The 144,179-nt window shown below is 44.7% G+C and overlaps 1 long non-coding RNA gene across 1 annotated transcript; it reads left to right on the forward strand.

The window, feature by feature from the left end:
- Nucleotides 1–20,158: 20,158 nt before the first annotated feature.
- Nucleotides 20,159–76,357, forward strand: LOC138258767 (uncharacterized). The gene is made up of 3 exons (XR_011198555.1): nucleotides 20,159–20,203; nucleotides 22,439–22,503; nucleotides 76,290–76,357. It is a non-coding gene; the product is annotated as an uncharacterized lncRNA (long non-coding RNA).
- The last annotated feature ends 67,822 nt before the right edge of the window (nucleotides 76,358–144,179 follow it).

Genomic DNA, 144,179 nt, shown 5'->3' on the forward strand with positions numbered 1-144,179 from the left:
TTTGCCATGACCCATCCGCCCCCCAGGGTGCAGTGGGTGGTGGGGCGGTGATAGTCGGTGCGTTAATACCGGCCAATAGCTTAGAAACTTCCATTAGCGCCAGCCTGGATGGCTCTTGATCTTGCACCAGGGAATCGTGGCCGCCCACAGGCGGTGGACCTGACGACGCAGGAGAAACTACCCCTTGATGAGGTGTGGGAGATGGCCCGGGCTGAACTGTAGTGCTAAGGCCGCCAAGGAATTACAAATATCTGCTAGGACTCCCTCTATACCCACGCCTGAGGGGGCCGTGGAGCCCGAGTTAAGAACTTGTGGCATGGGGGGTGGCCCAGTGGGCGGGGCCGCGGCAACAGGCATGCTCAACTGTTCTGAGAGGCTAGTTGCTGCAGGAGGTGACAGAGCGATGGTGGCCGGGACCGCTGCGGGGGGCGTTAGAATGATGGTGGCCGGCACCTGCGCTTTAGCATTCCTTCTACGTTTAACTGGGGGAAAAACCGCATTGGGGGGCACATGGGACCGCTTAGGGCGGGAACCCTTCTTGCCCCCATCTTTTTTAGGAGCCTCTATGGCCACACTGGAATCCTCACTCCCCAATTTTTCCAAAACTAATCTCAGCAGCTGGGACAACTCGGGGTCGCGCTCCCTCCCTTTTTGGGTGCAGACCTTCTTAGGAGGCATGGTGACCTGCCCTTATGGCTAGCACCAATTGTGAAGGACTGCCTAAATAATAGTATAACCTCCCCCTTTTTATTTTTGAAGGGGTACGACTGAAAAGAAATCAGATGCAAAACAGTGTCAATAAATATAAATATGGCTCGAATAACACAGTGCACTGTCGATCCTTAAAGTCCGCGCGCCATGAAGTCTGCAGCAATGAATGAAATAACTTTAAACTAAGACAACACTGCCAGACAAGCAACTCCGCGCGCACCGAGAATAAAGCTTTAAGGCGCGAAATTCCAATTAAAACAAGACTTCCCCGTATTTCTTATGCCGCGTGGCAACTAAAATTCTGCACCTTGTAACGCGGTGCGATCAGCGAAAAATCCCTACTCTGCCTATTTCTGCAGCAAAGCAACCCGAACGCTTACAAACCCCTTGTCACATGTAAACATGCTTTAAATGGTGGTCCAATGGTTTGAACCCCTGTCCAAGGGTAGCTTCCTGCACCAGAGGCACTAGACTTTGCCACTGAGCTATAGGCTCTTCACTGAGCTACAGGCTCCTGATTATTTAAAAAGAAAAGAGCCCCGCCAGTTGCCGTGAAGGCTGCAAATTCTTTTTTTTTTTTTTTTATTAATTCTGCCCTCGCCCCCTCCACCGGGTAACGTCGCCCCAAAGTACTACAGACCAACCCACCACACCATGCGTTGTCCCGTGCGTGTACTTTTTTTTTTTTAAATTGCGCTTTGAAAACACGTGGTGCAAACGGCACAATCCTTACTTTAGGCACACCGGCTAAACAAATTCTATAGAGGATCGCGTCCTCGGAACACTAAACAAGGCAACCACACGGTTATGCGAGCAAACAAAACATATTTCTAAAAGCAGCCCCTCTGCTGCCGCGCCACTATACACAGGCTAAACAAATTCTCTAGAGGATCGCGTCCTCGGAACACTAAAACAAGGCAGCACAAACGGTTATGCGAGCAAGCAAAAGGTATTTTAAAAAGCAGCCCCCCCTGCTGCCGCGCCACTATTTACAAGGCAGCACAGGCTAAACAAATTATCTAGAGGATCGCGTAATCGGAACACTAAAACAAGGCAGCACAAACGGTTATGCGAGCAAGCAAAAGGTATTTTAAAAAGCAGACCCCCCTGCTGCCGCGCCACTATTTACAAGGCAGCACACACAGTTATGCGAGCAAGCAAAACATATCTTAAAAAGCAGACCCCCCTGCTGCAGCGCCGCTATTTTTCTAAATTGCCCGGTTCCCAAACCCCCGATCCCAACTCACCTCGGCAACGGCAAACAGGTCCCGGCGGGAAACAAGGAACCGTCCTTCGCTGTACCGGCAACACCAAGGGAAGTCCTGGCGCACGGGAAATCCACCGGAGAGCAGGAATGTCTGGAAACAACAAACGCGGGCCGCACGACAGGTCCCGCCGCCGCACACAAGTAAAGGTTTAACCTTCTTTGGGGGGCCCTTAAATAGCCCCCCACCAGTGTGCGGCGGCTGGAACCGGCGGGTGGCCAACGTCGGCCCCACGACATGCCCCCCGGGGCATGACTTCCGCCCCAACGCCTCGCGAGGCGTCAGGGCGGAAATCCGGCTGACCCCTGCACCCCCGGCAGGGGGAGAGGGGAGTGCCCCAGGGCCTCGGAGGCCCGTCCCCTAACGGGCCGCGCCCCCCCACTACGGGGGGGGCGCTCCACCCATGTGTATCACCACAAAACCAAAATGAGCAAAATGCCCTCATTCAGGGCATAATTTATTTAGTGAATCTGACAATATAGGTATCTTCCCCTAAGATTTACTGTAAGCAAAATAATCAAGTGCATATACAGATATGTTGCAGTATTGGAGTAACACATATTGGATATTTGACAATAACATGTTTGTATTTGCTTATTGTAATTTTGAATGAATATTGGAAATTATTAAAAAGAGGAACGACAAGATAAAAATAATGCTTGCAAACATTTTTTGTATTTGCTTAGTGTAATTGTAAATGAATATGGAAAAAGATTAAAGGCAGGATACACTAGATAAATAATATTTTGTACAGTAAAGTGCTGACCTGTTTTTCCAGGTTTTCAATCGATTAAAGTTCTTATATAGTAAGAATACTTGTTACGGTCGAGCCTGCGGCAGCATGCACTAGCGCATGCGAATCGCTTGCGAGACGCTGTCGCTGGAAAAGGGCTCAGAGCCCCGCCCATGTCACGTCAGTGTCTTTCATTGGTTCGTGGCTTGCCTTATAAAATCTGCTTGCTTTTTTTAGAGGAAGGCATGCATACGTCATGCCTGTTCCGGTGGTTAGCCCTCCTCGAGCGCAGCGACCAAGTACTGAAAACATACAAGGCTCGCTGTTTTCGGTCCGGTTTGTGGACTTTTTCTCTTTTTTCGCAGCGCGATCTCGCTTGGTAGAAGTTGAGCGCTTTGCTTGATATCGACCCTGTCACATAGTTAATTGCAATTTTGCCGGTTACGTAGATAATTGCACTTTTGCCGGTTTGTGTGTCTGCTTTGCACTGATGGCGGCCATCAGCTCGCTTATGTGAAAATTTTACTTTTCAGTTTATATGACAAGAAAAACCCAGTTAGTTATGTGAAACTGTTCTATTTTCATTTTCAATTTATGTGGCAAGAAAAGACCTTAGGAGTTTTCAATGTTAATTGCTCGAGCTCAAACAAACGCGAGACCGTTTCCATTTCCCTTTTCATTTTTTAGCAGCGCGATCGCGCTCGTTTGTTTTCTCCATTTAATGAGGCAAGAAAAGTCCGGTTGGGAGTTTACAACTGCTAATAGCTCTAAATCGGAGAAATGCGAGACCCCTTGCATTGCCAATGCTTGTATTTTATTTGCCTCATTGCCCGTCATTTTGGGCGCCAGGTTCTGATGACATCTTGAGGGCTCCGTTACTCTTGTCTGCACTCCTAGTCCGCTGCAGGAACTGGTGGTTAAGAGTGGAGTAAAAGAGCACGAGTCCAACATCGGGACGATAAAAGCAGGTGCGCAGAAAGTTTTACACACACCGAGGCTTGCAGCAGAAGAATCCTGAAAATAAATTATACACGAACTTCAAAATCAAACGTAACTTGTCAAAACATGGCCTGATAAAGTGCCGCGCAACATATTATGTTTTGTGTCTTTCAAGTCTTGAAATAGTGGAAAAATGGCCCCGAAGGTACTTTCTCTATTTATGAAATGCTCGGCTTTCTAGGATCCTATATTCTTTTTTAAAACATATTTTCATCCACTTTTAGATGCTTAAATAAAGGTAGTAAAACGCCGGATAAGCGGTACATTGGGCGTATTTACATTCAAAGTTAGTCATGTCCAAACTTTCAGATGACAGTGGTTGTGATTCAGGGTGCTTGACCTTCAGGTGGTGCCCATTGGCACAGTCACCTCTCCCCACCATGGCAGTCTTATCCTGGAAGGCCTCCTGGAGAGGAGTCTCCCCTCCTATCCAGTCTGCAAAGGTTCCTATGCTCACCTTTGCAGGTCAGAGAAAGTAAGGGACAACTATAATGAAGGATTATAATAATTTAAACTGATTATGAAATAGAAACAAAGACAGGACTGTATGGAAGTTAAAGTATCCTTCAATTCAACCCACATTTGGTTCTTGCCTGACTTTAATGTTCTTACACTACAAGCGTTAACGATTAAAAACAGATTTATTGGCTTTGCCAGTGCTTGGTTATTTTTTACTAAGTGCAAGCATGTACAGAAACACCAGGAAAATTCCGACTACTAATCAAAAAGGATTTTATTATTTTATTCTTATTCTTTGTATCACTTTTTTTTTTACTTCATCCTGTTTCAGACATCTTGGGCGACATCAATTCCATAAACATAGGGCCCTATTCATAAGGAAAAGTTGTACATTTATACCTAAAGTCATAGTCCTATGTAATTTCAGAAACAATGCCTAATTCACAAGCAGAAATGGCAAATTTACAGCCTTAGATCTACTGCTACATGCATGTGTAAATGTCTTAGTTTTGGAAATTCACAGATATTTCCAGTAGTATGCTTGGAAAGCCATGATTAGCTGGGGATGTTGTATAACTATACAAAGGAGAAATTCCGCCTACTTTTCAAATGTGCAGTATTTTTCATTACTTTTCGCAACAGCCACAATATTTTTTCTTGTGAAGGGTCACGTTCCCACACCGCACAGAGGTTGGGACTTTTGATCCCTTTCCTACCATGGAAGGTGAATGATTCCAGCCTGCGGTTGCCAGTGTGGGAAAGGAGCAGAGAGGAGTTTGTGAAAGCCACATGAGTTTGTGTCCATTCACAACTTGCCAAGCAAAACCTTTCTAAAACATCCCACTCCCCTCCACCCCTTGTACAGGGTTTACTACTAGAAATTGTGGTCAGGCTTGGAATACAGTTACACGGCAGCGAAACCATTTATTCATAGCAGGTATCCTGTACTTAATTTCTACAATAATGAGTGCTGGAGCCCAAAGATGTCCACGGCTGACGCAGTTAAATGTCAGCGCGCCGAATAGCGAGGCTCTGTAGTTCTGAATCAACCGCAGGCTTCTTTAATAAAATGTCATGCACTCCTTGGCCCTTTAGCTCACTCTTGCAGGTCTCTCATTTCTCCACTGGTTACGTTTTTTCGATCTTTCTATTTTTCCGTCTTTCCCATTTGTGTGTTTTTCCATCTCTTGCTCTCGGGAACTGTCTGATAATGAAAAATTAGTGCCGGTCCCCAAAAATGAGTTCCCGTGGCCCCCATTGGCAACCACCAGCTCAAATAAAGTACTACAGGTATCTTTTTATGGATAACTGTCAAGCGTAAATTAGTAATTTTCATGGTAAGCGTAGGTAAGGCGTTATAAACTGCTTCGCGAATCAGGCCCATAGCATTTTGTCGACACCGTTTATAGACAGAGACGTTATTACAGTTTAAAAATCATTCCTTCCTGTCATATGTTGACATATTTGCAACTGCATCCACAGAAATTCACAGCTCAGCATCTTTTGTTGCAAAATATATTTACATTTCGTGTGGACTCAGGTCTTAAAAAAACATAGCCAAGGAGTGTTGAATGACGGCTCACAAAAACCTTAAGTGAAGGGTTCAGCAGTGGTTGGTGAAAAGCCCTGGCAGCTAAGCAGTTAAAAGTGCTTATTTGGAGATGATCCAGGCGGACGTGAAAGCCCCATTGTCTGATCCTGTGTGCACCTCCATCCACCCCGTCTGTGTACTAAACACACTTGGCGGGGTTCAAGGAAAAAAAGAGCACATGCTCAGAAAAAACACCAGGAAGGGAACAGACCGTGGTCTGTGTGCGCACGTGACGTTGCATTCGGCTTTATTTAGGGCGCACATTGTTTACCCAACCACCAAGATTGTCTGTGCCTGACACAGCCATGACAGGAGGGCAGAGAGAACAGGGTCCTTCATGTGCATTGCAATACAAGGGGAAGTGCTTCACATTTTATGACCGAGAGCAGGTGCCCCTGGCAGTGCACTTGACGAGCTTCCCTATTCTGTGAAGGTTCCCCTGTGCTCGACAGCACGCAACGCTGGGAGCCCCCACTTCCCTTTGGGTCCTCACTGGAGGTGGCCGTAGTGGGTGCCTACAAGTTACTGCGACCAAATTAGTCACACCGGGAAATGTGTAGGAATTTAATATGTACATTTGGCAGCTGAACAATACATAATTTTGGAATTTCTTAAATTGTATTTATTTACTTTTCATTCATGTGTCCTCTGTGGTGTAGCGATCTGTTTTTTCCACGATTGCCCAATACGTTAGCTCTCCCAGGATCTCCACTCGGGGAAATCCAGAGGTTCTTTGTCAGTGGCAGGTCATTTGTTGCATTCTATGCTGGCCCTGGAACGGTATATACTGTGGTGTAAAGGTAGTTTCTTATATTCGATGAGCAACAGGGAGCTGACTGTGCCCATCAACTCATTTCGCAATGGCTTCTTAATGTAAAAAAACACCAGCTCACATAAACTTGACGATGATAATTACTTTTTTAATTCAAAAAGAGTTGTTTGAAATAAAAGACTGTTTCTCTAGAAGTAACATGGTTGACTTAGAAAAACAGTATTGTTTCCTTGTATTATTATGTGCACCTCGATAGTATATAATAATTAACATGATTATGGTGTTTGTCAGTTCTCTGAACTGGAACATAAACAGATGAAACGCGGAATCTCAGTTAAACAACAGCAGTTGCACCGTACACACAAGTTACCATAACGGAGTAACCCAAAATTAGGTGGCCAAGTGAATTCAACATCAGAAGGCAGCATCCATTGGACTGAAACAGATTGTGTTGACACGCACTCCAAATGCACACCACGGGACAGGTTTAAAACCAATCACACACTCCCATGCCCAGGCACGGGAGAAGATATATGCACTCATGATGTATGTATGTATATGGTATTTCCATAGTGTGAATCTAGCCATAAGGCAGTACATGGCAAAGACAAGCATACAGTCATTGAGACGTAGGAGAGGAACCTGGGTTGTGAACAGTTAATGCATTGTCCATATAGAGGCTGAAGATAACAGGAGACAGAATGGAACCCTAGACTACTTCACAGGTAATAGCGATCTTTTGTGACTGCCAACAAACTATTTACTGCAAGATATACAGAGAGGAGAGGAGAGCGAGAGGAGGACTTGTAATCAGAAGAGCATCCTCAGACATCTGTAGAACACCAGAAGATGGAATGCCAGACAGGGATGGGATATCAGCAAACGAGAGGAAGGTGCTTACATTTTAAATGTACTTAAAGCTGAAGTTAACACCTCAGTGACCTAAATGACAACAAAGTCACATCATGACAGAATGACCAAAAACATGATTTATTCAACTACCAAACAGTAAGTAGGGACATGAATGTATCACATTCGCCCAACATGTCCTGTGTTATAGTGCATTGCAGAATTTCTACAGATTATCATTCTACCTCTTGCGACTAAGAGACTTAGGGGGTTATTCTAACTTTGGAGGAGTGGTAATCCGTCCCAAAAGTGACGGATATACCACCAGCCGTATTACGAGTTCCATAGGATATAATGGACTCGTAATACGGCTGGTGGTAAATCCGTCACTTTTGGGACGGATTAACACCTCCTCCAAAGTTAGAATAACCCCCTTAGTTTGCAGGTAAGAGAACTGAGGCATCATAAATATACTATTTATTACCCTAAGGCGAAAGGAGGTATTTGGGCATGAAGGACACTTGACTGGGCTAGAGAAGGAGATCCTTGGAGAGGAAAGAAGGAGCTAGAAAGGGATGGGTTATAGAGTTGAAGAGAAAAATAAAGCTACAGTGTGAGGAGAAACAAGACAGGGAAGGACAGGGAGGTGATGGGAGGAATGGAAGATGCAAGTGGAGCAGACCTATATAGGAAGGGGAGGTAGGCGAAGGCAGAGAAGGGTGAAGGTGAGGTAGGACAAGATGTGAGGGAGGGGCTCAAGTGGAAGAGCAGAAAGGGGGTGGGATGAGGCGATAGGAAATATGGGAATAATTTGTCAATGAAGCAATGTAGTAGGCGTGGGCATTGGTTCCTTTGTAAGTGTTTCTGTAGGAATAGTAACATTTCTAGAACACTGAGAGATAAAGGCAGATTCAGGTTCCTTGAGTCTGCTGTAGTTATATAGTCAACTAGAAGTAAGGCTGGTGCACAATGGAGAGGGTGCAGTCTCCAACTAATTTTTAAGGAGTAGGAATCTACAAGGAGCGGCAGAAACAGCTTCCAGAACCACAAGCGTTACTGTTTATTTGATCAATCCTGAAGTCTGTTAAGAATTTTAAAAAAGAGGGCTTCTCCAGTATTTAGCAGGACATGGACCTGTATTGTTGATAATCATGTAGATCCAGCAGTCAGTGATGTATTAGGAAGAAAGATCCACCAAATATTTAAAAGATTGTGTGTGACCTACATGAGGTGCAGCCTTTGAGAGCCACCAGTTAAATCCATCCATACAATGAACCAAGGGCTGTGGATGTGCAGTTCCTCAGGAAGCATACCTTACTCAAGCACACAATAGTCTAATGTCCATCACACACGAGTACCAATTCAGCCAAATTCTAGACTATTGATATTTTAATTTACTGCCAGTGTCCAAACCGCTAAGTGTACTGTTGTGTATGATGTCCGCTCTAGTGCACTGTGGTGGAACAAACAGGAATACATTACGTTAAACTACTGGCAATGATCCTATGGAGCCCACCCTGAGACAGTCATATCCTGTACAAATTCACAGTTTCCAGAAACCACATCATATCTGAATCTATGGATTCGACCTTGAAGCTGAGACTGCACACCATAGGAAGGTGCTGCTTCTAGCACCTACTGAAATATATGAATCAATAGTGTCCACCGAGAGGGGTGGAGGGTGGCATAAGAGTTCCAGTTTCAGAGTACCCAAATGTACCAGAGTCAATTAATGCTGTGGCAGCAATGTAGTTAGTTTTAGGTAGGTAAATTAAAGTGTCAGAAGGAGGGGTAAGGGAGGATATATATATAAGATGATTGTGAGAGAGACTAGCCCTTGGCCCATTTAGGCTCTGACAGGTGTAATCAGGGGAGTCCATTTAGGAAGTCTTCCTTCACTATCTACCCTTTATCTACAAGCAGAGCTGGGCATCCTGGGAGGAGGATTATATAGAAAAGTGGGTTGTTCAGGGAACCCCCTCATCTGACAGGTAGATCCTACCATGGTCCAAATCAATCACCAAAACTGAAAGATTCGAGGACTCGATCCTAAGCCAACCTACGTGTGTCAAAAGGCAATAAATGTGTCAAACATACCAAAAGTAGCCTGGAATAAAGAAACAAATATCTTCATGGACAACAAATAAAAGTGTCAGGCATAAAGAAGAACATTTGTTGCCTTGGTTCCTACCTAAGAAAGTATTCCAATCTTAATAAAATACACATACATTTCATACACCCTCAAATTGGAGTACTAATCGGGTGGATGATTGTGAAGTTGATTGGATGAAATTCAGTTTTCAAAATTATACTGAAATAACATTGAGAATAATGGTCCCCAAAAGTAGGCTTGTGGGAGAAAAACCTTTTCTAAGTGTATAAAATAAAATCTCCTGCAGGAGTTCGGTGAAAATGGTAAGCTAGGAAAACTTCAAACTCATGAAGTGCAGTTTGCAAATTCTCAAATTTTAAGGGCAACATTTGAAACTTAAGCCACTCTTGCTAATTATCTGAAGGAGCCACATATCTGCATAGTCACAAACAGTAACTTTAATGAGGATAATTCCACCTAAATTAAAGCAGTACAATAAACTGGAATAGTTGGTTCTTCAATCTGCAGGCATACTTACTTGAAGCAACCTGCAAATGCATTTTCCAGGTAAGTGTGTGATGTTATTTCATCTGTGTTTGCAAAACACAGGTATGCTCTAGGTTGGCCTCTTGTTACTAAAGGTAAATGTTAGATGTGAACTTGAGTGGGGAGGCTGCCGACTAAGCCAGCGGTTCTTAATCTTTTTATTTCTGTGGACTCTCACCGAATCACTGCTGGAAGCCAGGGACCACCACCTAAAAAATGTCTAAGATTTTAACCTCAAAACAATGCACATAAATACAGAAACAAATATATCAAACAAATGCATAAATTATGAAATATTTCATTTAATTCACAAAAATCGAATTTTATACTGTAATTGAAAGCTTGGAGCTTTTCAAAATGAACTTTAATTCTGAAACAGAAGTGACATGCTAAAATTCAGAATATCACTATGTCTTTATTAGCTTTTAGCGCATGCTTGCTTCCTGTCACTGAAAATATTGACTTCAAAAGAGACCACCAATTGTCCATACTAGATTATATTTCCTGTACACGCGCTGCAAACATGAATAAAGATAAATATGCGTTTTAAAATATTCAATTTTACATTTTGTTTCTTTGGTACACATAGAATTTTTAATCTCTTAATATTATTTTATTTTCAAAATGGTCACAGACTCCCTGAGTAGGCATCACAGACATCCATTGGTTTGTGGACCTCAACTTAAGATCCGCAGGTATAAGATATGAAAAGATTTACAGTCTGATTTATGATTAGCCTTACTACTTAGGTATTCTGATACCCCTATCCTATAAAATGACAAACTGTGACTAGAAGGATGTTACCACTGTGAATGAAACCTTCTTAAATAAGTAGTGTTGCTTCAAGGCTGGTAGCTTGATCTTGGAATAATGGTGCTAAATGCACGCTTTACCAAGTGTTTTTTCTGGATCAAGTCAATCTTAAGACTGTCTTATACAAGAAATGTGCATTTTCTGATCCATTCACTCCTCAGACTATCAAACCGCTTGCTCTTGCATTCAACATTCTTCTCTGCCGCACCTATTCTCTTAGGTTTAGCACAAACTCAACCAAAGCTGCAGTGATTCTGCCTCTTCTAAAGCAACCTACTGCTAGTCCATTGTCCCTCTTAAAACTAGTGTTATCTCAACTCCTCTTTGTTTAAAAATATTGGTACAATTGCTCTTCAATCTCCTAATACCTTTAACTTTTTTCCACTATTTTTCTTAACTCCCACCAATCTGGCTTCCATACCCTACGTTCCATGGGCACATCTCTTTCAGACATATTTAACTTTATGACCACTGTCCGTTGCAAACAACTTTCTTCCATAGTTATACTTTTATATATATCTGCCAATACATTACTACCGGAATCCCGAGGCACACCTCCATGGCGGTCCGAGCGTGGACTCGGAAATCCACATATATAAAACATCACCTCCCTGAATTAAAAGGAGATGCTCGGACAGCGTTTGTGATAGCATACGTTGTTTTAATAAATAGCAAAAGCCTCCTTACAACGCGTTTCAGCCGTAGCCTTGATCACTCATGGGACGGCTAGTTCGATTTGAATATTAAATATCCTTTCAACCACCAACATAAACAACGGACTAATTACAAATGTTTTTACAATAGCACAAAAAAGCAGTGGCCATCTTAGAATGTCAAATGCCTGCTTGTATTTACACATTCTTTTAAAGATATCTTTGACTATATAGACAATGTATAGTTGTTAAACTTAATATACATTAGTAAAAATTCTCTTCACAATCCTACACTCAGCTTCTTTTGTTTCTATAGTTATATTTGCTTTATATTAATTTGATTGTGCAGTAATATTCAAATGCATTTATATTGTCATAGTCACATCTTTAACTTATATTTGCATTCTATATTTACTCTCCAGTTATACCAAATCTCCAAGTAGGCCACATTCTACCCCAATTATACACCAACACATTGACATTTCTAACAAATCAAAACCAACTTACCCCTAAAAATATTTAAAAATAAGTCATAAACACCCAATGTGTATCTAAAAAACACAATAATCAATGGTCCTGAAAAAGGTATGTCCAACTATACTCATTTCCTTTTAGCCCAAATGTACATTCATCTCTTCATTCAAGTTTAAACCCAAAGGGGTCATAGTATTTAATTTAATGATTAGTTTCTATTCCAAAATCTGCAACTTTCTCTTTCTATTCCCACCCCGTATGTTTTGCTTAATCTGATCGATAACTGCAAAGCTAAGTAATCTTTCATCCCCATTTTGTGTTATATGGAAATGTCTAGCCACGGGATAGTTATGATCATAGTTGCGGATAGCTCTCATATGTTCTAAAACTCTCTTTTTAGCCTTATGTATTGTGCTTCCCACATGAAGCTTATTACAGGGACTCTTCAAACAGTATACACAAAAATCTGTGTTGCAATTGTAATAACATTTGATCAAATGCGTCCTATTTCCATTATCAATTGGCACCTCCGTGCAATTTTTGTTGTATTTACAAGCCTTACATCGAGTACAGCAATAAAAACCAACCGGATTCCCCAATGGTATCTTTGTACTCTCAATGTTTGTCACCACATTCTGACTCAAACTGTCTTAAGGATCTACTCTTCTGGAAAGTAACCAATGGCATGTTCATAAGCTGTGCATCTAAAACAGAGGCCGTCTGTAGAATATGCCAACTCTTTGTAAGAATGTGTTTTAATGCTAATGCTTGATTTGAGTATGTGGTGATGAATCTCAAACTTTCATCTAATTTCCGTTCAACCCCCCTTGCATATAAAAGTTCCTCTCTTTTGAGATTATCTACTTTATGTTTGGCTTGTGGAATTGAGTTGTTGCTATAGCCCCTTTCCTTGAATCTAGTACACATTGTCAAACATTCCTGTTGGTAATCCTTCCAAGTACTGCAAATACATCTAGCTCTTAATAGTTCTCCGTAAGGGACACTCTCTATCAATCTGGGTGGATGTGCACTCTGAGCATTAAGTAAATTATTCCCGGCTGTAGTTTTCCTATATGGCTTAGTGCTCAACATATCATCCTGAACAGTAATCTATCCAAAAATTTGATATGCTGGTTACTATGTTCTTCACTTAGATGGAGATTATACTCATTTTCATTCAAAGCCACCTCAAAATCGATGGCGGACCGCTCATCACCTTTCCAAATCAGAAAAATGTCATCAATATACCGACACCATATCACTACTTTCTCCTATTAGTATGCTACATTGGTGGATACCTGTTCCTCCCACCCCACCATAAACTGCAGCATTTGACACTGTCAACCATGCTATTTACTCTTCTTTCTACATTCACTATTAATTGCTGGTCTTACTCACCACTGGCTCTCTGCATGCATCTCTGATAACTCATTCACATCCATTCCCAGCTTTTTACCAATGGATATCTTACAGGGCTCTCTCCTTGGCCCTCTCCTTTTACGTTTATTATATTGCCTCCTAATTCGGTTTCTATTTTCATCTTTATGCCAATGATACTCACATATTTTTTCTCCTTTTCTTATTGTTACATCAAAACTTCCAGTCATGTATCACAAACACCCTTACTGTCACACACTAGATGGCCTCATGCTCACAAAATATTGAACACCTTGAATAAAGGGGTCCTGGACTTTCCCTCATCCACAACACCCACTTCATTACTAACTCCGTCCACTTTTCTCTGACCCTCTAAAAAATTACCTTCTTAAACTAAAACCTGGAGGTCCTTCTCCACCTAATCCATAAAAATGAAAGCCTTTATTACCAGCAAAGGTAGTGCTTGTAATATGATTTATAAAAAAAAAGCCATTTAACCCAGCTAAAACATTGATTAACTCATTAGTATTCTACAGACGTGAATTATTGCAATGATCTATTAGTGGGCCTCTTCCACATATCTCTTAGTCTATTAGAAAAGAAGACATGAACTCTATACACCAGCCTTACGACACCAGGCCTTCTTGCTCACTACCAAGAACCTGGCCTTACACAACTTCTCAACAATGTCCAACAAGGTATCAGTGAAAAAGAAAAAAAAACAGTATTTAGTTATACATTTTAAGAGGCTTCAGGCTTTTGGTGATTTTAATTTAATTTCCTATATTTTAAATGATAACATTTTGCAGTTATTAATGCTGCAGGTGTTTTGTTCTACATTCCTCCACCAGGTGTTTATCTTCCTTTGTTAAAGTATAGGGAAAATGTTAACAGTTTATTAAATATCAAATAATTATTAAAATGTTTATTTATTTAGGTATTTATATATATGTTTTAAATGTAGAACAAAACAAAAACATGCTACTTCAATAGTTTCAATAACTGAATTTTAAATATAATTATTTTGAATATAATTAATTAAAATTATTGTCTTGAAGTTTCGATCGCAAAAGCACCTCTCTTTAAAAAATATGTTTTGCTATGTATTATTGTTAAAAGTGATGTATCGAATTAGTTAAACATAATTTAATTACATTTTGATTAAAAAAAATTATGATTACGTTTTAAATTAAAAAAATAATTAAAATGTGTTAAAATAAAAAAAAACATTTATTTTTGCCTAATTTTTTGTTGACGTTAAATTCATTAAATATTAAATTATTTTTTATATTTTTAACCATTTTAAATTATTTAATTTAACTATATTTTTTGTGGGTATTTATCTAAATAAAGGCATTTGTTTTGTTCCCACCCCCTGGATTGACTAGTTCCAGCTAAGATGTGAACTGGCTGTGTTTTTTAGGGAAATAAGGATTAAGACCTTTTTGGCCAACTCTCCCACTTCTGACAATTAATTCAGGAACAGAGGCCTGAGTATAAAATCTACTTTTTTACCCCCCCACCACACACACAAAACCAGCAGCAATTCAAACCTTTGACTAAGTGGTCATTCAGGAGGTAGATGCCATCAGCATTAATAATCTTAATGTGTGCAACAACATGTCCACACAAGAGAAAAAAGCTCCTAAATATCTAGAGGAAAATCATGACATTGTCATAAAAACGCCCAACAATGGGGTGCAACAGTTGTCTTACTCTTTCACATGTATAACAGAGAACGCAGACTGCTGTTATCAGATGAAAGTTGCTACAGGATTCTGGAGAAAAATCCTACACCCTGACTCACAAATACTATAATGGCCATTAAGCACATTAAGCAGAGTTTTTGGGGCCAAAAGAACCGAGGGTGGCACAATTCGACATTTTGCCAAATCTTTATAAGAACGAATTCTTCCCACCAGGCAGGCGCATTGATTTAGGGATTCATTTTATTCTGGAACCACTCTCAAAATTCTGTGACTGGTTTCTGAGGTCATTGGTCAAAGATATGCCTTCCTTTTTAAATGGCACAAAAGACGTTCTTTGTCTCCTGAATAACATGAGGTGTGTTTCAAACACAGACCTCTTGATAACAATGGACACTGAAGCAGGAGCAAACTCTCCTGGTTAAAGAAAACCTTCCCAAAGACACTGACATAGACACTATTTCATCTACTCTGTTTGTAATAGACTGTGCAAGGATAACCCTGATTGAAATTTTGTTTGAGTATGATGACACCCTATACCATCAGGTGACGGGCACTTCAATGGGAAGCATGTTTGTGCCAAGTTTGGCATGTCTGTATGTCTACAAGTTTGAATCTGACCACATTTACAATGACACAAATCCATACTCAGCAAATAGCAGGCTATGGCATCAATACATTGATGACGTCCTGATTGTCTGGAGAGGTGTCATGGCATCTGCTACTGACTTGGATGTATCGATATGAGTGACCTTTATCTGAAATCCACCCACAACGTTCACAAGGACACCAGCACCTTTTTAGACCTCAATATTAGGATCAGAGACAATGGGGTGATCATGATGGTTAATGAAAAACGCACTGACATTAATAGTCTCCTTCTTAGGTCAGTTTTTGCACATCAGGCGTAATTGCTCTGATATTAGCACTTTTAATGTACAGATAGAAAGACTAGCAGATGGGTTTAAAGCACTCAGATATCCGGTCAGGATAATCTCATAATCCAAGAAACATGCTTATAATAACAATAAAGAGGTGCTTTTAGAGATGTTCCCTCAAAGAGCAGGGTGACAGACTGACTTTTGTCACCACATTTACACCTGTCTCCAACATGTTGAAAATATGTTTTCAAAACATTGGAACATATTGAAAAAAACAGAGAATGACTAGGCCCCTACACTTTTTTCTTTCAAACAAAGGGCAAGCTTGAGAGATAGGCTGGTACATACACACACCACATGCACCAACACTGTAATGAAAGCTTCTGGGACTTTGTGGGGGTTACCACGGGTGGTTGAACAATTTCCATGTGGTTAATGTTTGGTGTGTCCCTTTACTAAACATTACAAAGAGATTGATATAGGCATTGACTGCTCCTGGGTAATCAAGCACCATACAAACTGCAACACAGAAAATGTGGTTTACATGATAGAATGTCCTTGCAACCAAAGGTATGTTAGGAGAACAACCTGGAAAATCCGCTTGAGGATTAGTGAGCATCGAAGCACTATCCCGTGTAGAAAGTGTGCTACTCCTACGACCAAGCATTATCTTGATAAACATCACACAGACAGGGATCTCACCTGGGTAATACTGGAGACAGTTACCTCTGCCATTTCATCAACTTATCCTGTGTGCTTTTGGAAAAAGAAAAGCAGTGGGTGTACCACTTGAAAACCCATGAAGATGGACTAAATGGTGATATCCCCTGGTTACAAGTAAAGCACTGATTGTCCTGCATTCTGATTATTGATTTACCAGTGATACATTCCTTGATATAAAACTGGGATTGCATGTGTAAAGTATTGTATGGTTTTATAAAGAATGTTTTCTCTCTGTAAAGGATCATTTTGGTCACAATTGGATTCACTCGGTTGTGTGACACCATGCCATCAGCCATATTTGGCCTTCCACCCCTCCCCTTTTCACTGTACATATATAGAGCACCACCATCCAGGCAGTGGCACTCCAAAACAAAGGGGTGGCACTATCCGCCGTTACCGGATTTGTGCTGGCCACACTGAGGGCCTGATTTAGATCTTGGAAGAGGTGAATACTCTGTCACAAACGTGACTGATAACCCATCCGCCATATTACGATCCCTTTATAACCAATGGGGATCGTAATATGGCTGACAGGATTTCCGTCTTGTTTGTGATGGAGTATTCAATCCACCAGGATCTCAGGCTGGCCCTTAGTCTTGCTAACAGTGTACAAGTGCCATAGTACACACATGTTGCGCAGCAAGGGCTTTGAACATTTTTGGTGTTGGAAGTGTTTTGGCCAAGATTGAATTTGCTCTGGTATGAGGCACCATGCTGCTTGTCATATCTGCTCTTCATGTCCTTACCCCCTTTTTTTACTGTATATGTTTAGGGCGCTACCATCCAGGTAGTGGCACACCAGAATAAAGAAGGGACAAATTCTGCTATTTCCATTTGCCCCCCTCTGAGTTCTGAATCCCCTGTACACAAGAAATAGATAGAGCGTACCTGGAGGGCCTTATGAACTACACTCCCCAGCATGCTCTTTGCTATGTGACTGCCATCTCAGTATACACACATCACTTTCTCCAGAAATGCTCAAGCTGCCCCCTGGCGCAGCAGCGTCGGGAGAAGAATGGAGACCCAAATTAGGTATACACATGGCGGGAGACCTTTGACAAAGTAAGTCATTGCCTCGGAAAGAGCTCACCGGGTGGATATAACACAACGTCCTTGGTGGCCGATGCACTTACTATCGGATATCTATATTTTCTTTTTCCCCTATACAGTGTGTGACTACAAGACTTCCCTTTCCCTGCTACTCCATGGGGTGTAAGCATCCTGTAGTTAGGGTGAGAGTTAGATCTAGCAGCCTTGAGTGGGTACATATATCACCAAGTCACTTCTCACATGTTTTGAAGGATGGGCTTACACTTGAATGAAATTGATGCAGAATGTTGTGTGATTACATGAGTGGCACAGCTTGACCTCACAAGGCTGGCACAGGCTGGTTGGTCTTCGATTTCAACATATAATTCCCAGACGATGCACCTCAGGTCCCAGTCATAGTGTCTTGGATAGACATATCACTCATAACAGAGGAGTCTCTCACCATTAAAGGTAACATGACCACAAGCTGGAGAGCACCTAAAAAGGGAACATTTGTTTTTTTGGTGTATGGTCATTGAAAAGGAGAGCACAAAAGTGTATCCTGATTCAAAAAATCTATCTGCTTTCCCCAGCCCTTCAGGTACTAAGGGCGTTATGGTACATAGTTCTGTGTGGTGGATTGCCACAGGAAGTGTCTCTAAACCTTCATATTGATATCAAACATACAGCCAAATCCCCAAGGTGTTCTGATATTTTCGTTTAATAATTTGGCACAGCTGTGTATTGCCCTTCTCAAACATGTCTGAACCGAATGATTGGGAATCACTCATCCAACTGAAAAAGAACCAGATACAGACAGAACTGCATGGTGGTATGATGACAGAGTAACTGCGGACTAATGTGGCACTCTGCAGATTGATTGTGACTAATGAATCACGCATCTTCCTAGATGACATTATCTTCAGGATAGAATGGTCATACTTCACAGGAAGTGCACCAGGGATTGGTTGGTGCTAATCATTAATACGTCAAAAAGGATATTGGATGACATGCTCATCTAAATCCAGACATGTAAGGGTAATCTAAAAACGGGTAAGCAAGGTTCTGGTCTTAAGGGGGCCTTTTGAGGGCTGACATGTCCACATGTGTGGACATGAGTTGCATAGTAAAGCCTCATGTGTCCCATTTTTTATTTTCCCCCATTCCTTCACCACCATCTCAATAAAAGTACAGTTTTTCTGGTCAGGCAGGTGATAGGGATTTTTAGTTGGATCTCTCACTCCCAGGATCTTTCCTGAACAAACCCTCAGACTTTTGACAAGGACCTTCCCGCAATTAGAGTATGCTTTGGCGAGTGCAAGATGGCCAAAAACGCTATGCCCCTGTGGCCCTTGACCTGCCACCAGGACTTTTTTTTCTCTTTTTAATTTTTTTATTTATGTATTTTTTATATTTGTATTTATATTTTATTTGTATTATTTTATATATATATAGCCCCCCGCGGTCGGCGCGTTATTTCTAGCGCACCGCCGCTAATAATTCTTCCTCCTTTTGACTAGGGCCGGCGGGCAGGGCCCTACGTGCCGCCGGTCGACAAGAAATTACCAAACAATTTGCTAGTTGCCGTGGAGCCGCAGATGCGGCCCGGCAACGCGTACGTGTGCCCTGAGGGACGGCGCCTCGTTGGACGAGAGCGCTACCGCCCCCAGTCAAGTTAAACACCCATGCGGTCGAGCGGAGCGTGCTCGTCAAACTATCTACAAAATAACAAAGCCGCCGCCCGGCCCTGCCTCCACGAACACTTGCCTGTAATGAAAACACCCCGGGACCGGCCAAACTAACCGTGCAATGGGCTGCGCGGAAAGAGGCCGGTCCCTCCCCCCCACACCCCTTTTATCCCCACCCTCTAAGCCCACCCCCACTTACCTGGGGACCAATCCTGTCCGCGCGCCATCACTTCCTCCTCCCGAAAGAGCTTGCGGGGAGACTAGAGCGGTGCTCTTACTCCCCGCGGGCCCCTCCATTGCACATCTGAAGAAATATCTAGAACGCGGCCAAGGTGGTGACTTCGCAGGCAGAAAAACATTATAAACAGGGGCATAGCTTCAGAGGGGGGGTGTGGGCTGTTACGCCGCCCGAACAAATGTACCTTGTGATAAATAATTGGGTACAGGGGTTTTAGTCAGGTGTCTGTCGGATTCCACCAGGAATTTTACACACAGAAATAAAAACGCACACACACTCTCTCCCTCCCCTGTTTGGGAATACTTCAAACATGCTGGTTATTTCACAAAACAATGTGCTTTCTCTCACGTAGTGTCCCCACCGATCTGCATTCCTCTCCCTTTACGCTGCCCCGAAGGCCCTCTTGCGCGCCATGCTTGTTGTATAATGTATTTCAACATTACCTGACAACATGTGCCGGTGTGATTGGAAATCTGAAGCTCCCCCGCCCGCCCCTGGCAAACTTACTCACCGATCTACGCCCCTGATTGTGTACCACAATGCACTTGCAGTTGGTTGAAAATAGCGACGAGCAACTGCTAAAAATTGGCCGACGTACCTTTAGGTGAGAGTGCTGCCACGCCGCTTCTTCTTATGTAGGGCTGAAATTAGAAACCCGTGACGTATGATCTGTCGCATTGAGGCAGGGCAAGGCTGTCCTACCGCATGAGCTAATTAATAGATCACACTTAAGCAGGTAGTGCATGGGGGCACAGTTTCTCATTTCTAGAACACTGACGTTGGGTTCCTCCCATTCATCACAGGACAATTTACATCGCAAAGGAAAATATACAGAGGTGTAGGTTAAGTGTCTCTAGGGATGCTTCCCCACTGCATCAAGGCCGGCATTACAGTGCCCAGAGTCCGCCCTGTGGCCTATGATTAGTGTAAAACAGCCTCCTGGTCTAATCTACAGCGTTAAACACTTCATTTACTCAAATGTACACCCCGCCAGGCACGCATAACACATTGAAGTGCTATATATAGAATTGTGAAATTAACAAGACCCAGGAGATGTTGGCAGGGCTCTTTGGAAATGGACAAAAAGTCCCAAGTGACTGCTTTTCTATGAAAAGGTCACGGGCAAAAGATGTCTGGGAAATGTGGAGCACAATCTGTTTAAATGCAGCTAAAGCTGGTCGCGAGAGTAAACCTGTCCTCTCCTGTGCAGGTAGGATGTGTCGATTTATTGAATGTAAGAGACATGTTTAGGGCTTTTTAATTATAGAGTAAGTTTTTGGCAACCCGTGCAAGTATTACACAACTGCAATTACTTTTTGACATTTCTAGCACTAAAAGGCACTACAAATAGCAACTTTATAAGAACTTGGTTGCCAAATGTCATAACCCAGAACTGAGTGACAACATACGTCCGTCAGCTCATGGCTCCAGACACTATGAGAGTGCAGGGAGGAGTTCAGGGAGAGCTAGGTCAACCTTAGTTCTCGAAGGAACAGCGCAATGTTTACATTGAAAATAAGCATTGTCAAAGTCATAAAGTCCCTTCTCTGGAATACAAGTGTTATCCTTTTGACTTGGCCAATACTTGTTTGTATTTGACGCTCTGGCACTTTTTTATATTTGTATTTAACATTCTAGCCTTGCTATCTTGGGTTTCAAGACATACTGAGACATCATTCATTGTATTACCTCCTTCTAATGAACGCTTAGGGCCAGATTTACAAGGCCATAGCGCCTCTTTGCGTCACTCTAGCATTATGTTTTTTAATGCTAATGTGGCTCAAGGAGGCAATTTTCATTGCGCCATATTTACAAAGTGATGCCATGTGTGCATTGTGGCACTTTACGACCCCTTCCTCCACAGTATGCCTTTGTCAGGCATAATGTATGCAAGAGGGGGCATTCCAATGTTAGGAGGCCCGCAAAAAATGGTGCATTGAAATCTACAAGCTGTCACTGCGCGCGCCATTATTGCCGTCAGTTTTAACACTTGCTCAGAGCAGGCATTAAAATAACGCACACATTGAAATCAATGGTCCTCCTTCCACTTTGCTACACTAGAGTAACATTTTTGACACTAGTGTAGCAAAGCACCACAATAGAGTCAAAAATGTTGACGCTACTTTTCTAACGTTAGGTAGAACAAAGGTGACACAAGCAAAGTGGCTCATCAGTACTGATGCTCCACTTTCTTGTAAATCTGGCCCTTAGGGTCTAATTTAGAAGTTGGCGGCCTGTGTGGGTCAATGTGTGAAGAATTTCTATGAGAGACCACAAGCAGGACAAACGCATGACTATGACTGCAGTGACAAGTTGAGGACCCAAAGTTTACACCTGGCTGTTTCTACAGCCCGTATTCAATTTCATCTAGAGGACCTTTCTCTGTTGGCATACTGTTACAGAGACCACTTGCTCTATCTGTGACTGGAAAAATATTTTTTGCCTTGATAAAGTCCCAGGCCTGTGAGCCATGACGGGCCAACAATATGTGTTGGGTGACTAAACCTCACCAATACTTATTTGAATAAACCTATGTGTTTAAGATGAAAACTATTAATGTAATTGTACCATTAATTAACGGAGGATAATCTCAGGTTACACCAAAATCTGTGATTTTCTAAATTAATGGACTGTCCTAATTCTCTTGAATTAAAGTTACTATTATGGATGGTGGTGTATTGTTCACTTCTTAGGGTCAGATAGTACGTTTAAATATCAGGCCACATTGAATGGATGTAAGAATGAACAATATATGACCTTCAATTTAGTCATTTTTGTTGGAATATTTTAGAGCTTTGAACTTTGTATGGCACATTAATATTCTTGATCTTTTTGCTAGTAACTTCTATCGAGGAAAGAAAAGGGAAACAATGACAAATGCAATTTCAAGCATTCTGAAATAAGGTAAGTTGTTGGATTGCCAGAAAGTCACAAGAGAGATCAGATTGATTTATATTGCTTTCTGTCAATGTCCCTGCAACTTCAACCATTTTAAATTCACAAAGACTCCGAATCCTTGCAGAGGCCGTTAGCCCTTAACCGCAGATGACACTTGCATGTTGGGCCCATTCCTCGTGAGTTTGCGACGAGAAAATTATATAGAAATATTTCCATGGCAGAATGAAAACACAATTGTCTCAAGGCACCGATCATTGATGTCTATTGTTCCTAGTAGAATGTGATAAAACAATTTTAAAACAAATGTAAAGCATGCTAATTGAAGAGCATTGTCTGTCCTATGGTAACAAAAGTCTACAGGGCGGGGTTGTAATATGGCATTGAACCCCCAATCTAGAAGCTTTTAGTGGGACATGAATGGGATCTTTAGACTACAGATAAGCAGGAGCAGACTTGAAGGATCACTTAAAGGTATGGGATACCAGATGCAACATGTGTGTCTTGGACACAGAATCTCGCTCCCTCAGACAAGCATCTAACCTGCCACCTAATTTTGAGGATAAGTTTAGGGAACTTATCCAACAGTGAGGAGTGTGAGCACAGATGACCTTAAGGCACCTGAGCATTCACGACTGTCCAGCTTTCTTTGACAGAGAGATAAAAGACTACGTCGCTCCGGAGCTGAATCTTGCAAATAATGTTATCAGTGCTTGGATCCTGTGGATCATAGACATATTTGAGCCTATTGCCATCCTCCGATTTGTGACCTTACTGAGGACAGTGATTTGGCAGTCAATTAAATAAAGGTACATCATTTTCATGAAACCGCTTAAAACTGGAGCCTGGTTACCTTCATGCAAGTTTCAATGTGTCCAAGACATTTTAACAGGCAGCGCATCTTGTCTGAAGGTGAAGAGACCCGCAGAGAGATTTGGGTTTCATCAGCATATCGATGACTATGATGCTTAATTAAATAATTGGAAATAAAGAGGACACATAGTTGGTAAATATGATGCCTCATACTTAACCTACAGACAGGTAAGTGTGCCAACAAGGGATATTATTCACAAAAACATTATGCATTTCTTTCTGCTCTGTCTATAAATGTCTGTTGTCAAATACATAACAGAACAACCAAACAGGAACTCGCAAGATGTTTCGTAGAAAGGTGGGTGATGCGTGGACGTTTCGGTCTCAAATTGTGTTTCCATCTGTGAGACCATCCTCAGGACAAAGTTGTATAAGAAGAAAATCAAACAAGCCCCTACGTTTTACCAGACACCAGTAGCAGCTTTCACATTGGTTATCTTAGGGAAAGTCTGCAGTGTGGACAAAATGATGTATTTCAGAAGGGTGGCACTCTTATGCGCTGACCCGTAGATAAATTAATTGGGCGCATTCACAGGTACATATCTGCACTTCTTAGGCGTTATGTAGCAAGGAAGACAATTTCCACAGTGGGTACTTAGTATAATAAAAAATGTCCAGTTGAATGGACTATAACTGACAGAGGCATTGTTAATGTACTTCGAAACATTTGTCCCGTAACCCCCATCACTCATCTCACTGGTGACTTGTTTTACTACATTTATTGCCTCTTTGTGTGGCTTTTTCTTCCAAATACAGATGCTTTTGTCAAGAGACCGGTGGTAACAATTTGTTCTTCTACAATGATTTATAACAATATGCTTTGAATTAAATTCAGATGCCAATGATATTCATCACTAAATATTTGTATGAACTATTTAATATTTTTGTGAATAATATCCCTTGTTGGCACTCTTACCTGTCTGAATGTTAGTACCCAAGCCCACAAGTATATATTGTGTTGCCTATTTGTATGATTCATACTTGACATGGGCAAGTCATGTCAAGTATGGGGGAAACCCTTGCACGGCTTGCTACAGAATCGTTTATAGGTCACAAGATGTTGAAGCAACAGGAAGGTCCTTACTGTGTCAAATGCACCTACATCAGCAATCAGCAGCATTGATGCTCTCATGGGTAGTATTAACAATGCTGCCAAAGCAATCAGTCTCCCATGACCAGGTCTGATATCCAGCTGAAAAGGAATCATTTAGGAAGCAAAATCTATGTACTGCTGAAGCTGTTTACCCACAATCTATTTCATTAGTATTGATACAATTTCCAAAATCGTTATAGGCCTACAGTGCCCTCCCCTGTAGCTGGGGGACATTTAATGACTTTTCTGTTCTGCTTAGATGGCGGTCCTTGGCTAGAGTAGAAACGGCAGCTCCGATAGAGGAGCTGGCAGTGTGTTTGCTGTCAGGAAAACCAAGTGTACCCAAATTCTACATTGAGGCAAGGGTAGGAAGAACTGGGGGGATGGGATGGGAATTTCTTGAACCATTTGCAGGTGTCTCACCTACTCATAATGAGGTCTGGAGTCCACAAGCTATCAGGGGTGATGACATTTCATTGTTGTGTGCTAATTTGCACCTCAGTTCTATCTAGAATTATATTACATATTTGCAAATTATGTGCTATATTTCGCATTTTTTTTGTGGGGGGTAATGATGCAGACGTACTGGATAGTACTGGATAGCACTGGATAGAAAGTGTAATGTTACAGAGTTGGCTGTTAGACCTAAAAACTGTATATTGGTAACCACTTGGGGGGTTTGTAACATTGCAACACACCAACTGAATGCACAAAAGCCGACCAAGACTTATAAAATTAATTTGTGCTAAGCAGAGGCTTATTTTGACATACTCGCATGCTTCTGTTCCAACTCCTCCTTCCAACATTGGAATGCAGAGAAGGAAAGGTGGAGGAGTGCAAAGTGCAAGCTGTAATGTCGTTCTGCTTTTTACAGTGTGTACACCAAACACAAGTGACATTCCAATTCGCATAGCTCGACAAAATAACAATGATTATATTTATAAACACTGGCAAAACAGATCTGTTTCTGGGTCTTATTACAGCCCCTCCAGTAGATCAACTATACGTGATATCAAAAGCAATATTTTAATAAATATGTACTGTAACTTATGAGCGGTTGCATGCATGTAAAGCCTTCCTAACAGCTGTTGTACACATCTACCTAATATTTGTGCAACAGTCGTTCAACATATTTGCTAGCATTCTGCACCCTCTGTCCAAGTGGGAAGGGTACGCCTAGACGTGGGTCCCATGTTTGGTATGCCACAAGATTCAAGCTAGCCTGGATGATGAGAGGTGATACCCCGAAACGGGTCCCAGGATACTTGTTTCTGGTTCAGTAAGAACCTGGCCTGGTAGTTCGAGCTGGACTGTTCCCTTGGGGAACAGGGCCAAGTCTGATTTGCATAAGGCTGGGTCCAAACTGAAATGGCATGGTGAGCAAGACAACTGATGGATTAAATCCGTATCTGTGATGGGGGTGAATGTTTGATTTGTTCCGCATGCCGTCCATCATCAGTCCTTTTTAGGGTTGAGTGCGCAAAGCGCTCTGTCCCTGTTGTAATCTCTCTGTGGGCTTTTGACCACACCCATCAGTTTGGTTGGTTTGTGGGCTTGCCTCTTAAATTTTGCTTGCTTTAATTAGTGAAAGGCATGCTGCACACGTCATGCCTTTTCCGGTAATTAGCCCTCCTCGAGCGCACCGGCCAACTACTGAAAACATACGAGGCTCCATGTTTTCCGTATGGTTTCTGGATGACTTTTCCTCCTTAATTCATGTTCAGCACGATCTCGCTGGGCAGTAGTCGAGCGCTTTGCATGACATCGACCCTGTTACATGGATATTTGCACTTTTGCCGGTTACATGGATGATTGCACTTTTTGCCGCTATGTTTCACTGTGAGCGAACTTCTGTTTCCTTTTGTGTGTCTGCTTCGTGCTCATGGTGGCCATTGGCTCGCTTATGTGAAACTGTTTTACTTTTTATTTTCAGTTTATGTGGCAAGAAATGTCTGGTTAGGAGTTTACAACGCTAATAGCTTTAACTCGAGTAAAGGCAAGACCCACTGCATTGCAAATGCTTGTTGCATTTCTCACGTTAAGTGGGAAGGGTATGCCCAGACGTGGGTTCTGTGCCCGCAGGCTAGTCTGGCTGATGAGGGGTAATACCCGGAAACCAATTCTAGGATGCATGTTTCTACTCCAGTAAGGATCTGGCCTAGCATTTCAGGCTGAACTGTTCCCTTGGGGAGCAGGGTCAATACTGTTTTGCATATGGCTGGGACAAAACTGAAATGGCATGGTGAGGAAAAAAATGATGGATTAAACCCAGATCTGTGACTCAGGATGAATGTTTGATTTGTTCTGCATTACGTCTATTCTTTTTGCATTTCGACATACCAGAAGGCTGCTGTTCCAACTCCTCCTTTCAACAGTGGAAGGCAGACCAAGAGAGGTGAAGGAGTGCAAAGTGCAAGCTGTAATGTCATCCTGCTTTTTACAGTGTGTACACCGAACACAAGCAGCATTCCAATCCGCATAGCTCGACAAAATAACAATGACTATATTTATAAACACTGGCAAACAGATCGGTTTCTGGGTCTTATTACAGCCCCTCCAGTAGATCAACTATACATGATATCAAAAGCAATATTTTAATAAATGTGCTGTTACCTATGAGCCGTTGCATGCATGCAAAGCCTTCCTAACAGCTGTTTTACACATCCACTTAATATTTGTACAATAGACATTCAACATAGTTGCTAGCAGTCTGCACCCTCTGTGGGTTTGAAAGCATTCAGAATCACCAACAGTGGTTAGTTGTGAGTGTAATATTTTGCTAATGTATTTGCAGTAGTGCAACTCCTCACCCTAAATGGTAGCACCACATAGTAGAAACACATTTGTACTACATAATAAACACTGTATGCAACAGACCCATATGAAAAGATGCAGAAATATTACAAGACAGATTAGACTATGGCATACAAAAATGAATGACACAATACAGCTAAACATGGCCTCTATATGATAAAAAACAGAACACTCGCACTAATGCAGAAAATCAGTAAAAGCTACGACTTATAGTCAAGAAAGTCCAACCTAATCAGGCAAGTCGGTAAAGCTTGGTGGACAGATAACGGTTCTGGAAGAGGAACAGAGCGGCTCAGCAGTTAAAACAGCCCGAAAGAGAACTTAGGATGCAGCTCAAAGATTCCTGAGTCTAATTATCAATCTTCTACAGGTCCTGATTGAAATTAACCGTGATTGTGTTTACCTCAAGCTGATCCCCTTACAGGAGTGCAGCTGGGAGGTCTTCATGGAAAATGGTCTTACAATGTTCTTCCTACTTGAGTCCTGATCTGCCATGAGCCCATGCGTACACTTTTGTCTCCTTCAGTACCAGGATTAATGATTGAAGTTTTCAGTCGGGCCTCTAATCCTTTATCTGGTCCCATCACTGGGACGGAGGTGAATGATTCATCTTTCTCTCCCACCTTTGAATTAGTTACTGCATTTGCCATGGTGCTTCTACAAAGAACAGCAACTTCTAAGCAACCATTCCATCTACCTTCAAAGCAGTGTCCACAAATACATCTCCATCCAGCAAGTTTAATTTGCAAACTCCTATCTGCCAACTACCCAGTCAGCCAACTAGAAAAAATAAGCACCAATATATGCTTAGGTTATTTAATACTTCACAGAGACTACTTTCATAGCATCATGAGCATCGCATACACAAGGTGATGAACATCAGTTTTATGTGTTGGAGAGAGTTAAAAGCAGGTTACAGAAACCAGGATGTTATGTGACGGGCATGGACAAGTAATTGAGACACCACAGTGTACAATGGGGTTATCATACTTACATTAAACATTGTATGCTATTTTACAAGTCGAGAAAATAGATCAACCTGCTCCAAAACACAGAATACATTGGGTCCAGTGCTGTAATTGTTAGTATAACGCATAGCCAATAGGTTCCTAGATGAGTAACTAGGCCATTAAGTCCACCTCTTCCAAGGGGTGTGTCCAAGATGGCAACCGGAGCGGCAGCCTAGATTGGAGCTCCGCACCCAGTCGGCTGATTATCCTTCTTAGATGCAGGAAATGGCATCCTTAACCAGTTCCCTGCTGCCTGGGCGGCTCTGAGACGTGGCAGCTGTTGAGCGCTTCGGCGGGGGCTGCCGCTGCGGGCGTATGGGGTGTGGCCGATCACCTGTGGCCGACCGGGCCCAGAAGGAAGGACGCGGTCGCAGCGTGAGGCCGATGCAGTGGGCCTGCCCTGCTTGCTTCACGAGATCCCCAGAGAGTCCCTGCAGCACATCTGAGGGTGAGTGGAGGAGGGGCGTCAACACAACAAGACTGCCAGAGAGGGAGTCAGTGGCCCAGCTCCTCGAGGCGTGATCCCGGCCCTGCGCGAAGACTCGGCAGATGCAGAGTGGCGGGGCAGTGGAGGCCCCCCCCCGCCTGTGCCACTGCACAACCAAAGGGATCCTGTGAGTTTCCCAATGCCAGGCCCACCGTTCCAGCTTTCTGCGGGCCCAGCGGGGCCTCATAGGGGGTCTGAGTGTGGACGGAGAGGAGATGACGCGACTGAGTAGTTGAGTTGGTAACCGGTGGCCCGGCCCTATGAGATGCACCCCCAGTCCCGAGTGGAGACTGGGCCTACTTCCGAGGAGCACGACGGAGCCGTGGAGACCCTTCTCATGTACTCCTGTGGAGCAGAGGGGATCCCGTAAGTGTCCCAAAACCAGCGATCAGGGACCCAGGCGGAGCTAAGTCAGAGAGACAGCAGGTGAGTTTGAGCTGAACAACAGGAGCAGAATTGAGCGCTGGGAAGGAGGGGAGCACTATTACACGTGCGGACGACATCAGATGAGGCCCACTTGTGGACTGTGAGCTGGGGGAAAGGACAGCCTCAAGGGCTATGCCATGGCAATAAGGCGAACACCTGACAACATGATGGTCTGTTTACACTGGGGACACCGCCATTGCCGCGGCCTTCGATCTCTCTACAACTATTAAATAAATGCAGGTGTGCAGCACCACAGCACGTTGCCTAGCGTCAAAAGTCAGTCTTGCAGCGAGCCACTTGTGTCCAAAGTAGGATACCGCATTACCGCTGCTCTGAGACATATGTGAGAGGCCTAAACTTCTACTGCTACTGAAAGATATTTTTACTGGCATACACCTCCTGGAGGACAAGCGGTTGACATTTTGGGCTCATGTGGCACTGTTTTGCCCTCCGGGTAGTGCATTTGGCAGACTTTTGGACCTGGGCTCTTGTCCTCCTGCTCTCCTCAAGACTTGCGTGAGTGCCACGCACGTAGGAGGTCAGATGAGGAAGCCTAAAACCACGAGGCCGACCGCACTGGCGGCAGATAATTCAACAACTCAGTCGTCAACATCAAATGGCACTGCTTACGCCCTCCAACAACTGGACGCTACCCTTCCCAAGTCAAGAAAGTACTGCAGACCATACTAGACACCAAAACATCTCTGGAATCCAAGATCGAGGCGGTAGCGAAGGATGTTAATTTACTCCTGGCGGATCATCGTAAATTATCTGAAAGAGTTGGGGAAACAGAATCTGACATAGCGGCACTGCGTCCGTCTGTCCAAGACCTCCAATCTCAGATGAAACAGCTAACTATGGAAGTAGCAGCATTGCAACGGAGGGCAGAAGATGCAGAAGGGCTCTTGAGGCCCAACAACGTCTGCTTTATGGGGTTTCTGGAGAGTGCAGAAGGCCCTAGTGCGGAGCTGTTTCTGGAAATATGGTTAGCGACTACAGTGCTCCAAGTTAAAATCCCGAAATTATTTTCGATAGAGCGAGCCCACAGAATCCCAGGAAAGCCACCACCTGGCCCATGATAGCCCGCCTTCTCAATTATCGTGATAGAGATTTAGTACTTCAGCGCTTTCGCACTCATGGGCCATGGAAATTTGAGGATGTGAACATCACCGCCTATCCAGACTTTACAGCGGAGGTTCAGAAAAAACAGAACTCCTTTTTTTGCGGTCAAACAACAGCTTCGGGCTCACAACATAAATATGTACGGTTCTTCCCAGCGAGGCTTCACGTGATAGATGATGCGAAAACCCACATCTTTGCTACCCTCAAAGACGTTTGGATGTGGCTTCACGCTAAGGGCCTAGCCTAGCCCTCTAATGAAGAAGAAACAGTGATGCAATGGTTATCTCCTCAGCCTAAACGTAAGCGCCGTATAGGCTCCAAGCCCGGTTCCACCAGTGCGCAGGCCAAGAAAGAATGAGCAAAGGTACTGCTCGAGACCACACAGCTCACGTCAAATCCTTTTGCTGTGCTTCAAACGTCAACAGACTCTAACTCTGAGTCACAGTGATTCGGCTGACTTCTGCAATAACCCAATTATCACTCCCTGTTTGGCTGACAACTTATAGATTTGATCACGACCAACAGTAACCAATGATCAACTACGATTGGGACGCAGATCTCCAGGGAAGCGTATTAAACCTATAATGCGCCTCGCATAGACCGTAATGCTTGGAAGTGATGGCGGAACGTGGACCGAGTCGTTGATCGCTCATCAAGAGAACTACCTACCCAATGTTAGTTTGCCTCAATAACAATACTGCTGCCCGACGACCTGGCCTCCCGCTCGGAGACTCTGTCAGCAACTGGGGCCTAGGATCGCACATATAGCACCCTTAATGTTGTTGAAGACTGCCAGACCTATGCTATATCCTGCAGGCCGGACGTGAGATTCGACCCGGATCTTGGTGCCCCCACACGAAACTCACCGTATGGACCTGTTCTACCTCACACGTGTTAATTGTTCGTATTGCTGCTATGGGTCGGTGAATGCAGGTTGTCACACTGTGATCCGTTTTGGCAAGTTGCCACTCTTGTTTGTCTTTGTTACCATTGATGTGTGTACAAGTCCGCACAATGCTGAGGGGAGGGGGACGGGATGGAGGGGAGACACACAGGGCAGGGGTTCATGTTGCATCAAACACACACATTCAACACAGGCACAGACAGTAGGGCAGAGAATTCAGTTATTTCTCCACTTCAATGGCACGAAACTCCATGAGGACCCAAACTGCACCCTCTCTCCCTAATTATAACATCATCACATGGAATGTATGAGGTATGGTATCCGCAGCCAAGAGACATCGCATACAGGCGTATCTAAAGCGCCAGAAGGCACATATAGTCATGCTCCAGGAAGCACATCTCGCGGAGACTGAACTCACAAGGCTTCACAGCAGTTGGAGAGGGCAGGTATATGGCACTACATTTGCCAGGGGAATACTAATATGGGTGGCACAGGGCGTCCCGTACGTGGTGGAGCGCACTCAAAAGGACTCTGATGGGAGATATGTGATCACAGAAGGTCTATTGGATGGAATGCCACTGATCCGATTGGGAATATATGTCCCCAACTCCAAATCTGGGGACTTCCTGAATAAGCTCACAACAGGTCCGTTTCGAGGTCCATCAGTGGCCGCTCTCTGGGGTGGGAGGGTTTTGAACTGTGTTTCCGATATAGTTGCGGATAGATCGCTCCCACCACTATGGGGGGCACTGTGCAGGAAGACCTCCCAAGGGTTAAAATCTTGGAGATTGGACAGGGGACTCCATGACTTATGGCGGGTGGGCCACCCGTTGAACCGCAAGTACTCCTTCTATTACCCCGTTCATGACTTACACACTAGAATAGATCTATTCCTAGGACCCATGGATTTGTCGCAGAGAATGGTGGGCTCTGAATATCTAGCTCACAATATGTCTGATCACTGTCCGCTAAGGGTGACTCTACAATGGGCGGACCACTTACAAAGGTGCCGACCTGGCGATTGCAGATAGAGGCATTGATGGATCCCCTTTTCACTAAGAACTAGCTACATGTATTTCCACATATTTTGCACATAATCATAATTCCACACTTCTTTGGGCTGCCAAATGGGACGCACATAAAGTGGTGGTGCAAGGGCAGTGTATTGCTGCATCCATGGGGGTTCGCCAGGAGTTACGTCGTGAGGTGAAGCTTTGTGATGCTGAGAAAGCTGTAGCCAATCAAATGGCCAATCTAGATCTCCTCCGAGACTTACGCGCGAAGCACAAAGAGGCTGATGAGAGACTGTGTAGGCATGACTACTCACACTACATGACACCACAATACGCCAAGGACGACCACTCATGCCACCTTTTGGCGTGGCTAGTTAGGGAGTCTCCTCAGCATACTCCCATTGGGGCAATCTGAATGGATTCTGGTGACATGCTCAACACACAGGCTGATATTCCCTCGACGTAAAGTCCTACAGACCTCTTTCCTTACTAAACTTGGATTGTAAAATCCTGGGGAAACTTTTGGCAATCAGACTCCTCCTGTTAATGCCTGGCCTGATACATGAGGATCAATCGTGCTTTATTCCTGGATGCAGTACTTTCTTAAATATCAGGAGACTGCTCTGATTTCTTCACATCAATGCCCACAATGGCAGCAAGGGGGTGGCAGTTTCGCTTGACATAGAAAAAGCGTTTGACACGCTTAGTTGGGATTATCTCTTTATGACCCTTAGTCGTATGGGTTTTGGGATTGGTTTCTTGAAGTGGGTGAGTATGCTGTACTCTGACCAGACAGCCCGAGTCAAAACAGGCAACATTATTTCAGACAGTTTCCCTATCCGCCAGGGCACTCAACAGGGATGCCCACTTTCCACATTATTGTTTGCAATAGCGATGGAACCACTGGTGACTCGCTTGAGACAGAAAGCGGGATGTTGGGGGATATGGGAGTCACACATTTTTCACATCATATCACTATATGCAGATGACGCCTTAATTTACCTACGCGACCACGTAGCAGCTGTCCCTGAAGTAATGTCTTTATTGGACTATATGGGAGTCACACATTTTTCACATCATATCACTATATGCAGATGACGCCTTAATTTACCTACGCGACCACGTAGCAGCTGTCCCTGAAGTAATGTCTTTATTGGACTCTTTCGGAATTATATTGGGCCTAAAGATCAGCTGGTCAAAATCATGAATTTTCCTCATGTCACTTGTCCCCTGGATGAACAACAGACTCTCCCACACTATCAACTACGGTGGTGTCACACTACATTTAAATATCTTGGAGTACAGCTATATCACTCCCTGCAAGACTTGAAAGAGGGCAATCTTGGTCAGATGGTAAGAAGCATGCGAGGCTCGCTCCCCTTCTGGTGCTATCTCCTGCTCTCACCGATGGGCAGAGCAGCCATTGCCAATATGCTTGTTCTCCCTAGACTGCTATATTATTTCACAGCATTACCAATCGTTCTCCTGAAACTCCTTTTTTGAACGCTAAATAGCTTACTAACTGAATTACTTTGGGGGGAGGATCAATGCCGTGTAGCCCTGACTACAACACAGCGCCCCCTTGACAAGGGAGGCCTCAGCATGCCCAACCTTGAGCTCTACTGCGCCGCGCACAGCTACAATGGCCGTTACGGTGGCTGAGTGAGTCCCAGAGTCTAGACAAAACAAAAGCAACCAACTTTCTTGGTGCAACCCCAATATATACTTGGTTGACGGATAGGTCATGCCTCCGCACGCGTGGCTCTCTATTGATGGACACGGCCAGAGCCTGCTGGCATAGATATATACACAACAAATCTGCAAACATACCGTACTCACCATTAATACCTGTGGTGTGGCTGCCGGCCACTCAGGTCATGCTACGACACCATGACAGGGCCCAGTATATGGCTGCTGAGCTTACGATGGTGGGTGACTTTTTTACAGAAGGTACACTACAGACGTTTGATGAACTTAGAGACTCCAAAAGCCTACATGCAGGATTATTGATATCATACTGTGTGATCAGACGACTCATACACAACACATGGAGAAATAGCGACATGGAACCAATAACATCACAAGTACTTACACTGATGTTATCCGACCCAGGGACTAGTAAAACAATTTCTGCACTATATACTGCCTTGAACACAACAAACTGTCCAGGGTGGAGAACGCCGTGTCCGGTGGTAAGCGGTACTCCCTCATTCCTTGCCCCAATGCTCATGGTCGTCTGCATTATCCGTAATTAAAGGGGTATCACGTAATCCAAGCTCCGTTTCACACAGTTCAACTACTTGCATCAACCTTATTTATCCCCTACCCACACTAGACGTATGTTCCCGACAACTGACCCTAAATGCCCTAGATGCAGTCTGAGCGAGGCTAGCTTTTATCATATGGTATGGGAATGCCCCCTGCTGCAAGCGGCCTGGCATCAGTTGACAGAGGCCACTGCCGACATAACAGACCATGCCCTAACACCCACACCTGAATCCTGTTTACTGAGACTACGCCACAGAAACCGAGGGGACAAACACCTCCATAGGTTTATAGACATGGCGTTTACCACCTTTAAGCACCTTATCGCGATGTATTGGAAGGCACCTTCAACCTCAGAAACTACCCGATGGCTACACATACTGCTATAGTTGTCACGAGCGGAAGCGGAAGTATTGCGGGCATTGATGCGCAGGGGTTTAGCACTGGGGGGGTAGGGATGTATGGGACACATTCATCATCAAAATAGAAGCTAAAAAGGGCACTCACCTCCATGAACAAATCATAATAATATACCCTCATCTGTTCATGATAGGTTTCCTACTGCCCCTAGAGACACATCTAACCTGCAACCCCTTGCAGGCCTGTAAAGCTGGTCTTCTCTTTCTGCTGCATTAACTCAAGGAACACTATCCTCACAAGGGCGCTCCCCGCAAAATAGCCCGATCCACCTTTTGACTCCTTGGTCACAATATGTATATAACTGTCCTCACACTAATCCACACACGGTCTCTCACATGCATGAGACGCACCCTGGCTGTACACACTATCAGAGTCTCTGCTTTATAGATCATATAAGATGTTTACATACTTATTGATGTGCTGGTGATATAAAGTACATAACAGTTGAATACTTGATCTGTGGCCACTATCAACAGACCGTAATGTCTCCCACAGAATCACCCCCCAACCCACTGACTTTCTCTCTTACTCAAAACTGCCATAACAGTGATGCGGATGTAGTTGTATGGTTTTTCCTTTTTGTTGGATTTCAATATACTATAAACTTCAATAAAAAATATTTTTTTTAAATTCCACCTCTTCCAGTGATCACAGTCCCTCTTAGAAACTAATTGGTGCCAGATCACCTTAAAAAATAGAAAACTAATTGGAGTTTCCTAAGGCCAAGTCGGAGAATCAATACATGCAGCCCAATTATGCCTCCTTGTGATTTTGTGATTTAGATTGTGGATAAGGGGTAAACCTATTCAATAGCTTATTAGAGTCGACCTAATATTTGCAGCAATTACTTACACAGACAGGTGAAATTTGCAGAGAGGCTTATAATGTGCAACCGAAACAACAAAAATGTTTTGGTGCCAAACACACATATTTGTGCTGCTTGCGCATAAGTGGCAGTAGTGAAAAGACCTGTAGTCTTCTTCTATAGACTGGTTGGAGTGCTAAAGGGAGGAAGAGCACACTGTTTGTCTTGTAGCAGACTCAATATTACTTTTACTTCTTGGCATGTAGCACCTGCTGCTGATGGCCCTGGCAATAATGAATTTAATTAATGTGCTGCAGAACCTGTCCAAGACCAGATGCTTGTATGTGTGGGATAACTTCATAGGCCACAGAAAACCATCTCCTCCTTGTGATGGCCATTCCTTTTTAATCTTTCCACGAGGTAACTGCTAACTACCCATAGCATGACAAAATGTGGTCTTCTCAAGTTTAGACTTGACCAGGAGACTAAATATGTTTAATCCCATGACTCCTGTCCTTCTCTAGGACTGTTTTTTTCTGTAAGTAAATCAATTGCAGGTATTCTTTAAGAGAGTCTTCACTCTAGCTACCATAAATGCTGCAGTAGTGAGGGTATAAAAAAGCAACAGGTCTGTGGTACTGAACTTCCTGGCCCCAGGGCCATCGCAAGACAGGTGTAGTGAGGATACTATGCACCAGGTTGTGCACATTCCCTAGCCTACCACTCCTTCAGCAACATGTGTGTACAGATTTCTAACTGAAAACAAATCTGCATCTTCCATCATTAATGAGGCGGCTTACGTGGCTATACCGTTACGTGGCACCAGATGCAGGTTTTTGATTTCCCTTTAGGATTTTTTAATGTTTACAAAGAGGTGTTTATGACACCTGGCAAAAATGAAAAAAACATCAATAGGGTCCCACATTACATGTTTGTCCAGAACTCGTAACACCATCTTAAAAGCCTATAGAACACACTGTATCCTAGACTAGTTATAGATAAACTTAGGTAAGCTTTGACATCCTTTTAAAAAAGACTTAGAAATAAGCAAGTAGAGAAATGCTTTCCTTGCAATTTACGTGGTTGCTTATTATGGAGGCTTGCTTAGAAAGACAAAGAGGAGTTTTTGAAACGATGTAGGCGTAGAGGTAGATGAAGGTACCAAGATTGCTCTAGCTGTCGGTCCAATCATTTGACCAGCTTTACACTAGATATAGACCAGTGTAGACATACCATGCATGGACGTCATTTAGGGGTCACCAGAGGTAATAGCTGTGACCCCTGGCTTGCCCCTTTAAAAAAACCCTGCCACTGTCTTTGCGACCCCTGGACTCACAGGTGGCAAAATGAGTGCTTGGAAAACAGAGGCAGCTCGTCCTCCTGGACGTCGATGAAGACCCACTTTCTGTACATTTTTTACTACTCAAATAGTGAATAATATTATTCACTATTTGTGCAATAAAAAACGGAGCACAATTAGCTGGAGTATGACCCTATCTGGCAGCTAAGGTAAGTAAAAAATGTCTTAAAATGTATGTTGTATGCATGCTTGCGGGTGAGAGTATATTTATGTGAAAGTGTGTCAATATGTGTAAGCGTGTGTGTTTGTGAGTCAAAGTAAAGGACACATGGTGTGGCGTGTGATGTCACTTCCGCTACCCCTGACATTTTAGTGAATTGACGCTGATGATACCATGCATAAGGAGTGTTACAAGTTATTGATAAACACGACGATTTAATGCATGAATCTTTGTAGTTAACCTTCTAATAGGATCAAAATCTGTCAGATAGTAACAGGAGGATCGCTCAGGAAACTCGGAAACCGCAAGAACACTATACAAAGGTGGCACAGTACTCTTGGCATGAGAAATCCTTCAACTTGATGAAGATATTGTAGGCTAGGAAAGCGGTGGCGGAGGTGAATCCAAGGTATGAAGTGAAAAGAGAAGAGATGGAAACCTGTAGGAGAAGTGCACATAGTAAATGTCATGAACATTGTAACAGAAATTCAAAAAGATAATTTCAATGAATCACGAGACTATAAACATTTTGTGATGTAGATACCAAATAAAGTGAAATTATGGATTAAAAGGTACAGAGAAACTGAAAAGAAAATGAAGAGCATTGAAATAAAATAAAAGAAAGAAAGAATGAAACAATAGAAAATAAGAAATGCAGAGTAAGAGTAAATAAATCCCTAACCCCCGTTCAGCTCTATTTTGGTAGGGATATATTTACAAATCCGTAGTTTGACTTTTACCCAGGAGGGTGATTCTTTTTCAGTATATTTCTTTTCCTGGATTTAAATTAAAGGTGTGGAAACTGACATGACACAATTTTATAATTACGACATATCTCAAAAAATGAATTGGAATAAAAAAACAATTGTAAGGTTTTTGTAATTTTCAATTAAATTTATTACATATAAGGTGGTCTCACACAAATATAATTGAAACCGCAAGCAAACATAAGCATTCATCTATTTTGTTCAATTATACGAATAAACCATTCATAATTATTTGAAATTATATTGTGCGCAATGAAGATATCTGCAGAGCTTTTACCATTCATAAATGATTTACTTCTATACAGTCTAGTAACTCTGACATCCTTGTCAAACCGATTCTCATCTTTCTTCATATTTCAGGAAAATGTTCTTCTTATGTGGCAGAATCACTACTCCCCAACACAATTATTAGCTTTGAAAGAATGTGACCTTGAAAATGTTTGGACACGGCCCAGCAGTTGTGGACAGTCCCAGCTTAATTCTTACATTTAAAACAATCTCCATGTTTTATATGCAAATGCTGTTGTGCGCATTAAAAAGTTCAACCTTCGACATCAAACTGAACATGAGCATCAAATGAACACAAAATTCTGCAACAAGCAATCCATACTTTGTGTTATTCAAATCATGTCATCTATTAATGTTCAGACTTTGCACATCTCAAAGCAACATTTTACTTTGAATATTTGCTTACAGAAATAATGTATTTCATGCCTTAAAAAAATAGGAAAGAACAACAGTTTTAAATTAAGTATACGCATATGCACATCAATGCATGTCTTGAATTTAATTAATTGACATTTGCCACTATGGATAAGGTTCAGTTCAAGGATTTTGGTCTGATACCGATGTATGCATGTATGTAGATACATGTGGTGTTTTTATATTAAGATTTTAGTGGAAAGCTGTACGTGCAGTTCCAAATGTTAGGAGGAGTAGCTAAGTTCTGAGAATAGAAGTGGACCGCTAGCGAGTCATGATGTAGCATTCTTTAAATGAGCATTCCTTCAGGTCTTTTCTCATTTGAAGTAGGTTTGGAAATGTCCTGCTGAATAGGGAGATCTTGCCCAGATTCAGGGTGTTCACTTTGTGTAGGCCTGTTGCTGTATTTGTCTTTCTCCCAACGGCAGAAATAGCAAAAGCCACCTGACATGATGAGCTGTCAGTTAGATAGGTGAGGATACTGAGAAAGTATTTGGCCATGAGAAAGTATTTGGCCATGTAGAGTGGTGTTCCTTCTGGGAAATAATGAAATGTAAAGATATTAGCAAGGGTCTAGGCAAACATCTAAAAGATATGATTGAAATCGTTTTTGCAAAACGCCAAATTATGGGTAATAAGGAACACAGAAGTGTCAGCCAGTGTTACATTTGTTTGCTTTATGTATTTAGCCCCTAGCAAAGTAAATGAGATGAAATCTAAATCAAAGGGATTAGCAAGCATATGATTTCATCCACACTTACCTTATTTGTGGAAGGTTTTATATTTCACTCATAGAATTTGCAAACTTATTGGTTACTTTTTCAAAAGGTGATATCACATATCTGGAATTCAGAGTAGTCTCATGCTAGTTAGGATAATATTTAAGGCCTGATTTAGATAATTGGCGGACGGGTTACTCCATCACAAAGGTGACAGATATCCCACCCGCTGAAATCTAAATCCCATTATATCCAGGCATCCTTGTGAGATCTAATTTTAGATGAACGCAGACTTGGGATCAGAAAACGTTTCAGTTCATAAGAATATAGGGACAAAAATGAATAAACTGCAATGTGTTTTGTTGGGAGACATTATCACATGGACATCCTGGCAATGATGAGCTTCAATCAACTTCTCTAGGAAATGCCACTAAAAGATGTAACATTTTAAGATGAAATCTTGTAAAATAAAACCTAGAATTCACATTATAAACCAATGACAGATCAAATTCAGAGCTCAAAGACTTTTTTGATTAGATTGTAGATGACACTGGAGCAAACTTTATCAAAATTCACCTGATGAAGTCTACCTTGCCTTTCCTTGAACACCTCTTTCAGCTGTAACACAGCCTTTGCTTTTATATTCCCAGGATTGGAAAAGTGCTCCGGGAATCCTAAATCTGTGCAACCGAAATTAATATAATTGATCCAGGAACTTACTATAGTATTATCCAGGGAAAGACAGACTTTCAGCACATCCCTTAATAAGTATGTTCCCGTATTGCCCCAGATTCTGAGTCAGAGAAGTAAGGGTTCCAACTTTATTCTGTCCACGATGGGGGCCAGGCCTACCTCATAATAGCACATAAAAGATGTGGTAGATTGAGGGGCTGATTTCTGATTCTTGAAATGGTAATTGAGAAACGTTCTGACTGGAGCTTCCAATAAGTTCTTGATTGCCAAATCTTACCAAAGACTGAGTAAAAGGCTTAAGGGCCTTGATTAATGCCAAATTCACGGAATCCTACATGTGATAACTCAGTGCCTCCACCAGATGCCCTTCCATTTGGTATTCATCTTGATTTTCATGCAGATCCATCTGAGGATCCTCCTCATCGGTGTAGCATGCCATGATATGTTGTTTATTGAGGAGAGGAAGGAGGTTCAGGGGAGCTAGCCCCAAGCAGGTAGTATAAACTCAGGTGTGGTAGAAAACCCAAACCACCTTAAAATTATCATATTGCAATATTGGATGTGGAGGGAGCACCTGCATAATCTCTAGGCCAGGTCTCTAAAGTTTTTGCGCCCCGTCGAGCATTCCGGGGCCTGAAATGAGCAGGTGAACACGAGCGCACATGTAGCCGATCAGAAAGATAAGGATTTTCCGCTAAAGCGCGCATGCATGAGCGGCAAAACAGAAAGAGGACTAAGTTGTCTAGGGAGAAGCCACTCTCCCGGTCCCATTCCACAGGTGCGTTTCAGCTCATAAGCTGAATAAACAAAATAACAGTGTATTGATGACAATGCTAATAACAAAATAATAATAATAAGCCATGAACGTGATGGGTTACGCGGCTAATAGCAATTACACAAATTACGTCGTACGTATCTCGGCTTGCAGCAGCAAAGAAAGAGGAAGGACATTGTTGGTTCAGGAATATATTTTTTCAGTGATACCGTGTGATTGGACAGTTAAGGGATGAGGCTCTAGGGATATGTAATTTAAAGTTTTATTCTGTTGTGATTGGCTGCTGTGTTTTACTTCAGTAAAGAAAGAGAATCATAATCCGAAGCCTCTGTGTCCTTAATAGAATCTAAAATTCTTGACGCAACAACTAATTATCTTTGCTATTCAGTAACTTGAATTGGAATTGTAAGTCGAGAGGCAGGTAGGCTTTTGCAAGAGAGTAGGGTCCAGATGTAGGTAGCCTTTTGCGCCTCACGCGATGCAGAAACACATTTTGCGAGTCGGTACTGACTCGCAAAATGTGTTTCCAACTCGCAAATAGGAAGGGGTGAGCCCTTCTTATTTGCGACCGTATCGCGATATAGAGTTAATTTGTGACCGCGAAAGCGGTCGCTAATCAACTCGCAGTTACCATCCACTTGAAGTGGATGGTAACCCATTCGCAAACCCCTTCCCCTTTGTGAATGCAAACAAAAATATTTTTTCAGAGCAGGCAGTGGTCCTATGGACCACTGCCTACTCTGAAAAAAAACGAAACAAAAAGGTTTCGGTATTTTTTCTATTTGCAGCTCGTTTTCCTTTAAGGAAAACGGTCTGCAAAAAGAAAAAAATAAACTGCTTTATTCAAAAGCAGTCACGGACATGGTGGTCTGCTGTCTCCAGCAGGCCACCATCCCCGTGAGTGCCTAGACTCTCTATGGGGTCGCAAACTGCGACCCACCTCATAAATATTTATGAGGTGGGTCTTTGCGACCCCATAGCGAGTCGCCGAAGGTGTCTGAGTCACCTTTCTGCATAACATTTTTCCGAGGTGCAAATTGCGAGTAGCTGGTACTCGCAATTTGCACCTCGCAAAATGTTTTCTTCCTACATCTGGCCCTAGTTTATTTCTCAAATTTGGCAACAGTATCAATGCACATTTCCTAATTTACCCAAGTATAAATGCTGTTTGGTAGTGCTCATACACTAATGCACATTGTTGCCCTGATGTGCTTTCCGGTTTTTCAAAGAAAAGACTGTAACAATAGAGCCAAACAAAATGTACTAGCGGAGCACAACAATGTTTTTCTTTCTTTCTTTTTTCTAAAGTATTGATAATCAAAAAGTCAAAAAGTCAAATATGACTATATAATTAGTAAATTGTGATAGACTGTCGACAATCCATATACATTAATATATTATTAACCTCAAGCAATGTAGGTTCTCATTTTATATAAGGAAAATATTTATTTCAAAATTTGGTGACAATGATAAATAACATACAACACTAAACCCCTACAGTAGACAACCAACCAACCTAAAAGATATAATGTAAATAAATACAATAAAAGTCCATAATCTAACACAGAAATGAACTATGAGTCAAAGGACCGGATGATATTTTGTCGAATCCACATGTAACATCATCCGACACGTGTTTCGTCCACACATTGGACTTCTTCAAGGCTTAATCTCTCCATTTACCACTTGTATCTCCAAATGATATTCAAATCTCTTGGTATTGTCCGCACTTAGCTTGTTCATTGTACAAAAAAAACGCAACTGATTTTCATTTTTTTGATAATATAATTTTAGGTCATCAGCTTATAGTTGGTCCTGTATCCTCGTAACGTCCGCATAATAGCAATCCGTGTCCCGTGTTGCTTTGTTGCAATAACAACGAAGGTGTGTGCCACACACCTTCGTTGTTATTGCAACGAAGCAACAAGGGACGCGGATTGCTATTATGCGGACCAACAATAGCTGATGTTACATGTGGATTCGACAAAATATCATCCGGTCCTTTGACTCATAGTTCATTTCTGTGTTAGATTATGGACTTTTATTGTATCTATTTACATTATGTCTTTTATGTTGGTTGGTTGTCTACTGTAGGGGTTTAGTGTTGTATGTTATTTATCATTGTCATCAAATTTTGAAATAAATATTTTCATTATATAAAATTATGAGAGCCTACATTGCTTGAGGTTAATAATATATGAATGTATATGGATTGTGGACAGTCTATCACAATTTACGAATTATATAGTCATATTTGACTTTTTGACTTTTTGATTATCAATACTTTAGAAAAAAGAAAGAAAGAAAAAAATTGTTGTGCGCCACTAGTACATTTTGTCTGTGTTATTTCTCACTCTGGTTTGATGTCAATAAAGAGAAAGTAGGAATCACAGATTCATGCATTTTAGGTCCCTGATCAAAATTTAAAAGAGTAAACTGAGAAGGGTTTGCATTTAATGCACATTTAAGAAGAGCTGGGGAATCTGCGCGTTTTGCGAATCCTGCGATGCCCTATTTTCGATTGACCATTTTTTCCTGCATCTGGGGAATTTCTACCTGTTGTTTTCTCAGATCAAGAGTCTGGTCTGAAGGATTTGAAGGTGTAAGGAAGTTAGAGTTTCCATTACTCAGTGAACCGTTGTAAAATTGTTTATGGAGTGTGCAGGTTCCTCTGTTGTTGCCAAAAGAACAACCCTGTGTTGTATGTTCATTTCAGAGGTTTGTTTGGGAACACATACTTTAGCTTAGGCCTGTGGCCTGTGCTCTTTTATCCAGATACATGCTCTATATTCTCCAAACACTTTGTTATTGCTTTTAGTGCATGACATTTTCACAGTGTACCTCTGCTCAAGGTTGCCCATTGCGGTACATAATAATCTATCTAGTATTGCCACCACAAGAGTGCACCGACAGCCCAACATGTAGACACATGATGATGTCAAGCCTGTTTCTCAGAACACCAACATGTTTTATTATAAAAATATCACACAGGTCAAAGCAGGTTAGAAAGGTCATTGAAGCCAGGAGATCCATCATGCTGTATGCCATTCCCCTTTGATGACCTCAGCCCTGTCTCTGCAACCAACCAAGGAGACAGCACGCAGACCCCTGTTTACAGGTAATGGGGGTGGGTGTTCCTTCCATGGAATAAGTACAGGCAGATTTGGGATATCACCACTATGCTCGGGCTTAGAAGCTAGGTGTTAGGTAGGATTCCTACGCACATGTTTATTCCAATATGCTTGGGTTGTTTTTCCTTTTCACTGACTGTAACGATCCTAACTGTGCTATGTCTTATCTTCCTAAGCAGCTCATATATTTCATCATACATTACAGTCTTTTCAATAAATGCATTGAAAAGTATTCTGCATATTTTCCTTTTGCTTACGTGTGTGTGTGTATAAGGCCTTTGCTAATGGGAGAAATGGGTAAGATTTGTTCACAACGACTTCCAGGAGGACTCACAGAGTGTCATGCATCAGGGTGCCACAAATCACCTTTGCTTTCTGTGTTTGGATGAGGTGCTGTTAGCTAGCCGAAAAGGTTAGGCCAGCAGCTACTAAATACTGTGGGATTCACTCAGTCACCCACAGGTGGTGGTGCTGCTGCCCAAATCCAGCAGTCTTGTTCCAATAAATAGAGTCCTACTACATCTGAATAGTAATTAGAACTTTTTAGTCCCTGAAAGATTTATACTGGGTTGTGTATCTAATGTTAGTAGGTCTTAAGTGCTTGTTGCGACCTGTTGTCCCTTAGTTTATTCTGCAGTGGATGTCTGCTTTGTCAAACTATCTATAATGGATGTGAAGGGAATTTGCCAGATAAAATAACTCTTCAGTGCTGAGAGGTTATTTGGGCTCCAGTCTCATCTACCTGCTATTCCGATGATGAATGTGGGTGGCCTAATCCCTTGGATGCAAGGCTAAATTGTGAAATGTGCCTAACATCTGACATACAACTTAGCCTAAGAAGATTTTCTGATGACACTCCCTTCCTTAAGCAGGTCCCTGTGTCCTAGGGTCTATGCAGCTTTGAGTGTTGGATCATGTGCATTTTGGCGCTAAGCGTTTTGGAAGTAATAAATAAGTCAAGTATACAGAAGCACTACCAGTGTTGACAATAAACAATATAACAAGTTCCAGAAAGTGTTAAACAGTCAGGGCACCACATCTGATCGATCACTGTTAGCCAGAGCAGTAACTGTACCTATATCTTTGGCACTGTTTGACGAATCTTCACAAAATTGTCCCCAAAAAGTGGTCCGGTGATTCTTATTGCGCATGGGAAGTTTCAGGGTGATCCATTAAGCGGTGTCCAAGAAAAAGGGGGCTAAAGAAACATTGTGTTTCCCATGTTCATTCCGACAGGACCTGTCAACACATCTACAGCTCGAATCACTGGACGGAATTACACCAAATTTGGCAGAAAGTTAGCTGCCCATAACAGACTAAGCTTTTCATTATTTGGTGTAAATCCATTCAGTAGTTTAGGAGATATTTAAGGCCAAATAAATTGAAAATCTCTGGCCGCGATTAATCGCGAAATTCGTGAATATTTGCGAATACTCATGCAAAAAGAAGCATTGCAATTGGCTTACCGCAACCAGACTAGAAAGTTGCGACCACCATTTTATTTCACGGGACACGGTCTCCGGGGGTGAAAATTTAAACTGAAAGTGGCATAAGGGGTCAGGGTGAAGGTACCCTGACCCCAGGGGTCCGCTTCCCACCCTTTCAGTCCCCAGCAACCAAGATCATCTGCGGGGTCCCCCAATGGTCCTCCCTCAGCCCTACCCTCTTCAACATTTACATGGCCCCGCTCGCCAACATCCTCCATCCCTACGGAATCACCATCATCACGTACGCAGACGACACCCAGCTTGTCATCTTCCTCACCAGGAACCCTTCCACCGCCAAGACAAACCTCCACGCCGGACTCCTCGACACCGCCAAATGGATGACAGCAAGCTACCTCAAACTCAACTCCAACAAAACAGAAATCATCATCTTCGGCCCCGACAAGACAGTATGGGATGACTCCTGGTGGCCCACAGCCCTAGGACCACCCCCAACACCCTCGCACGCAACCTCTGCATCATCTTAGACTCGTCCCTCTCCATGGCCCAGCAAATCAACACCATATCATCCTCCTGTTTCAACACCCTTCGCATGCCACGGAAAACCTTCAAATGGATTCCCATAGAAACCAGGAAAACCGTCACCCATGCACTTATCAGCAGCAGATTAGACTACGGAAATGCCCTCTATGCTAGTACCACAGCCAAGCTTCAGCAAAAACTCCAGCGAATCCAGAACGCAGCCGTACATCTCATCCTCTACCTCCCACGCCATGAACACATCTCCTCTCACCTCAGATCCCTTCACTGGCTTCCCATCAGCAAAAGGATCATCTTCAAAGTCCTCATCCACGCTCACAAATCCCTCCACAACGCTGGACCAGCCTACCTGAACGAACGAGTGAACTTCCACGCACCTACTCGACTCCTCCGCTCTGCTGACCTCGCCCTCGCCACAGTCCCCCTCATCCACCGCACCACCTATGGAGGCAGATCCTTCTCCTACCTCGCCTCCAAGACCTGGAACTCCCTCCCCACCAACCTATGCAAGACCCAGGACCTCCTGACTTTCAGAAAGCACCTCAAGGCATGGCTTTTTGAGCAGTAAACACATCCCCCTTGCCCCCCCCACAGCGCCTTGAGACCCTTCCAGGTGAGTAATCCGGTTAATACATTTTTTGATTGATTGATTGATATAGATGTGTTTTAGGGGCAAATTATAGGTTTAATATAATGTTGCATCACAGCGCACTGTATTCATGAAAATTCACAAATTTGCACTATTTATTTGCAAATAATTCAGGATTATGGAAAAATTTGATACATTCATACACTAGTTCATTCACTCATACATGCAGTCAGAGGCTCATACGTCCACTCACACATCCACTCAGACACTCTTGCACCTACTCAGATCCATTCATAGACTCGCACACCCACTTTCAGATCCTCTCAGACACTCACGCACCCACTCACACATCCACTGACATAGACAGGGCCTGTGACCAACATGCGCACGGGCAAAGGCCATGCCTGGCACGGAGTTAGGTGGTTATAGGGGTTTGGCTGCAAGGTCTGGCTGCAAGGCTAGGACTTTCGACCAACTTCTGCCTTCTGCTGTGCGCGGCGGGGGTTGGAATAACGTATAGTAATTAAAATTACTTTACGTTAAAAAAATAAAGAAATTCACAGGAAAAAAAACAAAAATAACAGGGATGTTATAGTTAGGTTCTGAATTTACTCGTACAAAAACATAGAAATTCAGCAGTTATAGTTAAAGTTCTTCCAAGTAACTATAACTCGCTCCCTAAGGTAATGATAACTCGCGCCCTCGCCGTGCACAGTTTCCTTATAAAAAATGGAATTGCAAATGTTGCAATCATATTATCAATTATGCCATTTAAGATGCCATGAATAATCTAGCATATGGGGTAAAAATTCGAAGTTAAATATGGTCATAATGTGTGATTCACCCCAACTGGAGTAAATTTGAAATTACGTCTAAATCTTTACATAAAAAGTCACTACTGCCCCATTTGAAGAGAGTGCACCATTTGTTGTAAGCTTTAACACCCCCAAGCTATACCATAGAAAGGATAGCAGAAATAAACGAGGATAGCAATATACTTATTTTTGTTGTGACCAAAAATATGTTGGTACATAATTTAGGGATCAAACCCATTGCCATAATTGCATATCGCCCAATGGTAACAAGCCTCAAGACTGCTAGTATTGAATGAATTGCCTAACATTGTTTACAGCGACACTATAAGTATCAGATACAACTATGTTGAAGAACTCTCCTTCAGTCTGAGATAGACTTTTGCACCAATACCCAGGCTGTGAAATTGGAAAGTATCAAAAGCACACTAAAAATCGAATCTAAAGCATTTATGTAGTGTTAAATAGCTGGAAAGGCATTGCAAAGCTACAATCATAATTCCATTCGAATGACATAAGAATAATAGAAAAGTATTCACTATTGTACTGAATCTCATGTGATGATAGGGTTTCCTTAGGGCTTTTTTTAGACAATTCCAGTGCAGAATGGCATGGGAAGCCAAGATCCACCACCAGATCGAGTATGTTTAAAAATGGGTGTTAATATTCGAAACCTGTATTGTGGCATCTGAGTTGTGATGTAGTAAAACTCAAATTTATATCTCAATGGTCCGAAGAAAGTTTCCTAAAGTAATATAAGGCACAGAAAGGCAGTGTACCTGACAGGGAATGTGAAATTCAAGCACAGACTTCAGGTGGCTAGGTGTATCCTGACAGATGACCCATTTCTCCACTAGGGCAATGGAGTAAATTACTCCATTGCCCTGGCAGAGGAACTGTCAACCAGATTTAGGGCCTTATTACAACTTTGGTGGTCCAACAGTCAGACAGCTAATACGGCGGTGGGGAGGCGGCCACCAAGCTTGTGCCCTCCTCACTGCCTTATTATGACTTCCCCGCTGGGATGGCTGGCACCGACAGTGCGTCTACATTGGCCTGGGCTCTCCCTGCCGCACTGACGGTGCTGGCAGCACAATCGAAATGTGCACTGTCTGCCATGGCAGAAAGTGCGCATTCCGAGTGTGGTGGCAGGGGGCCTGTTGCAATGTCCACAACATGGTCATGAGCAGTGCTGGGGGCCCCCTGTGGCTCCGTTCCTGCCTTTCAACCAGCCTTTTCATGACGGTGACCCCGCCATGAAAAGGCTGTAGGAAAGGCAAGCCGTGATCAGCATGGCAGTGCCACATCAGCACCGCCGTGATTGACCACAACTTGCACCACCACCAACCCGTCGGGATCCATGATCCTGGCTATGGTGGCGGTCTCCTGGCGATCCGACCACCAGGATCATAATCTGGTAGTTGGACCACCAAGATTGCGGCGGTCGGACTGCCACTGCGAGTACAGCGGTTTTAGGATTTCAGTCAGTAATGTTCTACCAGTAAATGTTTCAGTGTTGTATACACTGCATGAATGTTCTCGAATCCATAACCTGACATAGATGGGAAAGTAATCATGTGGACGACGAAGCTACTGTTGAATTAGAAAAATTGAAGATTACAGATTCTTGAGATAGGAAATGTTTTGGTTTATGTGTTTGCGGTTACAAATGTTATAGTCAGGCATGTGTAGAAACCTCTTATTTCAGAATCTTTGGTGGAGTGACAGTACAATGTTCATGAAACTCTGAGTGGTAACCCATATTCCGTAAGCTTGAAAGTCTAATTTGGAAAGTTTTGCTAGCAAATACGTTAATGAAATTCATACTGTAGTTCCTAGGGAAAGATGGCAGGAGGGGTCTTGCTAGTACGTCGTATTTTATCAAACCAGTTAATTTACACCTCTGACTAGGATTTATCATATATCTCCTTGATTGGAGAGGGTTCATGCCAATGTCAGCATGCCCTTGATGGAATCATTTGGATGCAGATCTAATTCCCATATTTGCAGAATGTCTGACTATTAAACTTTTTGGAAGTAAATCTTCCATAAAGTAAGTTTAATTACCAAACCCACCCTTGGTACAGACCATTGCCTGAAATATGTTCATCTTATGTCTTAATATTAAATCAGGTGTCATTGCAAAGCCATGTGTTCATCTGAATGGCAATAAGTTATCTTATGCTTGAAAGTTGAAGGCACAATACAGTATCTGACAATTGGTTCAGGATTGTATTACTTGCTTTTTCTTTGAAAGACCAATGAATAAAGCTTGACATTAAGAGTGGGTATTCCAATGGAAGAAGTAATCAGCCTTGTATTATCTTCATACAGAAGGCGGAGTGGTCCCTACACACTTCTCTCACCATTGGAACTTAGCTGTAAGCTAATGTCTCTGACTAACTTCATTCACTAACAAACCTTTTACTCTTTTAACATTGTACTGCACTTCTCAATATTCTTGTGTATACTCAGGATTGGGAATTGGCATTGACAAGGAAAAAATATGTAATCTGTAAAAGCTAAATTTGCAAGACATGAGAACTCCAATTTTATAATTGTTTTAAGTTTGCCTTTACCATGTCAAACCTTCAAATAAAACAAATAACAATGAAAAGACATTCAAACCCATTTATTTCATATGATGCAGTCCATGGTCATTTGATGTAGCACATGGCAGGATGAGGCAGTTATTTATAATTGTAATTATTGAAATGAAATACTGACATTTAAAGACAACATGTAATTTTTGTTAACTTTGAAAATTCCTATTTCCATGCAGAAATCTCCATCCATCTGTAGACTTACTACTCTCCTATTCCTCGTACAATTGAATTTATGACCAAAACGTTATCATTAGTAACTTTCTGCCTGTTTGTGGAAATCTACATCGACAGGGCATAGATCTCCAGATAGAAAGTAATAGGGGATTTTAAGGAAATACATTTTAAATTCATAAAACATGAATGTTATGTTTTCCAATTAAAAATCAGTCAAACACATTTCCCTAACTCCTTTTCACCTAGGCCTGCCACAGTGGGAAGGAAAACCATTGTCAATAAAGATGGTCAATTGGTAGGAAAAAATAATAATATCTTTCTTTCACATGCAATGAGACTGTACATCTGTCATTGGTGACGCAATTTAATTGTGTAAAAGGAACAGCATGCTTGCAATGAAATTAAGATATTAATACATTTTAAATATATATTTTTAATATTTACAATTTTGTTTGAATAAATTGATTAGAATATTAATGTTCTGTTCCCACCGGTTACAGTATCAGTGTATTAAATGTGTCACAATCTTGGATGCAATATATTGTATTAAAAAGTTATGTCTCGAATAAGAATTATTCAGTATGAAATAATTCAACCCTTGGATCACGTAAACAACAATATATAAACCGAGATAGCAATAAAACAATAATATAGCAATAATCATAAGATTAAAAACACATAAAAACCTCATTACCAAGGATAACAATATAAAAGATTCTTTAAAAAACTCGAAATTATTGAGCCAAGTAATGGCTCCCTTCAAGAACAATCCCAACCCCCTCCACACCAATGCATCTGAAGCCATTTGCAGCCACATAAAAGCAGGACGATATTGCACAAAACCCTTGGGCCTCAGCAAGGGTAATAAAAAACGACTTCTAAAAGGTACATAAAAGACACAGAATAATGTAAAATGGGACAAGGTCTGCAGGGACACCCCGTCACAAGGACAAGGTCTGATAGATTTTTCACCATACTGGCCTAACGGAAAACATAGATTACTTCTAATGATCCCCAAGCGAAATTGAGTGATGACAGTCCTTTCCCTCAAATCATTTATCACTAAGAGATAGGTCTCAGGGCCCGCCCCCATCTTTAACATAACAAAATCCCTGACCGATTTGTTCCCTATAGCCTCCCCCTCTCTTTTAGCCCCCCGGATTCTCAAAAAATTATCCTTTACATAATTTATATCACGGCTAGTCAGACCCTCAGGAGTGTCAAACAAGTCAGGCCGCCCCAAATCGTGTGCTGCCTTTCTTATCAGGAAATATACTTTACATTGTCACAGGCCAAACAGCCCCTTATAATCTCTTGCATATTCATTACTCCAAATCGAGATCCATAGCAAGAGGGGAGCCAGCTGAATAGTGTCTTGTACAAACTCAAGATCTAGATCTAGATGCAGGCAAAAAACAGAGGTATTTTGGCCAACACCCAGTAGCCTTCTACAGAAACGATTTTCTTCAGCAATGGGGGCTCGGGTATCCATATACCCCCAGAGTGCTGCACCATGCAACAGGACAGGGAGACATTTTCGCCTGTAGATTTCAAGCAGAGGCTTAATAGGTTTACTTCCTACTCTTATAGCAAAATCAATTGTGGCACCAACTGAGGCATGGAAGAGCATACTCCTTCTGGCAATACAGGGTTTCCAAGAACCTTTATCGTCAAAAACCACCCCTAAATATGGGAATTCATGAACCCTGCTAATTATTTGATCTTCAACCTTTAGCTCCCCCACCCTACTCAAGGGTCTACCACATACCATAAAGTGTGATTTCTTATAATTAATCTCTAGACCCAAGCCTGACCTGTAAGAAGCATAAGCTCTAACTACTTTACGAAGGCCATTCATGGTGTGGGCCATGAGGACCGCATCATCCGCGTACGTCAACACAGGGACATTGGTGCCATTCACCTTAGGAACATCCCTACAGTGTTCCACCAAAAAATCAGACAATCCATTTGTATATAAAAGGAACAGAGTGGGGGCCAAAACACACCCCTGGCGAACGCCCTTTGTGAGCTTAAAAGCCTCTGAACATTCCCTGTTTATACCCACCCTCACATTTGCAGCCGATCCTGAGTGGAGATACCGGAGCAACTATACAATATTAGGATCCATCCCTAACTGACTTATCCTTTCCCCTAGTATAGACCGATTTACCTTGTCAAAGGCACAACTAAGGCCCATAAAGGCAAGATAGAGGGTGCACTTCCTGGCTTGCGTATATTTCCCAATCATCATCAGAAGATTAAGGCACCGCTCACGCGTACCAAGACCTTCCCTAAATCCGTACTGGTCCCGGCTAAAAATTTCCTTTTCTGCCATCCAAACTTCAATACACCTTAAGATGATCCGTCCCAAAATCTTCACAGAAGAATCAAGTAGGGTAATCGGGCGATAAGACTTAGGATCATTCCGAATCCCCTTTTTAAAAACTGGGATAATGCAAGCCCTTCTCCAGGAGGCAGGAATTCCGACAGTAACTGCTGCATTAAGAACATTTAAGAAAATGGATTTATACAAGTCCATGGGGATGGAATCCAGGCCCGGGGCTTTATTACTAGCACTACCCCGGAGTGCATCAATAACCTCCTGGAGCGAAAACCTGATCGCTAGACTGGGAACCACATCACACTCTTTTTCCCAGTTATTTCTTAGGGGGATTCCCTAAAAAACTCTACAAAAATAATTTACCCAGGCCTCCGGGGCAATATTACAGCCCAAGCCCTCAGATGTCTCTGTTGCAAAAAAACCTCTATTAACCACCTTACAAAACAGACCAGGATCCTTCAAGACTGTAGCACGCTCCAACTCTTCCCAGGCTTTTTCTTTAAATTTTATCTTACTCTCCCTCAAAGCCCTTTTATACTTAATCCTTGCTTCTTTTACAACGGCCCTATCTCTGGGGTATTCCTTAAGGGCAGTTTTCATATTTGCCCTAGCATCGTAACAGGCCTTATCAAACCACCCACATCTGCGCTTCTTGGGACGACTGTCTATTGAAGATAAACAGTCTCTAACTACTATGTTTATTTCAGTTATTGCATCCATAACTTCCTTAGGACTCGGAGTCTCTCTCAAAAGTATATCCATAAACAGGGGAAGGTTGCCCCCCACCACCCTCGCTATAACTTGTTGGGCATCTACCTGTTTCCAGCCAAGTCGCCGACCCTGGTCTCTTATCTTCAGTGATGTGGGTCCACCCCGTTCCGATTTACATGGAGCCCATGGGAGTTTAAAGCACACTGTTAGGGGGCTATGATCACTTATACATTCCCCAAGCACCTCTCCTACAATCATCAGATCTTTCAATAGTGGAGATACAAAAATGTAATCAATTGTGGTGCCAGACCCTCTACCCACAAACGTTGGAAGCTGATGAATATCTACTACTTCAGTGTCCTGGAAATTCAGAAGGCCCAACTTCCTAAGTTCCTTAATCAGAACCCTGCCTCTGGAATCCTGAACATCATCCGGCGAGTAATCCACACAGTCATACTCGAAGGGATTTACCACTGTACTAAGTCGACCCAACTTGGCATTAAAATCTCCCGACACAATGGCACAGAATTCCAGCCCTACCTCCTCCATTCTACACTTCAACACCTGAAGAATGGAGAAGAGAATCCCAAATTGACACCCCCCATCACAGACAGCATTATGAAAATTTACCAACAAAATAATAAAATTGTTAGAAACAATTAGCCATACAGGCAATATACCCTGGTGGTTACAATTAATTTGAAAAGCAGCCACTATCTTAGAAAAACGGATTAAGGTAACCAGACCACCTTTCGAACGACCTCCAAGGGACTGAACAGCTGGGATAGCAAATCTATCATAGCCAACCCAAGCAGCCAGCTCATCTGACCAGGTTTCCTGGAGCATAACAATATTATAATTAGCCACACAACTAACCTAAGCCTGGTCAGATAACTTGGCATCATACTCCGCAATATTCCAGGAAATAAGATCACACTGCGGGATCACCCCCTCCAGTGCAGTCAAAGTCCTGGTGCATTGTCAATCCACCCCTTCCAAGTCAGAGTTTATATTGTTATCTGTTCTCCTGCAAATTGGCCGCAGAGCATTCCAGCCTAGGGGGGGGAAATCCTGTCAAAATCAAGAGAGGGGTCAGCACCCAGTCGCATATGATTGTAAAAGTAACCCAGGGGGCCATACCAATTGTTCCTGCTCTTGGAAAAGCAGGACTGTATGAGGAGAGAAGCCGTTGTGCCAGGCCCGGCTATCTAACATTTATAATAACACAATCCTCACTCCCCTCTTTTTTTTAGGCCCAACCCAGTCAATTCTTCTAACAAACATAACGTCCTTGAGATCCTTACATGAAAAATTGCAGTTTTTACTCAGCCAATAGCCAGTTTTATTTTTTAATTGGGCCATAGATTAATTTACCAAAGGGGCCAAAGCAGGGACATTTGTCATCACCACCACATAAGGGGCACATGCTGGGGGGAGTTCCAGATGGACCAACGAAGACCTTTTATTCAATGGTTTCTGGTTACACTTCCCATCCAGCTGCTGGCAAACCCCCCCCAGCCGCTACAGATTCATAGTCAGGTTGCCTTCTGTGGCTGGATCAATTCATGGCCCCCCTGCCCATTGGTGGGGAGGTAATTGAGACCAACGCAGTCTGAACACAGGCACCTTGGCCCCCAGAATTTGTCGGGTTATCCAGTTGCTGAGGCATTTTCCCCAGGAACCTAGCATCTTCCTCCTGCAAATTCACCTCCTCACTTGGTTGAGACAGACTGCACGGGGCCTCACATCCCCTCATAGATTGGCTCCCTTGACTTCTTAATTCACATAACAGGTAAACTGCTTTTTCTATCACCGATAGTTTCGCCACCACAGGAGACAGAATACCCTCGATCATCTCCTTAACTTTTAACAATAAATTGGTTGTATTGCAGCCCATTAACTCGCTGGATTTAGGGCCACCATGCAGCTCCTTGGAGTTAACCACAAGAGATGCTTTCATTTTGGGGACCGTTTTCTTTAGTGTCTTTTTCTTCCTCAGGGGAGGACTGCACTTGTCCATAGGGCAGGCCAGAGGAGAGGACAGCAAGAGCCTTTTACATCTTCTCGAAGGCCCTGGGTCACCGGAATCCACTAATTTCTCAGCATGGTCGAGCTCTGAAACAACACGTTGATCTCCCCCAGGATGGGCCACCACCTCCTCCTCCAAGCCCTCCTAGGGCTCACTAACTATTGAGACATGACGCCAATCCTCCATCTCCATAGATAGCCTCCTCTCTGCCAGATCAATTTCCGTAGTCACAACCCCAACAGCTCTAGCAAGAAAGGAGTCCAATGTGGTGTTTACGCTACCCTGCTGCCACCACCACCACCACTCATAGCTCCAGTTAGCTGGCCCTTTTTCTGTCCCATTACGCAAGCGGTGGCACCTCACTAAACGGGGCACCATGAATCACAATTTAAGACACAGTCTCTCAGGGCAAAGGGTTTACAGTCACTTATAAAATGTAATAAACACAAAACTCACCATCCATGGCAAGATGAAAGGGGGGTGGCCCAGCCCAGCCTCTGACGGTCGATGACGGGCGCAAGACAGGCCTGCCCTTGGCCCGGGCTTTGCCCGGACGCGTCCCGTTCCACGGGAGAACTAAAATGCGCTGTAAGCACTTCCAACCTGGCGACTCCCCCTGCTCCAGCTGTCAGGGAGTCCCACAGGGTCCTATTGGCACCTCTTGTTGTCCCGCGCCGCGGGAGAAGTAAAATATGCTATAAGCGCTTTGGACCCAGCGACTCCCCCTGCTCCAGCCGTCAGCGAGTCCCAAAGGGCCCTAATGCCGCCTCTCGTTGTCACACGCCGCAGGAGAAGTAAAATGCGCTATAAACGCTTCCAACCCGGCAACTCCCCCTGCTCCAGCTGTCAGGGAGTCCCACAGGGTCCTAATGCCGCCTCTCATTGTCCAGCGCCGGGGGAGAAGTAAAAGACACTATAAACGCTTCCGACCCAGCGACTCCCCCTGCTGCAGCCGTCAGGGAGTCCCACAGGGTCCTAATGTCGCTTCTCGTTGTCTCAGTTGTTATGTCTATAAAGAATTTTCAATATTTAAACATGTTTAGTTGACATATTTATTAATAAAATATTTTTAAATGTTTTTGTTTATTTTTTTATATATTTTTGTATGTTTCCCTAAGCTTTAGTGTTGCTGCCTGCCTCCACAGATTGTTATGTGAGTCTGTTACAGTATGAGTATCTGCGATGTGTGATGCTTGACTTGCTTCCCAATTTGGGTGGAGAACACAGGTGCCTGTTTTGTCATTGGTAATACTGAGGTCGAGAATGTGCATTTTGTGAATTGCAGTTTTATTAGTTTTATGTGGGTGGGTGTTTTGTATTAGCATGTCCCTCTCTAAACCCTTTCTTCACATTCTCTTAAACGCAACCACTTAGAAGTAACTGAGCACTGAGAGTTACTTCAGTCATTAGAAAGGATTTAAATTTAACAGATCCTGTTCTAACAACATGGGGCCCTGAGGACCTTAACTTTGACAAGCAAATAGAATGTTAGCATTCACGTTCTTCATTAGAATTCTGCTATGAAGCTAGAACAGAACACAAGAGAATAAACTGACAGAATGCTGCTGCTGAAGTAGTGTTTTACTCAGCAAGCCAGCCTTTTCAGTGTTATGGATAAGGAAGACAGCTGACAAATGTTTTCCTCATTTTATCTTTCTGATGAACTCTTTTTTATTTTACTTAATGTATTCATCTCCATTGCAAAGGCTTTAATTTCGACAGCTCCAATTCCAGCAACATGGCCCATATTTATACTTTTTTTGTGCTGCATTTGCGTCATTTTTGGATGCAAAAGCGGCACAAAGTTTGAGCCGCTTTTGAGTAAAAAATTACGCAAATGCGGCGCAGAAAAGTACAAATATGGGCCCTGGTGTTCAGGTGTTGTCTCACATGTCCAGAATGTAGAACATGATCACTCGAGTTGCAAGCTTTTGCACCTCCGCAAATGAATGTCAAGTACTGCAAAGCAATATAAAGTTTTAAAAAAGGTATTTACTTTCAAGTGCAACACTTTTTTGTGCTGGGAAAGTGACCTTTTTTCTGTGTAAGTAGTGCTTTGCTCTTCTTTGTACCATTTTGCGTTAAGTTGAATGCATGGTTGGAACTTGAGCATTTAATTGCAAACAACCATGTTTTTGATGTAAAGCCTGCTTCAGGAAGGTGCAAAGTTGGAGCCCTATATATATATATATATATATATATATATATATATATATATATATATATGTGTGTGTAGATAGATAGATAGATAGATAGATAGATAGATAGATAGATAGATAGATAGATAGATAGATAGATTTTATAAATTATCTACTAATATGATTTTGTACTGCAATGGTATACTTCCAGTGCAAAACCTATGCTAGACATCAAGCACACGCCTCTGTACCATGGTGCACAAGTGTTTAAGTGGCACTAGGGAGCCTCTTTGTGCATCAGTGCATGGGACGACAGCACCAACAGGTCATATTTAGTAAATATGGCTCTGTGCTACTTTTGACCCTTGCGCAGCACAGCAACTTTGGTTGCTTTACTGTTTTGTGCTATATTTTAGTAAATCTGGCCTTAGGCTTTTATTTGAGGCCAATGGGAATAGGCAGTAAAAGAATGAGAAGTCAACTGTTAGTTATGTTGGAAATACATATTTTGCTCACATGCCAAAATGTGTTTCTCATGTAGATTAGGAAGTTATTTGTAAATGTGTCTTCATTTTAGTTTCTGAGCATCTAATCAAAATGTCCATAACAAAATCAAGACAGAAAATCTTTTTTCCTCAAAAAAGTTCTTCAAATCATAGCATGGGGGAAATCACCCTAAATTTGCCCCCAATACCTAAAATGATTATGTCATCACAAATAAATTATTTATTTTGTCACTAAAATGTATGTGTTTATGTTAGAAATTGGGTTCCTGGTTGGCCGTGGTGTGAGTCCTGGGCAAACAGCAACCACAATCCTTGTCAGCATAAGCCATAGGCAAGCCCCAAGTTAACCTGCACTCAACCCCTGATAGCTTGGCACAGAGCAGTCAGGCTTAACGTAGGCGCAATGTGTAAAGTATTTGTACAACACTTCAAACAGTAAAACAGTAAAAGCACCACACAAAAAGAACCCACACCAGAGTAGAAAAAAATAGACCAAAAGGCCAAAACAACCCACATCAAATCAGTAGAACTGCAGTTATGAATTTCTAAAGAATAAATTCTAAAATAGTACCTAAAAGCACAAATCATCCACCACAGCTATCTGACTGTGCTGGACATGGTCAAAGTCAAAAGTTCAGGTCAACTGTGATGAAGAATGGGTCGGATAGAGCCTCAGATTAGTCCCGCTGAAGTTTTACCTTCTCATATTTTATGCCAAGAGTCCCATTCGCATTGGAGAGGGTCGAAAGGAGTGCGTCGCAAGCAGCAGTCAGTGTTGTGCGAAGGGCAGGCTGGGTGTCGCAGACCAGTAGACTCGTGCTCCGCACTGGGTGATTGATGCTCCCTGTGCAAAGAGATGGGCTGGCGACAGCTCACATTGAATTTTGATGCAAGCCGTTCAGGTCCAATACAAACTGAACTGTTTGTGGTTGTATAGAGCCCAAAAGCTTGATTTCAAGAGCTAGTAAGCCACACCAAGGGGTCAGGATATGAAAGGCACGAATAAGGTGCTAGGAACTTTATGAAAGCAAGTCCATGAGCTGTTAGGAAGCCGTTTTTGTCCCTGAGGTGCAGAGCAGTAGGCCAGCAGACTAGCCCTTTCAGTCACTCTGGTGACCTGAATTCAAGATGAAGCTGCAAGTCCAGTTCTTTGTTTCCTAGGGAGGAGGGTAGCAGACAGCAGGTCAGCACAGCAAGGCAATAGTTCCTTTGGAGCATCAGTCCAGCAAAGTAGCAGTCCGTATAGCAGCACAGCAGTCCTTCTTCCTGGCAGAGTATCCACAGGTCCAGAAATGTACTGAAGAGTTGGTGTCTGAAGTTCTTCTTTTATAAACTGTTATTCCTTTGAAGTGGGAGGATGATTCCAGAGGCATGCCTTTGAAATGCACAGATGCCCTGCCTTCCCTGCTCTGGCTCCAGACTAACCAGAGGTGGTATGCAGCCTTTTGTGTGGAGACAGAACACAGCCTATTCAAGTGTAAGGGGGCTATGCCCAGCATCTCCCTCCTATCCTGCCAGTCATGCTCCATCCATTCACACCTAAGCTCCGACTGTGTATAGCTCTCTAGGAGTACTACATAAAGCCTGTCACCCACACTCAGTCATGTGACCCTGAGACAAGCACCAAATGGCTAAGGAAAGAAAATTCCAACTTTCAAAAAGTAGCACTTTCAGAATTGTAATTTAAAAATTCAGCGTCACCATAAGTTAGGATTTCAAATTTGGATTCCAAAGACAGCAAACATAAACCAGCCACCTTTTCCCATATGCAAATTACACTTATAAAAAGTAATAAGGTGATTTCAATGTTAACCTATGATAAAGGTGAGCCTTGCAGTACTGAAAAACAAATGTAAGAGTTTTTCACTACGAGAACATGTGAAACTTAAAAGTACATGTCCAACTTCTTAAGTACTTTGCACCCTGCCCTTGGGGCTTTCCACGGCCTCCCTTGTGGTGGTTCATATGTGTTAAAAAGGAAGGTTTGGGTCTGGCAAAAGGTTTACTTTGCCATATCAAAATGGCAGTTTAAACTGCACACACAGGCTCTGCAATGGCGGGTCTGTGACATGTTTGAAGGGCTACTCAAGTGGGTGGCACAATCAGTGCTGCAGGCCCACTAGTAGCATTTAATTTACAGGCCATGGGCACGTGTAGTGCCACTCTAATAAGGGCATACAAGTAAATTAAATGTACCAATTGGGTATGAGTCAATGTTACCATGGTTTAAGAAGAGAGCACAAACACTTTAGCATTCGTTAGGTTAGCAGTGGTAACATTCACAGATTTCTAGAGCCAACAAAAACGAATTCAGCAAAAATAGGACGAGGAAGGCAAAAATATGAATATGAAACTGCAAAAAAGGCCAGGTCCAACAGCTTATTTTTGTAACCCTCAAAATCAGGCATTCACAACAATGCATTTCAAAAGGACAAAACTGTCCGAACCTTATAACCAAAAACAATTCAACATGTATGTGTCTTGTAACCTTCCGTCTTGTAGTATAATAAAAGACATACTATCCAACAAACAATTTTGTGGATTTCAAATCACATTTTAAGTGTCTGCTTTACAACATCAATTTTGTCCAAAATGGAGGTGGGCTCCCAGATAGTTATGTACTGCGGTGGAGTAGGACCCTCAGCTATGCCTCTGGCGCTCTGATAACATACAATCAAAACAGTCTGAGATTCCTCCTAAAGCCCCATTGGATAATATTACTTAAATATCAACTACGCCCAGAAGGATGTGCTCTTTAACGTACACATTCAGAGGGAACAAAGAGGTATGGGAAAGCGTTGATAGAACATTACACAGTACAAGTGTGATTGAGTGTCAAATGTTCATCGTTAATTGGATTTATTGATGTGTTTATTGTGGTGCTAAATAAACACGAGTTTCTGCATTCACTCCTAAGAGTTATGTCTGTAAATGGTGGCAGGAAAAAGGAGAAGTGGGAAAGCAGTGAGGTCAATGATGATCTCATAAACCTGTAGTTGAGAACAAGGACACATCAGGAGTCCATACTAGTTCAATTTGTGGGAAACTCGAGGAGTGAGAATGAAACTGTCTTTGCTTATCACTCATCTTATTTAATTGTAGTCATAAAATATAGATCATAAATTAATGTTGCTCATAACTTGACAAAACAGTTGAGAAAAGCTGAGTTAGAGGTATAGGGATTCATTAAACTGTGGGGGGGCTTGTGGTCTGGCGAGGCAGAATATAGGAACAAGCAACCTGAGAGTTAGTTCTATGAGCTTCAGGCAGCCTAGAGAGGTAGAGGAATTAGAGGAATCTGTTCCACTAGTGCTCCCAAGGTGAAGGAAAGTCAGCAAATATCTCATGAATTTGGTGCAGCAAGAGTGGCATGGGTCCTAATAAAAGCAAGCAAAATGCCTCCATGTACTACCATTTTGGGTAGGGAAAACAATTATAATTAGCCCGCACCTGCTACACAATCGATAGCTTCCCTGCCCCGACCAATAGTGGCCTGCAACTCTATTTATACCAGAAGAGAATTATGTAGTAAGTTGTTTTTGACGGTTAAATATCCAAGTTTATCAATTTAGTCGAAATGGCTCTACTTACAACATCAATCTCTTTTGTGGACACTGTGGAACATTAAATTTTGACTTGAATGGAGCAGCATGCCAGGTTTGAGCTGTTTGGGAAATACTAATTAAATGCAAATATAGCCAAACTACCATTTTGCTAATATTTGCTTGGCTACCTTAAAGAAAGACACGCTGCCACTTACCGCAGATAGAGACAATCTGGAAAAGCGGCAATGTAAATCATTGTCCATTCAGCTGTGCTTGTAAAAGCCTTGGTGTAAGCTTGATTAGTTATGGACATTTGGACACATTCATGACTTAGAAGAGTTCCTTCAGAGTAACAGCAAGGTTTATTATTGTGTAAATTCCTTAATTCATATTCCATAAACTGTAGGTGTTAAGGTGGGCCCCACGTGGAGGGTTGGGAACTGCTGAGAAACTGAAAGGGGCTGTGATGGAAGTGTGCGCAGGTGGGATTGGCGGCCACTGAGCAACTTTATCACTGGTGAAGCATGCAACAATACAGAGGGAAATATTTCTGTGCAGCACAGTGGGTTGGACATCCACCCCAGAGCAAGTGCAGGCCCCCAAATCCATAGTGGAAGCAGCCAGAAGACTGGGCTCAGCAAGAGGTGTGAAGCAGGGACCCAAAAGGGCAGTGTCTACAGGGGTATCCGCTGCCGTCTGCACATAACTGGAAAAACTTTGCCCCCGGAGGGAGTCACACTGGGGACTCCTAAAACATATAATTGGTACATCCAGGACAGCAAGTAAGGGAGAAAGCAGCATTGGGCCCTGAAATAAAGGGCTCGCGCCCCCTACAAAGGAGGTGGAAGCTCAAGACCTATAGGGTCACAGTAGCTCAGAAAAGAAGCAGGAATGACCAGTGGCGAGGCTAATAAGTGAGGGTCATGGTAAAAGATAGCATCACTGGTGTGGATGCCTTGTGGGAGCAGAATGGCTACAGCAGACAATCCTTGCAAATAAGAATGGCAGAGGGGCAAGGCGAATTGTGAGACACAGCACCGGATGGCAGAAGGTGGGGTATGGACGTGAAAAGTGGATGCCTTCGTGGAATGGCACAACAAGAAATGGGATTAGGGAAAGAAGAGGCCAAGATGGGCTGGGTCACCATGCTCCCAGATGCAAGACACCGACTGTGAGCTGGAGGATAACTGATGGGCAATAACAAGAAGGAGCAGAGGACAAGTGGAGAGTGTCTACCAAGGCCAGGTGGAGAGCAGAAGGGGTGGGGGGAGGTGTAGGTGGTACCTCTGCATTTGGGGAATTTCAGAAAACAATGTGGAAGCCGTGGGAGATGATTTTTAAAGGAGTGGTAAGGATGAAGGCATATAGTAAACAAGATATGGTAATTCAGGTAGGGCGAAGGACTTAGGGCATTGTGTGGAGGGCCAGGCAAGGGTGGCAGGTGATGAAGGAGCAAATGTAATGGCACCTGGAAGGGAGGTGGTGCAGGTTGAGAAAGGCATAGAGGGTATTTGGTTGGTAGACAAAAAAAAGGGGAGCCAAAGTACAAGTGGTAGGAGGGAGTGGAAGAATGAAAGTGAGAATTTGGGTAAGTACGTGAGTATATTTAAATTGCTTCACTGGGAGACACCAAGCAAACAAGACCCCAAGGCAGAAGCAAGGAAGTTAACCAAAAGACCCAGAGCACTCACTAGCATCAGCATGTGAATGTCAGTGTTTATGATTTACACCGACATAAAGTGTGGAAAACGCCTGGAAAGCAGCAGCATCAGCACGGTTCAAATAAGTTTCAGGGCACCAGCATGGCTTCAGTATAATAATAAGATTGGATCCAGAAAATGGTTAGTCTCCACAAAGTCCTGGGGAGAGGTAGACAAAGCTATATTTGCAGTAAACGACACCAACTAGACCAAATCTGGCAGTGAACACAGCCAGCTGTCTGCCACTCCCACATGTGCCCTTTCAGATGAGGCCAAACCCAAGGGGTGTGATGGCAGCGACCAAACAAGCGGGCAGGGGGGCATACTGGAAATATAAGGAAAGTTCAGACTTGGACTTGAAGCTTAAAGACTTCCTCCGAGGGAACCATTGTTCATTATATTACATAGATACCCAGGTTCCCTGGAATACCGGGTTGCCCCATATTATGGTTAAGAATTACTTTCCAGTTTTATAACTGTGAGGACATATTTTGATATCTAAATTATTAGAGAGAGGCTATCCTAAAAGACTTGTCAAACAGGCCTGTAGAAGGGCTAGGTATAATCCAGGAGGATCTTTTGGAGCCCCATAGAAGGGATAGGTCTGATGATTGTCTTATTTGTGTCAACACCTTCGGTACAGCCAGTAATGAGGTTAAGGCCATTGTCCTCAAGCAACAGGATCTACTAAAAGCCCTTATGCCTCAGTCAGAAAAACTAATGTTGTCTTTCAAAAGAGAGTCTAACATCAAGGATTTAGTTGTTGGAGCAGCTCTTCCTAAATCCTCAATAGCGACTCTCACCTCACCATGGGGTTTGCCCCACCCAGTGGGGCGTTTTAAGTGTGTCAATTTTACAGCTCTTAAATTCTGTATTGGTACCAAGAGGTATGTACGTTATGACAATAAATTTGACTTAAAATCTTTGACAAACTGTAATTTCAAAAATGTGATTTACGCAGTTTGCTGTCCATGTGATTTGATCTATGTTGGACACAAGACAAAGAAGATCAATGACTGTGTACTTCAGCATAGGAGTCAGATGTGGTGTGGCAGATGCATCTGTGGTGGACATTTCTAACTCCAACAACTCTCAATGGAGGATGTAGGTTGGCAGGTTATTGAACTAGTTGTGCTGAACCCCAGAAGAGGGAATATAACACAGCCCCTGATGTAAAAGGAACTCGAATGGATTGACCGTGTGGACACTATGACAAATGGACAAAACAACCTCAAGAACTGGAGACAGGCTGCTCTTTGTTAAACTAAATGTTTTGTTTGGCAAATTGTAGTCATAATTATATGCAATAAAAATGGGTTACCCATTTGGACATTTTAAGGCAGTGTAAATGAGCAGAGAATGTAATTACAGTGTTATATTTCACTTTTTAGAATTAGCCCAATTTTTCAAATATCATAGACAGTCTCTTGGAAAAATAGGTATGGATTGTTGGAAATGGGGGTTTTGGTTGGCTTGGGTATGCATTTAAGCCAGGCAGAACCCCTCACTTTAGTCAGGGTAAGGGAGCTACACACCAATGATGACCCCTGCTCACCCCCTTGGTAACTTGGACAGAGCAGTCAGGCTTATCCCAGACGCCATGTGTAAAGCATTTGCACATCATACACACCCGTGACACAATACATACACCACAAAAGAGACGCCACAAAATGTTATATGAAAATAAACTGTATTGCTTATGAAACATGGGCCCAAACACCATAAACCAATAATTATTTGACGAACTAGGCAATTGTCAAGAAACCCTCACAATCCATGCAAAACAGAAGGACTTCTAAGTTGCAATCAGCATGAAATAACATTTCTGTACATAGAATGCTGATCATGAATTATTACTCATTATCCTGTCAGTGCAAGGGCACAAACAACAGGTAAAATCCCAAAACTGCAGCATAAACACTGATGGCATAGAATACAGTAACAAAATGCAGAAAATAAAAACAATCACCCAAAAATACTTTCCATACAAAGGCTACAGCACCATTTCTTCCCTTCTACCATTCTTTTGGTAACTTGGGATCCACAACGTAGGGCACAGAGACTTCTCTGCACCTGGAACGGTAATTATGGTGCTGAATGGCTCAGCAGGAACGGAACCTCTATAGAGTATTTTCTTACCATCCTGCCAACCAGCTCGTGAATACCCCTCAAAGGTACGCCCAAAGGAGGAGGGGGGTGTGAGAAAGTAGCCTCTTTCTAGCCTTGTTACTCCCACTTTTGACCTGTTTGTGAGTGGATGTAAGGGTGTTTTCACTGTCTCACTGGGATCCTGCTAGCCAGGGCCCAGTGCTCATAGTGAAAACCCTATGTTTTCAGTATGCTTGTTATGTGTCACTGGGACCCTGCTAGTCAGGACCCCAGTGCTCATAAGTTTGTGGCCTATATGTATGTGTTCCCTGTGTAGTGCCTAACTGTCTCACTGAGGCTCTGCTAACCAGAACCTCAGTGGTTATGCTCTCTCATTTCTTTCAAATTGTCACTAACAGGCTAGTGACCAATTTTACCAATTTACATTGGCTTACTGGAACACCCTTATAATTCCCTAGTATATGGTACTAAGGTACCCAGGGTATTGGGGTTCCAGGAGATCCCTATGGGCTGCAGCATTTCTTTTGCCACCCATAGGGAGCTCTGACAATTCTTACACAGGCCTGCCACTGCAGCCTGAGTGAAATAACGTCCACGTTATTTCACAGCCATTTTACACTGCACTTAAGTAACTTATAAGTCACCTATATGTCTAACCTTTACCTGGTAAAGGTTAGGTGCAAAGTTACTTAGTGTGAGGGCACCCTGGCACTAGCCAAGGTGCCCCCACATGGTTCAGGGCCAATTCCCCGGACTTTTGTGAGTGCGGGGACACCATTACATGCGTGCACTACATATAGGTCACTACCTATATGTAGCTTCACAATGGTAACTCCGAATATGGCCATGTAACATGTCTATGATCATGGAATTGCCCCCTCTATACCATCCTGGCATAGTTGGCACAATCCCATGATCCCAGTGGTCTGTAGCACAGACCCTGGTACTGCCAAACTGCCTTTCCTGGGGTTTCACTGCAGCTGCTGCTGCTGCCAACCCCTCAGACAGGTTTCTGCCCCTCTGGGGTCAAGCCAGGCTTGTTCCAGGATGGCAGAACAAAGGGCTTCCTCTGAGAGAGGGTGTTACACCCTCTCCCTTTGGAAAACGGTGTTAAGGCAGGGGAGGAGTAGCCTCCCCCAGCCTCTGGAAATGCTTTCTTGGGCACAGATGTGCCCAATTCTGCATAAGCCAGTCTACACCGGTTCAGGGACCCCTTAGCCCTGCTCTGGCGCGAAACTGGACAAAGGAAAGGGGAGTGACCACTCCCCTGACCTGCACCTCCCCTGGGAGGTGTCCAGAGCTCCTCCAGTGTGCTCCAGACCTCTGCCATCTTGGAAACAGAGGTGCTGCTGGCACACTGGACTGCTCTGAGTGGCCAGTGCCACCAGGTGACGTCAGAGACTCCTTCTGATAGGCTCCTTCAGGTGTTGCTAGCCTAGCCTCTCTCCTAGGTAGCCAAACCCTCTTTTCTGGCTATTTAGGGTCTCTGTCTCTGGGGAAACGGTAGATAACGAATGCAAGAGCTCAGCCGAGTTCCTCTGCATCTCTCTCTTCACCTTCTGCCAAGGAATCGACTGCTGACCGCGCTGGAAGCCTGCAAAACTGCAACATAGTAGCAAAGACGACTACTGCAACTCTGTAACGCTGATCCTGCCGCCTTCTCGACTGTTTTCCTGGTGGTGCATGCTGTGGGGGTAGTCTGCCTCCTCTCTGCACTAGAAGCTCCGAAGAAATCTCCCGTGGGTCGACGGAATCTTCCCCCTGCAACCGCAGGCACCAAAAAGCTGCATTACCGGTCCCTTGGGTCTCCTCTCAGCACAATGAGCGAGGTCCCTCGAATCCAGCAACTCTGTCCAAGTGACCCCCACAGTCCAGTGACTCTTCAGTCCAAGTTTGGTGGAGGTAAGTCCTTGCCTCACCTCGCTAGACTGCATTGCTGGGAACCGCGACTTTTGCAGCTACTCCGGCCCCTGTGCACTTCCGGCGGAAATCCTTTGTGCACAGCCAAGCCTGGGTCCACGGCACTCTAACCTGCATTGCATGACTTTCTAAGTTGGTCTCTGGCGACGTGGGACTCCTTTGTGTAACTTCGGGTGAGCACCGTTTCACGCATCCTCGTAGTGCCTGTTTCTGGCACTTTTCCGGGTGCTACCTGCTGCTAAGAGGGCTCCTTGTCTTGCTCGACGCCCCCTCTACCTCCTGGTCCAATTTGCGACCTCCTGGTCCCTCCTGGGCCACAGCAGTGTCCAAAAACACTAACCGCACGATTTGCAGCTAGCAAGGCTTGTTGGCGTTCTTTCGGCGGGAAAACACTTCTGCACGACTCTCCACGGCGAGAGGGATCCGTCCACTAAAGGGAAAGTCTCTAGCCCTTTTTGTTCCTGCAGAAACCTCTGCTTCTTCTGTCCAGTAGAAGCTTCTTTGCACCCACAGCTGGCATTTACTGGGCATATGCCCATCTCCGACTTGCACGTGACTTTTGGACTTGGTCCCCTTGTTCCACAGGTACCCTAGATTGGAAATCCATCGTTGTTGCATTGTTGGTTTGTGTCTTTCCTGCATTATTCCTCTAACACGACTTCTTTGTCCTTAGGGGAACTTTAGTGCGCTTTGCACTCACTTTTCAGGGTCTTGGGGAGGGTTATTTTTCTAACTCTCACTATTTTCTAATAGTCCCAGCGACCCCCTACAAGGTCACATAGGTTTGGGGTCCATTCGTGGTTCGCATTCCACTTTTGGAGTATATGGTTTGTGTTGCCCCTATCCCTATGTGTCCCCATTGCATCCTATTGTAACTATACATTGTTTGCACTGTTTTCTAAGACTATACTGCATATTTTTGCTATTGTGTATATATATCTTGTGTATATTTCCTATCCTCTCACTGAGGGTACACTCTAAGATACTTTGGCATATTGTCATAAACATAAAGTACCTTTATTTTTAGTATAACTGTGTATTGTGTTTTCTTATGATATTGTGCATATGACACTAAGGGGGTGATTCTGACTATGGCGGACGGCGGAGGCCGTCCGCCATAGTACCGCCGCCAAATGACCGCACCGCGGTCAAAAGACCGCGGCGGCCATTCAGACATTTCCTCTGGGCCGGCGGGCGCTCTCCAAAAGAGCGCCCGCCGGCCCAGAGGAAATGCCCCTGCAACGAGGACGCCGGCTCAGAATTGAGCCGGCGTAGTTGCAGGGGTGCGACGGGTGCAGTTGCACCCGTCGCGTATTTCAGTGTCTGCAAGGCAGACACTGAAATACTTTGCGGGGCCCTCTTACGGGGGCCCCTGCCGTGCCCATGCCATTGGCATGGGCACGGCAGGGGCCCCCAGGGGCCCCGCGGCACCCCCTACCGCCATCCTGTTCATGGCGGGTTTCCCGCCATGAACAGGATGGCGGTAGGGGCTGTCAGAATCCTCATGGCGGCAGAGCGCGCTCCGCCGCCATGAAGGATTCCCCCGAGCAGCGGTAAGTCGGCGGGAGCCCGCCGACTTGCCGCTTCTGACCGGTCAGAATGCTCGTGGGAGCACCGCCAGCCTGTTGGCGGTGCTCCCGTGGTCGGTGGCCCTGGCGGCCACCGGCCGCCAGGGTCAGAATGACCCCCTAAGAATGACCCCCTAAGTGGTACTGTAGTAGCTTCACACGTCTCCTAGTTCAGCCTAAGCTGCTCTGCTAAGCTACCATTATCTATCAGCCTAAGCTGCTAGACACCCTATACACTAATAAGGGATAACTGGGCCTGGTGCAAGGTGCAAGTACCCCTTGGTACTCACTACAAGCCAGTCCAGTCTCCTACAGGGGGCAACCACACAGCCCACATCAGTGGGGAGACCTCACCAGGTCCCCCGCATGTGGGAAACTGAACGGCTGCTGTGGCCACTGCAGGCGCCCTCACTAGAGGGAATATGGAAGGGATGAGCCTTCTGGCTCGGAAACCTTATATGGGCAAAGCGCAGCACAGCTGACTCCCGCAGGGAGACCTCTCTCGGTCCTCCCCGCCGACCAAATCGGTAGCGCTCAGAGTTACGGATGGGCCTCTCACTCAGGGCCTGTGGTGCAGCTGCAGTGGCAGCTTTTTTCATTCCCCCTTCCTCCGCCAAGTCGACTGCAGCATGGAGAGACGTCTGCACAACGAGCGACTCCGGCGGCTGGGAGGAGAACAGGAAGGTACCTCCAGGGATGACCCCAGCACAGCGGGGCACCTATACGGTGTAGCGGTCCAATTCAGCCAGTGGGCATGTCCTAGGATTTGAGCAGGGAAGCGCTTCCCACACGCTTCACTTAGCCAGGAAGACAGCACTCCCCACACTATCCTTAGAGAGGGCCCTCCTGGTCAGCCCAGCTTGTGAGAGCCCACTCAGCCCATCCAACTCCCTCTCGACAAAAGCGCTCACCACGCACTGAGGGCCACATAGGGGAAATTAGGAAGTGCTGTTCCACCCCTAAGCTGAGGAGCACAGTCCCAAGCAGAAACCCACTGTAGAGATAGGCTCTTCAGGATCCCAGGCTTCCCACAGCAAACAGGAGTGGGAGGGGGCTCACCAATCGGCCCCTGGGTGTGCACAGGGCAGGTGGGCAGCCAGCATGCCAGCACACAAGATACCTTTGCATTAAAAAAAAGTTCTTCCCCTAGCCCAATAGGCTAGTAGTCCAAATGACAGTCCTTTCTGGCAGCACAACAGTCTCTGGCCATGTGCAGCATGCAGAGCCAGCAGCGTCTGGTTGCAACCCCTATACTTATACTCAAAATGTCTTTGATCTAGGGGGCATTTCTAAAGAACTTTAAAAGTGCACAACACCCCCTCTCAACCCTAGCCCTGGCTCCAGACATCAGTAGGGGGTAAACAAGTCCTTTGTGTGAGGGCAGGACACAACCTATACAAATGTAAGTGCGCCCGACTCACTTTCTCACAGCTCAGGAAAACCAGTCAGTATGCAAATGCAATCCTGTTACACCTCCACCCACCCTGTGTGATGGCTGTCTGGAAAGTATGCACAAAGCCCAGCTCCCACTCTACCCTTGATGCGGATTCGAATCAGGCTGCAAAGCATGGCAAACATCTCTTACAACGCGGTAAATGCAACAAGATGCATTTACCACGATGCCTTTACAATGCATATACGTGTTCCACACATGGCTTTACCACGCATGCCTTTACCACAAATATACCTTCACCACCCATGCCTTTACAATTAATTTCGTGTTTAGGCTGGGTAACAGTTATTTGTGGTAAATGCAGTTTTAAGTTTTAGGGTGGGTATGGGATTTGGGGTGGTAACGGGATGTTTAGGTTTTAGTGTGGGTATGTGTTTTGGGGTGATAAGGGCATTTTTAGGTTTTACGGTGGGTATGGGATTTGAGTGGAAAGGGCATTTTTAGGTTTAGGGTGGGCATGGGTTTTGGAGAGGTATGGGTATTTTTAGGTTTTATGGTGGTAAGGGCATTTTTAGGTTTTAGGGTGGGTTATGGGTTTTGAGGGGGTAGGGGCATTTTTAGGTTTCAGGGTGGATATGGGGTTTGGGGTGGTAAGGGCATTTTTTGTATTTTAGGGTGGGTATGGGTTTTTGGGTGGGGAGGGCATTTTTAGTTTTTAGGGTGGGTATGGGTTTTAGGGCGGTAAGGGATTTTTTTAGGTTGTAGGGTGGCTATGGGTTTTTGGGTGGGAAGGGCATTTTTAGGTTTTAGGGTGGGTATGAGTTTTGGGGTGGTAAGGGCATTTTTTGTATTTTAGGGTGGGTATGGGTTTTGGGTTAGTAAAGAAATTTTGCGTTTTTAGGGTGGTTATGGGTTTTGGGGTGGTAGGGGTATTTTTAGGTTTTAGGGTGGGTATAGGTTTTGGGCTGGTAAGGCCATTTTTTGTATTTTAGGGTGGATATGGGTTTTGGGGTGGTAAGAGCATTTTTAGGTTTTAGGGTGGGTATGGGTTTTGGGGTGGTAAGGGCATTTTTAAGTTTTGGGGTGGGTATCGGTTTTGGGGAGGTAAGGGTATTTTTAGATTTTAGGGTGGGTAAGGGTTTTGGGGTGGTAAGGGCATTTTTAGGTTTTAGGGTGGTTATGGGTTTTGGGGTCGTAAGGGCATTTTTTGTATTTAAGGGTGTGTATGGGTTTTTGGGTGGTAAGGACATTTTTAGGTTTTTGCCTAGGTATGGAATTTGGGGTGGTAAGGGGTGTTTAGGTTTTAGGGTAGGTATGGGATAGGGGTGGTGAGGTAATTTTTAGGGTTTAGGGTAGGTAGGGTTTTTTGTGTGTAATGGTACGTTTGCATGTTTATATGTATATATATATATATATATATATATATATATATATATATATATATATATATATGGAGAGAGAGAGAGAGAGAGAGAGATATTATCCAAATGCTCAGAGTCATTTTCTTAAAGGCTCACTCAGCTGCTGGTGCCGGTAACAAAGGAGACCACCCTCAAAGATATTTTGTGTTCAAAAAGTAATTTACCGCACTCCAAAGTTCCTTTAGGCAGATGTATTGATAAGAATAGCAACCACCAACGCGTTTCAACTCCACTTGAGTCTTGCTCACGGTAAATTAGTTTTTTTCATACCACCCTTAAATAGTGTGATGTCATTGTTACCACCCCATTGCATTCTGATTATGGTAGTTTGACATTATACAAAAGCATATATGAAAGTGAAATTTAAAAAATACAATGAAAAATATCACTCAAATTTGAATCCTAAAGTTGATAGAATATCCAATAAAAAAATCTAATTACATTACAATAAGGTGATGGCATCAAGAATTGTTGATTAATTCAGAAGAATTGAAATTTCTAAGTCACGATTTTCCAATTACACCAACGTTATATATTTTTTACCTAAAATTAATAAAACTCTTAAGAATCCCCCAGGAAGAATAACAAGGCAATAGCAGATATATCGTGGCAATCTGATTTTTTCTTGGTAACCATAGATGTGGTGTCATTGTATACGTCAATTTGTCATGAAATTGGTCTCTATGCCTTAGAATATTTTTTTGAAACAGAGAAACATAAAAGAAACAAATCATTTGTTGATGCTGATAGAGATGGTGAAAATGTGTCTTGAAAACAATGTCTTCCTATTTAATAGTCAAGTATATAAGCAAAAACAAGGTACAGCTTTGGGAATCTCATTATCTCCAAGTTATGCAGACCTTACTATGGGATGGTGGGAACGAGAAATAGCATGGCAAGATCAATATCTGGAATATGTGAATAGGATTGTCTTGTGGCTTCGGTATATTAATGATCTTTTCGTAATATGGAATGGATCTAAGGAAGACTTCATATCATATTTTCAATTACTAAATGATAACATCTATGGTCTTCAATTTACCTTTGACATGAGCTCAACACAAATACATTTTCTAGATATTAAAGTATGTGTGGAAAATAATCAATTGCATACAACGTTATATAGGAAAGAAACATCTACAAATAGCATATTACATGGGACAAGCTTTCACCCAAAACCACTATTAAGAAACATTCCATTTGGGGAATTTCTGAGGACTAGAAGAAATTGTTCTAATGGTGCAGAAATGGATACACAATTCAGCAATGTTAAACAATGATTCCTCAAGAGAGGATACCCTAAAGTGAATGTAGAATCGGGAGCATTAAAAGCCCAAAACAGAAGTCGTCAGCAAACTTTATTTGATAATAAAGTCAAGAAACATGAAGAAAATGAGGGACCGCAACTAATAGTAACATACAGTAAAGAAAGTAAGACAATTGAAAAAAATTCAAAAGATATTGGAAGATTTTAAGGAGTGATCAAGACTTGAAACAAATAATTGGAACAAGACCAGAAATAACTTATAGGAGATCAAAATCTTTAAAAGACATGTAGATCAGAAGTCACTATGTGGAACATCCTAAAACAAACTGGTTAAACAAAAGTGTAACTGGGTTCTATAAATTTAACAAGTGCAAAGCATGTCAAATTGCGAAAAACATGAAATCTTTTGTGGATTACAAAGGAAGAGAAGTACAGATTGTACAAAGATTGACTTGCAATAGCCAATTTGTGGTATATCTGATTCAATGTGAATGTGGACTTCAATGTGTGGGTAGCACAATCTGCCCACTGAAGAAGAGAATACTGGAACATACTAGAGCAATTCAACATCAAGATCAAAGTTATGCAGTGGTTAGACATCATATTAAATGCCACACCACAGATTGAAAAAGTATATAATTTTTTGGTTTAGCACAAGTAAATAATAATGAACACGGAGGAAATAGAACATTACTGTTGAGACAACTTGAAAGCAAGTATATCATTCGACTCCGTACAAAACTCCCATTTGGATTAAATGTAGATGAAGAACTTTTTGTACATTTATAATGAACCAACTATACCAACAATGAATAGTTGAGGGGATTAGTACAATATTGACCTGAATGATTATCAAACATTATTGGATCATTTGTGAGCAATTGCTAAGTTTTCTATCAATTGGAAAATAATCATTCTGGAATAAAATTATTGTTCTAATGAGGAGGATATGGATAATATAACACTTATTTTAATGTAAGAACAGATATGATTGAATCGGATTTGAAGGATTTATAGTTATTATGTTTAAATAATTAGTCTCCTTGTTGAGGTGATGTTGAAATGTATTCTGTAAAGGCAGTTAGCCGACATTTAATGATTAATAACTATTGTAATATGTGATAAGCAGCAATGAAAGATTTGAAATGATTTATATTTTTCTATTTATATGAGATAACATCATAAGCAATACATGGTTTGATAATAGAGTCAGACAAGATCGGTGATAATCCTATCCTCAAAAAATTAAAAAATGATAAGAATATAAAAAGAAATACATATATATAAAAATATGCAAGTAGGTATATTTATAACATTCTCATGATGAAAATTTAGAGAATTGCAAAAATGGAGGCAACATATTTAAAATGCAGAAAATAACATTGGTTATAAGTCTCACTTATGTAGAAGTAATTATTGTAATGTAATTGTATTTTTTTATTGGACATTCTTTCAACTTTAGGATTCTAATTTGAGTGATATCTTTCATTTTTTTTTTTTATTTCACTCATATATGCTTTTGTATAATTTCAAACTCCCATAACCAGAATGCAATGGGGTGGTAACAATGACATCACACTATTTAAGGGTGGTATGAAAAAACTAATTTACTGTAAGTAAGACTCAAGTGGAGTTGAAACACGTTGGTGGTTGCTATTCTTATCAATAAATCAGCCTAAAGGAACTTGGAGTGCGGTAAATTACTTTTTGGACGCACACAAAAAAAGAATATATGTATATATATATATATATATATATATATATATATATATAATAATGTATGACCTCTACTTTTTACCATGCATATGCCTTTACTACGAACTTTTTGTGGTAAAGACATGCATAGTAAAAGCCTATGCATGGTAAAAACATTTTGTGGTAAATGCATGCTTGGTAATGACCGTGCATTGTACTTACCGCTTTGTAAATGCAAGCGTTGTAAGTGCATGCATTGTTCCATCATACATCCCAAAGCACAAGAGTCATAAGCACAGTAAAATTCCCACTTTCTAAAAGAGGCATTTCCACAATAGTAACATAAAAAACACCTACACCAATAAGCAGGATTTCTCACTAACAGTCCAAACATGCCTAACATGTACATGCTGCTCCTCACAGATCATAACTTACCACTTAAGTACCTTTAAGAGAATTCCCAGTGCTAGTCTGTGAGAGGAGCAGCACTCATGGCAGTGATAAACAAGATCACCAGTAGGACATGTAACACATGAACAGATGTGTCCTACCTTTTACATACTTAGTACCCCGCCCAAAATGCTATCCAGGGCCTACCTTAGTGGTGACTCAGGTGTAGTAAAAATGGAGTTCAGGCCTTGGCAAGTAGTGGCAGTAAACTGCGCATGCAGGCACTACAATGCAAGCCTGAGACAAGTTTGAAAGGCTACTTCTGTGGGTGGCGCTATTAGCACTGCAGCCCGACTAATAGCATTTAACTTGCAAGCCCTGGGTATATGATATACCACTTTACAGGGGACTTATGGGTAAATTAAATAAGCCAAAATAGGTGTACTCCAATTATACAAAGTTTTAGGGGAGAGAGTACATGCACTTAGCACTGATTAACAGTGGTAAAGTGCCCAGATTCCTAAAGCCAACAAAAAGAGGGTCAGAAAATAGGAGAAAGGCAAAATGTTTGGGGAAAACCCTGCAGAAAGAGCCATTTCCACCATGGATGCTTTAGGTATTTTTTCTATTTCTATTGTAGTTCATGTTTGTTTCAGAGTTAAATACAAACTTTTGAGATCTCACATTTTTATCTGACAGCATGGTGAATTAAGCTTTGTCCATGCCGTAACACTGAGCCTTTTCTTTAGTTTTTTTTGCCCTATTTGGCCTCTCATTTGGTCTGACAGACTATGTGCACACTACGCATCTGGCAGGTTATTTTTAGGAGGCCACGTTTAGCTGTTCTATGCCCGCTTTTATTTAATCAGAGTCTGACAGCCACAGCGTTTCTATATGAATAGTGTGTCCAATAGATGGCACAATATTTCAATGTTACTATTTTTGATACTTCCTATGGCTCTAATGAACTATTCTGGTATTTATTTATTTACTGTAGATATGGAAGCCTTTGCTCGTTGATTGGTCTCCATAAGTGGTTGAGCTATTTTACCCCTCTTTTTACCTCTTGTTTTCCAGAGTTTCTTTCAAATGCACTTTTGTCCGGTTCATCTATGGCATGCGGGCCTTTCCCTAATCATTTTTATATGTGTTGGTGATGTTCAACACCCAGTGAACTGTCCATTGAGAGAGCCTTTTATTCCCATTTATTTGACACTCGTTAAAAGCACATTTGCCTTTGTCACATTGTGGTGGCATAAGGCGATGTTTTCTTAAAGTTTTTTTTGTGTAAGACAATTTTCTCAATTTGAAGTGCATTGGATGTCGAGTTGACTGTTCATGGATTTGTTCATTTCAGATCCATATGTTTGTGGAATGTAGGTGCCAAGAAAGTAATCTTCGTGCATTAGACCCCTGGTTAAGAGGTAAGACTGGTCATCCCAACACTTTAGCCAGTTTAACCTTATTCAAAGTAAGATTGATATTTCTTTTTATCATTTCAACAAATGTAGGCTACTACCAGTATGGCTCTGATGAAGACTCCTCACCAAATGCTTTCATAGGGGTCAAAACATCAATGTATGAATGTTTAGATTAATAAATGTACACTTAATTTTGGAAGTTATATGGAGATTTTAGGCCTATTTTTTAAGAAAGATTTAACTTTTTAAGTCAACAACTTCTGTTTTTATATACTATTGTGCACTGTTATTCATTATTTCTCATTAATCATGATCACTGCACCATTCATTTGGTGCACCTAGCAATGAAACTGTTCATATATATTGTATGGATGCATATATGTATACATAGAAATATGTACAAACATTATTAAACAACTGGTTTCTGAAATCACCAACCAGATTGCATTTTGGCCTAGAAAGTACAGGCTTTGGGCTTCCTCCGGGGGAACCGTTGTTCACTATATATATTGTTACCCAGGTTCCTAGAGATGCAGGGTTGTCCCATATTGTGTTTGAGAGTTCTGCTTGAACTGGCCACTCTGTTTGTAGGATGCCTCGCTATGTCTTCTGTCATCTGTAGTGATCAATGATGTTCGTGTGTAGCCTTACTGAAAGGTAAAGAATAGGTTAAAAACTATATGTACTACCTTGACCCCTTCGTCCCTGATTAGAGCGCTAAACTGGGATTACCTCTTTCCCACTAAACTATAGTCCTTAATTTCAGGATTTGGGCCTGTTAGTAGCTTTTCTATGTAAAAGTAAACAATCTGATTATTTCTAGAGTATTTAGGATTACCTGTGCTCAGCCCCCTCGGGATTTCTTAATCTTTCTCCTTCCTTGTGCTACATGGCTTCTAAGACACAATGTCTCACATTCCTTAGGAAACTTTCAGAGATTTGAATATCCTCTCAGCAGTTAAAAAATGCATAAATTAATACAAATTATTTTGGTCAAGCACCAAGAAGTTCAAAAGAAAATATTTTAGACTGGTTTAAAGTTTTTTTGCAAACAATTTAACAATTTTTCACAGTCACTTCATAGATTACTTATAATTGAATAAATTATCTTTTAACTTTCTGTTTCAGGAACTTCATAGTTGAGGATGCAGATAAACAAGGAAGTATCAAAGGAATTTCAGAACAGTAAGTATTGCTCATGTGCACATTACCGTTTGCACCAATACAGGTGTCTGTCGGTAAGTTGTTAGGGGTGAGCGCAAAGCGCTCCCTCCCTCTTCTGATCTCTCTTAAGGGGGATTTTAAAAACGCCCATGTTACGTCAGTCACTTTCATTGGTTCGTGGGCTTGCCTTTTAAAATCCACTTGTTTTCATTTGTGAAAGGCATGCATACGTCTTTCTTTTTCCGGTGTTTAGCCCTCCTCGAGAGCACCGGTATACCACTGGAAACATACGAGGCTCCATGTTTTCCGTATGGTTTCTGGACTACTTTTTCTCTTTATTTTGCAGCGCGATCGCGCAGTTTTACACAGTGTGATCGAGCTAGTTTTTTTATTTTTTTTTATTTAATGTGGCAAGAAAAGTCCGGTTAGGAGTTTACAATGCTAATAGCTCCAACTTGACGTAATGTGAGACCCATTGCATTGCAAATGCTTGTTTTACCTTCTTGCAGGTTTGGACGAAGAGCTGCCACATGCAGCGGTTGCGGATCGGGAAGATTCATACAAAGTCAGGGGCCAGCAGGATACCTTTCCCTCAAAAACAGGTAAGCAAATAGCAGGCATTAAGCAGCGAGCAGGCGTGGTGTTAATTGCTAGTTGCACCTAGGATATCTGGCATTATTGCTAGAGCTGGAGCACTCATGAGAACAGGACCCTGTGGTTTCACCAGAATGCCCAGGATGCATCTTAGCACATCTGCCGACGAACCACTCCTTTTTGCCTGCACTATTCGGCGGTCTGTCCTTTTTTCCTTGGTGTGCTTGCTGAGCACACCTGACACAATGTGTTTTTAGTTTTTGAAAGGGTTAGTTCAGTGTCTGGTGCCATCTAATTTTAACTATGTTTAAACTGAATTTTCCATATTGCATGTGATTTTAATTAAACTTTACAATAATATTTTACTGAAGCCTACTTCTATAACTTTGTTTGTAGAAACACTCTTGTTAATTGCTTTGTCAGGTACTAAATAGTGGAAAGTCGAATAGCATGGTTGACAAAACAATTCGAAAAAGCAAAATAGAATAAACTCAAAAAAGATAAAAACTTACTAGAGCAATCCTGCAAACAAGGGTTGAAAATCAATGAGCCATGTTACAGCACAGATAGACATTAGCTACTAATTTAAACAAAAAGGGTCCACCTCTTTCCACAATGACATAAATGATCATGTGCACATAACAGCACCACACTTTGGACTGGAATTAAATTATACCAATGAAAGAATAACAGTGTGCATGCACACACAACAGAGCACTTCCAAAAACAGCATAGGAAAGGGCACAAATGTGAGCCTAAAGGAGCAGAGAGGAAGCAATGTCAGTGTCCTGTCCTATAAGTGATCTGCTAAGAGAAACTAGAGAATAACAATGGCTATCAGTTGAGCTGGACATTGGCACACTTCATAGATTTTAAAATCTTCAAATCCTTGTAATCAGTCCATACTCTGGTAGAATGTTCCAAACCTTCCAAATAATGTCTCCAATGTGTGACTGCCTCTTTCATTGCAAGTAGCTCTCGATCATATATGGTGTGATTTCTTTCAGTAGCTGAAAGGGTTTGAGAGAAGAAATCAACAGGATGTAGTCCCTCCATCTCTGGGTGTCCTTGTGACAATATATATCTTACAGCAAATGGCAAAGCATCAGTCTCTACAATGAAACAGCAGGTACAATCCTGGTATCTTAAACAGAGGTTTTGGTGTAACCTTCACAATTTTAAATGCATGCTTTTGTTCTTGACTCCAATGAAAAAGTATTCACTTCTTATTACAGACAGTAATAGGCAAGACAATCTTGGAAAAGTCTTCTACAAAATGTTAAACTTGCAAAGCCTAAGATTTTGTGCATCTCCTGACATTTTAAAGGGGGGCATTCTTGCACGGCTTAAATCTTTTCGGGGTTCATCTGTAAACCTTCATTGAAGATGCCAAATCCTAAAAATGACAGACCAGATGTTTCAAACAAATATTTTTCCAGTTCGGCACATCATCTGTGTTTTCACAGTTGAAATAACATTTTCTCATATGTGTTGGTGTTGTTCCAAGTTGTTAGAAAAACCAAGGTGTCACTCAGGTATATTACAGTGTAAATGTCTAGCATATTTCGTGACACACCGTTGATAAAATGATGAAAGCAGGAGTGTTTCACAAACCAAAAGGCACAACGAAGTACTCAAAATGACCATATCGAGTGTTGCAAGCTTTTTTCCACATGTTCCCTCTCTTATGTGAACCAAATTGTATGCTCCTGATAAATCCAATTTTAAAACACATCTTGCCATTTTAAGCTGATGCAGTAAGACATAAAGCGGAAGTGGACATCTGTTACTGATGATAGTAGCATTAATCTCTCTATAATCCATACAGGTGCAATAATCACTGAGTGGCTTAGGGATGAAACATATAGATACCCGCTGGTGACACAGAGTGGCATATGAAGCCTTTCTTCAGTCTTTCCAATGGCACCTTCCTTTGGAGTTAAAATATATATCTTGCCATGAGGAACAAGATCCATGTCACAAACAAATACCCTAAGATGCAGACATTTTTCACTTTGTTTTCTTTACTGAATATACATTAAAATTTCCTACAAACTTCATGTATTAAATCATCTTCCTGTACTCCCTGGAGAGTAAAAAAAGATAGCGATTAAGAATGTTGTAATCTAGTTCATGGTCAGAAATGTTGCAGCCAATATTTTGAGGACAAAGAGATTATTTTTTTTTTCAGTTTACATTCGGATTGTGGGTATGAAGCCATGATGTTCCTAACACCAATAGAAACGCAGGAGGCAATGATTTGAAAAGTGAGTGATTCCACATACCCATTTGTTCTGATCATTAGAAGGTTTTTTTTCCTAGTAAATGTCCTCTGGGATGAAGGGTTTACCATTGATGTTTTGTATTGTCTCTGCTGCCACCTTGGTTTGTAAATAAATGTTGTACTTTTTATATATTATTTGAATTTGATCAATGAAGCATCCAGAGGCACCACTATCAAACAAGCCATATTTGCTTCTGGTCCTCTGGGAGTCATAATTTGGTCTCTTAAATTAGAATGATTATGTTTGATGCAAAACTCACTTTGGGTTTGCAGACCATAGGTGTGCACTCAAATTTCTGAAATTGAAACTGTTGTGTGACATGTCATTTAATTTACCAATATAGCACAATCAATCTTGCCTTGAGGTCTCCCATTCCTCTATGTTAATGCTCATTAGAGTGAACCAATTTGGATGGATTCATCTTCTTCCAATCCGACATTGGGAGAATTTGCAGATGGAGTCATAACTTGAAGGCTTTAGCTCCATCTTTTTTCTTTCTTACATGACTCATTTGCACCTTTTATTGTAAAGTTAAATCAATGAAGTAATCAGTTGTTGGTTGATTATCAACTAATGCTAGAGTGTGCTTGATGTCTCTTCTTATCCATCGTGGAAGGCTGCGGTAGCTGATTCATCCACATAATTAGTTTCAGACAGCAATTTATAGAAATAACTGCTACGAGGGTAGTCTCTCTGGAGCCTTATCGCAATGATACAATTCCCATTTGTGCCATCTGAGAAGTCTACCACAAATCACAAACTTTCCCAAAATTATTCATGAAATCTTGGTAAATCATTAACAAGGGATGGTTGGAGTTAATTAAGGAAGCAACCCATGCAAATATCTCTGCCAACAATCGGGCAATAAAACAAACTAAAGACATTCTCTGATCATATTCCCCTGATTTAGTCCCACTGAGGAGCCATTTAGTGAACACTTAAGTAGAAGTTCAAGACCGAATTGAGGGGAGAACGGGTAATAGATTTGAGAGAGAGAGAAGAAAAACAAAGCTTTGGCTCCTCTTCTACTGGACTCAAAATTGAAGGCAGTTCATGGTATGTTATTGATGGAACAGGTCCCAGTAGAAAGATAAAATCTATAAAGAAAGAAAGAATAGGTAAGTACTGAGTAATTAATGAAAACACAGACCATTGATCTCAAGTGGCAGACTTACCTCATGCACCAGATAGCAGGCTGTTGACGAAACCCAGCCAGTAAAAGGAGATTGTCACCGAGTTTAGGAGCACAAGAGGCAGCAGCATATACAGGAAGGTGGGATCACAAGATACCTTGATGGAAGAGTCAAAAACCAACCCTACAGAGAGGAAAAGTGGAGAGGGAATGGGATAAACTGCAAACATGTTGGAAATGCTAACAGAGAGTAAACTGAGAGGAGTGAGCGTCTCTCACTGCAGCAACTTAAAGTCACCTGGAAGTACCCTATTGTGTGGACTGAGAGGGCATTCCTGTTTGGTTCTTTGACTCAGGTTTTAGTGCTATTCCCTCCTTCTCAGCCCTACCATCCATAAGCCCATCCTCCAACTTTTTCATCCCAGTCCAAGTCTCGTTCTATGTTTTCTGACCTGTTATGTCTTTCTCCGTGGCAATCTTTGGGTGGGCCTTTCTCTCTTGTTGCTAACCTGGCTAGTCGTGGGCACTTTGACTAATCGTCTCCTGACACCAAGTAACGCAGAGTTATAGGTGCTTTACTTTTAGGTACGAAGGTTGGATCTCAGCAAAAAAAGAGTTGAACAGCAATATTTTGTTGCTTAATGTTTCCCTCATTGCTAAAATGTTGATGTTTAGTGCAGGAATGTACAAATTCCTCCTGATAGACAATGGAGAAGGAAGCAGCAAAATAAACTTACATATACTATAGATCAGCCCCCACAACAACTTTGCCAAGGAAACATCTTGAGGTACCCAATGACTCTTGGGTTATAGTCAGATTGAGTATCCAATGATCAACAACACAAATAAGCAATATTGTAGCACTGTAGTCGAATAGAGAATGAATGTACACTACTAACTAAAAAAAGAAAAAGCATATTAACTACAAACAAGAAAAAAAGGAGTTAACCATGTCTGTGCTAGTGCAAGAGAAATGACAGTTAAAAGGGACGTCTACTGAAGCTAATAAAATTTAAGCAAAAATCAGGTAAGTGACAAAAGGTCTGATTTAAAGTTTGAGCAGTGAATCTTTTCATCTGTCATTTGAATGGATTAGATACCACATTTAGAGTGGGAAACATACCACATTTAGAGTTTCCTGCAAATGCAGTGGTGGTGTTTTCACCAATGTGGTTTTATCTACCCTAGAAGGATTCAATTGTCAAGGAAGCCTCAATTGTCAATTCAATTTCGGTGTGGGATGGTGAAATCCCCAGCACCAATTGTTAATTGTAGGCACTTGCAATGCATGGCCAAAGTCAGGGGAGCGGTCATTGGCAGTTTCCCAGTAGGTCACTATGAGAAACTGGGTCTTTATTTGGCAGAAGTATGCACCCTGTTCAAGTTAGGACCACAATCTTAGTCAGAGGTAAGTTAATTACCAAAATTAAATTAACCTGTGCTCACCTCCTGCTTGCTTTGTACAGAGCAGACAGGCTGAACTTAAGAGGCAATGTGTAAAGTTTTTGTGCAACACATACAACAACACAATGAAAGCACAGCAAAAAGACTCCAAGCCGGTTTAGGAAAATAGGGAACATTTATCTGAGTAATGCAAGACAAAATGACAAAAATCCAATACATGTAAGTTGGGATATGGATTTTATAGAAATAAATGTCCAGGCAGTATTCTACAATATATGAGCATGTTAAGATCCGTATAATGCGGTGGTTCTAGAAGACGGTGTGCTCCTCTTACGGTAATTAAGGTATTACTTGGTGTTATGTCATCAACGAAAGGAAAGTACAATCTCAAAACTGAGAGGAGCACAGGATTGTGATGCTGGGACCACTCGAGTCTGATCTTGGTGGGTAAACCAAGGGTCTTGCACTGAACTGTGTGGACCACAGCATAATCACCCACGACCACTCATGTCTGATTCCCTTGAGTAGAACTCACAAACAGTACTCACAAGTCTCTGCAGGGACAGCAGTGCTATCATCAGTGCTACTTGGGTCCGGGCAGCACGGGAAACACGCCACTCAGTCGGAAGCACCGCCACAGGGACAGGTGCTCGTGCCTCTTTGGTAGGCGGGAGGGTTGGCGAATGTTACAGGCAGACTCCGAGGGCTGGGGCACACATGCTGGCTCTTATTATTCCAAAGTGCAGGCTTGGTGAACGCCTGAATCCCAGGACCGAGGCGGGGCTCGCCACAGGTGAAATCACACTGAGACTCCTGCACAGAAACAAAGGCACAGCTCACTGCACTGAGTGAAGTGAAGAGTGCAAGCTCTCCAAGTGCTTGTCAAGTAGTGGGGCAGGCTCAGATTCACAGCACAGAATGGCCAGACTCAGCGGGCTCCGAGATGCAGAGCTTGGGTTTGCAAGGCCTTTATTACCCCTGAGACCTCGAGGAGAACAGGGGACAAGCTAGCAAGCCCTTGGAATCACTTTGGGATTGTTTTAGTCTTTGCAGCAGGGTAGATGTCAGCAGGCAGCATGGTAGCTCAATCAGGCAAAGCAGCAATCCCTTGGAGCAGTAAAGCGCAGCAAGATGGCAATCCTTCAGCACAACAGCATTTACTCCAGCGTAGTTTCTTCCAGGTCTAGCAGTATACTGATTTCAGGGGGTTAGAGACCCATTACTTGAACTGCAAAATGCCTTTGATGTGGGGGATTACTTCAAAGGATCTCTCTGAAGTGTGCAGGTCATCTTTCAGCCCAGCCTTGGCTCCAGACTATCAATGGGAGGTAATCAGCCCTTTGTGTGGGTTCAGGCCATCACCCTTTGAAGCCTAACTGTGAGCCCTTCCCAACCTCCTCCGCAGGAAGACCCATTAGTATGCAGATGAATGCAGATGCGGTTGAGTATCCTGTGTTGTGGGTGTCAGCAGGGAACGCACAAATGTAGCTGTCACCCAGCCCAGGTCAGACATGTATTGGAGACTATCTGTGGGCACACAATGCAGTGAGAGCAGAGAAGTGCCCACTTTCTAAAAGTGGCATTTCTAAAATAGTGATAATAAATCCAATTTGTCCAGTAAAAAGGATTTTTCATTACCATTCCAATGATATCAAACATGAGTCAGCTATTCCTTTTTCATCAGGAATTACAGCTTAAAGTTATATGAAGTAATTCCCAGTGCTGGCCTATGAGAGGCGCAGGCCACATAGTAATGAACAAACGGCTTTGGGAATGAAAATCTTGAAAGTGCATGTCCTGCCTTTTACTTAGATGGCATCCTTCCCTACGGGATACCAGGGCCTACCCTAAGGGTGGATTATATATAAGAAAAGGGGAGTTTACGGCTTGGCAAGAGATTTTAAATGCCAGGGCCAAGTGGCAGTGAAACTACCCATATAGGCTCTGCAGTGGTAGGTCTGAGACATGTTTATAGGACTACTGAAGTGGGTGGCATAACCAGTGCTGCAGGTTTACTAGTAGCTTTTAATTTACAGGCTTTGGGTATATGGTATACCACTTTACAAGGGACTTACAGGTAAATTAAATATGCCAATTGTGGATTCACCATTGTTACCATGTTTAGGGGAGAAGCACATGCACTTTAGAATTGGTTAGCGGTGGTAAAGTGGTCAAAGTGCTAAGGCCAACAAAAAGATGTAGCAACAAAACAGGAGGTAAAAGGCAAAATGTCTGGGGTAAGACTACCCTAAGGATGCCAGGTCTAACAGTTAGTGTCAATACTTACCTTTTTATGTGCATCTGTCACCCTTTGGGTGGCTGATTGTAGAGATGTAACTCCCTATACATCATAGTGGATGATTTACGATAGGTTTTTAATGGCTATTCCCCCACCATTTTAATGAAGTTCTCACTGCTCACTGGCAGATCAGATAGCAGAGCCAGAGGAATTTGTGTCAGGGACATATCTACAATATGGCAAATTCAAGCTTGCCTACATTTTCTGCCAGAGAATTGTTCTTTGCCTCCTTCCTCTGAAACTGGATCAAAGTTAGTTTTTTGTCCCACTAGTTGAAAGTTAGGCTGGACTGCACGGTGAATGCTTAAAGGGTTTCTTCATGTCCACTTACAAAAATATCCATAATGAGGGTCAATTTGCGTCAGGCCACGGAAGTTAATTTAGAGGTTGAGTTTAGTAGGCATCTCACTTAAGTATAGATGCTGCACCCCCAAAATAATTGAATGCTTTCACCAGCCAAAGCATGTGCAAATGGGGTGGAGGTGGGTCACACCCTCGAAACAGCATGTAGTGTTGCTGCAATCACGGGTAACACAAAGGGCATCGCTGAGGCGTACCTTAAATGAAGTACCCTGGATCCCTCCCGAACAGGTGGCCCGCAAACTGTTCCAAATGGGACGAAAGCAAGGACCCTCAGGCACAAAGAAAATAAGTTGCGATAATGGTATAACTGCACAGATGATCGGCGACTTTTACTTTTATCCTTACCAGCCACATGGTAGTAATTGCTTAATTTTAATTTAGCGCTAAGAATGTAAAACCCTAACGATGGTTAGTTGCACTTCCTGCTCTCTGTTTCCATTAGAAAAACTGAAACAATAAACAGATGAACACAATAACCTCAAACTGAGAAACGTGGGCAAGTACCCAGAAGCAGCATGGAGGCTTCGTGTAAGTTTTGCCTCGTGGCCCAATCCTGGGAGCCCGCTTTGCCTTTTATACATCATGGCCAGTAAGTATTCCCAAGTTCACAATGGCAAAAATCCCAGAAGTGATGCAGAGTGAAAATAAAAACCCACAACAATATTCAGAAGCAGAATTCAGAAAAAGCACGGCGAGTTGACCATACTGTGTCATCGGTCCCGTGTCTGACTGTAAGTGTTGTCGGGGGCGAGTCTCCAGCGAGCCCAGAGTTCTTCATCCTGATGTTCACGTTTTGCAACACGCTGTCTGCGGCTCTTTCATCGGTTTGGGTGCAAACCTCAGAGAGTCCGCTTTAAAGGAAGGGGAACTTACCGCGCACACAATTGTCTTTTTCTGCCCTTCGAAATCTCCTCGAAATGCACCGACGAAGGGTCGCGTTTCTGTCTTTTACGTCGCAGCACCCGTGATCTGCTTTCTATTGACCTGTTAGAAATGACTTCAAAATGTACAGTTTGATTCAAGAAAAATCAAAGATGCGTGGAAACAAAACGAAGGCGACACCTTTTTATTCTCCAACACCGCATGCATTTCGATAAACCTACAGCATGCTCCTACCCTAGGAGCGTGTAACAATGTGAATAATGACTGTGGGAGACTGCTGAATGCCAAGGTTTCAATAGTGGTTCACTTCTGTCATTTTTGGAAAATCATGCTTAACTGGGTGTTACCAATGCTTTATTGATGATAAGCAAACAGAGGGCCTACTGTATCACTGGGCAGGTTGCAAATAGGGGTGCAAACTTCACCTGATTTCGGTGGACACGATGCTTTGTCAAAACGTGACAGATATCCACCCAGACGCATTTTAAGTGCCATTGGCAGTAATACACTTGTAATACATAGGACAGGACATGACACCACGTTTGTGAAGGAGTATCCCATTAATCAAATAATAAGACCTTCAGCTTCTCTTTTTAAGGTCTCATTAGATCCAGCCTTTTCCTAGTTAGGGAGGTGTACTGGACAGAAAGGCAAGGAAGGGTCAAGCAGCCGGAGGGAGCCCCCTCCATTCTTTTATTCTGGATACTCATTAAAGAGAGTTCTGTCTCATGGCTGGGGTGGCAGGCAGTTTGATAATCAGAAGGTGAAATGCTTTCTTTGAAGGAGACAGAAAGTTGTCTGCATGCTTTGCCTCTATTTACTGGTTCTCCTTTTATGCCAACCTGATCAGTATCCTCACCTTTCTGCAAGGTATTTGATAACCACCACTGTAGCTGAATTGTTAGCATAACCACCACACTGCATTCAATGCATTGGAGTTCTTCTGTCATAGTTCGGGTTAGAATGGTGCTTGAAGTGCAAAGTTTGAATAGCTTCTTTGCAAGTACACACACATACGTGTGCGCGCACACACACAGAGTCACACACAAAGACACGAAGCTTAATGGACCTTGTCTAGCACGCAAAGCATTTAAACCTTCTCTGAACATCAATCACATCCCAAGATTTATCAGTGAAACTCATGGCTTGCTGAGCTAATGGTCAAACCCATCTACAAGCTCGAGTTGGTCTAAGAAAGGCAATGTCACAGAGAAACTTGTGATGAAAATGTGCCAGCTTGGATGACATCAGAAAATAGAAAAGAGACCATCAAATCATTCCTACTCTGCTCTAATCCAGATGTTCAAAAGATCCAGATGCTCAAAAACTGTATGACTTATGTGCTATGATATATTTATAATATTACTACTTGTATAGTTCATGATCACCAGAAGACCTATTGGTGCCGTTTCACACATTAAGGGTGGAACACTGGTCAGTTCAATAACTACTGTGTGAAAAGACTCTGGTTTTCAAGGGGTCTTGGAAACAACGATCGTATTCTGCATACCTATAGAACAAGGTAGAATGATGAAACTTTGCCTGTCCTGTCAATGATTTGCCATTAACAAATGTTCACTTATGATATGGGATGGGGAGTTCACTGTCAAAAGTAAAATTAAGAGAGTGGCATACGAGCTGGTGATGACATCTGCCAAAATGAACCAGGGTCTAACCTAGAAACAATACACAATCATTTGCTAGTTCATACACTCCAGAGTTAAAGATTTGACATTAAACTTGGAGAGTTTAACCCAAGATTCTGTTAGTATCACTCTGGACATGCTACAGATGGTGACCACTTTTTTGGGAGAGCCAGGTAAATAATATGACCACAATAAAGTCTAGCTGTCAGAAACCTATTTATTAAACACAAACCCCCATATCTAGCCACGGCAGAAAAGATCGAAGAGGGGGCCTTCTCTTAGAAGTTCTCGCAAGATGCGGCTGAACATCTGCCAGAAGGAGCAGGTCACTATTTGTCACATTGCTGTGACATCATTTGATAGATTGTATCGACTTTGCCTTCTTCCAGTGGCACTGTACCTGCTACATATTTAATAACTATGGGCCTGACTAAGATCCTGGTGGAGGGGAATACTCCTGTCCTCCGTATTACGATCCCATTATGTCCTATGGGATCGTAGTACGGTGGATGAGATATCCATCATATTTGTTACGGAGTATTCCATCCGCCAAGATCTAAATCTGGCCCTATGTCCCTGCAGATAGAGAAAAGAACATTTTGAAGGTGTCTTTTCAAAGATTGTTTGCTCATACAATGACCCAGGTCATTTGTCTGTATTTCTGGAACACTGTCTACTCCTGATGATGTCATCTAACATCATTAAAAAAAGAGAAAAACACAAAACGTGTTTTCTGTTTGAGAATACATGCGAGGGAGTGGTCTTCTGGAACACTGTCTACTCCAGATGATGTCATCTAACATCATTAAAAAAAGAGAAGATTTACCAAGGAAACGTTGTGAATCAGTTTACACTTCCTTTAAGGTTTTGGTAACTGATCAATGGTTTGTGACTGCAGTTGCAATCATGAATCATTAATACATATAATTGTGACTCGCAAAGAGGAGGGGAAGCTCCTTTCACACATCTCCTGATTGCAAATTGGAATGCATCATAAAACCCATTTTGCAGATGTAAAACTTTCTCCAGCTACCGAAATGTGCTTGGTACACTACACATACCACAACTGCATGAGCAAACCCTTTGATTTCGTGAATCTCCGGGTTTGCAAATGCAAAAGTGTTTATTTAGTCCATGGGGCCCACGTGCTGAAAAGTAAACCTTTTGAAGTATAGAACAGCTCTTGAAAGCCTCCATCAGGAATGGTGCCACCCCAAAGAGCTCACCAGTTCTTGAAGCTTGGTCCAGAGTAAGCCCACACCACTGTTTGGGGAGGTCATCAGGACCCACTTCAAAGGTAAGTGAGGTACCAGGCACACACTCACTGAGCAGCAGATACACTCCTTGCTTCAAGCCTGTGGTGATATCTTTTGTGTAGTTGCTCACAGTGCCAGTGACGACTTATGCAATTAGACACAAATTTTCATTTTGCCACTTCCACAGTGTGCATCCATCTTGGCAGTGCACACAAATGGATAGTGCCGTTCCGTGTGCTTACATGTTTTAGTATCATGCACTTATTTAGCTTAATACCTACTAGCTATGCTGTAGTCTGTCCTTAGAAAAGCCCTTAATTAGAGTTTGGCAGAGAGAGTACTCTATCACAGTAGCGAGAGTCCCCTTTGTGCCAAATAGAAATTTTAGAGTCAGACAGAACTTGAGTATATCAGCAACGAAGTCTTCTTCATTTCCGCCGCTTGCATACACCTCCAACAGCCAAATGGAGTTAGAGCCTTCAGAGATTTGCCCATTTGACTACCAGATTTAGAACTGTCTGTCTAGTGACCAGTTTTGCCAGTCCAATGCTGCCAGGTAAACCCTGCTGGCAAGGGGAAGTGGAAACTGCAAAATGCACTCCCCATCGGCAAAAAACTAATGACCCCTTTGACGTTGTTTTTTTTTTACTTGAAAAAAAAAAATCTGCTTTGGGATTTTGTTTTTGAAAATCAAAAAAACAGAATGAAAGTTTGTCAAACGGTACCATCATGTTGGCAGAGCCATCCGTGGAACTTTTAATACATTGACAGTAACCACCATTACAGTTTCTGCCAATGTAAGAGATGTCTGCTGGGCCGGTGGACCTTTCTAGATTCAGAGGACGGGTGCTCCATCAGGCTGACAGAGTTTTTTACTCCATCTTTCTGAGGGAGTAAAGTCCGTCCTCCGTGGTCTAAATCAGGGCCTAAATGATTTAAAACTGCATGTAATCTTAGAAATTGAGTTTATTGATTTTTTTTTGTAAAGTCAACATTACACTCCAAATCAATGATTCATGTAGCATACTCTTTTTTAATCAGTATTTGGAACATCTAGTCTAATTGCAGATTCCAAATTTTCAACAGACTTTTAGAAACAACCATTATTTTAAATGCTTTAAGGTGGATTAGGGAATTTTACCTATGATTAATGAAAAAATATTTTACTATACCTTGTAAATCGTATATTTCCGGAAGCCTCAGGTGGATCTTTTCCATTATGGAGTCATACATAAAAATATAACCCATGTTTATAAATTGGTGTTGGATTTCTTTTATGTCTTGTCGATTTCTCCTTCAGTTGTTTTAGTGTTGTTTAAATGCTTCACGCTTGTTTCTTTGTGTAAGCCTTGCTGGCAGAACAACAGCTACCCAGGGTTGAACTGAAAGTTTGGCAAATGAAACCTAGAGGCCGTAAAGGGGTGGTAAGTCTATTACATAGTGAGGGTGCACAATCACGGCATATAATACATTTCATTTCCTCACAGAGAGCTTGTAAAACCCACAAAAACCCACTGGGTCTCTTGGCGATCGGAAAGAAAGGCAGTAATCATAAGTTAATTAGTGCTAAGAAAAAATGTTAATAGACTTGTTGATCAAAGGAAAGGGATTTCAATTACTCCTAAAAACTGAAAAATTGGGTATTTTTTATAAAGTAAGAACACTTACTTTACATGGAATTGTTACTAGTACAGAAAAAGTATGGCTGTCAATTCTGAACTTAATGTTCATCAAATGCACCGTTTTCAAGATGATCGAAACCTGAGAGCTAAGAGATTGATTTGGAGGGTACCTGATCAGTTGAGATTGAAGACATCTTACAAAGCAGCCACAGATCAAGTGATGCACTATGTGGAGGGTTTACTGGAAACTGTGGCATGTAAAGGTATATTCCTGAAGACCAAGAGACGCTTGAGTGCATCTGGGAGTTGAAACCACTGCCCTAGCTGCCTGGTTTTTCACGGTGTAAAGCAGTGAGAGGGAAGATTAATTAATTAAATATTAATGGAGGAGACATTTATTGATTACATTTTGATTAACGTGCTAAAGATTTTATTATTGATGGAGATTTACTTGTGAAAATTGAGTATTTTGGACCGTGGGTGTTACATTATTTTTCATGCCAAAATATTTTTCATTTTCACTTTATGTGTACCTCTCATCATGCCAACATAATCCTACAAAGCTTTCAGCACCCAAAACAATGTAACCCTACCCGTGTCAGCAAACTACAGCGGAGCGAAACATCACAGGAGGTTCGGAGTAAACAGTGATAAATTATACAGGGCAAGCTGCATGTGACTTGAGATGTCAGAAGATGCCCCAGTGAGTTAAATGGTGGGCAAGTGGCAGGAGAAGAAGGGTCAGGATTGATTCAGCAGCAAGTGTGAAGTTTAGTACTTAATTTGAGCAGGTGATTGCAGGTGGGGACCACCGGCACTCATTTTTAGGGATCTGAACTTATTTTTCCTTACCACTCATTTTCCTAGCATGAGAGGGTAAAGCACACCTTGGGGAAAGAAGCAGGAAGAGATAAACGAAATTAACATCACAAAGGGAGAGAGCAGGAACTTGGAGGAATGAGATAAAGAGGCAGGGAGTTACTGGTAGTGGATTAAAGAGGCATTCCAGACTACACAGTCATGGCATGTCGCGCGCTGACATTTAATAGCTCCAGCCACGGGCTTCTAGCCAGAGCTTTGGGCACTGGCACTCACTCTGCTACAAATTGAGCACAGGTTAAGCCCATACCAAGTGAAAGTGAACTTTCATAATCAACACATACAGCTAATAGCTAAATGGCTGTTGGCAGGGTTTCTGTGAGATTTACAAAAGAGCTTGAGCTCATCACAAGAGAGGCGTGGGGTAGCTGGGAAATCAGAACATTTTCCAGCCGAAATCAAAGTGAGAGAGGGGGTTCGTTTTAGCTCAACTATTATGCACCAGGACTCCCTTTTTCAACACACATTGAACCAATATATGACTCAACATCATTACCTTCTTGTCCCATTTCTTGTTCCAGTCCTTAAGCTATCGAGGGTGGCCCCACCCTGGTAAGTAAATCCGGATTACTTAACCAGAAAACATCCTGATTTGTTTGTCAGTAAACCCAGCAGGTCATTGTTAGTCTTGGGAAATAAGATTACTTTGTTAAACCCCAAAAGTTTGTGACTTAGTGAGGGGCAACACGTGCAATATGTTGTTTACATTTCGTTCCTCACTTGCAAAGCTACTGATGAAGTTGAATAAGACTAGAGGATTATGCGGACCTCTTCCAACACTCATAAGTACAGCAGCACTAGCAATTTTTTGTTTTCCTTTAAGCAATTAAGCACGAGGCCTGGTGGAAAAGGAGCCGACAGATATTGGGGCAGATCTTCTACCAGACCGGAGGAAGGAGAAGAAAAAAAAGTTTCCAAATTCTCCTGAGGCAGAATGTTCCTTCAAATAAGAGAATGGTTTTCTATATGGTGGTCATGGCAGCAGTATATTATTGGTACAATAGTCCTGATTCCATCTGACACAGGCAGTGAGATATCTTCTTTGGTTCTGGGATAAAATGACTCAGAACTACAGCTCAAAGAGTCCTATAACTGATAACTTACAAATGAATGGGGGCTACCTAATAGGCACTCTGCCCCTCATCAAGCCCCTGACTCCTTCCCAAAACAAAAACAAAAATGTTGCTGAGGCTGTTGCCAATCTTGTAGGGTGTTTTCACATCTTTTAATGGACATCGGTTGCTTACAGTTTCCAAAGACAAGCTGGAAAGCCACTTTGTGCAGCAGTTTACAGCTTGTTTTCCCTGCCAGTGTGTAATTTTGGTTCCTCACCAGGTGACCATGTGAAGGGAGTCGAAATTACGTGTGGCACCGTGTGAGTTGGCAGGTCTGGATTCCATTATCCTAGGAGTTAAGGAAGGACCTTTTCTGAAGGCTGGAAGATCTTCATGTAAGGAAGTGTATTCCTCTAATCAATTTTCCTAAAGTAAGCATCACGAAAAATGCCAATCCCTGGTGTACTACCATGGAGGAGAAAGTGCTGCAGGCTCTGTGGTCAACAATCCTAGATTTTTTCTGGTACTGGCTCTTTATTTTTGAAGTGCTCATTTCTACATGTTCCTGGCAACATGACTCTGTGGCTCCTGAACTGTTGCCTTCCTGGCACCATGATATGCCATATATGCCCAGGGGCTCAGTGTTCACGGTTCTTTGCACATTGCATGCAAGTCCATGCACGCAAGCCCCCTCCTCTACATTGTCTGCAGCTGTGTGCAAGGCACTTATGCTACATCCTGCATGGCATGTCTGCAGAGAGTCGTGGTCTCACCTGCCATCCTCTCTCGGTGTTCCTGTTGTCTTTGGGAGTAAAGTCCTTCAGGGCTCACCGGAAGCTGGGGGCAGTCTAGGCTGACTATTATGAGTTCCCAGGCATACACCCTTCAACAGCTGGGTGCAGGGTTCTCGAGAGTGAGATTGCATAACCACAGCAAGATGTCCGGCTCTGTTCCATCTTGTGGGTAACTGCCAGAGTGTGCCCTGGTCTCTTAGTACTTCCTCCTAAAGGCCAACTTAAATGAGGAAAGTAGGCAAAGTGCACCCACCAAGCCAAACTCTGGACGGCCTACCTTCACTTCCCCTTTCTGGGCTTTCAGCATGTAACTCTCTGAGATCCCTGTTTGCACGGTGAACGGTACATCCATTGAGAGAACACCCCATGGGGTATGTGTCCAGATGTGGTAGGCACACATGCATCCTATCCTTCTCGGGTCCCAGTTGTGAGGCCTACGTGCGGGACACGTGTGAAAATGCTGTCTTTTGGCAGTTTCGTGCAGTTTTATAAGGACATGGTGCAACTTAGAAAGTGGCGTTTCAGCCCTTCTATTCTCGTATTTCGCGTGTGTTAAGAGCTTTTCAATGCTGGGAACCTTCTTTTGCATGGTACTGGAAAATTCTCACCTAGGTTACCAATTCTTTGCCATGTAGAAAGAAGATTCCATGTGGTCCGAGCCCTTATCCAGTGTGTCAGTTCAGCACCTGCCACCCATGGCTTGCCCGCTATTACCCCCAGCGCTGTTAGTGCTGCCCTTGGTCTCAGCAGACGGCTCTAAGACCAGAAAAAGGCCTGTTTACCATGTGTAGTTTCCACCCATTGCCCGTTCGGTTGCCTCATAGGGGCAAACAGGCTGTAGATAGGCTAAAGTCGGAACGACGGGTCAACTAAGTGAAAAGTCGGGGTCAAAGGGGGTGTGGTGATTAATTTTGCACTGTGGTGAACTGCAGTCCGGTCGCGTGCCACTTCTAAAACCGACCCTTGTTTTCAGTAAAAGCAAAAACTGGTAAAACACGAATCAAACTGTGATTTAATCTCACCGAATCCTTGTTGAATACCGCCCAAAATTAACCTGTAAAACAAGGAATATAAAATGAAATTACATTAGCTGTTCTGTGTGGCTGATCGTGTCGAAGTTCAAACTGACACAATGGACACCGTCTCAGCAGCGTACACGGCTGAGAGTGTGAGAGGTGGCAGAGACGGTGAGGTAATGCACTTCCTGAAATAAAATGTTCCCCAGGCTCTGGTCTTGCTACTGAGTAAACATTCTCTGGGGTCAGCGGGCGTCTGTAAACAAGCACCGGTGCTTCGAGATAATGCCAGCGTATCCTAAGCGCAGCTTGTATGTTGCGCACATGGCACTCAGTCGTTTCTGTGGTCACAATGCATATACTGAGAAGTGCGTAATTTCAAAATGCATTGAAGTGTCCTCTCGCGTCACGGTCAAATAGTAGTTAAACATAGTTCACCAAAACATTAAAATAACGGACACCTTAAGGACATTACCAAGCAATTGTAATTTAAGTATTCACATTTGCATTTCTTCATTCAGCTTTTGATTGTTTTTTGAATAACATAATTTTATCATTACTCGAGTTGGCGTTTTTACACTCTAAATTACAAATAATTATGGAAAGCAAGTATACTGAAATATTTTTTTGCTTCATTATATTATACTTAAGATAGGACCCGTGTATTATTAACGCGGCTGACTCAAACCTTAGATGCAGTGCTTAATTTGTGCTTGTTGTTTCCGGTGCGGAGCACCGGCACTTATTTTTTAGGCCAGACGCGTATTTTTCTATCTTAAGCATGTACTGCGAGAAAAAGACACATGGAAATGACAGAGGAAAAGAAAAAGGAAAAAGCGTCACAATGGGAGAAAGCAGAAAGCTGCAAGAATGAGGTGAAGGGGCAGGGAGTGGCTTTAAATGGATTGAAGGGGCCCGAGATGGCTTCAGGATTACGCTGCCGTGTTCGCTCATTTAATTGCAGCAGCAGCAGATTTCAGAGGAGAGCTTTGGGCACCGGCACGTTTTGATTTACAAATTAAGCACTGCTTAGAGGCCTTTACCGACACCTGAAACATTGCAACTGTGACCATTGTTGAATGTTGCCCCAAGTCACCCAATCAGTCAAGGAACTCAGTCTCTGCCTTTCACCCGCCACCATCTTTGAGTTAGAAGTGTAGGTTTGCTGATGCATGTACTCCAGCTTCTAGAATGTAGTCTCTGTGACGTTACTAACTCGACTTTGCTCACTGTGAAATAAACAGGTGTGGTAGTTGTCAGGCGTCTTTGGGTTACCACTTCCAGGAATAACCAAGCATGCCAAAGGTGAATTGCTGCAGTTTTTCCACCTCCAGGTAAACATGGGAGCGAAGTCAAGGACCAGCTCAGGGTGTGGTGGACTGCATATAGGGAACATTGCAACAGAAAGATCACAGTTGTAATTAAAATGTGAATATTCAGACAAGATTCTAGTTGTTATGAATAAACACACATTATTAACACCAATCATCCATGTTTTCTGGAGCATTAGACCATCATTGTTGTTGGGCTACTCAATATATTTAGTAAAGGTGAGATCTTAAAATAGCGCAGCAATGTTCCATTAAAGAATAGCTAATTTCGCTGCCCATGCACCCTACCTTGTGGGTTACAAGGCCTGATTACTAATATTAAAAAGGGAACTGCTTACTTGTCAAAAGGAGTTGCTTTAACATCACACTGCAGTTTTAAGTTTCAGCAATCAGGCTACAATGTTAGGCCTGAAGCTATGTATTCCTTGTTATGCTAGTAGTCGGCACAATAAGTGCTGCAGGCCACTGGTAACATTTACCTTTCCATATCATGGGTGCAGTTTTTAAACCATATAGAACACGCCTTATAGGAGATGTAAATGTGCTCATCAGGGAGCCAATTTCTATTTGTTTAGGGGTCAGAGCACCTATAGTGGGAACTGGAAAGCAGTGTCCTAGTGTGCAGTGTAAAACCCAGCAGTACAATTGAGCGAAGAACAGGTGTGACCAAGTAAGAAAATGCATTTTCTCACAATCAAAATCAAATTTCCCCTATTTAGTTCTCTCTCAACTGGCTCCCCTTAAAGGCAAGATATAATTTCAAGCCAGCCCGCATCGCCCACAAGGCGCTACATACAGGATCACCCAACTACTTGGCTCACAAACTCATCATTTCTTGTGGATCCCATGGGCATCGGAGCTCAGTCTCTTTCAGACGTGGAACCCCACTCTTCAAACAGCCTTTGACCCTGAACCAATTCTGCTCCAGCAGCGCCCGAAGATCTGGAACTCCATCCCACCAGTCATAAGAACAACCCCGCATTTGACATGTTCAAGAAAGAATTGAAATAATTTCACTTCTGGTGCATCTTGCAATCTAGAGAAACCTCACTGTCCTGCCCCTAGTTGATGGATTGCGAAGCAGGGAAAGGATTACAGAAATAAATAACGATAAACACTGTAAAAATTAGGATATTTATTCAGAAAAAAAATTCCTCCATAAATAAAAGCCTCGAATCCTAAGCTTGATCTTCTCTCCACATTGATTAAACATTTACTGATGTATTTATACATTGCCTGTTCTTTGCGTTGTTACGGTCAACTACATAAGCACAGTCACACCCTTTGGTTCTGGTTCACCCCATATAAAAACTGCAAAACATGAATAACACAATAAATTAAAAAAATACTTTGTACCAAATGTCGTGCTCTCTGGTGTCACTCTGGGCAGAGAAGCACTGACGCCAGTCCAGTGCATTGAAGACTGGTGCCTCATAAAATGCCATTTTCAGGTGATCAGGGGCCTGCAAGCAATCTGCAGACAAATTCAAAATCCTGTGCTGCTTCTGGGATGTCTGTATGATGGACAAAGCAACAGTGTAATTGTAGTTCTCCATGAAGTTTTAGCAAGCTCCAGTGTGCTCAAATATACAGTGTCACATAAGGATTGCTGGAGGTCTAATTTCAGAACATCGTTGATAAAAATATCAGCACATTCAGTGTACACTTTGTATTTAAATCCAATGGGGCAATGTTTTTCTAAACAATGGCTAGGACAAAATATTTTTTCTAAGATAATACTTAACCCATATTGGCACAAGTCTTTTTGGTGAGCTTGGGTTTCTTCAGTTGCCACAACACTTTTTTGATGATCTGCCTAAATGTCACTGAGCATAGGAATTTCTTCTAGACAGGCAATGCATACTACATTTTAGTCACTCAAGATAAGATTCACCAGCCTCTGGAACATGAAAGATGTATTCTAGCGCTCACAAGCAATGCCTCTGAACTGGAAAAGTCCCATTACAATAGGAATGTAGTCTTCTCTTTGGAACTAGAGGTCGGGATGACTTGGAAGTATCCGGTGGTCAACTTAAAGTGCTCAATAAACAAAAAGACCCAATCTTGGTAGTGAGAATCTGTACAAGTTCCAATACCGGAAAAAGCAGGGGATGGACGGACTATGGGCAAAAATGGCCACCAGCTAGTTTAAGAAAACCTTTGAAGCTCCATAACTGGAAGTCTTGAGGCATTGAGCCACAAACGAAGACTCACCTAAAAGTTGTGCTGTCTGTGACCTTACTTGGAAGCCTGAGATAGAAAACTCCTTGGTATTAACAGATGCCATATTTACAATTTGATATGGTGTATTGCCCCTTCCCCACAAGTACTCCCGCCCCTCAGCTGAAGTGCGGAAGCTATACAAAGCATGGACTTCCTTACATCCCTACTTCCAGTAGCCCTAAACATAAACACACAAACATTCTGTTTCACTATGTTTCCCGACCTTCCACACTAGAGACTCCATTCTAACAAAAAACAAATATAGCTGGCACAGTACGACCCTGCCTCACTGGCCTACATGACTTTCAGCAGCAGTCATGCTTGAGTACTATTAAAGCAGGGAACTGTGCCAACAGCAGCTCTAACTAACCTGCTGACAGCACAGCATTGTAGTTCATCAACTGAGCGTCTACACAGACCTGTGGCTGAGAGGGGAAAGGTCGACAATAGAATTTTTTTTAAAACGAGAGGGAGAAAACCATAATAAATGGAGATAGAAGGACAGTTTCTGACTGGCCTTTAGCCCAATCTGGCAATGCCCGAAGGGCTTGTCTGACAAGGCAGTGTGTGGGTCAGTTTTTTGGCTCTTTATTGGCATTTTCTTTCCAAATCATCAAATAAGTATAGGGACACAATCACGTACATTTATATAGACAGGGTGTGGTAACAGGCTCGTCACCTTATTTCTACAATAATAACATTCTAGTAGCAAGTCGTATACTAACATGTAGGATGCCTTGAATTGTTGGGGGGGGTGGAGCTTGGGGCAATCTCTAAAGGGACATGTTGCACCAGATATCTTGATAAGCCAATGTGTGCAGAGTTTAACACAACAAATCAACATTTCAACTGTATTCATTGTTTTTCCATGTAAAACCAAAACTGTCTGGCTCGTATTTTCTTATATGATGATTTGAGACCATGTGAACCTGAGGGATTGAAGGACACTCTTAGATACCCAGGGCGCCCGTTGGCAGAGTGTCCCCGAGGAAGGGGAAGCAGGGGAGAGAGGGCACATCTCATCAAATACTATCTAGCAGGAAGTTTGCGAGTGGAGCTTCACCGTCCAGTGTGTGAGGGAGAGACAGATTGCATATTGGTTTAGTCCAGTCGGGTGCCTTATGCTTCCTGGAGGTGTGCATTCTGTCAAACAGTTTGATTACATATGTGTCCCACATCGTAGCTACACCTCCAACCCCTCATGACCTACATTCAAGCATCATGGTGCCTGTCTCTGACAGGGCTCATTTATGAGTCACTCGAAGCAAACAGTCAACCATGGGTGAATGGAAGGCTTTCCAATTCATAGCAATTAGTCTCTTGTAGAGGAACATCACCAGGTCTACTAGCTTCAGGTAATGTTTGTTATTTTTAGTACGGTTAATGATCCACAAAAGACATAGGAGCGGATCTAGCGGCAGCTAAACATTGATGAACGCTGACATCTGTTCCAACTCTTGGGTCCAGGTACGAAGTAATGAGGGGCACTCCCAAATTATATGAACAAATGTGGCATCCATGTGGCCACATCTTGGACATGCCGGGGACGCCCCTGGAAACTCTTTGAGTAAGCAATGTGGTGTAAGGTAAGTTTAATGTACATAATTAAATTGCATAAACTTTAAGCGAGCATTATGCAAAACTCACTTTGCTTTTTGTTCTAAGGCCACGGTCCTTTCGAGGTCAGTGCTGTGCCCAAGAAACATTCCATCTGGGCTTGCTCCAGGTCAGGAAGTTGCTGTTTCCCCCTGCAGTGTTGCATATAGAACCGATACAGCCTGACAGCCGAGCTCATGCACCAGGAAGCATTGCAGACCCAAGAGGAGGGGAGGTTCCGCCAGTACCGGGGCCCATGTGTCTGCCATTGTTGCTTTGATAGCAGTGTGTGCAAGGAAGAGACTCGCCCCAATGTCATAAAGTTCCTGTAGACCCTGGAAGGACAGCAGGGCCCCGTCGCTGTATAACTCACCCATTTGGGTAAGTCCAGCATCATGCCTCTGGGAGGGATCATGGACCCGCAGTAGCTTCTTTATAGCTGGTTTGCTCAACAAGGGTAGCTGTGGGGCATGAGGGTAGGTGTGTGTCTGGGTCAAATAAAACAATTCCAGATGAGCTTGACTGTACGCATGATTTTGTCCGACCCCCTAATTGTTCTGTGTGAGGAAAAAAGCCATTCCAAAATATTCATATCTCCCAGGTCCGCCCAAACCAGGCCACTCTACGTTGTTCTATCTCCAGCTATCCAGCGCATGAGCCTTTGCAACTGAGCTGCTGCAAAGCACAGCTCTAGATCTGGGACCACAAGTCCCTCTTCAAGGGGAGGGCATTGAAGTATGGGCAACAAGACCCACTTCTGAGCAGGTCCCCACACAAGTTCGGATTCCAGACTTCTCAGAGTCTTGAAGAAGGATCTGGCTGGTATCACTGGCAGGGCCGCAGAGAAATATAGGAGTCGCAGGAGGACCAACATTTTAGCCACTGATGCTCTGCTCATAGGTGAGAGGGACAATCATGTCCAGAAATGCATGGATTGGTGAGTTGAGGCTAAGGCTTTGTTTTGATTGCCATCGAGTAAATCTTTGTCCGTGTGATAAACATTTACACAAAGATATCAAAAGGCCTCAAAAGTTCATGGGAGATGGCCCCCACCTGGTACCTCCCGGTGCTCCTGTTTGATCCAACTTAGAGGGAATATGCACAATTTACCCCAATTCACCTTGAGGCCAGCTAATTCCCCAAAGCGATCAAGTAGGGCATAATTGGCCAGCAGCGAAGAGAAATGATCCCTTACGTATACTAGGACATCGTCCGTGTATAGACACAGTATACCAGACCGGACACACTTTAACACCCCAATCTGGCCCCCTGATGCATAGCATGGCTGCTAGTGGCTCTATAGCCAAGGTGAATAGTACTGGTGATAAGGAGCAATGAGGAAAGAATGCAAGATTTGATGTCCGGTGCAGCCTTTTAGCACTTGTAATAAGAAGGGCCAAGTCAGAATATCAAAGTCCAGGGAGACGACCATAGGTAGATCAGCCTCCCAGACAGTGTATACATTAAGTGACACAGGCGCAGGATTTTAAAATATGTTGCTCTTTTCCAGCACAAATCCGCATTGGTCTGGATGGACAAGGGTGTCAAGTATCTGAAGTAATCTGTTGGCAAGAACTTTGCTTAAGATTTTAGAATCAATGTTCAACTTTGACAGTGGTCTATAGGAGCTCACCTCTAGGGGGACCCTACACGGTTTCAGGAGCTCGAATATAGGGCCTCACGTAAGGAGTACGGCAAAGTACCCTGGTGGTGTGCCTCCTGATAGTCTTCAAGCAGACGAGTAGCAAGAGCGACTCTAAAGGTTGAATAGTACTCTACAGGAAACTCGTCAGCACTGGGAGTTTTGCCACACGCCATCTGTCATATTGCTAAATTAATCTCCTGTATCTGGAGGGGTTGTTCGATGTTCAGTAATTGCAGTAGGATTAGGCAAGGAAGTGGCACCATTTGCAGGTAGTCCTGCACTTGTGCTAAGGGATGTTCCCCAGGGGAGGAATATAGCCGCTCATAGTATTCAGCGAATACATCACTTGAGTATTTCTAACACCTCCTGTGCTGTCACATATGGCACCTACCAGAGTCCTGGGGGTCACTGATCTCAGTAAATATACCAGCATGCGCCCGGGCTAGTCACCATTATCTTGCTGGTGGGTGACAAAGGACATATAGACCAAGTCCCCAAGTCGCTTCCCCTCTGCCCGGTAGTTGTTCGCCAAACACGGGTGCGCTGCAGGAACCGACACTGCCTCAAGCTCTAGGGTCCACAGGCGAGCCTCCAGTTCTAGTACACTGCAACTGAGAGTTGGTCTAGTTCCCCACGTTGTTGTGGTACAGTGCTCCCTTGTAATTACTTTAATAGCATCCCATTCTAATCCACAGGATCCCACAGATCCCGCATTCTCTGCAAAATATGTGGAAATGTGCGTAGGCAATGTGTCCTTGTAAGCTGCATCCTGGAAGGCTCCCATGCAGAGCCACCATATGGGGATGGGAGCCCTTATTCTCCCTCACTGAAATGTAATCCATTGTTGGTTGTGGTCGGAAACGGTCCTGCTCAGGTATTCAGATCTGAGTATGAGAGGCCAGCAATCAGTATTACAAAAGAAGTAGTCTAGTCGAGTGTGTACCTAGTGCCCTGGTGCATAATACGAACACTCCTTCTCCCTCGGATGTCCCAAGCACCAAATATCATGCAAATCAATTAACCTGGACCATTGCTGGAAGTGTTTAGTTACTTGTATACTTGCTGTGCTTAGAAGTGGGGATATCGAACAATCTAAATCTGATCATGTATACAGTTGAACTCACCTTCCCATATGCCAGGGGATGAAGGGCAAGTAATATAGTTGGAGACAGAGGGGGTTATTCTAACTTTGGAGGAGTGTTAATCCGTCCCAAAAGTGACGGTAAAGTGACGGATATACCACCAGCCGTATTACGAGTTCCACAGGATATAATGGACTCGTAATACGGCTGGTGGTAAATCCGTCACTTTTCCGTCACTTTTGGGATGGATTAACACCTCCTCCAAAGTTAGAATAACCCCCAGAGTGTCTAGAAAAGTGCCTTGGGTAGTGTTGGGCACATTGAGGGATATTACATAAAAAGGAGCATCCATCCAGAGTTCCTTCTAAGACCATGTACTGACCTTCCATGTTGAGCTGAACCCTGGATTTTACAAATGGTACCTCTGGAGCGATCCAGATAAGAACCCACCCGGGCAAAAGCTGAGTACCGTGTACTATATACCTAGCCCCTTCATCTCCTGTTTACCTTATCAAGCTCCCCTGTGGTGAGATGGGTCTCTTGGAGACTGGCAAAGTGTATGTGCCTACATCGGAGATATGCATAAATCTTGTGTCTCCTAGTAGGGGTGGTTATACCATGGCTATTGCATGGTAGTGCTTTAAAGGTAGTGGCCATGTGTTCAGATTATACCTTTCAGGATTCCCGCATTCTCAAGCCATCTGCCCCCACATCCCCAATCATACATCCAGCCAGCCAGATGATAAAAAACTGTTAAACAGTTATAAAAAAATAAAACTCCCCTACCCCTGGCCTGAATATCTATCGTCACCATCCCACAACCCCACAAACGAATTAACCGGTGCATTACAAATGCAGAGCAGTCTGGTGGGATCAGGTTAAGTTACGTTTGAAAGCAGTCATGGTGTGAGCCAGTGGCAGATGGTGTGGCATCCGGACCCCTCCATTTAACGTAGCTAACCTGTCTGAGGGGCGTCAGACCCAAAAGGAACCTGGCCCCCAGAGCCATCTCACCCCCCCATCTTTCGCTAAACATGGGGTGACTTTCGGACCCGGATGGGCCCTGGCAGCGGAGGAAAGTGAACCACTTGAGTCTAACCCTGACAACTGCTCGGTGCGCAGGAGAGTGAATGAGTTCATACTGTGGAGGGAGGCTTCTGAGATGGCCCGAGCCTGCTCAGCCACCACCTGGTCATTAGTTGACGTTGCTTTAATGAATCTCCTTTTGCGCTGTCATGACCTGAGGGTCAGTCAGTTTTTGATCCCCGAGTTCTCCTCCTGAACACCTGCCAGGTTTTAGCATGAAGCCATGTCCATACATCTTCCGGCAAGTGAAAAATGTGCGCCATTTCACCATCAGTTACTCAAAGCTTGGCTGGGAGCAGTAGAGCATATTTCAGTTCCAATTTGTGGAGATGTTGCTTAACTTTGACATAAGAAATCTTTTGGGGCTGTACCTCCATTGTAAAGTCAGGGTATGCTGTAGTTGTTCCATTTTCTTGTTGCCCGGGGCCTTTGGTGTGAGACCATTGCAGCAGCAGGTCACATTAGTTCCACAGGAGAGCTTTTATGGGATGCGGTAGAGCAACTGGAAGGGGGGGTCCTGCCTGGTGTACAGTGTACTCGCTCGATGGAAAAGTATTTCAGCACCTAGTCTTCCAAGACAATTTTGGACAGCCAGTAATTGAGAAATAGTTCCACGCAAGGGCCCTCAATGCATTCAGGGAAGCCCAATAGACCAATGTTATTACATCTAGAGTGCCCCTCTGCGTCCTCCACTCTGCGATATACAGTGGCAACTTCTTCTTCCACCCGTTTCAACTGGTCTTGTAAATCTTGTACTGTCAGCTTCACTGCGGCGAGAGTGGATTCTGTTTCCTCCACTCGATTAACCAGTTTGTGGTGATCAGCTCGTAATAGATTCACATCTAGGGAAACAGTGGCGATACAAACTTCTAGAGAGGTTTAAATGCCCATAATAACTTGTAGTACCTTGTCAAATTCAGCTGAGTGCATCCATAGAGTCACTTTAAGGTGTTGGAGGCTATCAAGTGTCTTGTCTGCAGGCACAGAGAGTGTCATCGCTTCACTCGTGCCAGTGGTCAATCATTTTATGGTTTGTGCTCCCTCATCATTGTAGGTGAGCACAAGTGAGCTTAGGAGGATGATGATGAAACAATGGAGCCAGAAGGAAGCAGGATACCAATAGTAGCCAGGGTCAAGTCGCCTGATGTCACAATGGGTCTTTTTCACTCTTGACTCCACTTGAGATATCAGGTTCAGTATAAACAGTGGAGGCCTGGGGACCTGGCTGCCGAGTGAAGGTAATGTGCACTTCATAATGTATGCAAAGTGGTGGTGTGATGAGTAAAGCTGTTGAGTACCACTCACACCAGGGGCAGGATCATCTATACGCGGAAATCAATCTGTGCAACATGGGAGTTAATGAAGGCCCAGCAGCTCACATGGCACACTCTGGCATCATTCCAGTCTGCTGGGCAAGCCTCTGCTCTTCAGCAGGTAAGTACTAATATATACAATGTGTTGGTCAATCACCTGGGTATTCAGGTCATTCAGTCACATTGTAGGCAGAATTTTGAAAAAATGTATGTTGAATGTTGAAGAGCATGTCCTGTGGCCTTGTCAGATTTGTGCTCATTTGGGGAGCTAGGTCAGAAGGCACCCATCACCAATCTCCTTCCTCCTATGAGCACCTGCAAATCTTGCTGTTGTCATTGTCGGCGAGGCGGGGGCCCTGTCACTCATCGCAAGGCCTCCATGTGGTAGGACAGGCCAATCTGATGGTGCGGCCCGGCCTCCCATGGTCCTCACTCCCAGCGCTTCTGCGTGTAAAATGACTTTGTTGATCGCTCGCGTTCCCCCGGGGTCAGCTCAAGCTCCCTGCTGCAATGCTCTCTCCAAGTTCACATGGGGGGGGCAGAAGTAGCAGCATCGCCAGCCCAGTCTCATGCGTGGGGCATTATTCCAGGGGCCGGGCCATACTAACTCAGGCAGGGAAGCATCCATGGGCACCTGCAGAGGCTGGTCGATCATGGTCAGGAGCTCCAGAGGCCCTCAGGGACATTTTGCTGTGGTCTCCATAGTGTTGTTTGGAGAGGGTCCCCAAGGTACCTTGAGGCCCTCGCTGCCTAACTGTTCCACCACTTCCCCTCACACCGTCATCACCCATCAGCCAGTATCGTGCTTCTACAGCATTTTCTGCACTTTGGCCCAGCAGCAACACTTAGGCATGGCAGTGCGGGCAAAAAAAGGGCAGTGATGGGCCATCTGGCGTTTTAGAAGGCAGGGTATATGTCGGACTGGACACACAGCTCAGTTAATGAGCATACAATGTGGCCACCATCTAAGCCACACCCGTGGGGCTGTTTAATGATCTAGAGGGACAGTTTCTACCGTTAATTTCTCTACTATTACCACACACATTATCTACAGCAAGCACAAATTAATGCAGTCTCCCTTACCTTGCAAAACGCATATGCAGTGGTGCTGGAATTGTCCCTCTCTATAGGATCACCACCAGATGTTTTGCCTTCACCTCTCCTAATTTTCCTGAATTCATTTGTGTTGGCCTTAGAACTCTATGCACTTTACCACTGCTAACCAGTGCTAAAGTGCTTGTGCTTACTCCCTAGAACATGGTAAATTTGGCTAACATCTGACTGGCGTATTTAATTTACTTATAAGTCCCTTGTAGAGTGGTATACCATATGCCCAGAGCCTGTAAATTAAATGCTACTAGTGGCCTGCTGCACTTATTATGCCACCAACTTAAGTAGCCTCTTCAAACATGTCTTAGGCCTGCCATTGCAGCATGAATGCTGGTTAAAACTGACAAAATCGACTTGGTAATATAACCGCCTTGCTGAGTCTTAAATTCCCCTTTCATTGCACAAAAGTCACCCCTAAGGTAGGCCCTAGGTAACCTATGGGGCACTGTAAATTAAAAATGGAGATGTACTTTTATGTTTTACTTGTTCTGGTAGTGAAAGACTCCTAAATGTATTCTTGTCTGAGGCCTACATGTGACATAGGATAATATTGGGTTGCCTTATTACAAGTGCTGACTTTTGAATGGGGACAGGTAAGCATTTCTTGTTTAATATTTATAAAATTATAACAAAAAATCCTATTTAATGGTAAAGTCTGGTTTTATGATACAATTTTGAAAATGCCACTTTTCGAAAAAGTGGAAATTTCCTGCCTTTCCTATTTGGTGTTTGGAGCCTGCCCTAGGTCACATGACTGTGTAGGTACACCTGAATGGGCCATCTGCACAGCCACACTTGCAATTCAATAGGGTGTGCTCTGCCTTCACACAAAGGATTTATCACTTTTGTATTGTCCTTGCTGCCAGCTTGGAGGCAGGCCATAGGAGACAGGAAATTTCAATCACTTCAAAGGAAAACATCTAGAAACTTCTCCTATTTCAAGTAAGGTGGCAGGTATAAAAATAGGCACTCAGGCCACTTTTCATTTTACCTTCTGGACCTGTGGAAGGACTTTCATAAGACTGCCTGCTGCTGTTGCCTTCTGTGTACTCCCCAAGACTGCTTTGCTGCACAGGGAAGGACTGCTTTGCTGCCTGCCTTGAACGCATGACTACCAGAGTGACTCCCAGGCCTAGTTTGCTGGCCTCTTGTTCAAAGCAACTGGGACAAAATATGCTCGCACCATCTTGAACTCGCATTTAGAGCCAGCCTGGGTGAGCACTGCCCCCCCAACCACTCCAACTGGTGTTCTTCCAGTCGTAGGACCTCAGTGGTGGTGCAAAAGATGCCCAGATAACCAAAATCCATAACTTCAGACATAGATAATTTGAGGTTAAAAAGTACTCAGGAACTCTTGTCGGCTACAGCCTACAGCTTCTTCCTGCTGAAGATTTTTGATATCCAAAAAAGTGACTAAGTCTAACCATAAAAATCTTCACCGGGACTTCATCCTGCAGCTCCCCGATGATGACGCTCCCTCCTCAGACATCACCTGCTGTCGTGCACTTCTCGCATTTACCTTCTCATGACATTTTCCTCAAAATTCCTTTTAAGTCTAAAGGTAAGCACCGACAAGCCCAATCCACTTCTTATATCCAACCCGTGCTCTATCGCGGTCAGCCAGGTTTTTCAACTTTCACCCTCTCTCCTGAGATTAGATGTCCGTGCTTGTCACTAGACTTCTTTACGGGCTATTTTTTACCTTGAGCATTAAAAATTCATAACTCTGGCTCTTTTAGTTAGATTTTTGTTGTTTTGGTGTTGAATAATAATTTAATAAAATGTACTCTATTTTTCTAAATTGGTGTGGGATTTTCCTCGTGTTGTGTTTTCACTATATTACTGTTTGTGTGCTGCATAAATACTTTACACCTCTAAGTTAAGCCTGCCTGCTTTTGTACCAAGCTACCAAGGGTTAAGCACAGGTCAATTTAGTGACTTGTGTGGTTCACACTGACAGGGATTCTGGCTGGGGCTTGAGCAGGGGGCCACCACCCCATTCACCCAAAAGCCCACTTTCCCACATATGTGGGTCTTTGCAAGTTCAAAACCACCCACATTTGCAAATGTGGGCCTCCTTTTTAGCTATCTGATTCACTATTGGGGGGGGGGGGCATTTATTTTGTTACCCGGGCCTTTTTTCTGTCCTAGTCATACCCTGGAGATAAGATGAAAATAGAAAATGTGGGACAGTCCTCTGCTTCTTCCCCAGGCCTCTGAAGGCCTGTAGACAGCGTCAAATTAGTGTTTGGCATGCCTGGAAGAGCTAAGCTTAGCAACTAGCGTTATTGACCGGTTCCACAGTCAATAATTTCACTCTGTGGCTCCCTGCTTCCTGCCTGCTATTTTTGGCCTCTTTTTCATTTTTTGGGCCTTAATACCTAAAAGTGCTCAAAGTGATGCATTGTTGTAAGTACAGAAGTGCCAGAAAGTGATTAATTTTAGATTTCAAAAGATTAAATTAGAATAACCGGTTTGCTCACTTTAAACAAAGCTCCACGCGTTGCCTTTAAAAATATTGCCCCTGTGTCTGTTTATGTGCAAGAAGATGCATTGTTGGGACAACTGAATTCGAACAAGCCGTGACGGCCTCAGTCTAACAGATGCACATACCAGAGTGCAAGATGCTTCACGTGCAGTTAGCTTCAGTGCAGCCCTGCTCTATAGGAACCCTTGTCCTGTCACTTTTGTTGACATAAACTATTTATTAGCACACGATATCCTGATTGCCCTCTTAATCGCTGTGAAAATGGATTCCACCAGAAGAGTAGAGCAGGAACCAGAAGCAATGGCAAGATAAGATTGTTCGTGACCTTGAGTAATGAAAGATTTGAAGTGGCTAAAACCGCTTAACGACTCTACGTTTTTTTAAATTTGTGAAATGTGAATCGACTATTCTTTTTATAGCAAAGAATTAGCAACCATTAACAAACGTTGTCACCTGAAAAGTGAAGACAAATCTATCACTACTGCAATGCATCTGAACTGAAGCCTCTTGGCGTGAAGGGAGCTGTGCGCGCGCAGGCTGAGACCTGGGGAAGGGGGGGGGGGGGGGGGGGCTTGGCTGGGGAGCGCGGGGCGGGGGATGCATTCGTCTGTCAGCGTTCATAGAGTTCTGCGGAAAAGTGAAGAAAGGCCTTAAAGGGCCAAAATGAATCAGCTGGACCTCTTCCATGCACACACCCACACACACACATTTGTTTGGTTAGGGCACTGATAATGCGGTAAATTAGCTATGCCCTCACGATCAGCGTACATCTACATTCCAGATGATTACAAACTAGTTTAGTATGGCCCACATCTATTTAAATCACTAACCGTCATGCTTTCCATACACGGGTCATTTAAGTTTACCGACCTGCTGGATTTTTTGGGAAAATGTCCTGTTAGAGGTCAGAGCCAAAGGGAAGAAAACAAGGATTTGTAATGCAATAGGTCTCGCATTTGCTTGTGTTAGAGCTATTGGCGTTGTAAATTCGTAAGTGGACTTTTCTTGCCACATAAATTGGTCAACCCTGCCTCATAATTTTGTCTTTTCCTGCCACATAATACCAGTGTCCCCGCATATAACTAAAGCATTTACTTTTTTCTTCTGTCTGCATTTAAAATGTTGCCTAATATAAATCTGCCATGCTAATTCCAATAGAATACCACTTTCACCACACCACCATCAAAGTTGCTGGCTGGCTAACACAATTCCCTAAAAAAGGACACAAGACAGCCGCGGAGGAGTAACAAGAAAAATGAACTAGAAGGGTCACCTAAACATATCACAAGTGTTCAAACAGTCATAGAGTAATAAGGATGTTAAGTTGGCCTGAATCATAGCCATGGAGATTAATAAAAGATATACAATTTCATGTTAATCCAATAAAAACTTTTAGCAGAAATATATTTTTTGCATTAGATTGTAATGCTCACAATTACCCCTGGAGAACACCATAACTAAAATAACTTAGTAAAAAAACATGGTCATGTAACCATATAGTTAGCCCCAGGAGGACATAATCACATGAAAAGAAAATACAAACTACTCCAAACTGAAAAACTAAAGTTTACTTAAAAAAACACTGATTAGTGAGAGGGGTTATTATTTTAGGGTCCCCACTAACCTAGTGTGGGGACCCAGAGATGAAGTAGACAGCAACAGCATGTCGCAGTGAATGTTTTAAAGGTGGTCCTATTGTCCTAGAACCACCACAGGCTGAGTTATGAGCAAAGATTAAAAGCCCACAGAATACTTACAACAGGTCAAAAAGCGCTTGCGCGATCGACATAAAACATCACCACAAGAGATCCAATCATAACATCAGCTGCTTTAGGGTATCCTGTACTAATAATTGTTTAATATTTTGTCTTGGTCATCTATGACATACGTTCCTATTTTAATGCATAAATAGTAACCTCTTCTGTGTCCACTAATTTCTACCAATAAAGGATTATTTTATTGAAGACTTTTAGAGCCTGATTTAAATATTGGCGGATGAGTTACTCCATCCAAACAGTGATGGATATCCCGTCTGCCGAAATCTAATTCCCGTAGGAAATACTGGGATTTAGATTTCGGCAGACAGGATATCCGCCACCGTTGTGATGGAGTAACCCGTCTGCCAATATTTTAATCAGGCCCTTATTGTCTTACGAGTGTAGCATAAGTAACAATACCACAAGTTATTGGCCCTTACTGGGGCTATCAGTTTATGCAGCAAACAAGGATACATAGGGCCCAATGTAAGAACACCACTTCGTAAGCCAGAATGTGTAATTAGCCCACCGGCTGGTTTTTCAAATGGAGATGCAATTAGTTGAGCGATCTTTGAACTAGTATGTTGCATCACAAATTGTCAGTTCGCAATTTCACCCAAAAACCTGCTTAATTAATATTAATAAGGCAGTCTGCACTGCGAGAGGCTGCAAATGCAGAGATGGAGGCCATAGGGGGGCAGAAGACCTCTGACACTGCATTTGCCTTCCCAAGCAGGAAGACATTTTTTAAAGCAGCCCATGTCCTTTAAGAGGACCAGTGTTATGTTAAAAAAGAAAAATGTTTCCAGTTAGGGAAGGCACTGGGGAAGGAGACAGTTGTCTTTTGCTTACCCATTATTTCCACCAGCGCCCAACATGGACCTGCCTACCATTCACTAAACTTATACAACATATTGATGGAATACTTGAATTAATTTCAGCCACAGCTCATTACTCAGGGCCGCATCCCAATCCGTCCATCCACCTATGGCCGAAAACCGACAACATTCCCTGCAAATGGTGATTGCGTTTGTTGTATTATGATATCATTTAACAATACTACCTAATATGATAATATGCTCTTTGATAATATATCCATATGGTTCACAGTGTTCTAGCTTCAGTCCAGTAGTTTCCTGCAAGGACATTAATATAGGTAGGATTGCAAGAATTCCCACAGGTTTCTTTTTCACACTGTGTCAGTAACCACAGGACACTTTTTCACAATATAAAAGGCATTCAGGTCTCCAAAGCACAGTGATGCATCTTGGAATCCATGAAGCTCATTTCCCCATCACCAGGGCCATAGAGCCTCTACCAAAAAGGTGTGTAATGACATACTGTGTGTCTTTCTCTCTCTCAGTGACAGACTTTTAGACACTAATTAAAATTAGTGAAGACTCAGTAGGAACCACAATTATAACACATTACCTATGTGTATATTATTTACATTTTGCTCATTCCTTATTGCAACACTAATATGATCTTTCGTACTCTAATTCTGCATATGTGATGCACAAGTGTCACTCCAAACAAAACCCTTAAATAGTACTAGTCACTTTCAGGCCCCATCCTATTCGCAGTCCAGAAAGGACAGCAAAAACCCTGAGTCAGAAAGATTTTGCTGACTCGCAAAAGGGGTTCAAAACATTGGTAAAATACCTTTTATGGTCACACAGTTGCCATCACAAAAGGGATCTGACAACACCTCCAAAATGAGGTTGAGGTACAGAAACTAGAGTTACAGTAGCTGGTTGCAAGGTCATAAATGCCAACGACACAAGGATGCTAGCAACTATTTTTTAGCATTATTTGTATACTACTTGCTCACTCTGTGGCTTCTTCAGGATCTCTTTATATTGGGGGTGAAAGAAAATTTATTTGAGAAAAGATTCTGGAGATCAGCAATCTGCTGCCTATAAAGAATGCCTTCATTTAGCTTAGACTTCAAGGCCCTCATATAATTTCTGAAGTCTGCCTCAAAACAAAGGAGCAATGGCAGTAGTCCTGGTCCCTTGATATACCTCCATAAAAAAAATTGTTGTCAAGAGATTTTCATTTTTGATTTGTGTTTTTGTATCATTAGAGAAGTAATTTAGCTTGGGTAGCCATTGCTAATCCGGGCCTATTTTTCTGGATGACATTTTTTAAAATGGCAGATGTGTTGCAGTGATGATGTAAGATTTCAGGAACCATGAGGCCTATAATACTTCATTTTGATGGCAAAACATTGGTTTAGAGACAGAAAATAACTCCTCAGAGCAACCTATTGGCATTTTTCCGAAATGTCATCTCTGTAATGATGTGTTTTAGCCATCATATTGGTAATTTATTTTATTATTGTTTTTGATTCAGGTTTTTTGTTGATTCAAATCCCTAAACAGGAGCGAGGCAGAGGATCTGTACCTCCTGATGGAGGTACAAAATCTGAGGACTCCTTCAACAAAGAAAAATGTGTCATGCGAAACTAATTTGAGAAGAAACTACTTTCACAAGCACGTAGAGAGATAGATGTAGCAAAAGAAAGGGGCGAATTTGACAAGGACATTCTGCATGATCTTCTTCTAACAAATTCATTATTTGATGCAACCAAACCAATGAAGCTCAAACTCGTACCAAGAGCTAAAAAAAAACTTTCACCTGAAGAATTTCTATTCGAAAAAGTGTCCTCAATGAAATCTGCAGTTGTTGTAGACTAAATGTCACAATTGAGAATGGACAATGCTTTATCCATGAAAAACTTCAGAGAGGTCATTCAGACTGTTCTATAGATATCAAAGTCAATGTGCACCTTGCAAGAACTGCACATTACGTTGACATTTATCTTGAACAATCTGTCAAAAAATATGAGAGTATCAGACAGATGTCTGCAGGTGGAACAATTGACCTTGCCAGCATCAAACATTCGACACCTTTACCTGTGCAACCTGATAAATTCTGGTCATCAACATTGATCAGGATGAGCTTAGAGATATTAACTAGGCAAAACGTTGCTGATCCTTCAGTAAACACTGAGGGGGTCATTCCTACTTTGGCGGGCGGCGGAGGCCGCCCGCCAAAGTACCCCGCCAGAACACCGCTGCGCGGTCAGAAGACCGCCGCGGTGATTCTGGCTTTCACGCTGGGCTGGCGGGCGACCGCCAAAAGGCCGCCCGCCAGCCCAGCGGGAAAGCGCCTTCAACGAGGAAGCCGGCTCCGACTGGAGCCGGCGGAGTTGAAGGCGTGCGACGGGTGCAGTAGCACCCGTCGCGATTTTCAGTGTCTGCAAAGCAGACACTGAAAATCATGGTGGGGCCCCCAGGGGCCCCACGACACCCCATACCGCCATCCTGTTCCTGGCGGCCAAAACCGCCAGGAACAGGATGGCGGTATGGGGGTCGGAATCCCCATGGCGGCGCAGCAAGCTGCGCCGCCATGGAGGATTCCCCTGGGCAGCAGAAAACCGGCGGTACACCGCCGGTTTTCCGTTTCTGACCGCGGCTGTACCGCCGCAGTCAGAATTGCCCTAGATGCACCGCCAGCCTGTTGGCGGTGCATCCGCGGTACCCTACCCTGGCGGTCTCGGACCGCCAGGGTAGGAATGACCGCCTGAATTTCCAATTATTGCAAGTGGAATAATTGTCAATGAGGAGTTGGTGCCTGCAGAGATATATTCAAAAAGTGAAGGCCATATTGTGCAAGAACTTAACAGCAAATTGGAGGAAGTTTACCTTTCGTGGTGTGCCACATGTTGAATGGGCTGTTCCAAATGGTTCCAATAAAGTCATTGTAATGCCAAGTGACACCAATGTTATTATTGTGCTACTTATATTTGTTGCAATATTCTTAAGTCAAGGATTGTCAGAGTTATGAATATGTTATGGAACAGGTGAGAAAAGACGCTTAGGGGGTCATTACAACATAGACGGTAAAAGACGCTTACCGCCATGCAGAAGACCGCCAACACACCGCCGCGGCCGTGGAATTCCGCCACGGTCATTATGACCCAAAGGCCGGAATCCGCCAAAATCTAGACACCCACACAAGTCCGCCACACCAAAGGTCAGTGGCGATAAGAAATCCTCCCCCGTCACACCAACAGGAATACGCCCACACTATCACGACCCACGAATCCACGCGGCGGTCTTTCAACCGCGGTATACCATTGGCGGTACACTCCGCCGCGCTCAAAATACACAAACATTTACAAAACACTACCACATTGGACAATTCCAAATACACACACCTGATACACATACACACACCACTCCCACACACCCAATACAATATAAAACACACACCCACACCACCCAAAAACCCCTACGACCACAATTGTGACTGAAGGCCAGAGAGAGACACCACCATCTACAAACGAGCATCCATAGGCACTCAACACCATCACCCACATAACATCCACGCACCTCACACAACACACCACTAAATATCACCCCACACATCACAACACACACCACCCCACACATCACCCACACCACCTCATGGCACCGCAAAGACACCCCAGGTTCTCTGAGGAGGAGCTCAGGGTCATGGTGGGAGAAATCATCTGGGTAGAGCCAATGCTATTCAGATCACAGGCGCAGCACACCTCCATAGATAGGAAGATGGAGCTATGGTGAAGAATCGTGGACAGGGTCAACGCAGTGGGACAGCACCCAAGAACTAGGGATGACATCAGGAAGAGGTGGAACGACCTACGGGGGAAGGTGCGTTCTGTGGTCTCCAGACACCACATTGCGGTACAGAGGACTGGCGGTGGACCCCTCCTCCTCCCCCACAACTAACAACATGGGAGGAGCAGGTCTTGGCTATTCTGCATCCTGAGGGCCTCGCAGGAGTAGCTGGAGGAATGGACTCTGGTAAGTCAAATCTTTCACTACTTCATCCCCCACCCTACCTGCATGCTATCACATACCCCCACCCTTGCCCTCACTCCCATCCTACTCCTCACACATGTCCCAATATCACAAACCACCCATCCCAACACCAAGCCCTGCATGCAACACCAAAGCATCGACACCCATCACCAAAGCATGGCCACTGCACATACCCATACACCCCCCAAACCATCATCACACAAGGTCCTACACAGGAATGCAAGCACTGGGGTACACAGTCACCCACCCATTGCACACCATGGCACACACGGATGCAATAATCATGCTTTTACACCCCTGCAGGAACCCTACCCAACGTCACCGGACAGGAGGGTCCAGACATGTCCACTCCACCCACAGAAGAGGAGGCCCACAGTGATGACAGCAGCTCTGTCCAACTGGATGTAGACGACCAGCCCGGACCATCTAGGACCTCAGGGCAGTCGGTTCCCCCTCACACTGGCACAAGCCACTACAGGGCTTCCCCCCTCTGGAAACACCAGCACAGCACCCACCCAGCGGGCCCATACCTCTGTCCCCAGGACACGTCAATCAGCAGTGTGTCCACAACTGCAGGGAACCCAGGCTAACCCACCACCCCAACAACAACAGGGACTTGGGGGCAGTGGGCACACAGTTCAGGGGACAGAGGCCGAGGAACACAGGGGAACTGGGAGGGCTGCTGTGCGACAGGGGGAGGACAGGCCCAGGGAACCGACTCTCCACGAGGCCCTCTCCAACATCATGGGAGCCTACCACCATTCCCAGGAGACAATGGCAACGGTACTGGCCAAGTTTCAGGAGACCCAGCGGCTGCAGGAGGAACAGTATTTGGGCGTCAGGGAGGAACTCAAATCCATCAATTCCACGCTGGGCACCATTGTAGGGGTGCTGAAGGAACTCGTCAACACCAGGAGGGACACTGTGGCACAACAAGGGGCCCCTGACACTAGCCTGGATGATGAACTGCCCACCAACTCAGCGGGCGCTAGTGGACAGGAGCCACCACCACAGGACCACCACACCAGCACCCCAACCCCAGCAGAGGGAGAACCACGTCCCTGAGATCCAGGACAAAGACAGAGAACGATGCCAAGACCCCCGCCAAGAAATGAGGCCACCCTGATTGTCATCCATTTGTCCCACCTTGTCACCCTGTCCATACTGAAACTGCCCCAGCTCGACTTCATATGCCCCTTTGGACAAGGCACCTGTGAGACTAATAGACTGGACTCTGCCATGGACATTCCTCCACCATCACCCCTCACTATTTTATAACCCCCTCCAATATTGAGCACCTAAATAAACTCCCTTAAAGCACAAAACAATCTGGAGTCTGTCTGTGATTTCAAAATAGTGTATTAGCAATTACAGTGCCAAAATGCTCTTTCAAATGTAATGTCAACATACCTATGTCACACAGCTCTAGTACATGAGGAAACAAAGCAGATGTCAAACAGTGGGACCCACATCTGTGAAATCGTAAGGGAAAGTGACAACTCAGTGACCATACACTGGGTGAAAATGACAGACAGTAGAGAGGTATTAGATTTAAATGAGATGTAGCAGGCAATGTTGTCTTCTTACCTGTGTCTCACTGGAAGTATTACAGGATCACTGTGTTCCTGTTGTCGATGTCCTCTTCTTCTGCTTCCTCGTCTTCACTGTCCACAGGGTCCACAGCTGCCACAACACCTCCATCTGGACCATCCTCCTGCAGAAAAGGCACCCCTCGTCGCAAAGCCAAGTTGTGAAGCATACAGCAGGCCACGATGATCTGGCATACCTTCTTTGGTGAGTAGAATAGGGAACCAACTGTCATATGGAGGCACCGGAACCTGGCCTTCAGGAGGCCAAAGGTCCGCTCTATAATCCTCCTAGTTCGCCCATGGGCCTCATTGTAGCGTTCCTCTGCCCTTGTCCTGGGATTCCTCACTGAGGTCAGTAGCCATGACAGGTTGGGGTAACCAGAGTCACCTGCAAATGGCAACGGACAACTGTTAGACACACACCAACTCATAGGGACACCCACAGACCCAGACAACTATTCCCACTGATTTGGGTCCATGTGCTCACCTAATAGCCAACCCGGTGCCTCTGGAGTTGCCCCATCACATAAGGGATACTGCTTTTCTGCAGGATGTAAGCGTCATGCACTGAGCCAGGGAATTTTGCAATAACATGGGAGATGTACTGGTCTGCCAAACACACCATCTGCACATTCATGGAATGGTAACTCTTCCGGTTTCTCTACATCTGTTCTCTCCTGCGGGGGGTACCAAGGCCACATGTGTCCCATCAATGGCACCTATGATGTTGGAGATAAGTCCAAGGGCATAGAAATCACCTTTCACTGTAGGCAAATCCTCCACCTGAGGGAAAACGATGTAGCTCCACATGTGTTTCAGCAGGGCAGACAACACTCTGGACAACACATTGGAAAACGTAGGCTGGGACATCTCTAATGCTATGGCCACTGTTGTTTGAAAAGACCCACTTGCTAGGAAATGGAGTACTGACAGCACCTGCATTTGAGGGGGGATTCCTGTGGGATGGCAGATAGCTGACATCAGGTCGGGCTCCAACTGGGCACACAGTTCCAGGATTGTGGCACGATCAAGCCTGTAGGTGATAATCACATGTCTTTCCTCCATTGTAGACAGGTCCACCAGCGGTCTGTACACCGGAGGATGCGCCATCTCCTCACATGCCCCAGTGGATGGTGCCTATGGAGGAGAACAGCGAGCAAAGAGTCAACCAACTCTGAGGTACGTAAACACAGCTTACTCTGAAAATATTCATAAATCGAAATTTGCCTGTATGAGTGTTTAGGCAAGGCCTAGGTATGTGTGACGCAGTCAAAAATAATGCCATGTGGGCCCCTGAAATGGCGGCTGCCTAACCTGTAAGGTGGGACAAGGGGATATGAGGTAACTGTGCTGGCGTTGTACACCGTCGCGGTAGGCGGTCGAAGACCGCAGTGCAATTCTGCATGGGTTAACATTGGACCCTATGGGTCCCAGGAGCCAATGGCGATGTACGCCGGCGGTGACGGTACGCACCGCCACGGACGTGACCGTCATTTTCTCTCTGTTCAATCACTCGATACCTGATCTTCGACAGGAGAGGACCTACACTGCAAGTGCTGCTGTGACCTCAGTCTGGAAGAGACAATGGCTCGTGTGTCCGGGGAGAGGGCCCCTGCCTTCAGCACGGAGGAGTTGGAGAAACTCCTGGATGGGGTCCTCCCCCAGTACATGCAACTCTACGGTCTTCCAGACAAACAGGTAAGTACACTGTGAGCATGCTGTATGGGCAATGGCTGTGTGGAGTGGGGTGGATGAAAGATGGGGGGGGGTGAGAATGAGGCGTGCATGAAACGACGGTGAGTGCATGTGCGTCATGGCAAGGGTAGAGATGCGGGCCAATGACTGTGACGGTGCAGTTGGTAAATACTTCTCTTTTCCCCTGTACAATTTCTGTAGGTCAGCGCCCACCAGAAGAAGGACATCTGGCGTGCCATCGCCAAGGAAGTCCGAACCCTGGGGGTCCACCACAGACGGGGCACCCACTGCCAGAAAAGATGGGAGGACATTTGCCACTGGAGAAAGAAGACGGCGGAGGCCCAGCTGGGGATGGCCTCCCAACGTGGGAGGGGTGCCCGTCGCACCATGACCCCCCTGATGTTCAGGATCCTGACGGTGGCGTACCCGGAGTTGGATGGGCGCTTGAGGGCATCACAGCAGCAACAAGGGGGTGAGTACACTCTCATTCTGCTGATTCAGGATGCATTGGATGTGTCTGGGTGGGGGAGGTGGGCTGTGGGTTCCCCTAGGCCAGGGCGAGTTTGGTAGTTAAGTTCCCTACTTCAGGCAGACCCTGTGGCACCCCACCCCACCTGTGTACAGTGCCAACTACACCTAGTCAGGCTCCTGTGACATCCATGTGTGCAGAAATCGGCTATAGCCTTCTAAGCCATGTCCCAGGGATTGAATAGTGGACCCCAAGTGCGCGGCGTAGTGCAGGGGGCTTCTGTGTCTGTCGTGTCTGCCAACGGTAGTGGTATTGCATGCATTGAACATGTCTTTCTTCTGTCTTCACCCCCCTTTTTGTGGTCTCCCTGTTCTTGTGTGAATTAGCATCTTCAGGCGGAGGAGCAGTGGCACCGGAGCAGGAGGGAGCTGCATCCCACATGGCCCTGAAGGGCGAGACTACGGACTCCGAATTCGCCAGTGGGACGGAGGGCGAGGGGAGCTCCATGGCGGGGACAGAAGCTGACACCAGCGATACGGACGCCTCCTCTGATGGGAGCTCCCTTGCGGTGGTGGCCCCATCTGTCCCACCGCATCTACAGGTACAGCCGCCACCCCCCTACCAGCACCGCCCTCCCAGCAGCCCCTCAGCGTTTGTCCTGTGCCCGCTCACCCAGTAGGGTGGGCATCACCTTCGCCCCAGGCACCTCAGGCCCTGCCCCAGTCACCCCTGCTACCCTCAGTGAGGAGGCCATTGACCTCCTCAGGTCCCTCACTGTTGGGCAGTCCACAATTTTGAATGCCATTCAGGGTGTTGAGAGGCAGTTGCAACAAACCAATGCATACCTGGAGGGCATTCACTCTGGTCAGGCAGCCGTTCAGTGAGCTTTTCAGACTCTGGCCTCAGCACTGATGGCAGCCATTGTCCCTGTCTCTAGCCTACCCCCTCCAACTTCCTCCACCCAGATCCACACCCCTGTACCTCAGCCTATCCCAAGCACACCATCAGACCAGCATGCACACACCTCAACACACAAGGGAAGCTCTGGCAAACATAAGCACCACACATCCCACAGACACTCATGCAAGCATCACACACATGCAGACACAACAACATCCACTGCCTCCACTGTGTCCCCCTCCTCTCGTCTCCACTCACACCTGCATGCACTACACCCTCAGCCACTACGTCCATCACCAGCACACACACACCACCACACCCCGCTCACGTGCAGTCACCACCCCCACTACCATTCACACATCCCCTGTGTCCTCTCCCAGTGTGTATGTGAGGCCTCCTCCCAAGGTATACAAACGAAGCCACCCACCCAACCAACAGCCATCCACCTCACGACAGCCTCCAGCCCATGCACCTTCACCCAAAAATCAGCAAACGTACACCTCCTACAACCACAACCTCTTCCTCCACTCCCAAACACCCTCCAGCTACCCGTCCCAGTGTTCCTAAGAAACATTTCCTGGCCAGCCTTGACCTCTTTCCCTCACCTCCCCCACCCCTTCAGTCTCCTAGGGCCCAACTCTCCAGGTCTCAATCTAGCACCTCAGCCACAACATCGGCGGGACCAGTGGTGCCAGTAGTCACCGGATTATGGAGTGCACCAGGCAGCAGAGCATCCAGTGTGGCAAGGAGCCACAGCACGGACAGTCCCCACGCCTGTCAAGCATAAAAAGTTGGACAGTGCCCGGCGGGAGAGGGGAAAGAAATCAGCCACCAAAGCCACTCCCACGGGTACAGTTGGGAGTGTGGAGACAGCTGCGACACCATCCAAGGTGGGGAAGGGGCACAGTAAAACCGGCGAGTCTGGGAAGATCAGCACGGTGGACAAGACCGCCAGCACCAGCCCCGCTGCCCAGGAGACGACTGCCAGGAGCCCAGCTGCCAAAGACAGGACCGCCAGCAGCATCCCCGCTGCCCAGGAGACGGCCGCCAGCAGCCATGCTGCCAAAGACAGGACCGCCAGAAGCAGCCCGGCTGCCCAGGAGACGACCGCCAGCAGCCCTACTGCCAAAGACAGGACCGCCAGCAGCAGCCCCACTGCCAAAGACAGGACCACCAGCAGCAGCCCCGCTGCCAAAGACAGGACCGCCAGCAGCAGCCCGGCTGCCCAGGCGACAACCACCAGCAGCCCCGCTGCCAAAGACAGGGCCGCCAGCAGCAGCCCCACTGCCAAAGACAGGACCGCCAGCAGCAGCCCCGCTGCCAAAGACAAGACCGCCAGCAGCAGCCCCGCTACCCAGGAGACGACCGCCAGCAGCCCTGCTGCCAAAGACAGGAGAGCCAGCAGCAGCCCCGCATTCTGCCATTGCTTTCCTGGACAATAAATACCAGATGAGGGTGAAGCCAGTGTACTACAATGTGATAAGGACTGAGGTCCGCCTCAGCGCCCATGTCCTCCGAAGATGTATTTTGGTCTTGGGTTCCCATTTGCTGGTCTTTGCGACAGTCTAGGAGATGGTCCCATTGCTGAGCTGTTAGACCTGACAGCCTTAGGGTGGTCACCCCAAACTTTTTGCCTGCCTCCCTCCACTTTTTGGACACTGTTTTTGCTGGTTTTTAGACTCTGCGCACTTTACCACTGCTAACCAGTGCTAAAGTGCATATGCTCTCTCCCTTTAAACATGGTAACATTGGCTCATACCCAATTGGACTATTTAATTTACTCATAAGTCCTTAGTAATGAGCACTGTATGTGCCCAGGGCCTGTAGATTAAATGCTACTAGTGGGCCTGCAGCACTGGTTGTGCCACCCACTTAAGTAGCCCCTTAACCTCGTCTCAGGCCTGCCATTGCAAGGCCTGTGTGTGCAGTTTCACTGCCACTTCGACTTGGCATTTAAAAGTACTTGCCAAGCCTAAAACTCCCCTTTTTTTTACATATAAGTCGCCCCTAAGGTGTGCCCTAGGTAACCCCTAGAGCAGGGTGCTGTGTGGGTAAAAGGCAGGACATGTACCTGTGTAGTTTACATGTCTTGGTAGTGTAAAACTCCTAAATTTGTTTTTACACTACTGTGAGGCCTGCTCCCTTCATAGGCTAACATTGGGGCTGCCCTCATACATTATTGATGTGGTAGCTGCTGATCTGAAAGGAGTGGAAAGGTCATATTTAGTATGGTCAGAATGGTAATACAACATCCTGCTGACTGGTGAAGTTGGATTTAATATTACTATTCTAGAAATGCCACTTTTAGAAAGTGAGCATTTCTTTGCACTTAAATCTTTCTGTGTCTTACAATCCATGTCTGGCTGGGTTTAGTTGACAGCTCCTTGTGCATTCACTCAGACACACCCCAAACACAGGGTACTCATTCTCACTTGCATACATCTGCATTTTGAATGGGTCTTCCTGGCCTGGGAGGGTGGAGGGCCTGCTCTCACACAAAGGACTGCCACACCCACTACTGGGACCCTGGCAGACAGGATTGAAATGAAAGGGGACATGGTGCACTTCTATGTCACTCTTTGAAGTCTCCCCCACTTCAAAGGCACATTTGGGTGCAAAATAGGGCCTCTGCCCTACCACCTCAGACACTTCCTGGAGAAGAAACTTGTAACCAGAACCTGCATCCTGCCAAGAAGAACTGCCTGGCTGCCCAAAGGACTCACCTGACTGCTTTCTGTGAAGGACTGCTGCCTTGCTTTTTGCCATGCTGCTTTGCTTGTCCTTTGCTGTGGTGAAGAAGTGCTTTCCAAGGGTTTGGATAGAGCTTGCCTCCTGTTCCCTGAAGTCTCAGGACCAAAAAGACTTCTCTCTTGCAACTGGACTCCTTGTGTGGCATAAATTAGACGAACAGCATGCTAAAAACGATGCACAGTCTGTTCCGCGGTGAGAAATTCACTGCACGCCGAACCGGGACGCCGCCGCTCGACTTCGCAAGGAAAAGATTGACGCAGCGCCTGCGGTGCGACCGGAACTTCGACGTGCGGCCCACCAGATCAACGCACAGCCGACCGGGGACAACGACGCCTGACTCCCAGTGGGAAAATCGACATAGCGCCTGCCATGAGGGAGAAATTTCCCCGCACCGCCCACCGGAACGACGCAGAGCTTGTCACAAGCCCAGGATTCCACGCACAGATCCCGGGGCGTCTGAAAACCCCACAACCTGAAGAGGATCCACAACCGAGCGCTGGAAATCGACGGCCAGCCGTCCCTGCGTGGAAACTAAACGACGCATCGGCCGTGTGCGGCCCGAGAAATCGACGCACACCCCTTTGTTTCCACGCTTCTCCTCCTTTGCGGCCCTTTGCGGAGATTTTTCACTCAAACCAGGTACTTTGTGCTTGAAAGAGACTTTGTTTGTTTTTAAGACTTAAGACACTTTATATCACTTTTCAGTGATATCTTTACATTTTCTTTTTGCATCTTTGATCGTTTTGACCTGCAAATATCCAGATAAATATTACATATTTTTCTAAACAGTGTGGTGTATTTTTGAGGTGTTATATTGTGTTATTGTATGATTTATTGCACAAATACTTTACACATTGCCTTCTAAGTTAAGCCTGACTGCTCAGTGCCAAGCTAACAGTGGGTGGGCACAGGATAATTTGGATTGTGTGTAACTTACCCTGACTAGAGTGAGGGTCCTTTCTTGGACAGGGGGTAACCTGACTACCAACCAAAGAATCAATTTTTAACATGCGCTATGTCTGCGGTTCCAGCCCTCCAGCCCTCCTTGCCTTGTAGAACTCTCCCCTCGGTCCATTTAATTAGCATGTCTCGCCATCTTGCTATCTGCCGGCCCCTAAGGTCTTTCCAGTGCATCTTTATCTCCCTTCCGGCCAGGATCAACACCAGGTCAATGTATTTGGTTGTAATTCTCTGTGTGTGTGGTTGCGGGAAACCTCCCAATAGGGCCACTAATGGTGAGGAGCGAAGCCTCCTGTCTGTTACTGTGTTCAGGTTATGTAATATTTCAGGCCAGTATTGCTCCAGTGTCACGCAGCTCCACAGCATATGCATCAGATCTGCTTCGGGTTTCGAACATCAGGGGCATGTACTGTTCCCCGTATTGTACATTGATGCTATCTTGGCGGGGCTTAGATAAACCCTGTGAAAGATACACAGGTTAATCAGTTTAAAACAGGCGTTTCTGGAGACCGTGTAGATATGTGCTGTGATTGTCCCCCACTGTGTGTCATCAAAGGGTTTCTCGACATCTTCCTGCCAAAGGGCCCGCAGCCTGTCCAGATGGAGCAAAGTGTCTCTATGCAATATTTTGTAGAGCGTGGACACGACCTTCCCCTCCCCCCTATTGTGCAGAGGGCATGGCATCCCGCATGAGTGGGAGGTTCACTTAGACCCTGTTTCCAGTGTCTCTGTATGAGTGCTGGGATTGATCTATGTGAGAGGAATAGCCCTGGGGGGATTCCAAATTGTTCCATCAGTGTTTCAAATGACTGCAGTACCCCATTGCAAATCAGGTCCCCGATCGTGTTGATGCCGTATGTCGCGAATCTGGTTGCGCCTACTGCTGCCTCTCCCCCTGGGAGCACATTAAGACAGGCCAGCGGCATAGCTGGTGAGTAGGATGATGTGGTTCTATTGCGCTGTAAGCTGAGCTTCCAACAGATGCGCATTACTTGGAGGTCTGGCGCCCATGTTTTCCGCGCCCCTTTATGGCTCAGGAGTTTCTCATGTAAGGACTTATCAGTGTGTTCAGCTTGCTGTCTCTTGGCTATGTCTAATGGTGCTAAACATAATGCCTTTGCTAGCCACTGTAATTGGCATGCTAGATGATATATCTCAACATCTGGTGCTGCCACTCCCCCCTCGTCTGTTGGTCGTTAGAATTTATGTAGAGCCAATCTGTGTCGCCCCGGTCCCCAGATAAAACTAGTCAGGATGGAGTCTATCTCCCTACATGTCGAGCGGGGAACTAGTAGGGGCAGCGTCGAAAAGTAGTACATTAACCTGGGCAAAGCTGTCATTTTTATCAGCACCAAGCACCCCGCCACCGATAGGGGTAATGTTGCCCAGAACTGGGTATCTGTTATCATCTTCCTTATCGCTCTATTCACATTTCCCTCTAGTAGATCTGCAGGTTTGTGGTAAATGTTCACACCCAGATAACGGAATGTGGAGGAGGCCCACTCCAAACCGCAGGAGTTCACCACTCAGGGTGCCCCCTCATGCAATGGAAAGATAAGTGATTTCTGCCAGTTTATACGCAATCCCAACACATCCCCAAATTTTTCTAAAAGTGCCATGGCGCCCAGCAACTCCTTGTCTGGGTCTTCAAGAAACATTATCATATCGTCCGCATATAGTGCTCTTTTGTGAGTTTGGCCCTCGTTAGTTAGTCCCTTATAGTATCTTCCCGTTCTTGCCATCTGTGCTAAGGGCTCCATCGTGATGGCAAACAGCAGTGGCGACAGCGAACAGCCTTGTCTGGTGCCCCTGCCAATATTGTACGATCTCAAGATTGTGCGACCCGTGCAAACACGGGCAGTTGGGGTTGTGTATAACAACTTCATCCACTTTAGGTAACCCTGGCCTAGGTCCATCTGTTGCATTATGATCTCCAAGTAGTCCCATCTAAGACTATTGAACACTTTTTAGATGTCCACTGCTATAATTGCAGCGGTGCGCAGGTTCGGAGACTGAGATTGTATTATATTAATTAGTCTCCGTATATTGAGGGCCATACTACGGTGCGGAATAAATCCCCTCTGGTCTGAATGTATGAATTTTTGCATGTGGGTCAGTAGTCTCGTGGCCAGGATTCAGCTAAGTATTTTACAATCCATGTTAAGCATGGATAGAGGGCGGAAAGAGCGCACATCGTCGGCTGGGCGACCTTGCTTTGGCAGTGGTATCACTATTGCTTCATTTGTAGATGTAGGAAGCGCCCCAGTCTGCAGGGCCTCTGAGTAGAGGGCACTCAACTGTGGCACCAGCAGGTCTATATAAGCACTATAAAACTCTGCAGGTAAGCCGTCCGCCCCTGGCACCTTTCCTCTAGCCATCGGTCCCACTGCTATGGTTACTTCTGATGGGGTGATCATCTCTCCTAATACCCGACGGTCTTCCTCTTCTAATATAGGAAGCCGTAGATCCTCCAGGCTTTGCAATTGGACTGAGCCCAGGGTTCCCTAGGGGGGGCGTATAATAGTGAGTCATAATCAGTGAAGGTGTCATTAATTTCGCCCTGCCCATACAGTCTCTTCCCTTCCGAGTCCGCAATCTCCAACACCATGAAGTGTTGCCTCTGCAGGGCCAAGAGCCAAGCCAGCAGTGCTCCCGCTGTATCTCCCTCCGCGTGCTGTCTAGCGACATATTTTTTGTAGTCAAAGCATCTCAGTTTTTCAATGGTCTGTGCTATTTTACCCCTTGTTTCAGATATAACAGATGCTAATTCTGGGTCTTCAGGCCTCCTGCGTTCCAGCCTCCTTAGGTCTTCCTCGTATCTGTCTATCTCCCCTTCCAGGGACTTCCGTACCCCCACCACCTCGGCCATGCAATGACCCCTGATAGTCACTTTGAAAGCTTCCCATTTTTGTGCCCGGGATTTGGCGGTGCCCTGGTTGTGCATGAAGTAGTCATTAATCATGACCCTAAGGGTATGGCGGAAGGCAACATCTTCCAGTGCTTCCACTCTGAGTCGCCAGTCTGGTATGCGGGGGCAGTCCCTTTTCCAGTCCAGTATGACCAGCAAAGGATTATGATCAGATACTGTTCAGCAGAGATATTCGGCATTAGTTACTATGCTGTTTACGTCGGGGGATGTCAGGACAAAGTCCAGTCGTACATGTAAATCATATAGCGGCGAGTAGAAGGAGTAATCGCACTCTTGCGGGTGAAGGTGTCTCCAGTTGTCCATGAGATCCCAGTGTTGCTTCCAGTCTGCGAACACTCTGGCCAGCTTATGTGTAGTGGAATGTCTCAAGGGGGGCTGGGATCTGTCAATTTCTGTGTCTGCAATACAGTTAAAGTCGCCACCCATGATTGTTGTCTGGGTAATATGTGGCCCTAGCGTATGTGATATCGAGTTTAGAAAGGTGCCTTGGTCTTGATTAGGGGCATATAGCCCTCCCAGTGTAATGTCCCTGCTTTCCAGCCGACCGGCCACCAGGACATAGCATCCTTCCTTATCTATGTGTACTGCCGTTTTTTGGAACGGTGCTCCTGGCTGTGTCTATATCAGGACCCCTCCTGCGTACGCTGAGTATGTCTTGGCGTAAATCTGATCCCTCCATTGTTTCGTTATAGCCTTAACCTCCTTGTCTGTGAGGTGTGTTTCTTGGATGGTTGCTATATGCACTCCCTGTCTTTTAAGCTGGCTATAAACTTTATACCGTTTACTCATGCTGTTTAGTCCCCTAACGTTCCAGGTGAGGAATTTATAAGCTAATGATCTATCCATAGTCTGTAAGTCTGAGTGATTGGACCATTCTATTGTCCCTGAATGTCTCCATCTTGTTGGGCAATTACATTAGTCCTGGCAGTGTCAGAGGGCAAGATGGAGTTGACTTCCCCATTAGAAACCCAATAAAATAAAATAAAATAATTCCCTTAAACTCACAACTCCCTCTCCCCAGGACCAGTAACAAAACTATCCCCGTACAAACATTTACTAACTGCTTAAACATTATGGGGGTGATTCTGATTCTGGCGGGCGGCGGAGGCCGCCCGCCAGAATTCCGCCCCCATTATACCGCTCCGCGGTCAGAAGACCGCGGAGGGTATTATGAGTTTTTCCCTGGGCTGGCGGGCGGTCTCCAAAAGACCGCCCGCCAGCCCAGGGAAAAACTCCCTTCCCACGAGGATGCCGGCTCGTAATCGAGCCGGCGGAGTGGGAAGGTGCGACGGGTGCAGTGGCACCCGTCGCGTATTTCAGTGTCTGCAAGGCAGACACTGAAATACTTTGCGGGGCCCTCTTACGGGGGCCCCTGCCGTGCCCATGCCATTGGCATGGGCACGGCAGGGGCCCCCAGGGGCCCCGCGACCCCCCCTACCGCCATCCTGTTCATGGCGGCTTTCCCGCCATGAACAGGATGGCGGTAGGGGGGGTCAGAATCCTCATGGCGGCGGAGCGCGCTCCGCCGCCATGAAGGATTCCCCCGAGCAGCGGTAAGTCGGCGGGAGCCCGCCGACTTGCCGCTTCTGACCGCGGCTGAACCGCCGCGGTCAGAATGCTCGTGGGAGCACCGCCAGCCTGTTGGCGGTGCTCCCGTGGTCGGTGGCCCTGGCGGCCACCGGCCGCCAGGGTCAGAATGACCCCCTATATGTGGAGGCGAGGACCAAGGGCAGTGCCCGTGGCTCTCCTCCCATCGTTCAGTTCTTCATCTTTGGAGAGTTCTTCCCGGCCTTAATGAGGTAAGCTCATTTGTCATGCTGGTGTTGGGCGCTTCTACGTTCCAGCTAACTGAGACATGGAGCATCAGCGCTCCTGTCTCTTACACGCTGATACTCTCAGTGAGTCAAAAGTCCCAGTGGGTTCCGGTCAGCCGTCCGGTGCGGCCCGCCCTCAAAGGAGGACTCGTCTCTGGGGCAGGGGTAAAGGCCCTTCAAAGGATTTCATCTGATGTCCCTGGAGTGATCTTCGGCAGAGATTCAGTGGCATCATGGGACAAGCAGTAGGTGCTGCCCGACATGGACTGCTGGTCCGAGTGAGTCTCAGAGTGGTGTGGCGATCCCGTTCCCCCGCCTCCCAGGGATGCTGCTGCATGTACTGCCTCTCGCATTTCTTGCAGTGCCTGGCTGCGCGGTGGCGTCGCAGTCATCCATCGTTTCCCTGTTCTCGTGCAAGTTCCTGCTTGGGCCTGCATTGCCCCCCACGGCCTACTAGTCTCTTTCGTTCCAGACGCGTCCAGCCATTCCTGTGCCTGCTGTGGCGTGGTAAAGAAGAGCAAATCATTGTTTTTTTTTTATAAAGAAATTTTATTAAATTTTGCATAGAACAATTATGAATACAGTACAACATGATGCCAACGGGCATCAAAACAATACAATAATGGTCAAGTCCTCGGTCCCTGCTGCTTTCATCACTAATGTTACTCACCATCCCCTCTTAAAGGCCCGCTACATCCTCCCATTTCCCCCATATCTTCTTGTGTTTGTGTAAGCAACCTCTGGCCTCGTACACAAGTTTCTCTCGCTGCGCACACCAATCCACTCCCCGTCTCCACTTAGCCAGTGCCGGAGCCACCCTGGCCTTCCAGTCTGCCATTATGTCCCTTTTAGCCACCAGACATGCCACCCCTAAGAAGGACCGATCTGCTCTTCGTAGCTCTGTATCTCCCATCGACCTCTCCCACCTTTGGCGAAGCTCTCTCAGGGGTCCCCCAGTGGCGGTGATTAAGGTGCGGTAAATCTGAGAAACCCCTCCCCTTCCCAGGACTCCCATCAGTGCCTTGGCTTCCATGGGGCTGTGCTCGGGTATGGTGTCTCCTGTCTGCAGGTGAACTAGTAGGGCATGACGTAGTTGGAGATATCGATGGAATTGTGTTTTGTTTAAGGAATATTGTTTCTGGAGGTCTTGAAAAGATCGTATATGTGTCCCTCTCCAAATATCTCCCAGCGTGGAGATCCCTATGGTGTCCCATTTCTGGAAGCCCTCCAGACCTGCTACATGTATCAGCTGCTTCCCCTGCCATAGCGGAGTTTGTTGGGTTAGGCGCCCCCACCACCCCGTCACTTTCTGGGCTGTACGCCATCCCAGAAGTACCATTTTGGTCACATCTGGAGTATCCCGGGGTATCGGGCTCCCGTAGAGTATGTCAAGGATCTGTGGGTAGCCCATTGTCTGCAATTCTAGTTGGTATGCGGGGTCTGTCCATCCGCCTCCCATCCAGTCATTAATTACAAGTATATGCATCGCTAGATAATAGTATTGAATATTCAACATGCCCAGTCCACCCTCATAAACATCCCTCTGACAGGTTTTTAACGACAGTCTTGTACGTGAGCCACTCCATATGAATTGGCGTGCTAAAGAATCCATCTCCCTGAACCATCCCGCGGGGAAGGGGTGTGGAAAATTCTGCAGGAGGTATAAGATCCTGGGGAGAATCATCATCTTGTACAGCGCTATTCTACCAAGTAGATTCAGGGGGAGGGCCCTCCAGCGCAGAAGGTCGGTTTTGATTTTCTTTGATAGCGGCGTGACATTGAGTTCCCACGCTAGCTCGGGGAGAAGTGAGATATGTATCCCGAGATATTTAAAGCTGTTTCTCCGTATCGGGATATTCCGTTGCCAATCTATACAGTCGTGCGAGCGATGAAGGGGGATCAGTAAAGATTTGGCTGGGTTCACGGTCAGCCCTGAGGCTTCCGCGAAAAGTCTAAGGATCTCTAGGACGCGTGGGCCGCTTTTGGATGGATTGGAGATATACAGGAGCACATCATCTGCGTACAAAGCCACTCTGTCTTCCGAACCAGAGGGCCAATGCCAGCCCTCAATCAGTGGGTCGCCTCTCATTAATATCGCCAGTGGCTCTATCACTAGTGCGAAGAGCAGGGGAGATAAAGGGCATCCCTGTCGAGTCCCACGACCAATGGGGATTGGGTCGGAGACTACTCCGTTCACCCTGATTCGAGCCGTCGGGTTAGAGTATAGGAGTTTCACCAGTCCCCGGAATTTAGGTCCGAGCCCGTTTTTATATAAGACCTGATTGAGGAAGGACCAATCTACCGTATCAAAGGCTTTTTCGAAGTCGAGTAAAAGCAGTGCCAACTGCGTATGCGATAGCACTTTGCGGTGCGCCAAAGCAAGATGTAATCGTCTGATGCAGTGTCTTGTGCTACGAGTGGGCATAAAACCACACTGGTCAGGGTGCACCAGCGTGGGCATTACCTCCCTCAGTCTGGAAGCAAGGATCGAAGAGAGCACCTTGACTTCCACATTTAGGAGCGAGATAGGCCTGTACGCTGAACATTGTCGTGATGGGGGTTGAGTTTTGGGGATCACCACAATAGTGGCTTGATCAATCTCTGTTGGGAAGCGGCCTTGGTTCTCCGCTTCTTCGTACATGTTGAGCAGGTGGGGACCCAGAATATCGCTACATTTACTATAAAATTCCGCTGGAAAGCCGTCGGGCCTGGTGTTTTGCCTGATGCCAGTCCCGATATTGCGCTGCAGACTTCCACAAGATCGATGGCCTCGTCCAGTCTGTCTCTCGCCTCTGGAGTTACCACGGGAAGGGTAATCTCATTTAATAGGGGGGACTCTCTCTCAACAGCAGGGCGTGGATGCCTGGCGTATAGACGGGCGTAGTAGGAGGCGAAGCTATGTGCGATTTCCACTGCTGTTTTGACAAGGATGCCTGAGTCATCTAAGATCTCCGGTATAATACTGTTAGCCATGGGGCGGGTGGCCAGCCAATGCAGTAGTTTCCCGTTTTTATCCCCCCATCCATAAATTCGGCTTGCTGAGGCTCTCCACATGTGCTTGGCCGAATCTAGCATTATATGTTTAATATCTTCTCTTACCCTGGTCAGTTTCCTCATGGTTGTGGCCGATGCCAAGTTTGTATGTTGGCATTCGAGTCTCCGGGCCTTGTTCTCTAGCTCGGTGATTTGGGAATTATGATCTCGTTCACGGGACCGAAGAATGCTTCTGGCATGTCCTCTAATAGTGGCCTTGCAAGCAGCCCATAGCATTCCTGGGGATCGAACCGAGCCTTCATTTAATTCGAAATATTGGTCGAAGTGCAACCTGATCTCTTGGGTGTACTCTGTATCTTGTAAGTGCCACGCGTTCAAGCGCCACATAGGCCGTCTGGTAGGGTCTGCTCTACCCAGCCGGATCCGTATTGGCGCATGATCGGAGACCCCCCGTGGAAGAATCTCAGCCCCTGCTACTTTTAAGAAATCTAGGGCGGGCATGAACACCAGGTCTATTCTTGATTGCGTCTGGTGGGCTGCCGAGGTATGTGTGTATTGGCGCTCCCTGGGATGCCAGGTGCGCCACACCTCACACAAGCCAAGGCTCTCCGCCCAACTACTTAGGGCTGAGGCCCGCTTGGATCTATGTATGGTAGCTTCCCCAGAAATGTCCAGCCTTGGGTCAAGGACCGCGTTAAAGTCGCCTCCCAACAGGGTAGTTCCTTGGGGTAATCCTGAAGTTACTCGGTGGAGCGAAAGTAGGAAGGAGTCGTGATTTGCCGGGGGCGCATAAGCGCACACCAAGTTTAGCGGTTGTCCGTGAAGAGTCCCCGTGACCACCATGAATCTACCTTGTGAGTCAGATTGCGTGGAAGTGATTACCATGGGCAGAGATCGGTGGAGCAGAATGGACACTCCTCTAGAGCCTCTGGAAAACCCTGCATGATATACCCTATCGTATCCTCCTCTCGCAAGCATAGGGCATCTGGACCCAAGAAGATGGGTCTCTTGTAGCAGAACTACTGAGGGAGAATACCTGCGGAGGGTGTTAAATACTGCCGATCGTTTGATCTTGTCTAACAGGCCGTTTACATTCCAGGAGAGGACCTGGGTTACTGAGGACCAAGCGTGAGGCGTGACACTGTTGGGCATGTTTGGATGTGCGGGAGCAAGCCCAGGGATGACCGTTTCGGACATGACCGTAAAATTTTAAATCTACAAACCAGGCTAACCAACTTGTCGCCTCTTAAACCTAACTTAAACTTCCCCTCACCCCTAAACTCACCCCCTCCCCATACTCCCCCCCCCGGAAGCATCTGTCGCCCATGTACCCAACCAAAACCAGACAGCCAGTAAAACTGTCATTGGGGTGGAGTGGTGGACCCCTCCTTTCTTTCGGATCAATTGCAATTAGTAGTCACAAAACAAGCGTTCAACACCATACTCTAGGAAGCCTCCGGAGTCATCAATGTTAATCTCACTAGGGGTCGCCTGAGAGGATCAGGCGAAGCCCGAATCCCCCTACGTCTCGCGCAGGGGTCCTACATCTCCTGTCAGCCGAGTACCGGAGACTGACTCAATCGCCCATCTTCGGCGGGCTGGGACTGTGTTCTGGCCACCGGAAGAGTCTCAATGTTAGATTTAGTATGAGGACCAGAGTCCCGGGCTGCTTTGTCCTCTGTAGGAGCGATCGTGTCTTTCTGTCTGCCTCTCCGGGATCTGGTGCGCCGCCTGCTCCTCCGGGGCCCCTCTGACGGTGAGGGCCCGACATGTGGGGTTCTTCCAGTGGTCCCGGGGGGACCCTTTCGGGCTCCAATGCCCTCCTCCGTCAGCCAGTCCCAAGCCTCCTCCGGGGAATCAAAAAAGTAAGTTTTCCCAGTCATGAGGACTTTGAGGCGAGCGGGGAAAAGGAGCATGTACGAGAGCTGCATTGCCCTTAGTTTTTGCTTAACATGTTCGTACGACCTACGGCGGGTCTGGACTTCTCTGGTGTAGTCCGGGAAAATTAGGATTTTGTGGTTTTCCCACTGCGTACCATCTTGCCGCCTTGCTTCCCTGAGGATATTGTCTCTGTCCTTAAAGTTAAGGAATCGTGCGATCATCGGGCGCTTCGGACCGCCCGGAGGTGGGCGAGGTGCGAGCGCCCTGTGGGCTCTTTCAATTGCAAACAATGGCGAGAGGGATTGGTCAGGCATCCAAGATTTGATCCACGTCTCCAGGAATTCGGCGGCCTTGTCATCCTCTATGCCCTCCGGGAAACCTATGAAGCGTAGGTTGTTGCGCCTGGCCCGGTTTTCCGCATCTTCTGCACGACGGTGAAGCTCGCCGGTTCGGGACTGCAGCTGGGCTACTTTGGCTTTGAGGTCAGACAAATCGGTTTCGGTTTGGGAGACTCGGGTTTCCACTTCCGTAATTCGGGTTACAGCATTTCTAAGGTCCTGTCTGATGAGGCCCATGTCCACTCGCACCTCACCAATTTTCGTTTCCACGGCTATCTGCGATGATTGAATAGCTTGGAGAATGGCACTCACCCCGTCCGGGGTTGAACCCCCACCAGCCACTTCTCCCCCTCCTCGTTGGCCCGTCGCAGTCGTGAACTGGTCGATTTTTTGTTGGGAGGGCGGGGGTTGTTTGTTCGCTTTATCCTTCCCCATCGTGGCACTTGAGGCGGGCGTCAGGTGGGCCACACCTTCCTTAACGCGGTTTCAAGCCTGAGAATTTAGTGCGTTGTTAAGTACCATGGACTGTGGGGGGGTTCGCTGTGCCTGATCACGCAAGGACGGCCGGCAATGACACCGTTGGCCCCTTCTTTTCAGCTCCCTTTCTCGCTCTCTCCACCAGTTGGGGGGGACCCGTCCGAGACCCAGACCCAGGTCTCTCCACCTTAAGGGCTCTGCGCCTCCATTGTAGGCCTCGTGCCGTCGCGATCACGCTCTTGATCTCTCAGGTCGTTCCGACCAGGGTCTAAAGTCAACCAAGCACGACCCGGAACCCAGGGTATCCACTTGCCTCAAGGTGTTGCCTTCCACCGCTCGGCTCGCAGTCCAGATTTTGCCGCAGTCCAGCTCGCGCTCCACCCGGGCTCGGGCTCGAGAGAGGCTGGAGCCAAGCTCCCAGGCCCCCGAGTCCCCTCTTGTTGCTGCAGGGATGGGGGGGGGGCGGGGGCGTCACCACTCGTCTTCTCCCTCCACTCCCCCCCGGTCTTCGATTCACTTCCTTGCCCCCCCGTGCACCACTCTGCTTTTCAGCCGGGTCCTGGTCCCCAGCACGCCTTCAGATTTAAATTCCCCCCAGCAGGGGGATCTTGGTGGCCAGGGCCTCCGCCACGGCCCCAGTGCAGCACCGCAAGCCGCCCAGGCGGTCAGGGAGGGCCCCCGGTCCTCCGGGTCACACTCGCGCCTCGCGTGCCAGTGCGGCGCCGCTCACCCCGCGCCCTCCTCCACGACAGGAGGGGGGGGGGGGCCCGCCGGTGCCCCCGCGGCAGGGATCCACCTTCGGGGCGCGCCCCAGCTCTCTCCGGGCCTCTCGCCTCCAAATTTAAACCCCCCCCAGCAGGGGGACCTCGGGGGCCAGGGCCTCCGCCACGGCCCCAGCGCGGCACCGCAAGCCGCCCAGGCGGTCAGGGAGGGCTCCCGGTCCTCCGGGTCACACTCGCGCCTCGCGCGCCGGTGCGGCGCCGCTCACCCCGCGTCCTCCTCCATGACAGGAGGGGGGGTGGGTCCGCCGGCGCCCCCGTGGCAGGGATCCACTTTCGGGGCACGCCCCCAGCTCTCACCGGGCCTCTCGCCGCCTCTCAGCCCGCGGCAGTCAACTTCGTCGGGGCCCCCAAGCCCACCTCAGATCCGACGGGTGCATCTCGCAGCGGCCGCCATCTTGAGCTCCTCTTCACGGGAGCAGCCGGGTCGCCGTATGAGGGCGAGCCGCCGGCTTTCCATCAATTCACCCCAACAAACTTCTCTACGGGTCTCCGGGACACCGGGGCGCCATGTACAGCGTTTTTCCGCTCTCTTGGACCACGGTGGTTAAGGGCGGATGACGGAGGGGTCCAGAGCACTCTCAAAGTGCGACCGCCATCTTGACGCCCGAAGCCACGCCCCCCGCAAATCATTGTTTGTGATGACCTTCAGCCTAGCTGGGAATAACATGGCGTATCGTATGCCTCTCTCTCTTAGTCGTCGTTTGATCTCAACAAAGGTGGCCCTTTGCTTCTGAGTGTCTCTTGTGGAATCCGGAAATATAATTATACATTGGTCTTCAAGTGTGATATCCCGTTTCGTTCGTGCCTGAGTCAGGATAAGGTCTCTATCTTTAAAGTGTAGCAGTTTGGCTATGATCGGGCGTGGTCTGGCACCTGGTGAAGGGGCTTCGCCGGAATCCTGTGAGCTCGCTCTACTGCAAAATATTGCGACAGGCCCTCAGGGGCCACTTCTTTACATATCCATTGCTCCAGGTAGGTTTCTATATTAGGTGCGTCATGCTCTGCTTTTTCAGGGAAACCAACCAGGCTTAGGTTACTTCTCCGCGCTCTGTTCTCAGCATCCTCTGCTCGGGTTTTGAGTATTTTAACCCTCAATGACAGTGCAGCCACCGTTTTGGTTATTTTCTGGCATTCCGGGGCAAGTTTTTCCAGGGATTTTTCATTAGTGATCACTCTGTCAGTCAGTCGCCTGTGGTCATCCCTGAGTAGTGTTAGATCCACTGAGAGTGTGTCAATCTTTAGTTCTAGTCCATCACAAGAGGCCTGTATAGCCTGTAATATAGTGTCCAGAGTGGTCTCTTGCTGTAAGGTCCTGTCTGACTTGCCCATGTCTTCGTCCCTCTGGGGGCCTCTTGCCACCTCATCCCCAAGGCTGTCTTGTTTTTTCGGTTTGCTCATGCCTTCAGCTGCCCTTGTGCCGGCACAGGATCTATATTCCTTGTGATGATGGCTCAACGCCCACGCCGCTTCACCTATTCACCACCACAGGCCGCAGGGTCCCCGCTGCGTAAATCTTCAGTCCTCTCTGCACCGGATATGAATAGCAGGGCATCCCCTATTGCTTATATTGCCGTGTAGGATCTTATCACCGCTGAGCCCTTCGCGGGGGACACCCAGGATCCTTCCTGCTCATGGATGTCGCTCCCGCTCCTCTGCCCAGGGCCCTAAGTTCACGGTCTGCCGCTGTCTCCTTTCCACAATCCTGATATCTACACCCCAGGCTCAAAGCGTCCGGGTGATGTCCAGGCCCTTCCTTCATCCCTTCTCCGTCTGACCGCTCTTCAGGCTTTGCTCCCCTCCATCTCTTCAGGGGTGGGCGTGTGGGGACCCTGCCTCTTCTCGCTTGCTGTCCCCTGCTGAGTGTCAGGGGTCTCAGGCTTTCTCACGCCGCAGGCCCCTTCCATCAAATCCGCGTCTGGGCCCACAGTGCAGCTCCCTCAGGGGACTCCGGGCCTCTCCCTCCGCTCCTCCGATCCAGGGCTTTACAGCAGCAACACCCGGTCTGCTCTCCCGCTCCAGGGTCTCGCCCCGCCGCTTCTTTCCGAGCCGCGCCGCCTTAACCTTCCATCGGGCCCCGCTAGGCAATCGCCAGTATTCGGCCTCCTACCATCACTCACCGGTCGGCTCTCTCTCTCCGTTCCGGGGCCTGGCATCTTCCTCCAGGTCCGCACCTAGTTTACCCAGGGTGTCGCCATCTTACTTTTTGTTTGGCCTTCTCGAGTCGGGCCGCAAAGCATCTCCACTTCTCACAGGATCTTTCCAGATTTTCACATTTGGACTGCCTGAAGTTCCAACACGTTTTTCCCCCAGACTGGGTTGATTCTGTCGGCCGGGAGGGACAGGATATGTGCTGGATGATCTGAGGCCGCCGGGAGCTACGCGTGTTGCTCCATCGGCCTCAAGCCACGCCCCTCTATCTCTATAAGACTACTTGACCACCCAAACCCATGTTTTGATGATCAGCAATGTCTACCCAAGCTAAATTAATTCTGTAATGATCCAAAAACACAAATAAAAAATGAAAATCTCTGGACAATATTTTTTTTATGGCGGTATATCAGGGGGCTGTGATTACCAGGAGTTCCAAAGGCATCAGCCTTTTACATCCGTCAATTTATATCTTCTGTGGACGAGCTATAGTCATTTGTGCGAGGATGATTTTAGACATCTGGTCAGTCAGTAATGAAGCAGATGCTTCTTCGAGCATTAGGGTGCACAGCCATTTAGGGTCTGATGCTTTAAGGACGGAATTCGCTGCTTGACCGGCAGCCAGTGAACACTTTCTGTGTAGGCAGGATGTGATTTACATAAAATGCATTAGCAAGGCCGGACAGTCTGAACTCTTTGGAACAAAGGCAACATTTTGGGAGGGAGCCCACTATAAACATCATCGCAGTGATCCTTGTTTGGCAGAGCCTCTGTGAGGATAGTGGGGAAGTCAATGGTGCGTTAAAAGTAACAAGTAGTAGTGGAATGGGAAGAAAAGGCAGAGGTGACACAGCATGTTCTTTGGCACTAATTTATCTGACTGATATTTCTTGAGCTGATTGAAGATGACTGCTAGATTGTGAAGCAAGCTTGATAGGTGATGGGGGAGTCTTGGTGGTGGTTAGGATGACAATTGAATGACCCAAAACCTCGTTGTGATTGAGGAGAAAAGTAGTTTGTCAATTTTGACATGCAAGCTAGAGATAATTGAGACCCATCCATTGTTCCTCATGTGTGGAACATTGCACATGAAGTTTGATGATTTCCCAGATCGGTAGATGTTTTAATTTGGATTTATGTGTCACTGGCATACATTTTGGAGCACGTGCTCTGCGCTTCTAGGATAATCACTAGAGAAGCGAAGTAATCATTGAACAGGAGAGATGGATGCAAAACTGAATCATGGAATGTGCTGCAGCAATGTTGATAACCCCAAAGAAAACGAGTGTCACATCTGGACAGATCAACAGACGCAGTTCCAATCTTATTTCTAACCAATTTAGATCCAAACTATGAGATACTCATTGTACAAAACAATCTAAGCAATACTCTGAGGATACCGGGCATTAGGGATGGGTCTGCTGAGAGAAGAATCTATAGAGAAAAGAATGAGAAAAAAACAATATTTTGCCAGAACTAACAATTGTGAATGGATATTGCCTACCTGAAATACTGACCTACTAGAAACAAGAAGCATGGAAGATTATAATTCCTAAGTCTTCTTACATGTTTGATTATTTGGTAAGAGAAATAGTGAGCACTAAGGGGGAAAAAGGCAGAAGATTCTATAATGCATACTCTCCATAAAACACAGATGTTAAATATAGTGGGAAATTTCTACAACGTAGTTCTTGGACCTCTAGCAGTAGGAGGGCCACTGGAAGGATATAGAGGAAGCAGTAAAAGAAGATGTACAGTAGCACATTTATGTACCAGTTGTATTATGTGGTGTAACACTGGATAATATACCTTTCAATTTTAACTTAATCATCCATACAACCGGTCTGAAAAATGCTGACTCCTGAGTAAAGTCAGAATAATGAGTTTTGCAGATTTTCTTGAACCAGGTAGGTATTGTATGTGATAACGTCCTCTTTCTCTGACAAATGAGATTTGGGTGTGGAAAGCACCAAAGTCTGCAGGATATATATACTGTTTTCTTTGGGCAAACTCAGAATAGATTCTATTTAGCACACCTAGTAAATTCTGAAACCCAGACTACATTTTCTTAGATGCAATAAAAACAGATTAGTCCAGAATTCTAGGACTCTAAGATTAGATGCATAGGTCTCCCAAAAGTTGTAGTAAAGCTAGCAAATACAGGGAGTTACATGCACACTATTTTCTTAAATACTGATTTTTCATTTGGCTCATCATATAAACTGTAGTATGCAATATGATATCCAGGTTTATCTTGTACAAAATCAAAGACAGATATTGTTTCAAAGGGTGCTACTGATATAAAGGATAAGTAGTTGTAATATTCTTTTTTATCAACCAATTTTATTGATTTGATCTAGGCAGTCATTCCAAAAAGAAAATTGCTTTCTAATATGTCCCTGCTATCCCACCTGCCCTCCCACCTCAATATTTACAGAGGGACCGAAACATCCATGGACACATTTTCAGGTGTGGAAGACAAGCCATAATAGTTCCACCATTTGCCACAAATCCTATAAAACTTCTGAGGACAGCCCCTGGCAACATAAATCGGTTTAGCACACCATTTCATACTGGATCCAGAGTGCCAAGCTAGGTGCCTGGTGCAATTTCCTTCTTCTGCAATATCCCTCTTGGCCATCAACGTTGCCAGGCTAGCCAATGTTCGGTTGCCTCTCTTGCCCCCAGGTTCTCTAAAAGCCCAGAAAGAGCCAATTTTGGAGTCAGTATGATAGCCTGCCCAAGACCCTGGAAAGAGTTTTACCTAAGTGGTTCTAACATCAGCTGATCGATGGACAATTCCACACCAATTGAAAAAAATCAGCCTCGGGAGCAGAGCATTGAGAGCAGTTAGGGTCTGATTGAAGGCCAGCATGCCAGAGTCTAAGAGGTGACATATATTTGAAGTGTAAATAGCTTAGCTGTGAGAAGATAACAAACTCCCAGGGAGCCATTCATGCCATCCTCCATTTCACGTCGTTCAAGTCCCCAACACAACCCTTCCACCTCTGCTGGAGCACGTTCAGCACCACAGGGGAATGGAAACTAAGGAGCAATAAAGTTGGGAAATCCCCCCTTTGCTCACACCACTTATCAATAACTGAGCCTCCAAGAGGCTATATTGAAGTAAGTCTGCCAGGTATGTCGTGTACCACCCAAACGTATGTCTCAGTTGCAAATATCTATGATATTGGGTACGGGAGAGCTGGAATAGGGCCTGCATGTCAGCAAAGGAACACATGTAACTACCTGCCCAAACATCTGCCAGTACTGTAATTCCAATCATGTCCCATTGCTGAAATCCTTCTAAACATGGCATGTGGTCCAGCCAGTGCCCCTTCCATGGAGGGGTCTGCTGAGTCAATTTCATGTCCCAGCTAAGAAATCTATTGGCAGCTCGCCATACAAGAGAAACAGTCCTGGTGAGCCGAGGGACATAAAAAAGGAATAGGCCTACTATACAAATGGTGCATCACCCCATCTAGACCAAGAAGTATTAATTCAAGTTGAAATGCCAGGTCACGCCATCCTCAGGTCATCCACTCATTGACCACCAGGAGCTGAGACGGCCAATAGTACAAAGTAATGTCTACAGATCCTAGACACCCTCATAAACAGGCCAGCAACACCTAGTGAAAGCAAGTTGTGGTGGTTGCTACCTCCAGATGAAGGAACATGGAGCTGGGCCGCAACCTCAGTGAACCATACATTGGGAATATGGAGTGGAACGTTCTGTAGGGTGTATAGGAAGCATGGGAGTATCATCATTTTTATGTGTGCATTCCAGCAAAAGCCATTAAGGGGAGGGTAGACCAGGTAGCCAAAGTGGGCCTGTAGAAGTGGAGATAAGTTGAGGGAGTGTGTGAGTTCTGATCCTGTGGATATGTGAACCCCTAGGTACTTAAAACTGAGGCATCAGACCAGGATACTATGTTGCCAGTCCAGTACAGCACTGTCACCCCATAGAGGAACTAGAAGTGATTTTACTCTGATTTACCTGGAGACCGAGGCATCTCCAAACATCTCCAAACACTCATAAAACTTCCAAAACATGGGAAGCTGACACCTGAGGGTCAGTCAAAACCAGCATGATGTCATCCACATATAAGGCGATTCTGTCCTCCATTGTCATTCCATTCCCGCAGCTGGGCATCACAGTGAATCACAAAGGCTAAGGGTTCTATAGCCAGCATGAAGAGGAGAGGAGACAGAGGTCAGCCTTACCTCGTTCTGAGCCTATTCGAAAATTCCCTGGATAACACACCATTGAAAAGGACCTGTGCCAAGGGCCGCAAGTAAAGGATACCAACCAAGGATACTACCAAGGACCAATCGAAGTCTGCGTGCCAGAATGTTAGCATAAATCTTGACATCAGCGTTAAATAGGAATATTGGGTGGTAGGAGGCGCATCCTGAGGCTGGTTGATCCGATTTGGTAATAAATACACTGTTGGCTAGGTCGAGGTCTGGGGGAAAGAAGCCTCTGTTCTCAGCCTCCCAGTAGTTGTAACTATTCGGTTAGTAGGGTTTTACACTCAAACAGTGCAAAAACAATATATTTCAAAAAGGAGACTTTATGTTTGGTTATTTAAACATAGAGATGTCATGCTTCTTGTTGAAGTGATACCATGCTGAAGTGGCAGCCAGTAGCTTATTCCCAGGTTCAACTTGCTGCAATATCTAAAATATCAAAGTCTAAAAAGACATCCCAAAAGCCGACAGTCATGACTAATATTGGTTCACTATCCTAGACAAACAAAGGCAGCAAAGGAACACTATAATGCACTACCTATATTTTCCACATGGTGTTTACATTTGTTGTCCAACTTTATAGGTCAGCTACCAGATGACCCAACATTGAAAACTGTTTTTTGTATCAGAGAGGCAGCATACACGAGTTAGGAATGAAGACAATTTTTTTGCAACTCAATCAAATTCACAATATTAGCCAGAAGATTTTCTTTATTATTTACGTTCTTTAGTCTTCTTCATACAAAAAGCACGGCCAAAGCGTTTCACCCAGTACAGAGCTTCATCAGGGCTGCCATATGCAAAACATAAGTTTAAGACATACAACAACTCCTACTTATTAAGAAAAGCTGCTAGATGCAGCATTGTACAAACAGGAACATATACTTAGTGAAAAGATACTCAAGTGATAACGCCTAAAAGTACAAAAGAGCTCAGCACAATACAGAAAGAATGACAATCAAACTAATGCACAAGAGTCTCACCATCTATAACAACAAAGACGAATATTCCCCACAGAACCACATAGTCCAGAGGCCCCGCTGCAAGTAGAGGCTGTCTGTGATGCATCATCCCTCACACAAAAGGTTGCAATTCTGTCTGAATAGAGACACTTAGCGGACAGTAATCACAGCTAAATACTGACACTAGTGGTAATCAGTGCTGAAACTGTGCGTTGGAGATGCTGGACAACTGTCTAGCTGCATTTATTGTGTAATGTCATTGATCAGGTTTGCCTACATCTTTCCCCCTTTCGAAAATGTAAGTTGGGGCATATTGCATACATGTGTTCTATATATGTTTTCATTATGTTACACGATCACTGTGTGCATTTCTACATAAGTGGAATAAAAACAAATTAAAAAAAACCCAAAGAAGACTATTCCCCGTTGGCAAACGGATGAGCTTTAGGTAAATATGGTTCAAATCATCATGGCTGATACACAATATCCTACAGCAGGATCATCAAGATAAATCAAATCAATTTAAGAAATGTTTGAAATTACATTAAAAACAAATACAAAGATAACATTAGCACAGGCAATCTTGGAAATGCAAGTCAAAGAATACAGCCAGAGTCAACAAATGGAAATATGTGAAGAAAACATATAGACGAAGTACAGGAGGAGAAAGAGGAAACACATACTAAGGTGAGTGTATACGCAGAGGAGAAGGAACAAGGAAAACATTCAATTAAAAAAAACATTCTAAATCGTATCAATGCAAACACTAAAAAAGTGACCTTTTACGTTATTATGAATACTCTTGCCATGGTCCATTTCAAGAAAAAGCTAAACAAGATAAGTCTAATGGGTTCTGGCAAAAACAGCAACCAACCAATAGGAACACAATAAAATGTCAAATTTATAATCAAAATGTCCAAAACTAATTCTCCACATGACAACATGGAGCCAAAAAGAAAACCAAAAAAGTGCATGGACCACACCAGCTGCATGCGTTTAGACCCAAATGCCAAGAAAAACGGTACAAAAGAATAATATGTTCACCGTGTCCCCAGGTGAAAGTAGATGAGGAGCAAACGATCTCCATCAAAATGTATGAACCAACATAAGTGCATAAACACAAATCCCCCAAAAATTACATACTTAGAAAAAAACACTGCATTCCCAAATAAGGGTCACATGAAAGATAGTAAGGGGCATATTTATACTCTGTTTGCGCCGGAATTGCGTCGTTTTTTTTTACGCAATTCCGACGCAAAACTAACTCCATATTTATACTTTGGCGTTAGACCCGTCTAGCGCCAAAAATCTTGGAGTTTGCGTCATTTTTTAGCGTGGACACCTACCTTGCGTTAATGATATGCAAGGTAGGCGTTTCCATCTAAAAAATGACTCCGAGACATGTGTGCCGTATTTACACTCCCGGGCAAAAATGACGCCCGGGAGTGGGCGGGTCAAAAAAAATTACGTCCAGCCGTTTTAGCGTCATTTTTTAACGCCTGGTCAGGGCAGGCATTAAGGGACCTGTGGGCTCGGAAGGAGCCCAGAGGTGCCCTCCCATGCCCCCAGGGACACCCCCTGCCACCCTTGCCCACCCCAGGAGGACACCCAAGGATGGAGGGACTCATCCCAGGGAACTTAAGGTAAGTTCAGGTAAGTATTTTTTTTTTTTTTTGTGGCATAGGGGGCCTGATTTGTGCCCCCCTACATGCCACTATGCCCAATGACCATGCCCAGGGGACAGAAGTCCCCTGGGCATGGCCATTGGGCAAGGGGGCATGACTCCTGTCTTTGCTAAGACAGGAGTCATTTCAATGGGGGTTGGGAGTAAAAAAAAATGGCGCTAATCGGGTTGAGGCGAAAATTTTGCCTCAGCCTGACTTGCCCCATTTTTTGGCGCCCAAGCTCCATTTTCCCCTACGCCGGCGCTGCCTGGTGTAAGTCATTTTTTTTTACGCACACCAGGCAGCTCCGCCGGCTAACGTCATTCCAT

The sequence above is a fragment of the Pleurodeles waltl genome, chromosome 9 (genome assembly GCF_031143425.1).
Source record: "Pleurodeles waltl isolate 20211129_DDA chromosome 9, aPleWal1.hap1.20221129, whole genome shotgun sequence".
Taxonomy (NCBI): domain Eukaryota; kingdom Metazoa; phylum Chordata; class Amphibia; order Caudata; family Salamandridae; genus Pleurodeles; species Pleurodeles waltl.